Source organism: Dermacentor albipictus, unplaced genomic scaffold, assembly GCF_038994185.2.
Source record: "Dermacentor albipictus isolate Rhodes 1998 colony unplaced genomic scaffold, USDA_Dalb.pri_finalv2 scaffold_27, whole genome shotgun sequence".
Lineage (NCBI taxonomy): Eukaryota > Metazoa > Arthropoda > Arachnida > Ixodida > Ixodidae > Dermacentor > Dermacentor albipictus.
In genome coordinates this window covers 1,944,196-2,088,374 of record NW_027225581.1, presented here as the reverse complement: position 1 = coordinate 2,088,374, position 144,179 = coordinate 1,944,196, and the positions used below count along the sequence as shown (strand labels likewise).

At 46.5% G+C, this 144,179-nt stretch overlaps 1 long non-coding RNA gene and 1 pseudogene across 1 annotated transcript; both read left to right on the top strand.

The window, feature by feature from the left end:
- Window positions 1-1,420: 1,420 nt before the first annotated feature.
- Window positions 1,421-3,211, top strand: LOC139052592 (uncharacterized; annotated as a pseudogene).
- Window positions 3,212-47,100: 43,889 nt separating this feature from the next.
- LOC139052612 (uncharacterized) lies at window positions 47,101-115,899 on the top strand. The gene is made up of 3 exons (XR_011509987.1): window positions 47,101-47,236; window positions 64,630-64,898; window positions 115,725-115,899. It is a non-coding gene; the product is annotated as an uncharacterized lncRNA (long non-coding RNA).
- Window positions 115,900-144,179: the final 28,280 nt, after the last annotated feature.

Genomic DNA, 144,179 nt, shown 5'->3' with positions numbered 1-144,179 from the left:
AGCCAATTAGATAAAAGAAGCCGCTCAGCGTAGTCAATGATATTCGTTTTTCAAGCAAAGAAAAGTGACCTTCTATGAAGAAGAGCGTTTGATTGGTCTATTGAGACAACCCTGCGGGTGACCGCCGGATGATTACGTTGGTGGTTACGCAAATTAGAAGTCAGGAGATCGGAATGAAAACATATTGGAACAGTTTTACGTTATAGGGCCCATGGTCGCCCTATCTGATCTAAACCAGCTAAGCTCTTTGTAACCGAATTACGGCCGAAATTACGCAATCTTGTATCTGAACTTCTTAAATTATTTTTAAATACAAGTTTTGTTCCTTCGTACATCAGTGTCTGCGTCGCTCGAACCTGTCACCCGCTCGCGCGTCTCGGACGTCCAGGGTAGGGGGGAATAACAATGAATAACACGATTACTGCTACATTGTGTGGTATAACTAAAGATTTAAAAAAATTAATTACGGGGTTTTACGTGCCAAAACCACTTTCTGATTATGAGGCACGCCGTAGTGGAGAACTCCGGAAATTTTGACCACCTGGGGTTCTTTAACGTGCACCTAAATCTAAGTACATGGGTGTTTTCGCATTTCGCTCCCATCGAAATGTGGCCGTCGTGGCCGGAATTCAATCCCGCTCGCTAAAGATTATAAACTGCATCTGTGTGGTTACTCACCACCTCACCCACAACTGAATAGTTCGGCGTCTATCCAATGGCGACAGCTACGATGCTGTAGCAGCTATGTACAGCTGCTACAGACATACAATATGTAGCTTCATACTTGTAGTAGTACCTTCATACAGCTAATACTACTTTCAACATCTAGTGCAACGGGGGTCTTCGCCTAGCAGCACTAGTTCTAGGTTGCAGCGGCAGGCTTAACCAGGTCGGTGCTATATCGAAACGGGGAAGAAAGCACTCCTCGTCGTCTTCTTCTCATTCACTAGCACCATGCCTAATGACGAGTGCCTTCAGTACAATCACTGCCCACTGAAAGAGTAGCCATCCTGGCGACCTAAGGACAGGAAAACACAGGGGGGTCATGGCACTGCTTGAGCCGGGAGACGTGGACAATTTCCTGGCCGCGACGACGCTGGTCGAGTTGAGTAGAAGAAGGGGAAGACGACTGCGGAAGAGCCGGGCTTCTCATCAACTCCTGGTATTATGTCAATTGACGCAGTGTTAATTTGCAGTTACCGCAATATAATTAGTACCAAAGTGTGCGCGAAGGTGCGGGGCATCGACCAGTAGCAGTTTTGACGAAGCGGTGCGTGATTCTCTTGATTTACGAGAGGACTTTTTGTGTTGCGGTGCGGACTTTCCGCTAAGGCTAACGTAGGCCTCACACGAGTAATTAAGGCCACCGGTGGAGACGGGCCCGACCGCTAGTCTTAACACGGTGACGATTACGACCAAGATGGCGTCCCAAATGGAAGTGGCCACGTCAATGGGAGACAACATGGCGTCAGCACGGAGCATCGGCAGTCTCGGCGGGCACACGTGCATTGAAGTTCATGGAGGGGACATTACACCGGAAGAAGCCGAAGGCTGGTCGGCCTTAGGCAAGCGCATCAAGCAGATCATGGCCGGCAAGGAAAACGGTGAGTCCGCCGCCATTACTCGCCAGTCTAGACCCAAGACTAGGGCCAGCTATGCTAAGCATCGGTAACGAAAGCGGCGAGGATGCCGACAGACATGCCGAAAGAAGACACCAAGATAGTCATGAGACCACGTGGAGGTCTCAACGTAGCGAGAACTGAGGTTTCTATTATTATGTCGGCCGTCATGAGAGCGGCTCGAGTAACGAAGGAAGAAGCCAAAGCAGACACCATCTGCATGAACGCGCAGCAAAATATCATCGTCGTCAGCACCTCGGACGAGAGGCTTGCCACGCTATACTCTAAGGTCAAAGCCCTTAACATAGGAGGCAGGACATACGAAGTGAGCGGCTACCGAACGGCGCCGGACGGTGCGGTCAAGGGAGTCATCCGAGGCATAGTTGTAGGCGACTCCCCGCAGGAGATAGCCGAAAACATCGTGAACCCGTGCAACTCCCTAGCGGTGGAGGCGCACAGAATCGGCAATACAACCATGGCGATAGTACTCTTCGCAGGACAGAAAGTACCGAACTACGTCAAGTATGGCTCGATATTAGTCAGGTGCGGGCTTTACTGCAAGCACTTTGACGTGTGCATGCAATGCGGCAAGGTCGGCCATAGAAGAGACGTATGCCCGAATCCCAACACCAGAGTGTGCTTGGGCTGCGGAAACGTGAACCTCAGCGAGGATTACAAACGCGAATGCAAGCCCAAGTGCAAGCTCCGCGAGGGACAGCATGCAACGGGCGAGAGAGAATGCAAAAACGAGTACAAGATGCATTACATGGTCAAAAAACGGCAATGGGAACGCAAGATGGAAGCCATGCAGCAACAACCAGATCCGGAAGGCTTTCCGCCACTGCGAGCGCCGTATGCCGAGAGACCTCGTGGGGAATCGAGGCAGCCACAGCAGCCACAAGAGGGATAACAGCAAGGAAGGCAGGAGGGCCAGCCGCCACAGACCGTTACAGTCGAGGGAGAGAGTCGCCTGGGCTGACGCAGTCAAGGCAAACATGGCAGAAAAGAGACAACCATCAGCACAAAACGCCGCGAAGAAGATCCAAGGAGAGAACGGGGTGGTAAAAGCCCTGAGAGATTAGAACGAGATGCTAAAGCGGAGAATCACCGAACAGGACGCAACCATCAAGGAAATCAACGAGAAGCTAACGACATTAATTGGGTTGCCGCAACAGCAGCAACTGCTGCCGAAGCCCGCACAAGAGAGGAAAGAAGAGATAACCGAGGACGAACCAGAGGTTGAGGTGGACCCGAGAGCCACGAAAGAGGCGGGACCGGCTCCCAAGAGGAGAGCCATAGAGGGCACCAAGGAACGAAAGATAATGGAGAGAATCGAAAAACAGGACGACAGACTCGACCGTCTTGAGGCGACCAGCAAGGTAACCAATGAACGCCTCACTGCGCTCGCGCAAACAGTTCAGCAGATGCCAACGAACATACAGAGCACGATCAAGAACATGGCTGCGCAGATGCAAGCACAGCTGCAGACGTAGATACAGGCACAAATACAAGGTACGGAAGCACAGATCATCGCCAAACTGCAGCAATCATGGACGGGACAGCACGTACCGCACCATCCACACCACCAGTGAGAGACTTCTTGGTCTGGCAGTGGAACTCCAACGCTTCACCGGCAAGAGAGCGGTGGTGCAGCAAAACTTGCAGCAACTATCGAGGAAACCAGACGTCATAATGATTCAAGATTCAAGATGATAATGATTCAATGACACGTCCAAGGACAAGGGCAGAGGGGTCTGCACCTTCGTTAGGAAAGGGATCACCTTCATGGAACACGATAGGATCGGCAGAAGCGCCATCGAACACTGGACGGTGGAAGTAATCACGGGCAAGAGGAGGAAGGAGAGTACGTTCCTGGTGAACGTCTACAGCAATCCGTCCCATGGACAAGAGAAATTCAAGGCACTCTTCCACAAAGCGAGTTCAGTCGCGGGGACCAATACGCTCGTAGTGTGCAGAGACTTTAACGCTCCGATCCAAGACTGGGGCTACCACAGAACGACGGTCAAGGGGAGAGAGCTGATGCAAGACGCCATCGACATGGCACTGAACCTAATCACGGATCCGGCCTTTCCCACCAGGATCGGCACATCGGTTACGAGAGACACCACTCCAGACCTTACCTTCGTCAAAACCGACGGAGGATCGAGAGAAGCAAAATGGAGAAACACGGGCCAAGAGCTAGGCAGCGATCACAACATCATAGAGGCCGTCATACCGCTTGAAGGCGAAGGCAACAGCGGCATAAAGAAGCATCGCAATTACGGACTGGGACGCCTTTGAACGGCGCTACCCACGGTGCAACTGGACACTACGGACATCGAGCAATGGGCGGCAAACGGCGTTGAGACGACGGATGGAGCCGCCAAAGAGCTGGAGACGAACGAACAGATAGACAAGATGGACAGTCGGCTGGCGCACCTGATAGAAGCCAAGCAGTTCATAAATGCGAGGTGGCAGAAGCGACGAACCAAACGAAGTCTAAGGAAGAAGATCACCGAGCTCAACAGGCAGATCGAGGTCCACTGCAGGGTGCTATGCACCCAACACTGGAACGAGGCCTGCAACGAAGCCGACGGACAGATGTACAAGGGCAAGTCGTGGAAGATACTGCCGCACCTCCTCGACGAAACCAAGACCAAGGGCCACCAACACAACGACCTGACCAGAATCCTACACAAGGCAATCTGCGAACACGGGGAGGACGAGATCAAGGGGTGCTCGGATGCCAAGTACCTACAGACCACCCCCACGGAAAGACACCCGGATTACCACGGCAACGAGAATGAGACGCTAGATCGAGACATCCAGACGTGGGAAGTCAGAGTTGCCCTGCAGGATCTCAATGGCAGGTGCGCCTCGGGTCCCGATCGAGTGACCAACAGAGCGCTCAAGAACTTCTTCGAAGCGGCCATCGAAACGCTCACAAACTTCTACAACATGTGCTGACAAGAAGGAAGGCTGCCCAAGCAATGGAAAGCAGCCAAGATGATCCTCATCCCCAAGCCTGGCAAGCCGCCCAACATAGAGAACCTCAGGCCGATCTCGCTCACTTCGTGCGTGGAAAAGGTCCTCGAGCACGTTCTCATGAACAGGTGGCAGCGTTACCTGGAAGAATCGGAGCTTTACCCAAATTGTATCATCGGGTTTCGGAAGAAGCTCGGGACGCAAGACTCCATGATCTTACTGAAGAACGAGATCATCGGCGATACGACGGGCATCAAAAACAACAGAGCCATACACGGGCTGGACTTGCAGAGCGCCTTCGATAAAGTGAGGCACTCGGCTATCCTGGCCCAAGTATCCAGGCTAAACATGGGCAGGACATATCAGTACATCAAAGACTTCCTGACGGAACAGACCACCGAAATCTGCGTGGGAGACCTGCAGCTCGAAGAGAAGAAGCTGGGCAGCGTCGGAACTCCGCAGGGCTCGGTGATCTCCCCGCTTTTCTTCAACCTCGTGATGATCGGGGTGGCCAACCGGCTAGAAAGAGAAGCGGGAGTCCGGCACACTTCTACGCTGACGACGTTACGCTATGGGTACCGGGAGGAAGCCATGGACACATTGAGACAACGCTGCAAGAAGCTGTCAAAGCCATCGAGGAGCAGCTGGGTGGGTCTGGACTCGTTTGCTACCCGGCCAAGTCAGAACTGCTGGTGATTCCACCGACAGGAGCGGCCAGGAAAAGAAAGAATATGAAAGTTAAGTGCGAGCGGCCCAACATCACGGTCAAGACAGCGGGAGGACAAGTGATACCGGAGGTCGAGAAGATTCGAGTGCTCGGGCTGCTCATCCAGCGAAACCGAGTCAACGTTGAAACGGTCAATAAGCTCGCGGGCAAAGCGACCGCGGCAATGAGACTCATCAAGAGGGTGTCCAACAGAAGAGCGGGGATGAAGGAGGAGAGCCTGACTAGGCTCGTTCCATCCTTCGCAGTTAGCCACATCACGTACGTCGCCACCTTCCACAACTGGAGGCCGAGCGAACGTAACAAGATAGACGCCACCATACGCAAGGCGTATAAGGCGGCACTCGGCCTCCTCGGGAGCACGAGCACCGAAAAATTCATGGCGCTGGGAGTCCACAACACGCTGGACGAAATAGCCGAAGCACCGATAACGGCGCAACTCGAGCGTCTCTCTGGAACGAGAACCGGGAGACAGATACTGCGGGACCTTGGCCTCGAGCCGAGGGAAGGCAAGCAGCAGAAAGACGTACTTATACTGGATAGCATCAACAGAAAGCTCAGGGTCTGCCCGATCCCGAGGAACGTGAACCCCGAGCACAACAAGGAGCGGAGGTTGGCGAGGTAGTGACCTCAACGCCAGAGAAGAAGGCGCCGTCTACGTGGACGTGGCGGAGTATCGAGGGAGCAGCGACGCACACGCGGTGGTGGCAGTCGGGGCATCGACGGGTGCAACGAAGACCGCGGCGAGCGTCCGGACTCGAGAGGCGCACAGGGCGGAGGAGGTGGCCACCGCCTTGGCCGTCTCCGACCCCGGATGCACTAGTGTTGTGTGACTCTAGAACGGCAGTGAAGAACTACGCCAAGGGAAGGGTATATAGTGAGGCTGCGCGCATACTACGGAAGGCCGAAGGCATCGGACGCAAAAGCGCTGTGGTGATCAAGTACTTTCCGGCCCACACGGGCAGTGACGTGTCGGAACGCGGGAACGTGAACCACAACGAGACGGCCAACTCGGCCGCGCGAGGACTAACCAACCACGCAGCTGCAAGCATGGCCGACTGGGAGCATTGGTCGCGGTGTAGTGTCAAGCACAAGATGACCACCTTCAAAGAAATAGCGAAGTGGTACATACCTAACAGACAGACTATGCGACCACCTCACCCGGGGCTTACCCGGAAGGAGGCAGTGTTATACAGGCAATTACATACGGGGTCCCTGCTCACCCCGGTGCTAGCTAAGCACGTGTGTCCGAGCATGTACGCGAGTGACGTGTGTAGAGTGTGCGCTAAGGAGAGAGCCATCGCGGCTCAGATCCTTTGGGACTGTAGTATAAATCCACGAGAAGCCAGACGATCCACGACGATCCCGCCGCAGCTAGAGGCTGCAACGAGGAGCTATGATCAAGATACACAACTCAAGGCCGTCCATCAGGTCTCAGCAGCTCTAGAGAGACAGCGACCACGCGAAACCGAGGAGATGGGAGCAGCACCCCCAGGAAGGGGGCGGCGGCCCTCTCGGATCAGCGGAAGTAGCGAGGAACTAAGACCTCGAGGAGCACAATGCACGAGACTGATGTAGTGACCGCATCGCGGTAAAAGCTTGTCTTGCCTGCGTGTAGGGAGCCTAACCGACTCTGAAGGCATTTTCACTAAAGTTGTTCTCTCTCTCTCTCACGACGCTGGTCGCAAGGCGCTTCCGTTGGCTGGATGAGGTAGTCGACGGCAGATGCTTGTTTCAGTACCCGATAAGGACCGTGGTATTTGGAGAGCAGCTTGAAGGAAAGGCCGGATGGAGTAGAGGGCACCCACAGCCAGACCAGCGAGCCAGGAGCAGAGCACGTAGCCGCAGTAGATGAATCATGGCGATGCTTTTGGCGCCAAAGGCCCTGGAATGTCCACGAACGAGCGAGCTGGCGACATTCTTCGGCCTAAGCAGCCGCTCTAGAAAAAGTCGTGCACTTCGAAGCATCTGGTCGGTAAGGCAGAATCGTGTCCATAGTGCATGAAGGTTCATGTCCGTAAAGGAGAAAGAAAGGGAGAACCGAGTGGTGCTTTGCGTGGTGGTATTGTTAGCGTAGGTAAGGAAAGGCAGAATGCGATCCCAATTCAAGTAGTCAGATGAAATATACATGGCCAACATGTTGCCAAGGGTGTGGTTGAAACGCTCTGTCATCCCATTAGTTTGAGGATGATATGCTGTGGTATAGCGGTGAATGATGCTACACTCCCTTGGCAATGCTGCAATGACGTCGGAGAGAAAAACGCGATCGCGGTCGCTCAGTAGTTCTCGAGCTGCTCCATGGCGTAAAATCAGGTTTTGAAGCATAAAACTCGCAACTTGTTTTGCTGTGGCAGATGCTAGGGCTCAAGTTTCGGCGGACCGTGTGAGGGGGTCGATAGCAACAATAACCCAGTGGTTGCCACTTGGAGTGTTGGGAAGCGGACCGTATATGTTAATGCCGACGCGGTCGAACGCGCGCGCGGGGCAACGTAAGTGTTGCAAGGGCCGATGGCGTGTTGAGGTTGCGTCTTGCGTCGCTGGCATATGAGGCAGGACCGGACGTACTGGCGAACGAATCGGTACATACCGCGCCAGTAGTACCGAAGCTGGAGGCGAGAGCGTGGTCGCATTGGGGATCGTCGTGGAATGTGGCGCAGATGTCAGGGCGCCGGTGTCGGGGTATAACAAGCAGCCACTTGCGACCACTCGAATAGTAGTTGCGGCGGTACAGCACGTTATCCCGAATGATGAAGTGTGCGGCTTGACGACGGAGTGTCCGAGAAATTGGCGCTTGCGACTGGCTAGACAGGAAGTCAATAAGCGAAGAGATCCAAGGGTCCTTGCGCTGCTCTGATGCCATGTCGGTAATGTTGAGGGCGAAGGCTCCATATGTGGAAATAGACGAGTGTACAGGACCGGATGGCAGGGGTGACTGGGATAGAGCGTCCGCGTCTGAATGTTTTCGGCTGGAGCAATAAACAACGCGGATGCTGTCCTCTTGTAGGTGCAATGCCCAACGCGCGAGCCGACCAGTTGGATCTTTTAATGAAGATAACAAGCATAGGGCATGATGGTCAGTCACGATGTCAAATGGACGCCCGTACACATAAGGACGAAATCTTCCGATTGCCCAAAGGATGGCCAAACATTCCTTTTCAGTAAGCGAGTAGTTCGCCTCGGCTTTGGTAAATGTGCGGCTGGCATACGGAACGACGTACTCTTTGAAGCCATCCTTGCGTTGTGCAAGAACAGCGCCGAGCCCGACATCGCTAGCGTTCGTATGGATCTCAGTTGGTGCAGAGGAATTGAAGTGTCGCACTACTGGAGGAGAGGTGAGAACATGTTGCAGTTCTTGGAATGCGTCGTCGCACGCCAGGGACCAGGCTGATAGGTCAGAACTGCCGGTGAAAAGGTGCGTCAAGGGGGCGATGATAGAGGCAAAGTTACGGATGAAGCGCCGGAAATATAAGCACAAGCCGATGAAATTGCGAAGCTATTTCATTGTGGTTGGTTTAGGTAACTCGGTTACGGCGCTACGTTTCGTGGGGTCCGGGAAGATACCGTCTTTGGAAAGTACATGGCCCAGAATAGCAAGGGTGCGAGCGCCGAAGTGGCATTTCTTCCAATTTAGTTGCAGTCGTGCAGTGGGGAGGCACGCAAGAACTTGCTCGAGGCGGCTGAGGTGCGACGCAAGGTGGGTGCAAAAGACACAATATCATCCAAATAAGAAAGGCACGTTTTCCACTTCAGCCCTCACAGAATGCTATCCATCATTAGCTCGAAGGTGGGCAGGCGCATTGCAGAGGCCGAACGGCATGATGGTGAATTCATATAGCCCATCAGGAGTTACAAAGGCTGTCGTTTGGCGATCGGCCTCTACCATTGGCACTTGCCAATACCCGGAGCGCAGATCCAGCGAGAAAAAAAATTATGCTCCCTGCAGACTGTCCAAGGCATTGTCAATGCGCGGCAGAGGATAGACATCTGTGCGCGTTATTCGGTTAAGGCGGTGATAGTCGACGCAGAACCGAATGGAGCCATCTTTGTTTTTAACAACGACAACCGGAGATACCCAGGGACTGTTTGAGGGCTGGATGATGCCACACTGCAGCATGTCGTCAACGTGCTGGTCGATGACATGGCGTTCAGCTACCGACACACGATACGGACGCTGGCGCAATGATGTTTGTTGGCCGGTGTCGATACGGTGAACGACTGCGGACGCCCGGCCCATGGATGGTTAGCCAATGTCGAATGAGGCACGAAAACGCTGGAGGAGCTTGATGATTTAGGTGTGCTGCGCAGGTGTGAGTTCTGCGTCGGCGGCAGGAGTGAAGACGTCTACAGGAGCATCGGTCGCGGTGGGAGGAGTTACGGCACAAATCGGAAGGGATGCCGTATCACCAAACATGCATGGTGGCCGGAAGAACGCTATCGAAAGCTTCAGCGGTACTCAGGCACTCGCCGTGGAGTAGAGATGATGGGCAGGCGGACGGATTGCACACGTAAACGGCAGCAGAACCTTCGCAAAAAGTGACGACAGCAAACGGAAGCAGAAAGTTCCCGCGGCGCGCACAAGTTGACGATGGCGTAAACAGAACAGATGAGTTCGCAGCAGAGCAGAGTAAGGTGCGATATCGATGTCTGAGGCGGCAACAACTTTAAGAGAATATTGGTTGTCAGGGTCAAAACACGGCACTGACAACGTAAGTTCGCAACGAGCGCAGTCGATAAGAGCTTGACTTACAGACAGAAAACGAGGTAGGAAGACAAATTCGATAACATGCATAACGTTTTGAATAACAACCCCGGCTTTGCACGACGCTGAAGGCTGAATGCGATGCGAGGTTGCCGTACGCAGAGAAAGAGAGGTAAGGGGAATGGTCACATTGTATAAATTGCAGCAGTGTCTCTCACTAATAATAGAAACCGCGGCTCCGGTGTCGAAAAGTGCGTGTACGATGACGCCGTCTACGGAAAGTTCAATTTCGTTCGCCTGTGCAGAATCAGGCCTTGAAATCTTCGACGTAAACGCAGTTTTTGCCTCTGGAACTGCGACTGTTAGTTTTCGTCTCAGGCTGGGCTGGGTCGGCGAACCATCGGGGAAATGGAGCTGCCACGTGGAGATGGCGACCGGCGTGAATAGAAGAGGAGGCGACTGTAAGACGAGTCCGGAGGAAGGATAGATTGGTCCTGACGCGGAAGTCGAGCAGGCCTGTAGCTTGAGGCGCCCCACTGTCAAGTAAACGGGGGCTGCGATGGCGGCAGCATAGGGCTACGTGGCCCGGAAAATGGCAGGAATAACATATTGGCCGGTTATCAGGTGTTCGCCACGGGTTGACGACAGCAGCTCCAGCAGCCGAGTAAGGAACCACAATCGGACGCGAAGGTGGCGGTGGTACATGGAAGGTGCCGGTGGCCCGGTAGGCATCAGGAGCCGGAGGAGCCTAAGGCCGGGCGACAACGTCAGCGCACGTTAGCGGTCCATCTGCAGGCTGCGGAGGAGGGGCAAATGGCAGCGCCGCGGCAACTTGCGTCTGATTGACGTGACGAAGCGAAGGAGCCAGGTTTGTCGGCGGCTCGGGTGCACTATTCGCCTGAGAGAGTTGGCGTGCGACTTCCTAGTGGGTGAACTGCTTTATCTCCGGCATTAAAGCAGAGATGTCGGCAGCGTCGAGGCCGAAATCCAACGGCGATAGATCCGCAGTGTCCTTCTGAGCAGCGCGTGTGACAACGCGCGCACGTTGCTTGCGCAGCTCGTCGTACTGCTGGCAAAGCTGTATGACGTCGGCAATCGTCCGGGGACTCGTCGCGATGAACATCCGACTGCGGAGTTCCAGGATGCTGAAGAGAAACCCAGCTCCTCCGCCAAATGCAACGGGGGTGTTCGCCTAGCAGCACTAGTTCTAGGTTGCCGCGGTAGGCTTAAACAGGTCGGTGCTATATGTAAACGGGGAAGCAAGCACTCCTCGTCGTCTTCTTCTCGTTCACTAGCACCATGCCCACTGCCTTCAGCACAGTAGCTTCATACAGCTACATGTTTTAGTGCCAGCCACATAAGTGTCTGCCCCGCAGGGGCGTCTGCGTGAGCTGGCGTTTGGTGTGTTGCGACACCACGGACCCGAGCACATGAGGGTTGGACCCTCCCGCGTGTAGCCGTGCGCGGCGTAGCCGTGTCTGGGGAAAAGCGGATCCTGGGGGTTGAGCCGATGCTGGGTGTTTTGACCTTTAAGGCCCCCCGGCGGAGGCACACACCCTTTTGGCCTCTGCTTCACATAGACGGCACCCCCGGACTGAACCACCCGGGGGAAATCGGCAGTCGCCTTTTCCTGTCCTCCTCTCCAATCTTCGTCTTTCTCTCTCGTCTTTTTCATCTTTCCTGTCTCTCTCATTACTTCTCATCACTTCCTAGTTTCCCGGCGGCAAGGGTTAACCTTGTGTAGCTGGCCAGCCTTGGTTATGCTGTATTTGGTTATAGCAGCGATGTACGGCTGGCGTTGGCATGGTTTCTATAGCAGGAGCTCCTGTCACGTCCCCCTGTTGGGCTCCATGGTGGGTGGTCGGCATCGCGGCCGAAAACCCAACTGTACTTATGGAAAACGCTTTTCCTAAACTCCCTGATCGCCCTTAGAAGCGAGGGCGCACCGAAGAGGTCTTTCAGTTTTTCGGACGCCAAGTCCACAATTTTCCACGTTTTCATGTCATCCACTAAGAAAAACCAGCTAAACAAGCACGAACAATCTCCCCTTTCCTTGTCTCTAAGTCTCTTACCGAAGTTTTTGGCCCAGGATAAAAGGTGTCGAGGATGGCTAGCGGTGACCTCCTCTTGGAGCTCCGCGACCAGAAGCAATTTGAGAAGCTGCCACAGCGAGTATCATATGGGGAGACCCAAGTAGTAGTAACCCCGCACCGCACGATGAATACCACCCGCGGCGTTGTCTCGGACGATGATTTGCTGGAGCTCACTGAGGCTGAGCTCTTGGAGGGCTTCAGCGAACAGAATGTCATAAATGTCAAAAGAATTAAGATGAGGCGAGATGGAAAAGAACTTGCGACCAAACACCTAATACTCACCTTCAATTCAAGTGTCCTGCCCGAGTCAATCGAGGCCGGGTACATCAAGCTCCGTGTAAGACCGTACGTGCCGAATCCCCACCGATGTTTCAAGTGCCAGCGTTTTGGCCACAGTTCGCAGAGCTGCCGAGGCCGCCAAACTTGTGCGAAATGCGGCGCGCATTAACATTCCTCCGAAGCCTGTGAGAATTCTTTCCACTGCGTAAATTGTGATGGCGAGCATGCCGCATACTCGCGGTCATGCCCGTCTTGGAAGAAAGAAAAAGAAATAGTAACAATCAAAGTAAGAGAAAACATATCATTCAAAGAGGCACGCAGGCGGGTTGCATACCTTCCTAAGGCCAGCTTTGCCGAAGTGGCGCGTCAGGGGGCAGCGTCACAACGGCCTCCGGCGGCTGTCCGACCCACAAGCCGTGAGTCGGCAGTTACGCCATCAGCCTCCGCGGCGGTTGCAGCTACCGCTGCTCCGTCTACCCAGCAGATGGGGCCACCGACCCCGAAGGTGGGCGCCGCTGAGGCAGCCCCACCCTCCCCCTCCCCTTCCAGCGCTGGCAACAGCCGGTGCAGCCAAATTCCTCAGGGAGCCCAATCGACCTCCGGGCTGGTGGGCGCAGGGGTCTTGCCCTCCAAGGCGGGACTCTCTCTGAAAACTTCTCGCTCGCAAGAGCACGTGTCCGGAGCCTCACTAGAGGCAATGTACACTACACCTGTCCTCAAGGCGCACCAAACGCCTAAGGAGCGGCGAGGCTCCCTTGAACGCTCCAGAAAGGGCAAAACCCCGGTTACAGGGCCTCGAAAGAGCTCTGTAATCTAAGGCATCACTGCCGTTTCCGTAAGCACAGCACCAATTTACTATAAAAATGGATACACAAATATTTCAGTGGAACGTCAGAGGTCTCCTTAGAAACCTTGATGATGTGCAAGAACTCATCCACAAACATAATCCAAAAGTGCTGTGTTTACAGGAAACACACTTAAAATCTATACACACAAACTTTCTCCGAAAGTATGTTACGTTTCGCAAAGACAGCGAGGATGCTGTCGCAGCATCTGGCGGTGTAGCCATTATTGCTGACAAAAGTATAGCATGTCAGCATTTAAAGCTCCAAACGGCCCTTGAGGCCGTGGCCGTCCGAGCCGTACTTTTAAATAAACTCATTACAATCTGTTCTCTGTATATACCACCACATCATCACCTTCACAGACGCGACTTAGAGTCATTAATAGATGAGCTCCCGGACCCCTATTTTATTCTTGGTGATTTTAATCCACACAATAATTTGTGGGGCGATTCACGCTGTGATGCGCGAGGTCGCGTCATTGAAGAGGTGCTTTTTTCCTCTGGAACATGTCTGTTGAACACGAAGGAGCCCACATATTTTAACCTGTCCAACAAGTCATACTCTGCCATAGATCTTAGCATTTTATCGCCGACGCTTTTACCCTATTTTAAATGGAATGTGCTTAACGACCCGTATGGGAGTGACCACTTCCCAATAATCCTTACTACCCCGAAAGAAGATCAACTTCCCGCGCAGGTCCCTCGGTGGAAGGTTGACTCAGCCGATTGGGAACAGTACCGAACTCTTATACATATGACTTGGACTGAGATGTCCTGTATAACCATAGATGACGCTGTTAGATACTTTACAACTTTTACACTTGATGCCGCATGCAAATGTATTACTCAAGTGAGCGGCATGGGTTCCAAACGGCGTGTTCCCTGGTGGAACGATGCATGCAGGAAAGCACGGAGGAACCAGAAAAAAGCGTGGGCGATATTTCGCGATTCTCCAACTGCTGAAAACCTGGAAAACTTTAAACATGTCAAATCCCAGGCAAGGATAACGCGCCGACAAGCAAGACGAGAGAGTTGGACGAAGTTTATATCAAGCATCAACTCGTACACAGATGAGACAAAAGTCTGGAATAGAGTGAAGAAAGTTAATGGGCAACAAACGTATGCCTTACCTCTAGTAAATAGCCACGGAGAAAGCCTTGAAGACCCAGCCAACTTTCTCGGTGCACATTTTGAATACATATCGAGCTTTTCACACTACTCCGAAACCTTCCTAAAATACAAAACACAAATATAACAGCAAGAATTAGAAAGAAAATCTGCTAAAAGTGCTGCGTACAACGATCCATTCTATACAGCAGAACTGCAGGCAGCACTAAACTGTTGTAATACATCCGCCCCAGGTTCAGACCGCGTAATATATGAGATGTTAAAACAACTACCATCCGAAACACAGAAAACCCTCCTTTACCTATACAACGTTATTTGGTCTTCCGGCGAGATCCCCTCTGTTTGGAAGGAGGCTATTGTAATTCCAATCCTAAAACACGGAAAGCATCCTTCCTCTGTATCGAGTTACAGGCCTATAGCATTAACAAGTTGCCTCTGCAAAGTATTCGAAAAAATGATTAACTATCGCCTACTACACTTCCTAGAATCAAACAAATTGCTGGACCCATACCAATGCGGGTTTCGGAAGGGTCGATCCACCACTGACCATCTCATACGTATCGAGGCACGTATCCGTGAAGCTTTTGTCCATAAGCAGTTTTTCTTATCAGTATTCTTAGATATGGAGAAAGCCTATGATACAACGTGGCGGTTTGGGATTTTGAGAGACCTCTCATAGTGAGGTATACACGGAAATATGTTCAATGTTATCGAAAGTTATCTGTCGAATCGGACATTCCGTGTTCGAGTGGGCACTGTTCTGTCACAGAAATTTGTACAGGAAACTGGAGTGCCGCAGAGCGGGGTGCTCAGCTGCACGCTCTTTATAGTAAAAATGAATTCTCTTCGTCTACACATACCACATAACATCTTCTATTCGACGTATGTTGACGATGTGCAGATAGGTTTTCAATCAAGTTCTCTTGCAATCTGTGAGCGACAGATCCAGCTTTGTCTTAACAGGGTCTCCAAATGGGCTGATGTGAACGGGTTCAGATTGAACCCACAAAAAAGCACCTGTGTCATTTTCTCTAGAAAAAGAGGCCTGCACCCTGATCCCGAAATTATGTTGCATGGTGAGCGTCTGCCCGTAAACAGGGAACATAAATTCTTAGGCATAATTTTAGACGCGAAACTAACCTTTGTACAGCACATAAAATATCTTGAAGACAAGTGCATGAAAACAATGAATATCTTAAAGGTGCTCTCACGCACAACCTGGGGCAGTGATAGAAAATGCCTCTTGAACTTGTACAAAAGCCTCATACGCACACGACTAGGCTATGGAGCCATAGTTTACCAGTCGGCTACTCCAACTGCTCTAAAGATGCTTTACCCTGTCCACCACTTAGGAATTTGCCTGTCCACAGGCGCCTTTAGAACAAGCCCAGTGGAAAGCCTGTACGTTGAATCGGATGAGTGGTCACTGCATCTGCAGAGAACATATTCGTCTTTCATGCATTTTCTTAGAGTGAACGGAAACAGTCAGCATCCCGCGTATTACACCGTAAACGATTTGTCCTGTTGCCAACTGTTCCGCAACCGGCCCAGAGTGGCACAGCCTTTCTCCATGCGTGTTAGAGACATGGCTGAAGAAACAAGGATTCCACTGCTTGAATACCAGCTTATGTCCCCTGCTATACGGCCCCCGCCGTGGCAGTGGCAACCAATAGACTGTGATACATCTTTCGTAGCTGCCACAAAGCACGCGCCTGTCGCGCATATACGAATGTACTTCCTCGAATTACAGCACAAATACTCCTCTCCTGAATTCTTTACAGACGCATCAATGTGTAATTTTGGCGTATCTTACGCAGCGGTCGGTCCATCCTTTTCAGATGCCGGTGTTCTGCACCCTAACACAAGTATTTTCACAGCAGAGGCCTACGCGATATTGGCTGCCGTTAAACACATTAATGAATTTAATATCCCAAAGGCACTTATATACACATACTCTTTGAGTGTTGTAAATGCTTTGAAAACTGTCAGGAAATATAAAAACCCTGTAATTCTATCTCTTTACTCAGAATAATGCACAGCCTATCAGTCCAAACAGCATATCGTCGTATGCTGGGTGCCGGGGCACCGAGAGATACAGGGAAACGTGTTGGTTGACGAGCTAGCCACATCCGTCAACGCGAACGCTTCCAACACTTCCACGACTGTCCCTGTAATGGACCTCAAGCCCTCAATAAGAAAAAAGCTAAGGGCTTTCTGGCAGTGCTTGTGGGACAAACAAACAGAAAATAAACTACATGTTATCAAGCCATATCTTGGCAACTGCCCGCCGGTATCAAAGAACCGCCACACAGAAGTAACACTTTGCAGGCTCAGGATAGGACACACATACAGCCCACACGTATACCTCTTGTCCGGTGGCGATCCACCCATGTGTGATAAATGTGGTGAGCCACTTACCGTGCTTCACATCCTGCTGCAATGCACTGAATTAGACGCTAATAGGAAAAAGCATTTTCCATTACCACACCGTCAACAAATTCCCCTTCATCCTCTTATGATCATAGGTATGGAACCGCTCTTTAAATATCAATCCGTGTTCGCACTTTTAAAAGATGCACATAGTTTTTATGTCACATCACCAGGAAATCCGTAGCACGGCCTCTTAACTGAGGTTTCTGCTGCGATAACTGCACTAAAACAAAGCACCTGCCTCCCAGCCTTTGGGCTCAAAGGCCTCCAGGAGGCTTAGGTGGTATTTCCACATTCTTGCATTTTAGCTCCACGATCACTTATCACGCGTACTAGATCCATAGACAACTATATGTATCACTATCATAATTTTATATTATATATCATTTTACGCTTTTATGATACGGATTGATTTTAGGCCACTTTACAGCCATGTCACATCCCACCATCGTAACTCACCAATCAGCGTTTAACACATCATTATGGGTCATGGCGCTCTTTGGCCACACCTGGCCCTTGCGCCACTAAACAATACACATCCATCCACATAAGTGTCTGGAACAAGATTTTATATATGAAGTAATAAAAACAGCCAATAAGTTCAAAGATAGCGTTGCATGAGTCACCTTCGAACACATTCTATGGAAGTGCCAGTGATTAATACAAAGTAGTGAATATGGCTACGGAACAGTGTTTACAATGACGAAGAGGCGAGTAGTGAGAAGACGACAACAGCGATTAGAGGCGAGCGTGGGCTGTTGTCTCTTGGCCAAGTGGGGCGCATTTCCTTGTAAATATACTTGTATATAGTTTTTCGTTTGCGTCTTCCTACGTAACAAATCTGGTGGAGGTGGACTTTCCATGTACCTAGACACGGAGCTTCCCACTGGATGGTATGTCGAGCCTTCCTTTATGGCTCTCGGCAACGATAACTCGACTCAGCCGCCTCCGACACCTGCTGCCACTTCGACGACCAACATCACTCTCCCCGCTCCCCGTGATCATGGCCTATTCTCGGGCAAAGATGGGGAAGACGTCGAGGACTGCATCAGCCTGTACGAACACGTCAGCCACAATAACTGGTGGGACACTACTATCATGCTCACCAACGCAGTCGTTTACCTCGGTGGTACACCTCGAGTTCGGTTTCGGACGCACGAAGACGAGCTCACCAGTTGGGATTCACTTAAGCAAAACTTTCGAGACTTGTTCAGCAAATCATACCGTCATCAGCTTGCCGCGCAGAAGCCGTTATCCCGCCGTGGGCAGTCATCAACGGAGACCTACGTCACGTACATTCAGGACGACTTGGCTCTGTGCCGCAAAGTTGACGCACATATGACTGAGTCCGACAAGGTTTCCCACATCTTTGAAGACATTTACAATAACGCCTTCAACTTGCTCGTTTTCAACAACGTGGCAATGGTGGATGCAGTTATAAAAGAGTGCCGCCGCCTAGAACTCACTAAAAGCCGACGTATCGACCAGCAGTTTTCCCGTCTGCCCAACACCCCAGCGACATCTTCCTGTGCCGACGCTCCTCGTCCCAACAACACTGGCGATGTTACCAGGATCGTCCGGCGCGAGATTGAGGCAGCCTATCCAGCTGCCTTCGAGTCCAGCTCCTCCAACACAGCTGCAGTCATGGTTTCCCTGATCCAGGCAGTTGTCCGCCAGTAATTCGCAAACATGGGTCTTCAAACCATCTGCTCGGCCCATCGGCCTGATACCCACACGGTTCCTTCGGCTCCGCCTCGTCCCGCATCTTATTACCCACCACGTTTCCGCGACCCATCTGAATGGCGCACTGCTGACGACAAGCCTATTTGTTTTCACTGCCATCGAAGAGGGCACATTTCTCGACACTTTCAGAGTCCCTGGTGTTCCCAACCCGGTATACTTATACTGCCTACTCTCGCCCCCCAGGTGGCCCTTCTCATCCCTATATCGCACGCTCCGATAATGCCGCCACTGATTCTCCTGCGCCGAACCGCCCCTATTCTCGTTCGCATTCGCCACAACGACGAAAATCTCATTCTCCCCAGCCCCATCGCTCCTATTCCCCCACTCCTTTCGGATGCCGCTCTCAGCTGGAAAACTAGACGATGCAGCGCCTCGATGTGAAGCTACATTTCTCCCTACGTCACCAAATCGTCTACTGACGTTGCCCACTAATTCATTCATTCATTCATTTTATTTCAGCGTTATGGTAGATTACAGCATGTACAAAAATGCTGAGGGCACAGACTAAAAGCAAGAAGCTTGACGGGGTCTGTACCCTGTAGTTGCACTTTCACAGAGGCAGTAGCAAATGTTGGTATGCGACAAGATTACAATGCTAAAATTATACGTTTGAAAAGAAAACTAGGGGCGCTATAACGTAAAACTATCCAAACTTTTCTATTCCAATTCTGCTATCAGCTCACCACGATTGGTCAAAAACGTTTTTCGACCACCCCCCACTTCACCTGTCTGTCACGCGACGTCACGACAACCGCGATACCTCCCCATCGGATATGATGTGTACACACTGATTATGCGTGATTTGACAGAAAAAAGAAAAACGGTTATTTCTGACTAGACCCCTTTTCGCCATTAGCACTCGGCTATTGGTAAAAAGTTTTCGGGCTGCACCCACTTCACCTGCCTGTCATGCGACATCACAAAACCGCACAAAATCACCGCGTCAAAGTGACGTGTACGCGATAAAGATGCATTAATATGCCGAACAAAACTGAATATTTTTCGGAATAGCCGCAGGCTTCCCCGTTCCGAAAGGAATAAAAGATGGCTGCCGCCGATAGCTGAGACGCTGGCTACTCGCACCTGCCTGAGAGCATGGGTTTATTTGCGTATAATAAAGCTTCTTGCGTGGCCGTGTGACATTTTCAAACACTTTCGGCAAGTTTACTACCTCATTCTGCCCACTCTTCTTTGCTGAGGGTCAGTTTTAGTGTCATTCTTAAGCTTCCGTTGCATGCCACCGCGATTTTTTACCAACCATCACAAGCTAAGTAAGGGAAAGCCGACCAATCGCAGACGCCGGCACCACCCTCTTCATCCGGTTATCGACTTTCAGGGCACTGGGTCTGCCTCAGTGAATCCCTCTCCACTTGAGCGTTCTCCTCGCCTCTTGTCAGCCAATTAGATAGGACAAGCCGTTAAGTGTAGGCAATGTTATTCGTTTTTCAAGCAAACAAAAGTGACCTCCCTTGAACGAGGAGAGCGTTTCATTGGTCTCTTCAGACAACCCTGCGGGTGACCGCCCGGTGCTTGCGTCGGTGGTTACGCAAATTTGACGTCAGGAAATTGGCATAGAAACATATTGGAATAGTTTTACGTTATAGGGCCCTAGATGTGTTGAAGTTAACCTTAAAATGGAAATACTTTACTTTTATGCAAGACATCAAAATTTATGAAAACTTGGAGAAACCTTTCAGCACAAAATCAAAACATAAGAGCAGCAGCATTACAGAAAACAATGCTGGTTGTTTAAAAGAGTAAGAAAAAGAGTTTACAAGAGTCTGAACCTTCTTGACGCGCAAATCGATGGTGTTTCTGTATCCGCTCTTATAGACACTGCGGCGGATTTGTCGGTAATGAGCTCTGACCTTCGTAACCAACTGAAGAAAATAATCACGCCCGCCACGACGCGTGTTGTCCGGGTTCCTGATGGCGGCACAGCCCCCTAATTGGTATATTCGCCACCCGCGTCTCCTTCGCCGATCGCTCCACTATCGTGCTATTCACAGTCATCGCCCACTGTCCCCACGACATCATCCTCGGTTTAGACTTCTTCTCCGCGCCATCTGCTCTCATCGACTGTTCCGCCAGTATTCTCCGCCTTTACCTGCCTGTTCTGGATGCCCCTGAACCACACTCCAGTCGGCTCTGTTCCATCGACTTCGTCCACTTGCCACCTTCGGCGCTGACTTACGCTGACTTGGTGTCATACACACCAGTGCCCGATGGTCACTACGTCGCGGCTCCTGTTCAAGACGTCCTACTTACACACGGGATCACAGTACCCCATACAGTTTTCTCTATTACGGCGAATTGCGTCTGCCTGCCAGTGGTCAATTTTGGGTTGACGATACAAGTGCTGCCACGCGGGATGTCTTGGACCCAGCTTTGCTCATTCGAGCATAACTCAGTAGCATCTATTGTAGGAGACGACCATTCAGCCGACCCTCCTCTACCATCGCAGTCGGCAACTTGTAGCATCGCCGACTTACAGAAAATGATTGCTCCCGAAATGCTGTGCGAGCGCACTCGTGAGCTGTATCGCGTTCTGTTTTCCTGCCACAATATCTTTGACTTTAGGGATCGTCCTTTGGCACAGAGAACAGCTGTTAAACATCGCTTTAACAACGGCAATGCCTCTCCTATTCATCGCCGCCTGTATCGAGTGTCACCGGCTGAGCATCAAGTTATTCACGCAGAAGTTCGCAAAATGCTCGCCAAGAAATTTATTGAACCGTCATGTAGTCCATGAACGGTCACCTTTTTTACTGAAAAAAAAAAAAGAACGATGGCTCATGGCGCTTTTGCGTGGATTATTGGCACATTAACAGGGTTACCAAAAAGGACGTGTATACCCTACCTCAGATTGATGACGCCTTTGACTGCCTCCACGGTGCTCGTTACTTCTCCTCTATTGACCTTCACGCCAGCTACATGCAGGTTGCGGTGGACCATCCCGACCACGAGAAGACTGCTTTCTAACTTCCGATGGTATTTATCAATTCAAAGTGATGCCGTTCGGTCTGCGTAACGCTCCTGCCATTTTGAACGCATGATGCACTCCTTTCTTCACGGTTTCGAATGCTCCACGTGCGTGTGCTACTTGGACGACGTCATCGTATTCCCGCCAACGTTCAGTACGCACCTCGAACGCCTCTAAGCAGTCGTGGACGTTTTTCGTCGAGCCGATCTACAACTCAGTGCATCGAAGTGCCAATTCTGCCGTCGCCAGATTGCCGTCCTTGGGCATCTCGTTGACGCGAACGGAGTGCAACCATCCCGGCAAGATCCATGCTGTTAGGCACTTCCATGCTCTGAAGCGCGTCAAGGATGTGCGCAGCTTCATCAGCCTTTGTTCATATTTCCACCGTTTCGTGAAAAATTTGGCGGCCAAAGCATGACCACTAACCAAGCTTTTGAAAAACGACGCCCTTTTCCAGTGGGGCGATAACAAGGCCTCTGCATGCTCGCATCTAGCCGACCTTCTGACAACGCCTTCCGTTCTGGCCCATTTGCGCCTACCGAAGTCCGTACTCATGCCAGCGATCACGGAATTGGCGCAATACTGGCGCAACGCCAGCGCGGCAACGACCGTGTTATAGCCTATGCCAGAAGGCTCCTCTCACCCTCGGAGCTCAACTATTCCATCACTGAGCGTGAGCGTGTGGCCGTAGTTTGGGTGGTTACGAAGTTACGCCCATACCTATATCGCCAACCCTTTTCCGTTGTCATAGGCCATCACGCTCTTTGCATGTTATGCTCACTGAAAGATCCTACAGGAAGACTTGGTCGCTGGGCCTTACGCCTCCAAGGATATTCGTATACTGTCACCTACAAATCTGGCCGACTACACTAGGACGCTGACTGCCTGTCTCGCTACGCAGCACACGAGACTGAGGAGGCCGACAGTAGCACCACCAACAGCATTTTCTCTGTGTCTGCCTTCGCTCACATTGCCGGTGAGCTGTACCGAGACCTATCCCTGCGAGCACTCATCGAGCATCTGCGCTCTACACCCACCGACGCATCCGTTCGCCGATATGTCCTCCAGGGGGGCATTCTGTACCGATGAAACTTCCTCCCTGACGGATCAGATCTTGTCGTGGCAAAACATCTACGACAAACTGTATTCTTGAGATGCATGAAGCGCCCAATGCAGGATATCTTGGGGTTACCCGCACGTGCAACCGCGTCCGCCGCCGCTTCTATTGGCCTGGGACCGGATAACGTAAAACGATTCCAATATGTTTTTATTCCAATCTCTTGACGTCAAACTTGCGTAAGCGCCGACGCAAGCACGGGGCGGTTACCCGCAGGGTTGACTGAAAAGGCCAATCAAATGGTCTCCTCGTTTATAGGAGGTCAGTGTTTTTAGCTTTAAACACGAATAACATTGCCTACACTGAGCGGCTGCTATTATCTGACTGGCTGACAAGAGGCGAAGAGCACGCTCAAGTTGAGAGGGGTTTGATGGGGCCGAGCCAGTGCACTGAAAATCGATATCCCGATGAAGAAGGTGGTACTAGCGTCTGCGATTGGTCCACTTTCCCTTACTAGCTTGCGGTGGCTCGTCGAAAATCGCGGCGGCATGCAACGTAAGGTTAAGATTGCATCTAAGACGGATCCTCGTCAAAGCAGAGTTGGCAGACCGAGGGCGTCAACTTGCAGAAAGTGCCCGAGAACGTTACAGGGCCACGCAAAGAGTATTATTGTATGCAAATAAACCCTTGCTCTCCGGCACGTATAAGATAGCCAGTGCCTGAGCGATTGGTGGTATCCATCTTTTATTCCTTTCAGGATGGGGGCAGCCTGTGGCTATTCAGAAAAAAATTCAGTTTTGTTCGGCATATTAATGCATATTTCACGCGTCCACGTCATTTTGACGCTGTGAGTTTTTGCGGTTTTGTGACGTCTCGCGCATGCAGGTGAAGTGGGTGCAGCTGGATAAATTTTGACGAATTGGAGAGGGCTAAAGGCGAAAAGGCGTCGAATCAGAAATAATTAATTTTTTCTTGTTCGGTCAAGTCATGCATAATCAATGTGTAAACGTCATATGAGATGGGGAGCTCTCACGGTTTTCGTGACGTCCCGTGACAGACAGGTGAAGTGGGGGTGGTCTAAAGAAGTTCTTGACCAATAGCGGAGGCCTGAGCGCAGAAATGGAATAGAAAAGTTTGGAATAGCTTTACGTTATAGCGCCCCTGGGCCGCTACACCGTAAAACTATTCCAAATTTTTCAATTCTAATTCTGCTATCAGCCCTCCACGATTGGTCAAAAACTTTTTTCCACCACCTCCACTTCACCTGCCTGTCACGCAACGTCACGAAAACCGCGAAACATCCCCATTTGATATGATGTGTACACACTGACTATACATGACTTAGCAGAAAAAAGAAAAACAGTTATTTCTGATTCGACCACTTTTCGCCATTAGCTTTCGGCTATTAGTAAAGAGTTTTCGGGCTGCACTCACTTCACCTGCCTGTCACGCTACGTCACAAAACCGCAAGAACTCACCGTGTCAAAGTGACGTGTACGCGATAAACGAGAAGAAAAGGGGTTAACCGAGGGGCCCGATTTTTCTTAGTCATATCATAAGAAGCCAACAAACACTGACACCAAGGACAACATAGGGAAATTACTTGTGCCTAAGAAATGAAAATTAATGGTAATTAAAGTGGATGAAAAAACAACTTGCCGCAGGTGGGAACCGAACCCACAACCTTCGCATTTCGCGTGCGATGCTCTACCAATTGAGCTAGGCGGCGCTGTTTCCCTATCCACTTTCTTGGGTATGTATATGTCGTAGTAGAACCCTGGGAGTGTTAGCCAGCGCCACCACTCACAGATCTTGGCGGCAGACGTGGAAAGTCCTTCTTGCCGTAGGCGTCACGAGAACGTGATCTTTTTGGGTGAAAGCAACTGGTCAATAAACCCACATATGCCACCTGAAGGCATCAATGTTGCCGGATTCGAGACCCTCGTTGTGTAATAAACGAGAAGAAAGGGGGTTACCCGAGGGGCCCAATTTTTATTAGTCATATCATATCATGTCATATCAAGTTGTTTGTTCATCCACTTTAATTTCCATTATTTTCATTTATTAAGTACAAGTAATTTCCACTATGTTGTCCTTGGTGTTAGTGTTTGTTGGCTTCTTATGATATGACTATTAAAATGGGGCCCCTCGGTGAACCCCCTTTCTTCTCGTTTATTACACAACGAGGATCTTGAATCCGGCAACATCGATGCCTTCAGGTGGCATATGTGGGTTTATTGACCAAGTTGCCTTCACCCAAAAAGATCACGTTCTCGTGACGCCTGCGGAAAGAAGGACGTTCCCCGTCCGCCGCCAAGGTCTGTGAGTGGTGGCGCTGGCTAACACTCCCAGGGTTCTACTAGGAATCATAAATACCCAAGAAAGTTGATGGGGAAACAGCGCCGTGGTAGCTCAATTGGTAGAGCATCGCACACGAAATGCGAAGGTTGTGGGTTCGGTTCCCACCTGCGGCAAGTTGTTTTTTCATCCACTTTTATTTCCATTAGTTTTCATTTATTAAGCAGAAGTAATTTCCCAAATGTTGTCCTTGGAGTCAGTGTTTGTTGGCTTCTTATGGTACGCGATAAAGATGCATTAATATTGCGAACAAAACTGAATTTCCTTCGGAATAGCCGCAGGCTGCCCCGTTTCGAAAGGAATAGAAGATGGCTGCCGTCGATCGCTCAGACGCTGGCTACTCGCACTTGCCGCAGAGCCTGGGTGTATTTGCCTATAATAAAGCTTCTTGCGTGGCAGTGCAACGTTTTCGAGCACTTTCGGCACGTTTACTCCCTAATTCTGCCAACTCTTCTTTGCTGAGCGTCCGTTTTAGCGTCATTCTTGAGCTTCCATTGCATGCCGCGGCGATTCTCGGCCAGCCACCGCGAGCTAAGTAAGGGAAAGCCGACCTATCGCAGACGCCGGCACCACCCTCCTCGTCCGCTTATCGAATTTCAATGCAGTGGCTCGGCCCCATCAAATCCCTCTCCACTTGAGCGTTCTCCTCGTCTCTTGTCAGCCAATTAGATACGACAAGCTACTCAGTGTAGGCAATGGTATTCCTTTTTCAAGCAAACAAAAGTGACCTCCTATGAATGAGGAGAGCGTTTAATTGGTCTGTTCAGACAACCCTGCGGGTGACCGACCGGTGCTTGCGTTGGCGGTTACGCAAATTTGACGCCAGGAGATTGGAATAGAAACATATTGGAATAGTTTGACGTTATAGGAACCCTGGTCTCGATCGCTGCGTCCGACGCTCTGTTGCTGCCTCTGATGCCTGCCACGTCGGAAAAATCTCAGGTGCTACATGCCGGTCATCTCCAGCCGATCACCGTTCCTGCGGAACCGTTCTTTATTGTTGGATTAGACCTCGTTGGTCCCTTTCCCACGTCATCCTCAGGGAACAAATGGGTAGCCGTCGCAACCTATTACCCCAACCGATATGCTATCATGCGGGCTTTTCCTACGAGTTGCTCCACTGACATCGCGGATTTTTCTTGCGGGAAATTATCTTAGTTAATGGTGCCCCGCGATACCTGCTTACTGACCATGGTCGTAACTTCCTCTCGAAAGTTACCGCAGACATTGTGCGTTCCTGCTCCACAGAACACAAGCTGACTACCTCATACCATCCTCAAAACAATGGCCGGACAGACCGATTAAACCGTACTCTTACCGATATGCTGTTCAAGTACGTTTCCAAGGACCACCATGACTGGCACATTGCCCTTACGTCACATTTGCCTATAATTCTTACCGGCATGACACTGTCGGATTTTCTCCATTTTCTCTCCTGTGCGGTCGCGAAGCGACCTTGCCCCTTGACACGGCACTTCCTCCTGCTGCGATCTCAACAAACGAGTATGCGCGCGACGCCATCGCCCTAGCCGACCATGCACACCAGCTTGCCCGTGCTCGATTCATGGCCTCGCAAACCACTCAGCGGCCTCAGTACAACGCCCGCCACCGTGACATACAGTTTTCGCCTGGTGAGCTCGGGCTCCTGTGGTCGTCCTCACGTGACGGCGGACTCTCAGCAAAGCCCCTTTCGCGATACACAGGGCCCTACCGCGTGCTGCGCCAGGTGACGCCTGTGACGTACGAAATTGCTGCTGTGAGTTCAACCTCGTCCTCTACTCTGGCATCTATTGATGTCGTGCACGTCAGTGGGCTCAAGGCCGACTACACTGCTTCCGTGTCTGGCCTATAGTAGCTCTGGGACCGGCACTTTTGCGGCAGGGTGTACAGCTCCGGAACAGTATTTGCAATAACGAAGGGGCGAACAGTGAGAAGACGACGACGACGATTGGAGGCTAGCGCGGGCTGTTGCCTCTTGGCCAAGTGTGGCGAATTTCCTTGTAAATATACTTGCATATTGCTTTTCGTTTGCGCCTTCCTACGTAACAATATAAAGCTTCCACCAAGAGCATCCATGCCTGTTGGTGAGCTGCGCTGCTCAGCTCATGCTCTGAACGAGCAACTCTGCGCAATGCGGCAGGCCGAGGAAGGCGCTAGGAGGCAAGAGTGCCTAGCCGACACCTCGGCGCGAGCTCAATCCACGGGCACACTGGTTATGAAACAAAGTTTTTCTGTTTGTCTGGGTTAGCGTTCTTACATTTCTAACTTTGTCGCACGAGCGTGCATGGTCATTTTCTCAAGCAGTCTTGTCAGCGCCGCAAGTCTCTCCTCGTGTCTTCATCCCTGGCAGTAACCTTTATGCACTACGCGGTACGGTTGTAATGAAAAATTGCTAATTTTGCAAGTTTCCTACTTTTTGCAGTCGCCTCTAGTCTGCTATTATAGACTGCCCACGTGTGTCCTGCACGGGTAGCGTTTTAAGTTGCCTGATCGAGAGTGCGAAATGTGGTTGACTTACCGGTTCCAGGCGAAGTCTTTCAAGCTTGAATTTTCTGCTTGGTTTCCGCTTGTTCAGTAAATTCGCTTCTGCACTTTGTCTTCCTTGCTGTTTTAGTCGGTGAGTTTATCGCAGTCGTCCTCACTAGAATCCTGAATATCAATTTATCCGTTCGCTTGGAACTCACTCCACCTCGTTTTCCGAATGGAGCGACACGCTTTGTCGTCGTTGGCCACAGCTACGCGTTCACTAATATTTTCGATGGTCTGATCGCGCTTTGCTCGTCGCGTTGTCAAAGTAAAATGCCTCAGAAAATTCATAGAGTGCGACATGCGCACAACCTACAGTCATGATAGAGTAGGATTGTAATTTGTGTATATGAGAAAACATAATTCGATTGCGTGGAAACTCAAACACGAACCCATTAAAACGCGATAGCGTTTTATATCATCCGTGAGAGGTCTTGAAGGAGCGGCACATCCCCCTCAAGTCCTTGAAAACTAGCCAAAAAAAGAAATAATCACAAACACCTTCGTGCATTGTGCTCTCCTCCAATGTTTCCAGGAAAACATTATGGTTACATAAGTACCAGTTGCCGGGAGGCGTGAGAAGCAGTCATTGTTCTTTGAATGCTATGGTGTTTTTCTTTTAATGGCACCCCCCTCCCCCCCCCCCAGCTCAAGCAACCTCAAAAATTTATGGAGTGGCTACTCTTCAACGTTTTGGCGTTTGTAGCTTAGGTTGGCTTGGATTTTTTGTGCTCGGTGAACTTCAGTGCGAAGGTCGTGATAGTCGGGTCGATAACTTCATGCGGCCCGGGCCGGCTTTGCCGAGGCTGCACTAGGGCTAAGCCTAAACTGTCAAACATTTCTGTATTTTATGGTCCAACGTTACGTAAAAATTACGTAGACAGTTCTGTTTCATGAAAAACGGTGACATTTGACGTCAAAAAGCGGATTTCAGCTCTGTTTTTGAAATACGGAGAGCCAGCTGTAGCTTCATTTGGAAGGAAGCTGCCCATATTAGGAGCTAAAAATCAAAATGCACAGAATATGATTAAAATACACTGCCCAATTTCACCGGCAATTACATAATATCCACATAGGTAACGCTGTTTGAAAAATATTATTAAGCGACTCACAAGAACATACACAGACAGAAAATGTTTGAGCGGTGGCGCTGCGTACCACCCTTCATCGCTCCTACACAATGGGTTACATTTTTCCGGCACAAGAGCACGAAGTGGACAGCGGCCAAGCAGCGACTGCAAATGGCATTTGGCGGAGTTGGTATACATGTTGCATTTGGGATTTCATGTGAGAAGCTGAAGGAATCGTCGTAGGATTGTTCTACAATTAAGTGATTTAAGTCTTCATTGTTGGTTCATGCCGAGCATGCAAAATGCATCGCGATGGCCGGTGACGGGCTCAGTTATGTTGCGTGAGCGCGCCCTGTAACTGCTTGGCCATGAGGATTGATAAAGTTGCGACATGCGAGCCTGTGATCAAAGGTGTAGCATTCGCTGTGCTGATTCCATATAGAGTACATTGAGACGCGTAGACAATATTCGCGTCGATGACGTCTTTATGAGCTGCACTGTCGGCTGTGTTTGGCAGTTGGTTTCCTGACATTGGCATTCCAGTTTGCACTGCGTTGTGCTGTTTTCTTTGCGTTCCAAAATAAAGTGAATCCAGTGTTCACCTTAGCAATCTATCTCGACGCGGTGTAACACTATCTTCGCCGTATTCGGTGATGCATTGCACCACAGTGAAATTCTTGAACGCAATTATGTTCCTTTAAGCTTAGTATGCAGTGTCGTGGCCGGGAGTGCATGATCACTGTGTTTATACCCGGATGTGAGTGATTGCTTGTCCGGAATTGAAAGCTTCCTCGACTATGAAGACCTCGTAGATCACGTTGGATGCGTATGTCCTTACATTACAAAGAAAGTTGTGTGTAGCATGCACGCTGTCGTAACCTCGTGCCATCTGCAGTGCGAAGTAACGGTGCAGTCACACGGTGCCCATTTCATTGGGACCGAGCGCAAGCAATCGTGCTCAAACGCAATTGGAAGTGTCCTTGTGATACCCATTAAGGGTGTCTGCGGTAGAAACAAATTATTTTGCTAGCTGGAAATCTGCACCTGATGTTTCTCGTCTTCATTTGTTTTTTATTGCGAAAGCAATACTGCTCGAGGCTTCCGCTCTTGGCCGTCGTCCCGGAGAATCCACCATTGACCTTTAGCGTGACCTATGTTTGACGTCATACCAGCTGTGTAAAAGCGGGGCCCCAACTCGGCTCGTCGCGATCGTCCCAGCGAATCCTCCATGCTGCAGCTGTGCACCGCTGCCGCGAGGGGCGCTCGCTGTACGTGACGTCATGCCAGCTGTGGGAAAGCCGCCCACCAACTCGGCTCGTCGCAGTCGTCCCAGCGAATCCTCCACGGTACGTCGGGTGATGTGTATAAGGTGAAGCTGCAACGATATGCTGCAGCTAAGAAGCGGCGGCATGCGGAAGAAACGGATGAAGAACAGGGACAACGTTTAGCTAAGCGGCGTGCATATAATGCAGTCAGGCGAATGCGTTCAACATCTCTTGATCTGGGTGCTTCTACAAGTACCATGCATGCTCTCAATGCTGGCGCGACTTTGGCGACACCTAATCGTTCGTCAGCAAGCCTTCTGGATGCTTTAAATGGCGGCGATACTGCATTTACATGTTCGATGAGCAGTATGGAACTCTACAACCTGAACAGAAGATTGTTTCGCAATCCCCTAGGCTTAGCGAAGCTAAGCCTCTGCCAATTTCTTTTTATTTCTGACAGCTCCCCGGCATCAACGTTCTGACGCAATACGTCAGTATTCTGGGAGTGCATTGCAAGGTAAATTCTGGCCATAGGCGGGTCTAATGGTGAAGCAATTGCACGTTATAAGGAATTTTTACCTAACAATGAAACGGAATAGCGGTGGCCAAACCTATGTAATGGACATTCCTATGTCAAAAATGTTCAAAACAAGTATAAAACAAATCAAGGTGTATCAACACTGACATTGGAGGGTGGTACTAACGCCTACTGTCTCTAGTTGCTTAGCCTAGTTTTCAGCTTATACACACCACTACAATATTTGTTCTAAAATGTATGTTGTGGGTTATGTAGAGCAAAATGTCCGCTGTTACGCTTAATTGCCAAACGCGCGTAATGGTCATTTCAAAGTTACAAATCCTCCAAACAAGTACAAAAGAAATCAAAATCTACGTAATCACTGATGTTGAATGGTAGGACTAGTAATTAACAAGACAGTTACGTAACAAGAGCTTGGTGATTAGTTTGGAATGTGAAATGTCTGCCCCATAAATAAGCATGACAATTTTCAAAAAATAAAAAAAAATGTATATGCTTCTCTTTCGCATAAGGAGTACCGTCGTTCTGCGGAAATTAATGTGCGAGGTGCCAATGCCCAAATTTCTGAAGCATCAACTGTTACAACAGGAAGATGCAGTTGAAACAGGAGCGCCACTTGACGCGAAGCAAGCCCTTGCTTAATAGATTGAAAACTTTATTCGTAATCCTTATCCCAAGCAAAATTTTATCCTTGCCCTATAAATTTTCTTGGTGGTTCCGTCAAATTACCATAGTGTGGGAAGATTTAGCATAATATCCCGTGAGGCCCAGAACTGAATGCAGACCCTTTTTGTCATTTGGCTGCTGCGCCTCCACAATCGCTTGGATTTGGTATTTGCCGGCGACTTACCTTTTCCAGAAATTTTATGTCCCAGTAAAATTAGTTATGGGACACTGAATACACACTTGTGGTCGAATTGCCTGCCTGCATGGCTTATTTTGGACAATGCAGTTGGAAAGTTTTTATCACGGTCACGTTGAGTGTGACCACAAATAAGAACAACATGAAAGTAGCATAGCATAAATGTACAGTCTTTTAAGATACATGGGATGGTCCGCCGTAAAGCGGAAGAGGCAGACGTCAATCCGAATCACGCAGGTTTGAAGCGAAGAAGACCACCATGAGTAAAAATGCAGTAAACTCATGGCATTGCTCGGACAAGGATACCCTATAACATGCGAACTGTAAGTCCAACTTACTGAAGACCGTAGCAACAGCCAGTCGATGCAACATTTCATCAGTACTCAGTACAGGAAAACCGTTGACCACGATTCATTTTGTTGGGTTCTCGGAGATCAATGCAAAATCAAAGGAAGTTGTCTTCCAAACCACGACGAGTGTCTGCGTCACTCCGACAAAGACACGCATATGATGTTGGGTGTATACCTTCTCACCGAGAACAAAAGATAATGACACAGTTTCACATAGACTAGTTACAGTGAGGCTCGTAGGCGAACCTCATGAATGAAACTCTTCAAAATTAACAGTTGTCCTAAGAACAGAAGAGAGAATTCCACTGAAACGTTGTTTTGTAATGACGAAGACTGAAGGCTTGGTTCATCTGGAATCCCCGACACTTGCTGACGAGTGAAAATTCTTGAATGTGAATGCCCATAGCCTGAATAAGGTCAAGGCTCAGAAGAGAAGTGCCCTGGGTAGGGAGGTGAAATGTGACTAGTGCAGCGTTATTGCGGCACTTATTGACCAAGGAGAATTCTCCAGAACGTATTAATTCTTGTTGAGAGTAGTTCTTCCGTCGGAGACTTGTGACAAACTATGGGAATCCTTTAAAGTGTTCTACGCACGTAGCGCTGTTCATCGGAGACACTGTAGGTCCAGTATTAACATAAGAAGCAACCATACTGCCGTTATGACTTGCAGCATGATTTAGAAGTTGGATCCCCTGCTCTCAACACCCCCTACACATATTCCGCCTTATATTCTATATATTGTTTATGTGTGGCCGTTTTGTAAGTAAATACACCCTGCGACGTGCATGCAACTTCTTGTCTCCCGTATTCTAGAAATAGTTGTTCGCCCTGTTACTCTTACGAAATCCTCACTTAACAAGGAACGAATAAATCTCGTGATCCAGTAAGGGACATTCATCAAAAGGGAAGTAAAATGTACTTCTGTTCTGCCTAGGCAGCGTGATTTATTACTCTAAGCCCCATTTGCCAACACCTAGTGTAATATATGCATCTTGTATTGTCTGTTTTGCGATTTTATAGATGAACAGAGCTCTGCTTCGTGTGCACTTGTTTTTGTGTCCAGTATTCTAGATACATTTGTTCGCTCTCTTAGTCTTGCTAAATTATCACTTATTAATGAGCGAATAATGTGAGTCATCTGAAGGGCATTCATTGAAAGAGGAGTCAGTGGTACTGCTTAGGCTTGCATCATGATTTTGAAGTTGGAGCCCCGGGTCTCAACACCTGGTATACCTGCTCGCCTTATATTATCTGTTTCTGAATGAAATTCTTTGCGACAGTATATGTCGAATTCTAAACATATAAACTGCTGGGCTCAAAATGCGCTTTGGGATGTACTGTCATTGTTGGTGAGCCTTTTTTTCATATTCTTGCATATATTTCAAAAATATTGGCCTTGATGTTGAGGCTAATACCAAGTTGATATAACAGATGATATTGATAAAGAATTTTGTTATGTGTTATTGAAAGCGATATAACAACTTTAGAATGCATTGTGCAAATGTCTTTCATTCATAGTTTAGCATAATTTCTTAGTAATTATTGGCGTTAGCTCTAAATATTTTCTTGTGCGATGCGAAACTCTTCGCGCTTATGCTCTCAAATATGTTTTCTTCTTGATTCATTCTACGTATCGATCAATTTCATGTGTATGGTAAACTTATTCATGACTGCAAAAAATTGTTTGCTCCTGGGATAAGGTATACCAAAATTTATTATGTTATATAGAAGTCTGCAACAGTTTAGTCATTTCCTACTGTTTTTTTGGTAATAGAGACCAGGGTGTATATTTTTTACGTGAGCATCCGTACGATTATGAAAGATGGAGTGCTTTGTGAACTTAAGGCTTCGCTTCCAACTGTGTGCGTACAAGAAAATCTCGGTAAGTAATAAAATTTTTTGGCCAGCGAATTCAGCTAGAGTTTAAATTTTTGAATGCCCATGTGAAGCGAGCTAACTAATACTTCCCCTCATTGTGTTGCATAAATATGTGCTAATGATTTCAATTTGGCATTTGCCTTGCGAATTTTTCGCCCATATACTCATGATAAAATTTGGTATTCTGGAGTCTTAGCATTTGTTTTAAACACTCTCATGCGTATCGTGAATTTTGTTTCTATCACTTACATACGATTTGTTCAGCTCCATAATAAAGTCCGTAATTTTAGATTTTGAATATGTCTTGTAAAGTACTCTCTGTCAATGTACAATTTATTGCGGGAAAATATGCATGATAATATAGGTTCCTTGTGCGATGCAAAGGTCTTGCCTGAACGCAACGAAACAATTGTGATTTTCTGGCTTGAACCGTTTGTTCGAAATATTGGCATGCATTAGGGAACTTCTTCACGCCTATGCTTAAGAATAGGCGCGTGCACCACGTGAAGTTAGTCAACGTGTGATGTGAAGGTCTCTGACTTCGTGCTGTCCAAAATTCTTTGCCTGGTTAATAAACGAATCTGTAATAAGGTTAGCGTTTGCAATAAGAAGCTCTTCGCGTTTACATTGTCGTGAAACGTTGTTATTGTTCATCTAAGCCTTTGTTCTGCATAGTCTCATGTATAATTTAATAAGCATCACTTTTTTGCCTCGCGAGTATAGCCCATATTTCGAATGCATCACATAAAGCATTTTTATTTCTCTAAGGTGACCCAATTTCGCTCATTCGTAAGCATAGTCATTGGTTTTTAGTGTACGCATGTGTGGTGCAAAGCGTTTGGCGTATAGATTTAGGAATATTATGAATCTTACCGTATGCCTTTGTTTCCATTACACCCTTGTTCTTTGTGGCATTTCTGTGTCTAGGCTCATAAGAATAATGTGTGCTTGTGAGTCATAGCTTTAATGTAAAGCTTTCAATAAAATCTGAGTCTAAATTTGCTAACATTTTCATCTTTGTAAATACACGGATTCTTTCTAATGCTTGAATGTACCATGCGAAAATATTCAAGCATATAATTTTGAACAAAATTTTGCATTGCGTTGGACAATGCCAGTGATTCCGAATGCGAACATGGTTATTGTAATCATGAGGCCCTTTATGCTTTATAAAAACTTTCGCGGTTCCTATATACAAAGCCCAAAATTCGCTCTTGAGAATCAACAAATTGATTAATGTCTGTCTAATAGGTAGAAGCAGCATTGCTCAGCAGCAGCGGCGGCTGGGGGGCACGGGGGGCGCGGCAGCCACACTCTCGTAAATTATGCGTGTCCCATATTTTCCCTGCTGCCATAAGAGCGCCGAAAATCTGCCCAGGGCAGGCGTTATGAAAGAACATGTCAATTTTGATGTCTTCTAATTTGGAGGCAGATGTATGAGAGCACCTCCGCTTATAAAGGCAGCCTTGTTTAAGCATAATAATTTATTATAGAAAATGTCTGGTCACAAGCAATTACCCTCGCGCTGGCAATAGAGTAGGCACTAGTAATTCAGCACAAACTGTCGCGATAAGATAAATATAGTGCCGGCAGTTTTAAATCGATTTAAGAATGGGCTACAGGTCTTCGTTGTTCGGCCTGCTTGCGTGCAACGGCATGTTCTTGCATCCAAAGTAATAACCTCTGCCATAAAATCGCAAATTGTGTCAAACAAGTTCACATGCTATGACGCGTTCTAAGCCGCAATATTTATCACAGAAAACTTTCGGCATAACACTGCCTACTCTCAAAAGGAGCCCGTGAGCCAGCGAGTCTTGCATGACGCCACAACTTGCAGTCAACCATCCTTTCCGCAAACCTAATAGCCTGTCGATAAAGACATGCGTGCCGAATGCCGATGCACTCCGTAGTGTTCGGCCCCAAGCGGTATTTGCGCCAGGAATCTACCAAGCCCATTACGAGTATGTCTGGTAGTAGGAATGAAGTAAAAGTTACGCAGATTCCACGCACTGTGGGAACCTATAAAGTCGAAGTTTTCTGTGCTGATTGCTTTGATTTACGCCGAATAACGGCGGTGTTGACGGCGAATGCTTGATTTCTTCACCGTTCAGTTGAAGTTGAGAGCGCTGAGTTGATGATAAACGTTACCTTGGGTTCACCCTTGTTATCTGTCGGCATAGCACACAGAACACATAAGGAGAGGTGTTTGCTTGAGGCATTGTTGTGCGTTATATTCTATAACCTGTGAGAGGGTTGAGTTAATTATTTCGAAATAAATTTTACACCGTAGTGTCCTTAAACGTGTCCCTAAATATAAGTGCACGAGCGTTTTTTTTTTATTCCGCCCACGTTGAAATGCGGCTGCCGCGGTCCTGATGAAATCGGTGACCTCGAGCAATGACACAGCCGCAAAGCTACCGCGACGGGCACAGAACTGTTAAAAATGACGTGCTGACGCTTCCGTCGGGTAGCCTAGACCCTGAGGTGGGCTTTAATTATAGCGGACATTTTCTGCACGCCCTGCGGAAGTTACCAGCTAGACATATTTTAATGGTGCTAATCGTCCCGCTGTAGCAGAAACACACCGCGCCATACCTTGAAATTAAATTTTTCCCATTTCCCCGCAACCATTCTCGCGTCTATAGTAGTAGCGTTTTGTTGCCTTCTCACATCAACTTATTCCAATCCCCCTTCCCTTCCGGTTGACTGCGAAGTGCGAGCGCAGAGTGGCAAGGCTTATTACTCACTCGCTTAGCCAGTGCGTCTCTTCTATCCTATATCTGCTTCCCTCTCCCCCCTCCTCTCCACCATTCTGTCTGTCTACCTTCTGGACTCGCACGGTAGTAGGAAAGGTAAGCGCTGCAGTTTCTGAAATGCTCTTACGGGGGGTATCACGCATAGCTAAAGTTGTCAAGAGGCTAATGCGGCCACGCCCAGGGCTCTCCAGAGAGAATTGTGGACATTAGACATGGTGCAAAAGTCCAAACGAGTTTCTCGCGTCGCCTTATCTGCCGCGCTCCTGTCATGTATACACATACCTTGAACCACCCCACGACGCTGTGTGCCAGACAGTAACAGCAGCAGTGGGAATGTCAAATGAAGAGGAAAAAAAAGCTTCGCAATAAAAGGGGTTAAAAGAGGTGAATTCGGGCGTAGTTTGTGTTTTTACATGAGGACCACCTTGAAATACAGCGCAACTGGATGACATAAAATAAAGGCGCCTGCGTTCGCCTTCCTTTCTGTTGTGTCGTCTCGTTGCGCTGTATTTCAGGATTGTTGTCATGTTAGCCCAGGCAGCACACCAGCAATGGTGCAACCACGGCCCAATGCTGGCAGAAATTGGTACCAATGTTGGCATATTGGCAAAGTGCAACCCAATCCAATGCGGGCCCAACGTTAAATCCAAGATTGGACCAATGTTATGCCAATGCAGCAGCCCTTGTGCTGCCAGCGTAGGACCAGCGTTAAAGCCAAGATTGGACCAATGTTATGCCAATGCAGCAGCCATCGTAGGACCAGCGTTCAAGCCAAGATTGAACCAATGCTATGCCAATGCAGCAGCCATCGTGCTGCCAGCGTTGGACCAGTGCTGAGCCATATCGTTTCCCTTAATAATGCCAGCTTTGAGCCAATGCCCTTTGGATGACGATCATTTTAGATACGCTGGCTTTAGAGCACGCACACATTCCTGCCGCAAACCCTTTGCTAGCGGCATTTTTTGTAGCAATTGTCCCCATACCGTCTTCCTCAATAGTAGCTAGGAAAGCTCGACGAAAAGATGTCAAGAAGCAGAAGTCGTATATGCTTGCAAATAGTGATAAAAGAATACTGAAATTGACGTTTATGGCAGTTTATTTGCGAATAAATTTTCACAAACAGGCATTTTCTGTGCACCTAGATCGGTGACGCTCGGTTATCTTCAAACAGTTTATTTAAAGGAACTGCCCTCAGGATAGGAATTGGGCAAGGTGCCGAAGATGGTGGGCTGGCCAGGGGTTTCAGGGCAGGGAGCTGACGTCGGTAGGCAGGTTGGTCAGTGCTTGGATGACGGCGGGCTGATCAGGCCCTCGAGGACCGCGATAACGTGGTGGTTTTGTTGAAATTACTACCATATCCCATAGTGACTTCACCATTACTTGGAGGAAATGGTTGCACTGTAAAATAAAAAGAAACATTATCAGAGATGTTTGTATGACAAATGTATGTGGCAGCGTTTTCATTTGAAAAATCACCATACTGCAACAATATTATAAGTCTGAGCAGTGAGCTCGAAGGGGTGAATCAAGAAAATTTCTTGCAAGAGATTTGTCAGGTAACACTTTTTAATATTTCGACATATATGGCATATCTTGTAGAAGGCGTAACGTAATATTTAGAACAGACATAAAATGCGCAGGATCCGTCCTCCTTGTTTACAGCCCACACCTAGTCAGCGTAGCACTTTATAATTAAAAAATTGCAGCAAAACATGCTACAGCACAAAAATCTTAGTTTCAGACTTTCTAGACACAATGTAGCCTTCGTGCGATTTTTTTAATGTGGAAACCGAGAAGTTCCGTTATGAAACACTAGTAAAAGAGGCATGCATTATACGAAAAGAAAGAAATATTGTCGGCTGGAAATGACGCTCTATAACAGTGAGAAGAAGCGTGGTTCCTCGGTATCACTAGAAGGATCAGGCCAAGCGCGTGGCTTCATAAAATTAAAGTCCTGGAATTTGGGTGAAATTCACAGAGATTTACACGTGTTCTACTCCGGGCACTAGTCAAAGGCTGCGAATAAAAAGAACTATGTAATTACAGGCACTCTACATTAGCCAGGCCTGTTTCAGTAGTATATATACCGCTTGATATTGCTTGGGTGATATTGCTCCTTATAAAACTTATAACATGCGCAAAAGAAATGCACTCACCATTGTAAGATCCATGCTTCTGTGTATCCGAGTTCATCCCACATCGAAGACGGTGGCCACGAGTGCCGACTTTTTTTCTAATTGTTGTTTCGCCTATATATTTCTAACACTCACAAAAATTCGTGGCCACATTCCGGCGCATTTCAAGATGCAGGCTTCTCAATAGGAATGACGACCGCAAGCGAGCATTTTTCCCGAGAGGAGTGCGCTGGCAAGAACGGACAAGACGGCAAGCACTCAGGCGGTGTTGCACCCAGTTGGCGTGCTACCGATGCATAGAAGGAAATAGTGAAAAAGAAAGGTGTATGAAGGATATGGCGTAAACGACACTTTTCCCCGCTGGACCTAGCCCGACCGCGTTTTGGGCTGGCAGCGACGGAGGAAGACAAGGAGGACAATAGTGACCCCGCCGCTTTCCCCCATGCTTCCGAGAGCACCCAATTCGACACAGCAGCTTATGGCTGTCTGAACGCTTGACTGATAGCATTGACCAGGCTCACGTGGGTGCATGGGGGAAGGCAAGTGGGGGCTGAAGGACGGAAAGCTAGGCGGAAAAAAAATCCGGAATGCGCCGTGCCAGCTAAAGGCGAAGCCAAGAGGTTGTTGACACGCAAATGCCAAAACGTGCAAATAATTTTTTTTTCTGTCAGGGGCATTCATACAAGTTGCTTACTACACATGCACGAACAAACATATATATTGGAGTAGGAGCATGATCATTATGTCGCCGCAACATGCCTTGCATGCTAAAAAAACAAACAAAAGTTTCACTAATACGTATGCGCTCCATCTCGATGCAATATAAAACGGTTCTATCAGCTCTGAGACACTGCAATTCTCGATTCTCCTCAGAATCCTGATCCACCAAAGCCGCGTAGCGTACATGCAAAATATACAATGCGCAGGCTAATTCGCAATACGGTTGCTTCTTATGGAACGGTTGCTTCTCATGTTCTTATTCACGATCAATAAAGCAGCGGCTAATTTTTTGCCACTTCCTCTGCTTGCTACGTGGTACACTGGCTTTTATCTTTAGGGGACGCATTTCGGTAAAGGAGAAGTGCAATAATGGCGGCGTACATGCATGGAGTTGACATGGGAGAGCATATTTCTGGTTCCTGCGCATTGTGCCGGTGATCAGTGCGTTAGTTTTCAAAACACGTTGTTCAATCTCAGCAAGTCGTAAAGCACTAAAAGCCGACAAGGCGAAAATTTTCTTATTACGGGCCAATGTCCTCCAAAGAAAGCCAACTAGTAACCCATATTGGCAAATCCATACGAAAGTCGGTCCAATAATTCCCGCCTTGTTGAACGGCAGTGTCAATATTGTTTACTGACTGTGTAATGTGGGCCAACATTGGATCTCTATCAGAATGGCACAGCCAATATTGTTTACTGACTGAGTAATGTGGGCCAACGTTGGATCTCTATCAGAATGGCACAGCCAATATTCACGCCACGCTGTTAGCCTTAGGCCATCATTGGGCCAGGAATCAGAATGGCACTGCCAATATTGGAACCACGCTGTTAATCTTAGGCCCGTCATTGGGCCAAGAAGTGCCAATATGTTTCCAACGTTGGCCCAACCGTACGTGCCGCCTGGGAAAAGATTTATTTACAGTATATAACCGGACTCTAGGTACGGAAACCCACTTTATGTATGAGCGTATTAAACGTCTGAGTTCACATCGGCCTCTCTGAAGGGAAGGTCTCCGCTTTCTATCCCTTCGTATTCCTCCGGCCACTACACTAGGGAATATGACTGTATCGCGCCACAAAACAGACGTCCCAATCGGCTGCAATATCCCGCCACCTAGTTAATGCAGTTCCGCCGAACTCCGCCTCCGTTGGTATGAAATATATAACCGTATAATAACCTGAGAATGCAAGGTCGGTGCTGTTCTTTGTTAGCCATCGGCTTCGGCCCCATTCATCCATTAGTTCGCTTCGTCATCGTCAGGTAGAGGGTGTCATTCTTTGACACCGACCCGCCAATGGTCCGCGTCAAAGCTGCGTTGACTTGTATAGGCGGGTGCTGAATTGGGTTGGTTGCCTATGGTAAACGTCAATGAAATGAGCGACGACAGCGCCTCAGCTACGATCGCCCCTGGGAGCCCCATTTGAGATGCGGGGCAGCCATACCGCTCATTGCACTGACTCCGTCTGGCCGTCTTGTTCACTGCAGTGGTGGCACCAACCACTTCAACCAGTTCGTGTGCTCGCTCGCAAGCAGTGCTTGTGTCGCGGGAAAAAACGCCAGCCCGTCTCGCCACCGGAAGAGGCTCCAACGTCTGGTCAACGCCCCAGGACGTTTGTGTTGCCTCAGGATGCCACAAAAGAAGTCCATTGCCGACTTTCATTATAGCAAGCAAGCAGGCCAAGCAACAATGCGTCCATACCGAGCATTCTGCTTAAATAATGGGCGATCGGGACACGCTCGACGACCAAGAAAATCCTTCTCAGTGCTCCGTTTTTGATTCCCCTTGAAGCGACTCTGTTCACCATCACTCCTGACGATGCTTGTCCCTTCTTGTCGGTGCAAATCAACAGTACCACAGGCAGTGTACGTCCACTGCATGAACCACCACCTCAATACAGTAATCTCGGACGTCTGCAAAGTGATCAAACCAGTGAAGGATATTTTTTTTTACTCTTTTAGAACGCCTCTACGTTTTCCTGAGTAGATCTGCAATTCCTTCTTTCTACGTATATGTGCAGAAAATGTTGTCTTTGTCAGTGAAAGAGCCGCAGCGTCTCAGCTATACACGATGGGCCGGCCAGATAGCGTCTTGAACAGCTGGAATGAAAAGCTTTCCTGCTATCCTTCTATGTCTCGCCTTATCGCTACGAACAGCAGGTGGGCAGCGGGAGCCAGGGGTCTGCTTGAGCAAATGAACTTCTCGTCTCTCTTCGATTTAGGCCTATTTACAAAGCTACTCAGCAGCCTTAGGGTTTCTTAGGCCTACTGCAATGTAGAAACTGCAATATTAGTCAGGCATGCGTGATGGCACGGACAGTCATTGACGAGCTCTCCGAAATAAGAAACTCGTAGAACGCGTTTCACGCTGACTGGGCGTAAACGTGCAGTATTTCTTAGGAGAACGCGGTGTCCGAAAGAGAAAAAGCAGAGAATGACGGACATTCCGCTTCATTTAGAACAGTATGTATTGAGCAAAGGACGGCCCATTGAAGAAGAGTCTACAGATTCAAAGGGATCATTCAGAGTCAAATACTTCAACCCGTTTTGGACTACCTGATTGTGGAGCTGACCGGACGGTTCACGGATAATAATGACGTACTTTGCGGAGTCTGCGCCCTCTACCCCCGGAGTCATAATTTAATGACATCTGTTTACTCAAGCCTTTCGCCGAGCACTCTGCATGCGACATGAAAAGCGTTGACGTTTAGCTCAAGCTTGTAACGAAATTTCTTCAGCGCATCGAAGCCAAAGGCAATCCAACATAGGGCCACTGCTGCTATTTGGGACTGTCTCGGAAGAATATAAACTAGCCTTCCACGAGCAGCACTAGCTAGGCGTTACCACCATGCTGGTACCGGCATTGTCATCATCTTGCGAGCGCACGTTTTCATACGTTTGAAGACTGAAGACTTATCCTGGTTGCAAGATGATAAATAATCTCTCAGCGACCCAGTCGTTCTTTCGGACGAACGATTTCTCGCCAATAAGATAGATATTCAGCGTTTTGTTGACATGTTTGGTGCTTCACACAGTAACCGACGTATGCGTCTGCGCTAGTATGTCGGTAGAATGTGAGCCCATCGTAACACTTCGGTGCTTTTTCGGGGAAATTTGTACGGTACGGGCGTAGGACAGCGTCTATGCCGGTATCAGAACATCCGCTTGAACATCCAGTAAATCCCGGCTGTTTTGTCCTGTACTGTCACAGGGAAGGCGTTGTCATCTGTGGTTGTGACAACACCTTCCTCTGCCCCTGTTACGACTTTGAAAGATACTCCATATGCGGTGCTGTCCGCGGTCGCGTTGGTGGCCTAGCTTGTGTAGGAAATAGTACGTAGTTGGAGAGCTGTTATTTTCGTTTGTGCAACATGCTGTACTGTATGGCCAAATATGACGCTGAGTGATATGGCATAGTCACGAGTTCGACGAAATTTTGTCTGGCCACGTAACATGATGATGAAGAAATTGCGGTCACTGAATATTTTCACCTTGACTTAACAAGTGACCGCAATTTCTTCATCATGAAATGGCTATTCCGTGCTCTCCTTTTGAGGTTGTCTGATGTCTTCTATCTCTTCTTATTATTTTCCCGTACACCAATTTGCTATTCTTGTTCCCATTTCTAACGTTTATAACCACGAGCCGCTGCCACAAAGGTGTATTAATATTTTTTTGTGATCTAGTGCGTCTTTACCAAAGTTCAAATTGATCTGCACATTGCTTAGACGCGTTAGTTCTTTCTGCTCATTGAAATATACGCTTTTCAAGCTATATTGCGATCTAGTTCACTGATGGTATATTGTCGTTACTGGGTACGTATTCTTTTTATGGAATGATTTTTGATCTATTCACTTTATCGTGTGTTATATAAATTTTCATTTTCGTAGCAGAAGCACTGCTGTGTTAATAGGCTAAATATAATTATTACTTTACTGCGATGCTGGAATAGGTTATTTGCACAGGTGTGTTGAGAAGGCCTTAAACCCCATTTAAACCTAGTCAAAATAAAGCGCATAAGTTACCCGCCTCTCTGCACGCCCTAAGCAACTCAGCTTTTACTGGTGCCCTCCCCCCCTCCCCCAGTCAAAACATCCTGGCTCCACCCCTGTTTCTCAGACTGAAAAGTGTAGCATGCCACGCAAACTGACTTGCATTGCACACAAGTGCGGTGAATGACTGGCACACCTCGACCACTGATGCTAGCCGCTGCCCATGTTGTAGATAATAATAATAATAATAATAATAATAATAATAATAATAATAATAATAATAATAATAATAATAATAATAATAATAATAATAATATAGTAATCAGCCTGGTTACAGCCACTTCAGGGCAAAGGCCTCTCCTATACTTTTCCAACGACCCCGGTCATTTACTAATTGTGGCCATGTTGTACATGCAAACTTCTTAATCTCATCCGCCCACCACTTTCTGCTGCCCTTTGCTACGCTTCCCATCCCTTGGAATGCAATCCATAACCATTAATGACCATCGGTTATCTTCCATCGTCATTACATATCCTGGCCATGCACATTTCTTTTTCTTGATTTCAACTAAGATGTCATTACCTCGCGTTTGTTCGCTCACCGAATCTCTTCTTTTCTTATCGCTTAACGTTACACCTATCATTCTTCTTTCCATAGCTTGTTGCGTCATCCTCAATTTAAGTAGAACACTTTTCGTAAGCCTCCAGGTTTCTGTCCCCTACGTGAGTACTGGTTATACACAGCTGTTATACTTTTCTCTGAGAGATAATGGCAACCTGCTGTTCATGATCTGAGAATGCCTGCCAAGCGCACCCCAGCCCATTCTTATTCTTCTGATTATTTCAGTCACTACCTGTACTGCCGCAGTCACTACTGTCCTAAGTAGATGTATTCCCTTACCACTTGAAGTGCCTCGCTTTCTATCGTAAACTGCTGTTTTCTCCCGAGGCTGTTAAACGCTACTTTAGTTTTGTGCAGATTAATTTTTAGACCTACCCTCCAGCTTTGCCTCTCCAGGTCAGTGAGCATGCATTGCAGTTGGTCCCCTGAGTTACTAAGCAAGGCAATATCAGCAGCGAATCGCAAGTTACTAAGATATTCTCCATTGAACTTTATCCCCAGTTCTTCCCAATCAAAGTCTCTGAATACCTACTGTAAAGACGCTGTCAATAGCGTTGGAGCGATCGTATCTCCGTGCCTGGCGCCTTTCTTTATATGGATTTTGTAGCATCTTTATGGAGGACTATGGTGGCCGTAGAGCTGCTATAGAAATTTTTCAGTATGTTTACATACGGGTCGCATACACCCTGATTCCGTAATGCCCGTTGGGGATAGAGCAGGGTAGTTAAGGTATGTTTAGATACTCCAGATACAACATACCTTGCATACTTCAAGTGTATGGTAGTCGACGCATAACCGCACTGAGAAATCGCTCTTTTTGATGTATACTATTGGGTGGGTACAAACGTTTTGGTGCTTGTATGTAAGGCCAACGTCTAACAACTCGGAAATGTGCTTCGGGACCTCGCTTTATATGCTATTGGAACATGGTAGGAGTGTGTGCTCTGAAGTACTGTCCCCTCGACCAGTTTTAACTAGGCTCATCCAGTTTTGGCACGCCCAGATGGTCTGTAAATAACGCCAGGCATCACTAGAATGCCTCACCGATAACATCAGTGTCATGCAGGCTTATGTGCGCTGCCTTTCACAGAAGATGTGACGGCCGCGCAACTTTCTCTGGACTTCAGTGCTCCAGTTTAAAAAATCATGGTGATTGAAAAGACGGCTACCATCATAATGAGAGAACTGCATAGACAGTGGCGGCTAGCATGATCTAGCATGCACCTTCCGTCATTAGCCTTTAAAAAGTACGAGTTTTTCCAGTGTTGCACTTTTGGAACAGACGTTTTCAAACACTTCAATTATATTTTTCGCAAGCGCTTTGCAGCGAACGCTGGTACTTCGTCACCCACATAGGAATATTTGGCACCAGTGGTATGCTGCTGAATAGTACAATAAAAGAGCGCGAAAACAACCCTAACACGACTGAACAGCAACAAGCTCTCAATAACTGAGGGAACCGAGGAAGAACTAATATGATGAAATATAAGTCCAGACGTGCACACGCGCAACACCAACGACACAGGGGCGCAGGAAAGAAAGAATTCTGCAGGTTCTATATCATAGATAAGGACCTTGACAACTGATTCATTTCCAGCCACCTGATTTCGCTCTTACTGCTTCACTAATACAATGGACACTTTATCATAAAGAAAGCCACCAAAAGAGGTTCTAGTGTGCTCTATAGCCAACCCGCTGCTTGCTGCTGATCAGATCGGCCACGTCAGCAGCTGCCCCAAGCTGTAACTGCAGTACCTGCGTGTATCCTGTCGGGAGTATGGCGAGGTAAGCTCTAGTGGTCGTTCTATTCTCATTTTGTAGCACTTTCACCGAGGAGTAGGAATTGTAGTACATGTGTCGTCAAACAGACGTCGTTATTATACCTTCCTTGTTAATTTTTGTCATGCCATTACAGGAGACACCACCGTTGCCGCACAGTCATCATACCCTAGTGGCCACATCAACGTCTTCATTCCAGCTCTGTCCTTTCACTCGTCATGTAATTGTTATCATAAAATTGGCATTATTCGAGCTATCTAGGGCCACATCAACGTCTTCATTCCAGCTCTGTCCTTTCACTCGTCATGTAATTGTTATCATAAAATTGGCATTATTTGAGCTATTTTTCTAGAGCATTTTCCAAATACCCTAGAACTACATCAGGCATTTTTTACGCTCAAGGGCTAATGGGTAAATATGTTGTCGCCCCATCTTGATCGCATCAATGTATTAACTCCAGCGTTCTATCTGTTTGTCATCTGCAGTATTAAGCCCAGTGTCATCGACATGCCACAGTCGTCGGGCCACATTAGTCATGTCGTCTTACCGCATCTACATCTCGTCACTATAGCCTCATCCTGTCATGGCCGTCAGGTAGTCATCACGCTATAGTTTTAATAACACGGTCACCACTCTTATTACATTATTGCATCATCTGTGGCAGATAGAAATGGCTCGCATCATGTTATAACTAGGAATTGTCTCCAGCTTGCTTTTCTCCTCCAAGGATCCTTACGCAGCGAAGTCTCCACCTTGCAAACTATGTTCTACTTCTTTTTCCACTTCTTCTACCTGAAAAGTAGGTGTGCGTTGTGGCCCTTTCGGTGGCAGCTGCCAGCCTTCCTGCTTCTCTTTCGATCCATTGTGTCTCTTTTCACGTGTACTATTATAATAATGTAAATGTGGCTTCCATTTTCCAAATACCCTAGAACTACACCAGGCTTTTTTACGCCCAAGGGCTAATGGGTGAATACGGGCCGAGTCGTGCGGGGCTGAATTGTTTCAGGGATGGACACAGCGCGGGTGTGTTATTGCACTGAACTTTCGTGCACGAGCCAGGTGCGTCAAAAGTGGCTCTGCAGTACCGCATTCATTAAATTGTTTTAAAACAAGGATAAAAACAAAAAAAGAACTGAGATGGAAGTATTTTGATCCGCTTTAAGGAAAATCGAGCATTAAAATTATTTTAAGATGTTGAAAGGAGGAAAAAAATATACAATAATTTATTGGGGTGTGTATAATAATAGCGCAGACTGGCACTTTACGACTCGTATTTTATCGTCTTTCGGATGTAGAAAGGTTTACAATAACAAAATGAGATGTAACAAATCTGGTCTTTTTTGGCGGTTTTCTAATAAAGGCTTTCAGTGCGGCTAGCACATTTCGCTGTTGCGTTCATATCAAGCAACGAAAAGGCACCGCGGACTGCCAAATGAAGTTTTCTTTAAGTTCTCAGTTTCAAAATTAAATAAGAAGACGTATGAGTGCAGTATTGTGCAGACTTTAACTTACATGTCGCAAACATAGTTGCCTACCAATAACTGAACGGTAATTACGCAACACACAATGCATTATGCGCGCTAGGTAGTCATATAAACCTTGATAGTATTCTCAGCGGCTGAAATAATAGTCTGGAATCTTGAAAATATTTTTATACAACTCTGGAGGTCCACGTAGAGCGTCGAATGATTTTTTACACACGTTTCGCTGGTATCATATTGAAAAGAAAGCTCGCAACCTAGTTACTTACTTCATCTTTCCGAAGTGGTAGCTTTGGTATACGTGTGTTCACAGCCACGATATGTAAGCATTACGTTTTCTCAATATGTCACTATGTCTTATTAAGGACGTGGTATGTTTTTACAGTCTTCTAGGCGATCGAGTTAGACAAGGTCATGAATCTGTACAAGTTTTTCATCAGAGCAATGAATTATGTCTAAGTGTGAGAACCTGAAAAAGATCTTATATGAACTTTTTATTGGAGAACTGGCTCCTAATATTTACTTTATTAATTTTATAGAGTAAGTTGCTGTTTCGTGCCGGACTCCTGGCTCTTGCCATGGCTGTCAGGAAGTAACAAGCCTAACTGAAAATATGTTTCCACAAGAATTCTTTTCTCTTCAGCTAGAACCATTACCTTTTATTGGTTTTATGCTCAATGAAATCAGTCGCATTTTAAGAAATATTTGAAATGAAATGAAAAATTGATACAATAGTGATTTCGCCAATAATACATAGGCTGCACAAATGGAACTCTATATCTAAATTTATTAAAAATAAATTTTTACGTACCAAAACCACTTTGTGGTTATGAGGGGAGGCCTCCGAAAACTTCGATCACCTGAGGTTTTCGAACGTCCACCTAAATCTAACTTAACGCGTGTTTTAGCATTTCGCCCCTGCTAAAACACAGCCGCCATGACCGCGATTCCATCCCAAGACTTCGTACTCAGCAGCCCAACACCATCGTCACTGAGCGAGCACTGCGGTAACTGAACATCTATTGAAATATATACCTCTTTTGTATACTTACCAGTCCTCCAGGTAGAAGGAAAAAATTATTGCTGATAGAAACGTCGGCTGCAAAAAGAAACGAAACGTAGAAACGTAGATTGAAACGATAGACACGAAAAAAGACAGAAAGGTAGGTTGCAAAAAGAATTCTAAGAATAATATTACAGCTATTCAGCATATTTTCCAGCCATCAAGGAGGTTTCATTGCAAATGTATAGGTCCTCAATTGTTCTGCTAAAATGTGGAAATACATTGTAAAATGCATCCTATGTTTCAGAGTATTCTACATTATTGGCTTGATTAGTTTGATTCATCGGACTTCGCTAAAATCTATGAAAAGATCCAGAAAGCAAATGTTTGACAAAGTAGATATAGCTAAAGTACTCAGAACGTTTTTCAAGTAGGTTTCGAGGAAAATTTTAGCCCTTATCAAATGCGATCGTACGCGTGTAGAAGCACTTGAAACGTGTCATTCGAAATTGTTCGGGTGCTCATGTTTAAACATATTCCCAAGAGTGGGCAGCGCAACCTGGACGAAAGACAAAAGGAAGTACACGATACGAGCGCAGACCAACAAATGGTTTATTTTTTCCAATTAGGGACTGAAATATGCAGAAAATGTGAACTCGTGCAAAGTGATGCTTATAAGGGTGAAAGGGTATTAGCCTATCTTGTCATTCAAAAACTCAGTTTCTTTACCCTGCAGAGCAATAGAAGTCTGGCTGGCGCATGCACCTGAGTATTCCTGCATGAAGTAGGCTTCCACACTTTCGCACTTGATTTCATTCATATTTTTACAAAATATTTTGGCTTGTTCAAACAAACGTTTCCATAAGCAATCTCTACAATTCGTGCCCAGATTCGAGCCTGTTGGATTGCTGATCGCACCTGATCGCACCTAAGTCGGGTGTCAAGGCAGCGTCCCCTCTGCCCAAAGTACTTTTCGCCACATGAAAGTGGAATGACGTAGACCACTCCCACCGAGCCTATTAAGCCTATCTTATATATTGACACGCGTACTTATCTTTATCGGGCGACCAGGTTTCGCCGCCTAACAAATGTTATCGCACAGCGCAGTTACACATGATTACAAAGACGGCGCCGAATAAACAACACACGAAGAATCATGCGTAACCAACTAGCCCACCAACACATGCACAGCGCGGGACGCGCCTACATGCATCCGAAGTTTCTCGAAAGTTATCGATGCTTCTTTCCGGTTGTCTGTTGTCCCCGAACCTTGTGCTATCAGATTTCATCGCTTGACGCGAATGGTGTAGAACTTTGTAGAATGCATGCGGGTCCCGACGATTAGTCTGGAACATCCGACGACTGCGGTATAAAAGCCGACGCGGTTGACCCGCTGATCAGATTTTCGACGATCGCTGACCGTGTTCGCCGCTCTCGTTGTGCTTAAAGTGTAGCCTGTTTTGTGGGCACAGGTTCGCCCAATAAAATTTAATTTTGTCGTTCACAGTGGTGCTACTGCGTTCTTCAACGTCACCGCTACGTGACAATATTAAAAACTGTAGTGGCCCCCGCACAGTGCCTTGCGGCACTCCGGAGATAACTTGTGATAAATTAGAGGAGCGTTGGTAAACGTAAATTGTTTACAGTTAGAAAGTTGGGTATTCATTGGAGAATAGAAGGAATGAGATTACGAATTGATAGTTTTAGGAAGAGCAGTTCATGAGTAATCTTTCGAAAGCTATTTGGAAATCTAGCAAGAGGGCATCTATGGGTGAAGTTTGATCAAGATGTGAGCTGATGTCATTAACGAAAAAACTAGTTGAGTCTCGTTGGACATGCTTTTCTGCAAACCATGTTCATTGGTATAGAAAAACATTAACGGATGTTAGATACCTTACAACACTGACACGTGTAGTTGAATATATTTTGCTGGTAACCACTTGTCACCGCCTAACAAATGTTATCACACAGTGCAGGACGCACCTGCATGTATCAGAAGTTTCTGGAATGTTATCGATGGTGACATCCGCTGTCTGTGACTAAACCTTGAGTAATCTGATTGCATGTATGCGCGACGCGAATAGCGTAGAACATTGTGGAAGAGAAACGGGTTACAGCGATTATTTCAGAACACTGGACTAGTGATGCATAAAAGCCGACGCGCTTTACCCACTGATCAGATTTCCGACGATCGCCGATTGTGTTCGCCGCTTTGGTTGAGCTTTGAGTGTAGCTTGTTCTTGTGGGCACAGGTTCGCCTTGTGAGTTTAGTTTCGTTGTTCGGTTTTCTTGCTGTGTCCATGACGGTCACTACCACGTGACATCTGGTGGAGGTGCTAGTTCGTTCATGGACCGGATACCCCCAAGAAGCCGTTATCCAAGCCTGCACCACAAAGACAACACCAACATCGCCCCGGAATATTGAGATAGCCGCCGACTGCAACAGCTGCCGGAGCACGCACTTCTACCTGAAAAGACCAAGAGTGTGGCTAAGACAACAGCAATCACTGCCCCAGCCCCATTCTGTTGCAAAGCCTCAGGACCCACCATATTTCCATAGATCATCCACTGAAGACCCTGAATCCTGGCTAAAGACCTACGAACAAATCGCGTCTTTCAACAACTGCGACTCTGAAGACCAGCTGCGACATGCATACTTCGCCATAGAAGACGCCGCCAGAACGTGGTTCAAGAACCGAGAGCCGACATTGACAGCGTGGGACCTATTCAGCAGCGGCTTCCTGCCGACTTTAATGAGCATGGTGCACAAGCAAAGGGCCGAAGCTATGCTAGAAGCCCGAGTGAAATTACCCAACCAGACCATAGCGATGTTCACTGAGAAGATGCCGGGCCTCTTCCGCCACACGGAGCAGGTTATGCCTGAGGAGAAGAAAATTCGGTCCTCGTGCGTGGGGTAAAACAGAAGCTCTTTGCTGGCTTGATATGCAACCTGCGCAGGACTGTTGCTGAATATATTTCCGAAGCAACTACCAAGGAGAAAACGCTCGATATGCAGACAAGGCAGTACAATCACCGAAATTACACCTGTTTTCAATCACTGCAAAAGTTCTTCCCTAGGTGGCAGCCTCAAGTGGCCTCATTCACCGACATAGTCAAAGAGGAGGCTCAGTGATCACTTGAGGTTACTGAAGTGAAACCGTAACTGCCACAGCCCCAGCCCCAAAACATGGATTACGCCGCCGTCGCCTGCCGTGAAGGTTCCCCGCGCGATCGCGCGAGGGCCCCATAACGCCGCCATTCCGTCGTCCGCCGCCACCACCGCCAGCATGCCCACCCGCCTGCCCGCGCACTTATGCGTGGAAGACGGATATTTGGTGAGCGCCCTACCACCGTCCACTCTGCTATCATAGCGGAGAAGCCGGCCGTGTGTACCGCCATGCCAAACCGCGACTTGGGACTCTGAGCGTTCGCCGTCAATGCGCCGCGTCCCCAACTTGGAGAGCGCCCACGTGACATCGCCAAATATCTCACCACCACTCACTGGAGTTTTCTAGGACCATCCCGTTTGTCATCACCAGGCTGCTGCCTGTTGTCGCAGCGCCGTCCATACATTGGCCCAGTCCGGGGCTGCTATGCGAGCCCATAGCCGAAAAACTAAAAGCAGCAACCGATGGAGGGGCGGTTGCTGTTTGTCGAAGTGAAGAAGATCCTCCGCCGCGAAGAAGACGGCGAAGAGACTTTCTCGACGACATAGCAACCAAGCGCCGCCGTCCCGATGAATTATGCAAGCAAAGAATACGGCGACAAAAATTACCGACGATTACGTTACTTCCTAATGCGAAATTTGAGCGCAGCAAATAAGCTGTTTCACCTTTTCGATAGATTGAGGCAAAGAAATCGAGCAACACATGTATGCGCTATCACAGAATTTTTTTTAAATTTTTCACACGTATTCCTTTAACAAAGACTCCACTAACAGTTCTTGACAGTCATGAAGGAAGCTTTGTGGTCGGAGAAATAGACTGATATATGTTGGACTTGGTACACCAATGCTTGATTCTCAAAGACGAGATCTATACAAGTGCCTCGCGAGGTTGTCACAGCCGTGGGACGCGTTACGAGCGAGAGGAACGGGATGTTTTCCCGCATAAGTGTTAGGAAATTGCTGTTTGTCTTTATGTCAACATTAAAGTCCCCACTACTAACATCGGTGTGGATCGATGCACGGTTAATGCGAGTTGCAGGAAGTGCACGACGTCTTTCGTGAGTGCGGTAGCGGACTCAAGAAAGCGGTATCAGTCGGTCGCTGCTAGCGCTGGGGGGATGAAAGGGGGCGGAGCTGGTTACGAGGCCAACGACAACGCCGACGACGACGCGAAACCCAGGAACGGACGCCAAAGAGCCATTTGTGTAGCCAGCCCTCCTCCACAGTCTCTCCTCCTCCCTTCCATCATCCTCCCTCGCCCGGAGAGCCGACAGCGCGCATGCGCGGCGGCGGAGCAGATTCGTAGGCGAGCTGGTTACGAGGCCGACGACGACGCGAAACCCAGGAACGGACGCCAAAGAGCCATTTGTGTAGCCAGCCCTCCTCCACAGTCTCTCCTCCTCCCTTCCATCATCCTCCCTCGCCCGGAGAGCCGACAGCGCGCATGCGCGGCGGCGGCGCAGCAGATTCGTCGGCGAGCTGGTTACGAGGCCGACGACAACGCCGACAACGACGACGCCGACGACGACGCGAAACCCAGGAACGGACGCCAAAGAGCTGCGCTCTAAAAACAACCTGGCGATGCGACGTACCAGCCCCAGGTCAACATGACGCAGTCATGGCCGGGCGGCAAGACCTAGCTGTAACGCAAGACAAAAAACCAGATATCTCGACGTGCTTCTGGACGGCTATGCAGTCACCACTTTAGTGGACACAGGAGCCGACTACTCCGCCATAAGTCGGCCCATCGCCACCAATTCGAAGAGGGTTAAGACTGCAGGGAAGATCCTCATATTCGGACGGCTGGGTGACACATAACGCCGACTGGAATCTGCACCGCAAGAATTACCGTTAAGGAATGGACCTATCCTTCCACTTTCGTCATCCTCCAACAGTGTTCACGAGACGTAATTTTCGGCGTCGACTTCCTGAAAAAACATGGCACAACCATCGACCTGAAGTCGATAATGCTGTCAGAAGATCAAGGAACACCGCCGGAGAGCTCTTGTAATCCCCACGCCTTGAGTGTGCTCCAAGATCAAGTCAGCATTCCGTGCCGCTCCAGCATAGTAATTTTCGTCGGCACCAAAACACATGCAGACGTGGAAGGCTTCATCGAGGGCGACCAACTCTTCCACTCGGCCGTGAAATTTGTTCCGCAAAAGGGATCGCTCGATTGCGCGGAGGAAAAACGAACGGGTTGCTGCCAACAAGGGCACGAAGTTCAGCGAGGGTACGAAGATAGCATACGTCGAGGAAATTCTGGAAACCAGCAAAGCGGTGGTCCTCTCGGATTCTGCCGAATCTACGCCGACGACCGTAGTTCCCGAAGAAGACTTCAACATAAATGCAATTCTCCCCATGATTAAGCAGCAACAGCTCAGAAGTCTGCTTCATGATACAAAGACTGCTTTTAGACACTATCGAGGCTTCGACAGACACCAGTCGTAAACATCGCTTATTAACCTAAGAGTGCGCTCGACTACTCAGCCAGAGCCCTTACCAAGATGCGACGGGAGAACGCGAAGCAATACGACAACAAGTAATCGAAATGCTTCGCGACACATCATCCAGCCGTCTAAAAGCCCATGGGCCTCTCCTGTTGTGCTTATGGAGAAAAAGAACGTCGACTGAATAAGATCACTAAGACGGACGTGTACCCTCTCCCACGGAGAGACGACGCATCGGATTGGCTCTGCAATTTTAAATATTGCTCGTCGATATATCTCACTCGGGCTACTGGCAAATAAAAGTCGACGAGAGAAATGGCGAAAAGACCACCCTCATCACGCCAGAAGGCCTCCACGAGTTCAAGGTCGTGTCATTGGAATGGTGCTCGATGCCTGCGACGTTCGAGCGCGTCGTGGACAAAGTGTTAGCTGGGTTCAAGTAGCAGACTTTTTTTGCTTAATTAGAGGACGCCGTAGATTTCGCCGGAAATTTCGACGATCACTTTAGGCGGTTTGTAACAGCACTAGAGGCTAACAAATCATCAGAACTCAATCGGAAGCCGGAAAAGTGCCGCTTCCTTTACGATGACCTTCTGTTCTTGGGCCGCGTAATCAGCAAATCTGTAATCCGCCCTGACCCGCAAAAGACGGTCGCCATCGCAAAGTTCTAGCAGCACACGGACAAGAAGGCAGTTCGCTGAGCAGCTGACACATCTATCTAAATGTGATGTCGAATTGAAGTGAGAAACGCCCTGGGCCGATCCATTCGAAGAACTCAAACGACGCAAGCAGTCGCCACTGGTACTTGCTCACTGCGATGAGTACGTGGATACAGAAATCCACACTGACACCAGCCGCCTTGGTCTCGCTGCAGTTCTAGTTCCGATGAAAAATGAACTTGAACGGGTGAGAAGTTACTCTAGCCGGTCACTGTCAAAATCGAAAGGCAATTTTTCTACGATCGAAAAGAATGCCTCGCCATTAATTGGGCTACATCAAAATTTCGCACCTCCCTATATGGCAGGCCATTCAAACTCCCCAGTGACCAGGATGCGTTCTGTTGGCTAGCGGGAATAAGAACGGAAGCCTATTGGATGGCTGGCGCGGTGGAGCCTCAGAATGCAAGGAAACGATATCACTGTAACCCACAAGTCCAGCCGAAAACATTCTGATGCTGATTGCCTATCACACGCCCCCATCGACCCGCCGCCACGAGATGACGAGGATGACGACGCCTTCCTTGGATTACCAAGGGCAGAAAGGCTCGCTCAACAGCAACCAGCAGAGCTGCAGCCAAAACTCGTTGTCGAATATTTGGAAGGGTACATCCAAGTTGTCCTTGGGCATTTAAGCGTGGATTATCTTCGTTATCACTTCAAAACAACACACTAGTAAAGCACTCCTCACCAGTCTGCACCAACTACCTTCCTGTAGTTCCCTCAACGCAGCGTACAGAAGTACTGCACGCCTTGGATGACGATCCGACATCTGCGCAAGTCGGATTCTCCAGCACACTAACGAGGATGCAGGAAAGGTATTACTTGCCGCCCCTGACCACGGACTTTGCCCATTATGGCAAGACAAGCCGAGACTGTCAGAGACGGAAGACAACACCAACAAGGCCGGTACGATTGCTACAGCAAATCCAGCCCCTTTGCCGATCATTTGAGCAGATCAGGATGGACTTGGGACCCTTTCCGACGTCAACAATCGTAAATATGCGAATGGTCGTGCCGACGTACTACCTCACCCGCTACGCTGAAACGAAAGCTTTGCCGAAAGGTAGCGCAGCCAAAGGGACGAAAGTCTTCTTCGAGAACATCCTGCTCTGACATGGCGCCCCAGAAGTCCCCCTCACCGACAATGCAACGGCCTTTACAGCAGAGCTAACTCAAGAAATCCTGCAGTACAATCAGAGAAGCCACAGGATGACCACTGCCTACTACGCACAGACGAATGGTCTTACGGACCACCTGAACAAGACTCTGCTAGCAATGTATGATGCTAACAATGTACGTCGACATTGAACAGAAGACCTTTGATTCTGCCATGCACTACGTAATCTTCGCTTACAACACGGTGGTGGAAGAAACACAGATCACACCATTCGAGCTGGTTTAGAACGGGAATCCGACAACGACTCTCGACGCCATGCTGCTGTACGTCACCAACGAAGAGAATCTTGACCTTGCCACCTATCTCTAGCGCGCCAAAGAAGCGCGAAGGCTCGCCCGCCTACAAATCAAGAACCAGCAGCGTACCGACAGCCGACACTACAACCTCCGACGATGCTACGTCGAGTACCAGCGCCCGGAACGCCAATGATGACTCAGTGAAAAAATCATCATCATCATCATCATCATCAATAGCCTAGTTATGCCCAGTGCAGGGCAAAGGCCTCCCCATACTTCTCCAACAACGCCGGTCATGTACTAATTGTGGCCATGTTGTCCCTGCAAACTTAATCTCGTCCACCCACCTAACTTTCTGCAGCCCACTGCTACGCTTTCCTTTACTTGAAATCCAGTCCGTAACCCTTAATGACCATCGGTTATCTTCCCTCCTCATTACATGTCCTGCCCACGCCCATTAAGTTTTCTTGATTTCAAGTAGGATGCCATACTCTCGAGTTTGTTTCCTCACGCAATCTGCTCTTTTCTTATCCCTTAATGTTACACCTATGAATCTTCTCTCCATAGCTCGTTGTGTCGTCCACAATTTAAGTAGAACCCTTTTCGTAAGCCTCCAGATTTCTGCCCCATATATGAGTACTGGTAAGACACAGCTGTTATACGCTTTTCTCTTGAGGGATAATGGCAACCTGCTGTTCATGATCTGAGAGTGGATGCCAAAAGCACCCCAGTTCATTCTTATACTTCTGATGATTTCGTCTCAAGATCCCGATCCACGGTCATCACCTGTCCTAAATAGACGTATTCCCTTACCACTTCCAGTGCCTCGCTACCTATCGTAAACTGCTGTTCTCTTCTGACACTGTTAAACATAACTTTAGATTTCTGCAGATTAATTTTTAGACCCACCCTTCTGCTCTGCCTCTCCACGTCAGTGAGCATGCATCGCAGTTGGTCTCCTGAGTTACTAAGCAAGGCAATATTATCAGCCATCGTAAGTTACTAAGGTATACTCCTTAAACTCTTATCCCCAATTCTTCCCAATCCAGGTCTCTGAATACCTCCTGTAAACACGTTGTGAAAACCATTGGAGGGATCGTATCTGCCTGCCCAACGGCTTTCTTTATTGGGATTTTGTTGCTTTCTTTATGGAGGACTGCGGTGGCTGTGGAGACGCTATAGATATTGTTACGTGTAGCTGAAGCCGAATGCTATTTACAATTTATTTCAGGGACGCTAACGGAGGCCAAAATTCTGACGCAATATCAAGCCGGCACACACATCGTCTTCATCCTCCTCAGTGCAGCCACACTATGGAGGCTGTTCCGTAGCATCACCCCCGGCTGTAGAAGCACAGTCCTGGTGCTTACTCTACACAGCCGCGGTGAATGGTGTCCGGTATGGTTTAAATCTCGCCACATGAACGATGTCACTTGCAGCTGACGATGACGCTGAGAGGTCGGCGAGCTTGATTTCATATGTCACATCGGTCACTTGTCGTACCACAGGGTAAGGGTCAGCGTAGTGCGACCGCAGCTTTTCGGAAAGGCCCACGAGCCGAATGGGTGTCCAGAGAAGCACCAGAGAACCCGGGGAAAAGTGCACGTCACGTTGGTGGCAATCATACAGGCATCTCCGATGCTCCTGCGAGGCCTCGAGAGCGGTGCGGGCGAGCTGGCGCGCGTGGTCGGCGTGTGCGATGGCGTCGCAACCGTATTCAGTGGCGGAACGTGTGGCCGAGGGCAGCAAAGTGTTCAAGGACAACGCGGATTCTCGGCCATATAGGAGGTGAAATTGCGAATAGCCGGTGGTGTCGGGACGCGATGAATTATCCACGAACGTCACATGTGGTAAGTGAAGGTCCCAGTCGTGGTGGTCGGTCGCAACGTGCTTCGAAAGCATGTCGGTGATGGTCGGCTTGAGGCCCTCATTGAGGCCGTTGGTCTGTGGGTGGTAGGATGTGCTGAACTTGCGCTTTGTCGAGCAGGAGCGGAGGATGTCCTCGACGACTGTCGAGAGAAAGCTGTGGCCACGGTCAGTGAGTAATTGGCCCGGAGCACCGTGCACTAAAATGATGTCATACAGAAGAAAGTCAGCAACGTCAGTAGCACAACTTGTCGGAAGGGGTGTGATGATTGCGTACCGCGTATAGTCATCAGTAGCGACGGTGACCCCTTTATTTCCGGCCGGAAAGAGGAAATGGTCCTAGAAGGTCCAGACCAGCACGGAAAAGGGGTGCGGGTGGGATATCGATCGGCTGGAGAGATCCGGCTTGAGGTGTAATAGGCTTCTTCCGGTGCTGACAGGGCTCACGAGCGCCAACGTTGCGCCGCACCGAGCGGGCGAGGCCCGGCCAAATGAATCGACGGCGTACATGGTCCTACGTGCGCGAGACGCCCAAGTGTCCAGCCAAGGGAACGTCGTGAAGTAGCTGGAGGACAGGCGAACGCAGGTGCGATGGAATGACGAGCAGAAGGTCAAGGCCGTGTGCATCGAAATTGCGGCGGTTTAATGCCCCCTCCTTAAGGAGAAACATCCGGATAGAGGCGTCGCCAGGAGTTGAGTCCAGTGGGTCGATGAGGGCTCGTAATGAAGGATCGCGCCGTTGCTCTTTGCCGATTTGAAGCAACTGGAACACAGAGAAAACGCAAGCGATGGCGTCCGCATCAGCCGCTTCGTCGACGGGGTAGCGAGACAAACAATCGGCAGCCTGGTGAAAGTGTTCTGTCTTATATACTACGGAGAAGGTATATTCTTGCAGGCGTAACGCCCAGCGAGCGCGTCGTCCCATGGGGTCCTTGAGCGAGGATAGCCAGCAGAGAGCGTGCTGATCAGTGATGACACAGAAAGGGCGTCCGAGCAAGTAGGGACGAAACTGGGGACAGAAGTCGTCTGGCATAGGCTATAACGCGATCATGTCCACGCTGGCATTGTGCTAAGACTGCTCCTATACCGTGACCACTTTCATTAGTTCGAACTTCCGTTGAGGCAGACGGGTCAAAATGGGCCAAAATTGGACGCGTTGTAAGGAGAATAGTCAACTGCGAAAAGGATGAGGCATGGTCAGGACCCCAAGAAAAGGGGGCATCCTTCTTCAAGAGGTCGGTAAGGGGACGTGCGATAGTCGCAAAATCCTTCACAAAGCGTCGGATATATGAGCACAGCCCTACGCAACTATGAACGTCCTTGGTAGACTTCGGAACAGGAAAGTTCGTAAAGGCGCGAATTTCGTCCGGATCGGCTCGTACGCCTCTGGCGTCCACGAGGTGTCCAAGGACGGCGATTTGGCGGCGAGCGAAATGACATTTTGACGAGTTCAACCGGAGAATGTGGCGGCGAAAAACGTCAAGAGTCGCTGACAGACGGTCTAGATGCGTGTGGAATGTGGGCGAACAAACGATGAAGTCGTCCAGATAGCACAAACAGGTGGACCACTTGAACCCCTGAAGCAAAGAGTCCATTATTTGTTGGAAGGTGGCGGGCGCATTACAGAGACCGAAAGGCATCACCTTGAACTGATAAAGGCAGTCAGGGGTAACAAATGCAGTCTTCTCTCGGTCCCTGTCATCGATGGATATCTGCCAGTAGCCAGACCGTACGTCGATAGAAGAAAAATAGGTGGCACCGTACAGGCAGTCTAAGGCGTCATCAATACGTGGCAAAGGGCACACGTCCTTCTTTGTGATTTTGTTCAGGTGGCCATAATCTACACAAAAGTGCCACGTTCCATCCTTCTTTTTGACAAGTACGACGGGAGATGCCCAGGGACTACAGCAAGGCTCTATACTGTCCTTTGTGAGCATCTTTTTGACTTCCTGTTGGATAGCAGCTCGTTCCGACGCAGAAACACGATATGTACATCGGTGAATAAGGTTCGCATCACCAGTATTTATGCGATGGGTCACGACGGACGTTTGACCTAAGGGGTGATTGTCAAAGTACAAAATGTTGCGATAGCCTTCAAGAACGCGGCAAAGAGCTTCAGCTTGAGCAGGTGTAAGGTCAGAGGAAACCATCCTCTCAATGTCGACATCAGTACCATGCGATGACGTCACGGTAGGTGCTGAGCTGTAACGATCTTCCACTGTGAATGGCTCGACCTCAGCATCCTGCAAAGTGCTAAGTATAGCCAATGAGATCACCTTAGGCAGAACATGCGCGGTTAGCGCGAAATTGACAAGGGGAAGGCAGGTGTGGTTGCCAGTAATTTTCAGCACAGTGTGCGGCACGGTTACACCATGTGAAAGCATAACGGCCAGAATTGGTGCGGCCACGTAATTGCCGTCAGGTACAGCTGGTGAGGACAGCAAGTCGACGTGTGTCGCAGAGTCAGGCGGTAGGCTAATAAAATCCATGCAGCTCAAACGGCTAGGAGGCGGGTCCACAGGGTCGACAAGAAGAGGCCAGTCAAGGCGAAGTGAGCCGGCCGAACAGTCAATGAGGGCAGAATGATCGGTAAGAAAATACAGACGGCAAATGAGTTCGTGAGGGGAATGCTCGATGACGGTGAAGAGAACTACGGTGTGTCTCTCACCAATGGTGCGTCGGGCAGAGCACATGCTAACAATAGCGACAGTCCCTCCGGCGAAGAGCAGCACTCATAATCGACACATGCGCCCCGGTGTCAATCAGCGCCCACAAAGGAACACTGTCGATGAGAACGTCCAAAAGATTCTTGTTCGTGGGTAAGGTGAAGCGAGGATTTCGTGCCGATGTCGTCAATGTATCTTCCTCTCCAGAAGCTGCAGTGTCTAGTTTTTCGGTTGTGGGTGCGGCGAGTAGGTTGGAGAAGGAGCACGCCCTGATGCGGGGTGAGCGAGATTGACGGTGAGAAGGAGAAGGCGAGCGGGAGTAGCGGGGTCGTGCCAAAAGTGTCGCAGGGTCAGATGATGGAGCGGGCATAGAAGGGGCGAAGGAAAAGGACGCGCTAGAGGGGCGAGGGTGGTAATCAGGAGAATAGCGCGTCGGAGAAGTCCAGCGGCTGCGGCAATGGCGAGCGACATGTCCAATGCGTCGGTAGTTAAAACAGATATGCTTGTCGTCCACGGTTCGCCATTCGGAGGGGTTGCGCTGTCCACAAAAGGAGTTGGAAGAGCGGGGTGGGGCCGTGCGTGGAGAAACAGGTACCGAGCGTACAGAACGAATGGACTGCAGGCCGACGTTCGACAACTCTTGACGGACGACGGCCTCGATCAAGGAGATTGTCACCGGAGAATGATCAGGTAACGGGAATGAAGAGCCCGCCGGTTGTTCCGCTTCCACCTCACGATGAATGATGCGGGTCAAGTTGTCACATCGCGATGGCTGGTGAAAGGGGTCGTCACAGGATGACGTAGCAGCTGTGTTGGGAAGTCTGGGATGTGCTGGGATGTGCCGTGATGTGCTGGGATACCCGGCGGGTTTTAGCATGCTCGGGATGGCGGCACTCCTTGAGGATGTTATCGATGCTGGTGAGGTTCGTAAACACCAGTAAATTGAAGGCGTCGCCAGCAATGTCTCTGAGGACGTGATTAACCTTATCGACCTCAGACATGTTTGGGTCAGCCTTGGAACAAAGGGCCAAGACGTCGAGAATGTAGGACACGTAGGACTTGGTCGATGTCTCTACATGTGTGGCAAGGACTTTCTTGGCATTGACTTGTCGACCAAACAGGTTGCCCAAAAGGTCGCGGAGCTTGTCTTTGAAGAGCTCCTAACTCGAAATATCCTCTTCGTGAGTGTGGAACCATGCCAGTGGAGCTCCGTCTAGGTAGAAAAGAACGTTGGCAAGCATAGTGGTCGGATCCCACCTGTGACTAGTGCTGACACATTCGTATAAGCAGAGCCAGTCGTCAACATCAGGACTGCCGACTCCGTTGAAAACACCAGGATCCCGAGGTGGGGAAACGGCGACGTAGGTCCGGGCTGCAGGCAGAGACGCTTGCGTAGATGAAGTGCCGCCAGCAGGAGCCGAAGTTGCATTGTAGGCGTTGCGACCGTAGCGAAGCTCCATGACGGGCACGGGGAACGTCCACCTCCACCAAATTAATGTTACGTGTAGCTGACATCGAATGCCATTTACAATTTATTTACAGGGAGGCTAACGGAGGCCACAATGACGACGCTATATCAAGCCGGCACACACGTCGTCTTCGTCCTCCTCAGTGCAGCCACACTGTGGCCGCTGTTCCGTTGTAATATCTTTCAGTATTTTTATATACGGCTCGACTGCACCCTGATTCCGTAATGCCTCCATGACTGCTGACGTTTCAACTGAATCAAGCGCTTTCTCGTAATCAATGAAAGCAATACACAAGGGTTGGTTATATCTCCGCACATTTCTCTATCACCTGATCGATAGTGTGATTACAGTCTATTGTTGAGTAGCCTTTACGAAATCCTGCCTGGTCCTTTGGTTGACGGAAGTCTCAGGTGTTCCTTCTTCTATTTTCAATTATCTTAAAAACTGCTTTGTAGGCAACGGACAGTAGGCTGATCGGTCTGTGATTTTCCAAGTCTTTGGCGTCCCCTTTCTTATAGATTAGGCTTATGTCGTTGTTCTTCGAAGATTGCGGTATAAGCTAGCGAGAAACTATTGCTACGTTGTTTCTCACCCTACAAGATCATAGGGCGTATTGGCGAAGTGGACTATGAGGTTATGCCAGACGGCATTCGTATTTACAGCGGCGCCACGCATGATCTTGTGTGGTCGCTGTTCTGCCTTTTTACGCAAGCTGATGAACTGTCTTCTTTTGTTGCTTTTTACCATGGGTAGTTTCGGTTATTATTTTCGTTTGTTTGCATCATCGAGTCGATGCTTTTCAGGAGGGGGTATGAACACGTGTACTAGTTTATCTTTTTCGATGTGACCGCTTGTCACAGCCTAACAAATGTTATCGCGAAGCGCAGGGCGCGCCTGCATGTACCGGAAGTTTCTGGAATATTATCGATGGTTCCGTTGGCTGTCTATCACCGAACCTTGTGCAACCTGATTGCAAGTATGCGCGGGGCGAATAGTGTAGAACTTTGCGGAAGACACGCGCGCCCCAACGACTACTCTGGAACATTCGGCGACTGATGTACGCGTATAATCGCCTACGTGCTTTACCCACTCATCATATTTTCGGTGATCGCGGACCATGTCCGCTGATTTTGTTGAGTTTTGAATCTAGCCTGTTTTTGTGGGCACAGTTTCGCCCAATAAAGTTATTTTCGCCTTTCACAGTTTGCTTGCTGTGTGCACGACCATCACAACCACCTGACAATATGACAACAAATTCTATGCTCCGTTAGCTTGGCACAGACACTGGTGCCGTAAATTGGACGGTGATTGTGGCACGATGACGACGATATTTTGGGCACTAGAATTATCTTACTATTTTGCAGTTTTTCTGCCTAAATCCAGATGATAACAACTGCGGAAAAATATAACGCAAAATTACACTAGAGATGTGCGCAGTGTTCGTAAGCATTTTGGAAGTAATTCCATCGATGATGGCTGAGGAAGGTAATTTGAGGAATTATATTAGTTTGGTGATACCGTATGCCACCAGTGTCTGGCATGGTTGGGTGGTTGAGGTAAGGACAGTCTGGAGGTCAGTGTTAGGCTCAGAAGTGAACACGAAAGTCAACACAGAGTACTCCAGATGTACATCAGATTTTTTACGGTCGGGAACACGGATTTTGCAGTCATCATATAATAATATTGGTTTACTTTTATTTGGGTTATATATTTCCAAAATTGTTTGGTGTTGTTTTGCACTATGTTGCGGAGTGTTGTTGAGTAGAAGCTTCGTTTACCTGTTGCAGCCAAACAAGCAAACGGCTTTTCAGTAGCGTAATATTTTCCCAGGCAGAAGCGTTATATGAATGTGTGCATTTGCGCTATAATCTTTTTTTTTTTGTTCAGTCACTTTAATGTGTTGTTGCGCCCTGGAGACGAAGGTCGTTCGGTTAAGGTGATAGTTGGTATGTAAGAACAAGTGAGTTCAATCATTTTATTTTTAAAAAAGCATCCAGTTTGAGTTTGCAGTGCGCTTCGGCAAATCTATAATGTACCAGCTTAAAATCTCGGTTAGTGCATTGTTTATATTGACGTAATGACCTTTATGGTACAGTGTTTTTGTATTTTTTTTGCTCTGACGTAGTTGCCAGAATATTTCTGCATGCATGCTAAGTGATCACTTACTTTTCGTAAATGTGTTACGGAAGAAACACTGTAGGAATGCGATGTTAAGATAAGATCGAGTATGTTAAAGCACCATTCGTTTTTCTTTTCTTCGCGTTGGGCTAGATACTAGCTACGTCCAACCAAAGATGAGGCATGCATTAGGAAATTAGATTCTACGTTATTAGGCAGCGTTGTGGCCGGTTTCGCCTATGATATATCATGAAAGTTACAGTCACCTAATAGGAGTAGTTTCGACTCACTAAAGGACACCGTAACAGTTCGCTGTGCCTTGAGGATGTGTATAGCGAAGAAAGCACCTGCACTGAAGGGTCGATAGCATAACGATCACAATTAGCATGTATGAAGGACTTGAAAATACGAGTAAAATTTCTAGAAATGAAGTGATATCGACAATGTCGTGACGAAGGCTGCGATGGCCACCTCTCAGAACACCTGCTCCGTGTTTTCCTACACGATCACGCCAAAAAATTTCAAAATTAGGGAGGAATGAATAGAGCTCTGCATTATCGAAGGTGCAATTCAGCCACATTTCTGTTAATACGAGAATCCTAAAATGAGAAGAATTGACGAGTCTACAGAGTGCTTCGAGTTTGGGCAGCAAGTGGTAGCGCAGGCGCCATGAGGTACATTGACCATTAGGTAGTCGACGATGCAATATACAAAACACTGGTTACATTTCGGGCAGACCATTCTTTCCTGACCCAGAACCTAACGCTCACGTTAGCTTCTCTGTGTGACACATCTCGATGGCTTTATGAAATGTCCCTTTGCCTTGTGTTTGGGTGTTTCCACAGGAAGACTGGCCACCTTTTCGTAATAATAATAATATCGAGTCAAATCACTGTCCTGGTACTATTCCTTGGAACACTGCTAGCAGAGGCTAATATGGAAAGTATTCGCAACACCAGCATGCCAGACTATCAGGAAGAAGATGATCCTGCTATGTGCCCTAACTTATGCAGAATGACAAAATGTGAACCACTTGACAAATTACCCTGCTATGGTATTATCCGCAAAGCAGGAAAATGCAACTGCTGTGACCATTGCATGCCTCTTATGGGTCGTAAGTTCCGTTTTTTTTTTTATTTTGTAACAATGGCAATGATTCGCACGTCTGTGTTCCTATCGACTGCCCTGTGTTCTTTCGATTTTATTATTGGGACAGTCCTAGCAATTTACCTGATATTCCGTTCTCGGCGAGCAACAGAGAATACAAAATATTCAGAGAGTGATCTTGCGCTTGCTGTTACATATTTCTAAAATATTGCAGACAAAAGTACGACCGCGAGAGTATTCAGGCGAGATTACGGCAGCCGAACGAAATCATCGCAATGTTTGTCCAATACATGTGCAGGCTTTTCCGACGCGCGGATCTACCCATGCAGGAAGAAAAGAAGTGCCGGAACTTCATGCGCAGTCTGAAGCAAGAGTTATTCGGTGGCCTAGTGCACAACCCACCAAAGCCGTTGCAAAGTTTCTCGCGGAAGCCATATCAAGGGAAATGGCACTGCAGCAGCGAACAAGGCAGTGCAACCATGACGTGTCGGCTCTATCACATGATCCTCTCGCTATACCATTGGACAATACGGACGCCTTGCGGGAGCTCATTAGGCTTGTTGTTCGAGAAGAGCTCCAAAATTTTGAGGTGGCTCCTGCATCGGCACAGCGACCTGCTCTGGCTGGGGTCGTTTGGGAGGAAATCAGACAGGCAGTCCAAGTCCCAGAGCGAAGCGGGATACCATAGCACGAGGTACCGCAGCCGTAACCTCGCATGTCGTATGCAGAAACGGTGCGAAGCCCGTTGTGCCTGATTTTTCAGGATGTGAGCGACGTCCCAAAGTTTCATGGTGTGCGTTCAGTTGAACAAGCAACTGGCGACTTCAGGCCTCGGCGCACGCCATTGATGGCTGAAACACGACCACCCCGCAAGAGCGACGTATGGCGCACTGCAGACCGGCAGCCCTTGTGTTTTTTATTGCAGTGAAGCCGATCACCTCTAGAGGGCGTGTCGTTACCGCTGAACTGGGCTTCGTGGATTTTCACTGAATGCGCCGTGGCCGTGCAATGGTGGACTCCACAGGAGATCAAAACCTACCTCACAGACGCCAGGACCTCGTTTTCCCTACTATTCCGCTACCCCCTGGCACCGTCACCCAACAGAAACAGGTCTTCCTTCCGCCTATTCACGCGGAGCGCTACAAAGGGTTGCTCACCCAGCCGCGCCTCCCGTGAAAACTTAGTCCAGTGAGTGCGGAGGTGAGACTTCTGGCTTTGCAAATCGCTGAAGATCCTCCACTACGACGACGGCGATATGACGTGATTGAGAGGCGGAGAAAACAGTGTAGTCCGGTGTCAGTGTCTGGCGACGTGCCAGTTACCATAGATGACCATGATGTCACGGCCCTAGTCGACATGGGTGTGAACACGCCTGTTATAGGCCAGAATCTCGCACGTATACTGAACAAAGTTTCGACTCAATGGACCAGACCTCAGATTAGTACTGCAGGAGGGCACCTCAAAACTCCAAAAGGCTTGTGTACAGCACGAGTCAACATTCGGCGCTTCAAGCACATCGGTGACTTCGTCATTCCTCCTGAATGTTTAAAGGACCTTATACTCGGCATGAATTTCCTTCAGGCGAACGGTGCCATCATCGATCTGCAAGAGTCCAGAGCCAGATTCGCTACTGCGCAAGCCATAGTGAACAGCAGTGACACCGACCGTGACATCGGACTTCGCCTAGCTGACGATAACGTCACGTTGCCACCCAAGATCAGTGTCCTTATCCTTGTCTGAAGCTACATGGATGACAACGCCTAAGGAATTGCTTAGCAAAACATCCCCTGCTTCATGAGTGCCACATTTGTGCAGCCAAAGGGCTTCTTCAGGTAAGAAACAAGCGCTCCATCGTTTTGCTAACAAACATTAGCAATGAGTATCGGCATGTACTGCGAGTAACGGCAGTCGAATTTTTTCGAGAAATCAATATTCTTAATGACATTACCACATTGTAAATCACATCGACTCAGAAATTTGAGATACCCAGCCTAAAAGAACAGATTCATGTTAACGCTGCTCTGTCAGACCATCACAAAGACCGTCTGAATCTCGTCAATGAATTCGGACGGTTTTCCAAAGACACCCGCAGTATGGCGCACATCCATCAGAAAGCGCCGCATTACAATGGGTGAGTCCGCACGTCCTCTTCGTCAGCATCCTTTCAGACTGTCTCCTGTGGAAAGGAAACCGATCAACCATCATGTGAGAGAGATGCTCGCAGTCGACGTGATCCAGCCGTCCACAAGCCCGTGACCCTCCCCTACAGTGTTAGTCAGAAAGAATGACAACACACTACACTTCTGTGTAGATTACAGAAAATTGAACGATGTCACCAAGCGCGATGGTTATCCATTGGCGCTCATCGGTTACGCATTGGATGGTGTACAACGTGCCAATTTTTTCCTTCGTTGCATCTTAAATCAGGGTATTGGCAAATCGAAATCAATCAACAGGGTCTTGAAAAACAGCGTTTGTGACACCTGACATCCTTTATGACTTCAAAGTTGTCCCCTTCGGCCTATGTTCCCCACCAGCAACCTTTCAGTGGATGATGGATACCGAGCTTGCTGAAAAGAAATGGCAAACTTACTTCGTATGCTTGGACGACGTCGTCGTGTTCACGAGCACGTTTGACGAGCATCTCGCACGACTCGAGAGTGTCCTCGATGTGATCCGTACTGCCGGCCTCACCATCAAGCCTGAAAAATGCTACTTTGCGTTCGAAGAGCTCAAATTTCTTGGCCATGTCATTGATTCTGAAGGTATCCGACCAGATCCCTACAAGTTAGTTGCTGTCGCCGAGTTTTTACTACCCACAGACAAGAAGGCTATCCAACGATTCCTTGGTTTGTGCGCATATGATATACGCTTCGTCGCGGAATTCTCGAGCGTTGCTGAGCCTCTGACATGGTTACACGCAACAATTTGCTATTCATTTGCGCGGAGCAGCAGTAGTCGTTCAATGAATTGCGCAAGCGTTTGCAAGTGGCCAGTACTTCTCTGGTCGATGAAGACGCTGACGCTGAAATTTATACGGACCCCAGCAATGCGGGTCTCGGCGCAGTTCTCGTGCAGTGGCAAGTTGGTGCAGAGTTTACCATTGCTTATGCAAGCCGCAGTCTCACCAAGGCTGAGAAAAACTGCTCAACCACTGAAAAAAATGCATAGCGGTTGTGTGGGCAATTAGTAAATTCCGACCCTACTTTTACGGTAGACCCTTCAAGGCTGTCAGCGATCACGATGCCCAGTGCTGGCTCGCTAACCTCAAAGATCATTCTGGCAGACTAGCCCGTTGGATTCTGCGCTTACAAGAGTACGACATTACAGTGGTCTACCGATCTGGAAGGATGCACAGTGACGCTGACTCTCACGAGAACCACCCGCTACGACGTCATTGGACCCTGACCGTGACTTGCCATTTGTCGGCGTTATCGACGCCATAAAAATGGCTGAGCACCAGTGCACGGACTCCGAGCTGCTGCCGCTGATCGAGCAACTTCAAGAAGTTGAAGGTGTTTTACTCCGCATGCTCGTGCGCGGCTTATCCTTGTACCATTTCCACAACAACGTGATTTACAGGAAAACTGTGAAACCGGTCCAAATACGTACCTGCTTGTGATGCCATCGGCGCTGCGCCAACACATTTTGCAAGCCTGCCATGATGAGCTATGCGCGGGACAATTGAGATTCGCTAAGACATTAGCAAGGATGCTGCAGAAGTATTACTGACCTCGGCTTTTTCTTCTGTGCAGCGGTATGTGAAGACCTGCCGTGATTGTCAGCGTCGCAACACACCTCCAGTTAAACCGGCTTGCTTTCACCACCCTGTGGACCCTCCTCAAGCACCGTTCCAACAAATAGGAATGGATCCACTTGGACCTTTTCCAGGGAACTCTTCGCGCAACAGATGGACAGTCGTCACTGTGGACTACATAACCCGGTACGCCGAAACCGAAGCTATTCCGCAAGCAAACTCGTATAAAGTCCTCTGGACGCCACATCTTCCTATGACATGGTGCACCGTCTGTTCTCATCATCGATTGTGCTACAGCATTTACAGCCGAACTTATGCGGGAGGTTCTCCAGCAGGTGCACAGCTCTCACCGCAAGAGCACTGCGTATCACTCTCAAACAAATGGATTAACGGAACACCTGAGCAAAGCGCTGGCTGATATGCTCTCCGTGTATGTCGACGTAGAGAACAAAATGTGGGACGAGTTTTTACCCTATATGACCTTCGCGTATAACACTGCTGTACACGAGACGACACAGCTTACACCTTTCGAACTTGTATACCGGCGCCACGTCACGTTACCACTTGACATCATGCTACTGCTGACTGATAATAGCCCGACCAGCGAACATGTGGAAGAGTCAGTACAAAGAGCCGCGGAAGCACGCCCGTTTGCTCAGCATTGTATTCGGTGCCGACACCATAACGACACCCTTCGATACAACCAGAGTCGACGCGACCTCCATTACAATACCGGTGCCAGCATGTGAATCTGGAAGCCCATCCATCGCCGTGGACTCTCGGAAAAGTTGCTCCGCCGGTGTTTTGGAGCCTAGAATGTTACACACCGCCTCAGTGACGTGACCCACGAAGTCATCCCCTGCAGGTCCGACGCCGGTTGCCTCCGTCGTCGTCCTCGCGCTGAAGTTATTCACGTAGTGCGCATGAAACCATACTATGTGCGTACGCGAACATCGAGATGCACCTGAGGAACTCCATTTCTTGTCGTCGCTGAAATAACTTTCTGACGCGACCGAGACGGTCGCTTTTCGCATTGGGGGCAATGGACATAATTAAGTGGGGCTCCCTCACCGCGGAACGGCGTGCGCCAACGTCGGCGCCACGAAATACGATGAAGCGCGTAAGCCGCATGCTCTTCTTCTGGCCCGCCTTAAGGAGAAACGTTTATTTTGCAAGGCTCCGTCTTCAATCTACGTTAAATATCCATTTCCCGTCATCGAGGATGTTATTGCAGCACTGGATGGAGGAGACGGCTAGAATACCTTAGACTTATACAACGCCTACAAACAGATTCCACTGGACAAAGTGCCGAAAACTTCACGCCGATCAGCACCCACAATTGCATCTTTTGATTCAACAACCTACATTTTGGAATGTCATCTGCACCAACCATCTTTCATCACAGTATGAAGGAGGATTGGAATGGAATAGAATGACTGAATATATCTTATATGAATTCAACGATCCTATATGAATACATAAATCAAACCCCGGCACTCAGTCTTGAGCAGCAGCGAAGCAACTGACCATGGTGGGTGGTCAGACCTGCGACGGAGCAGAGGGTGCTAAGAATCCCTGGTTCTGGACAGGCCGCCATTGGAATCTGAACGTGGCAACCTTTATTGCTAGAATGTTATCTAGTGTGGCGAGTGTAGCAGTGCTATTGGAGGAATTAGAGGACAGTAATTGGAATATAATAGAGCTCAGGGAAGTTAGGTGGACAAAAGAATCATATACAGAGATAAAAAGCGGGCACGTCCTGTGCTGCCCGGGCTTAGCGGAGAGACGCGAACTAGAAGTCGGATTCCTGATTAATAAGGATATAGCTGGTAACATAAAGGAATTTTATAGCATTAACGAGAGTGCGGCAGGTCTTGTTGTGAAACCTAATAAGAGGTACAAATTGAAGGTCGGGCAAGTGTACGCCCCTACATCCAGTCATGATGACCAGAAACTCAAAAACTTCTATGAAGACGTGGAAACGAAGATGGGTAAAGTCAAACCAAAATACACAATACTGATGGGCAACTTCAATGCCAGGGTAGGCAAGAAGCAAGCTGGAGACAAGTGAGTGGGGGAATATGGCATAGGCTCTAGGGATAGCAGGGGAGAGTTATTAGTAGAGTTTGCTGAACATAATATTATGCGGATAATGAATACCTTCTTCCGCAACAACGATAGCCGAAAGTGTACGTGGATGAGCCCGAATGGCGAGACTAGAAATGAAATAGACTTTATGCTCTGCGCTACCCCTGGCATCATACAAGTTGTGGACGTGCTCGGCAAGGTGCTCTGCAGTGACCATATGATGGTAAGAACTCGAATTAGCCTATACTTGAGGAGGGAACGGAAGAAACTGGTACAAAAGAAGCCGATCAATGACTTAGCGGCAAGAGGGAAAATAGAGAAATTCCCGATCAAGCTACAGAACAGGTATTAGGCCTTAACTCAGGAAGAGGACCTTAGTGTTTAAAATAAAAACGATAATCTTTGGGGCACCATTAAGGAGTGTGCAATAGAAGTCGGCGGTAACTCCGTTAGACAGGATGCCAGTAATCATGGTAGGAAATGAAGGTTCTGATCAAGAAACGCCAATGTATGAAAGCCTCTAACCCTACACCTAGAATAGAAGTGAAAGAAATTTCCAAGTTAATCAACAAGCGTAAGACAGCTGACATACGGAAGTGTAATATGGATAGAATTGAACATACCCTCAGGAAAGTAGGAAGCCTAAAAGCAGTGAAGACGAAACAAGGAATAGGCAAGAATCATATGTATGGGTTAACAAACAAAGCCGGCAATATCATTAATAAAATGGTATAGTTCAAGTGGCTGACGAGTTCTATAGAGATTTATACAGTATTTGAAATCCCACAGTTTACAAATTTGAAATGCAACAAATAACGCCGGAAGAAGTAAACAAAGCCTTGGGAGCTATGCAAAGGGAGAAGGCAGCTGGGGAGAATCAGGTAACAGCAGATTTGTTGAAGGATGGTGGGCAGGTTGTTCTAGAAAAACTGGCCACCCTGTATACGCAATGCCTCGTGACCTCGAGCGTACAGGAATCTTTGAAGAACGCTAACATATTCCTAATCCATAAGAAAGGGGACGCCAAAGACTTGAAAATTTATGGGCCGATCAGCTTACTGTACATTGCCTACAAAGTATTTATAAGGTAATCGCAAATAGGATGAAGGACACCTTAGACTTCTGTCAACCAAAGGACCAGGTTCGCCATTCCGTAAAGGCTACTCAACAATAGACCATATCCACACTATCAATCAGGTGATAGAGAATTTTGCAGAAAATAACCAATCCTTAAATACAGTTTTCATTGATTACAAGGAAGCGTTTGATTCAGTCGAAACCTCAGCGCTCACAGTGGCATTACGGAATCAGAGTGTAGAGGAGCCCTATGTAAAAATACTGAACGATATCTACAGCTGCTCGACATCCACCGTAGTCCTCCTTAAAGAACGCAACAAAAACTCAATTAAGAAATGTGTCAGGCAGAGAGATACGATCTCTCCATTGCTATTCACAGCATGTTTACAGGAAGTATGTAGAGACCTGGATTGGTAAGAATTGCTGATAACAATTAATGGAGAATACCTGAGTGACTTGCGATTCGCAGATAATATTGCCTTGCTTAGTAACTCAGGGGACCAATTGCAATGCACGTTCACTGACGTGGAGAGTCAAAGCAGAAGGCTGGGTGTAAAAATTAATCTGCAGAAACCTAAAAGCATGTTTAACACTCTCGGAAAAAACAGCAGTTTACGACAGGTAGCAAGGCACTGGAAGTTGTAAAGGAATACATCTACTTAGGACACGTAGTGACCGTGGATCCGGGTCATGATACTGAAATAATCAGAAGAATAGGTATGGGCTAGGGTGCGTTGGGCAGGCACTTTGTGATCATGAACAGTATTTTGTCATTATCCCTCAAGAGAAAAGTGTATGACAGCTGTGTCTTACCAGTACTCACGTAAGGGGCAGAGACCTGGAGGGGTACGAAAATAGTTCTACTCAAATTGAGGACGACGCAAGGAGCTATGGAACAAAAGAATGATGGGTGTAACGGTAAGGAATAAGAAAAAAGCAGATTGGGTGAGGGAACAAACGCGAGGTAATAACATCATAGTTGAAGTCAAGAAAAAGGAATGGGGCAGGGGCAAGATATGTAATGAGCAGGGAAGATAGCCGGCGGACGTTATGGGTTACGGACTGGATTCCAAGGGAAGGGAAGGGTACCAGGGGGTGGCAGAAAGTTAGGTGGGTGGATGAGATTAAGGAGTTGGCAGGGACAGCATGGCCACAATTAGTAGATGACCGAGCTAGTTGGAGAGAGGCCTTTGCCGTGGAGTGGGCATAAGCAGGCTGATGAAGATGATGATGATTATTATATGTTAGGGTGGCCTAAGTGTGATTAATATCTAAGAATGTGTATTGAGCAGAAATAGGGTGTATGAAGTCGAGTGGGGTGCATCATGGTGGAAAAATTTTGACCAAACTGGATATCGGTGGATGAATGAAGACTAACATGGAATAATGAGAACTTCGCCGGAATTAGGTGATTAAAGTATTTAAGCTGTATTAAGGTGGATTAGGGTAGATTATAAGCACTGTTATGTGTGTAAAAGAGGATTAGGACTAAAGGGAAAATCATACATCCACCCATTCGTAGCCGTTTCTACAAAGGAAACCCATACGGCTTCCTCGAAAGAAAAAGCCTCATAGTTGCAGAAAAATTAAACCTGTTCAATTCTGTCCACTTTATAGACGCAGTATGTGCGCTGCATACAGATAGAGGAATCTGTGACGATAATACCTTTTGTAGCATGAAGGGTTGGTTTCTGCAAGGCAGGAACTATAGGCAGGTTGCGAACGTAGTTCCCGCGGCTACTAGGGCGCCCCTCGCGGCGGCGAGCGCAGAACCGGCAGGATACGACCGGCCCGCTTGCGTTCGGAAAGCCTGTATGTGCACTGTTTCGCGCGTAGCGGTTGCCTTTTCTGAGCAATGCCGAAGTGCAACCCGAGCTGATGAGTAGTGGGCTGCAACAGCACGTACACCAGCTCACGAGGAACAAAGTTTTACAGGTTTCCAAGCCGACCGTATGAAGCAGAACGGCGTCAACACTGGATAGCGCTCGTCCGACGGCATAAGCTGTTTTAAGTTCCGGCGTTATGCCAAGTGCGTTATAACGCTGAATTCTTTGCCTTTACAGCAATGATGGCAGCAACGGGACACCTACAGTAAGTGGCGTAGCTGGGTCGTCTGGCACCCGGGGCCCATAGGTCTTCTGTCCCCCCCCCCCCTCCCCCGGTTTTATTGGAGGAAGGCGAGGATATCAACAATTTCTGTGTGTCTCCAGGCGTATATGACACCCCCCCCCACTGGCCCCTTGCACCCGGAGCCCCCCCCCTGCTACGCCACTGCCTGCAGTACGTACCAGGATATGCATCAAACAAAGTAGTTTGTTCCTACACTGTACCGCGGTAAAGCCGTGGAACTCTTTCCCAATCCTCTCCCATTCAAACAGCGCTAGGGCTTGCTGAGAGATTTGAAGAGGGGTTGCAGCCGGCTGAGCTGGCATACACTCTTCTGCGCCCATGGCAGCATATCAACGAAGGTGCAGATGAGAGCACCAAAATTTTTGACAACGTGGTTTATTGGAACCTCCTTTGCACGCACTGAAAAATCGCAACATAAAAGTATCGCACTTCCAGTAACTTGGGCGAAAATATTTTCTCAGCGTAGTCTTACACAACTGATAAGTTCATCCCCTTTTTTTGTGTTTGGGGAGAGCAACGTTAGAATACCTCTGGTAGGTCTTACGAGTCGTTCATACGCCCCACGTTCTTGGATGAGATGTTTTGGATTCGTATTTGCCGTCATGTATGTACAGGGAAACTACCGCGGCGTCCTTGCACTTCCCTGCGATGCCAGCACGGCAATCGCAGCTCCCCGCTAGGATTTGTTTGCTGTCGCCGATCTTCAAGAATCAATTTCGCCTGCAATTTTATGCGTCCACACCGTAGATAACGAAGTAAATTACTCTGAGCTTCACGCATCTCGCTGGTGCATTATTTTTCGTTTGCGGAATAAACCTAGCAGTCGCTTCCGATCAGTGCGAGTTCAACACTTCCCTCACGTCGTAGACGTGCCCCACTTCAAATAGACGACTTCCTTTCTCTGAATTCCTTTCACGAAAACAGCTATGAAGATCTTGTAATTCCCCGAAACCCGGCTAAAATTAATATCGGCCCGCTGTTTCGCGCCATCTCTATCGTTTGACAGCACGCCAAACACGCAGTGCGGGCTGCTGATGCCGTTAGTAATCCTACCACATTCGCGCAACTATTCGTCAGATGGCGCTAGGGGTCGGAAAGACGGGGCGCCGCCTAGCACTTGCAACCTGCCCATTGCCAGATGTTCGGCACGTACAATGGATGTGTAATCTGGTAGGCGAAGTGAAAAAGAGCAATTGAGGGAGGGTGAGTAGATACCCACGCCTGCCTCCTTTCCACGTGAAGAAGCATTATTCGCTATAGCATTTATTTTTAAATGGGCCAAATATTCGGATAAATGATCATTCAAGCATCTTGTGGGCAGAAATTTCGCATTGGTTGGACGAATATCTGCAAGCTCTATAAAACACTAATTAGACCGAAGCTAGAATAGGCGTCATCTGTCTGGGACCCTGGTCAAAAAACACTAGCAGATACCATTGAATCAGTTCAGAACAGGTCAGCACGATTCATCCTTTCTAATTATTCCCGCACATCTAGCGTTTCTTTAATGAAGTCGAACCTTGGCCTTATTAACTTGCACATTCGAAGAAAAATCTGCCATCTCTGCCTTTTTTCAAAAAATCTTTTACCAAAACAGCTCGCTTAAACAAGACTTAATTTCAGAGCCTTCGTACATGTCGTCGCGTCTTGATCATCGGTTTAAAGTGTTCATTCCTTTCTGTCGCACAAATGTTTTCTCTGACTCATTTCTGCCGAAAACCAGTGCCGAGTGGAACCGCCTTCCCCCCTCCATCGCCTGCATCGAGAAGGCATCATCTTTCAAGACTGCAATAACTGATTATCTTTTGAACTTATCACCTTAATACTAATAATTGTTTGAGCATGTATTTTTTATTATTGTACCCACCCCCCTCTGTAACGCCCTTTTGGGCCCTGATGGTACTGTAAATAAAATAAAAATAAAATAAAAATAAAATAAAACTCAACTTTGAGCGAACCTGGACACCCATCAAGCGGAATTATTTCTCGAAGGCGAACTATAAAAATTGCTAATTTTGCTTGCACCAATACAACTTGTGGGGTAGGCAAACGTGAGCATGTGTTCTCTAAAAACGAATTTGGTTGAATATAACATGCATATTTTTCACGTCGTTTTGAAGATTCATAAAAACGTTAGAACGTTATCTTGTGAGGCGAGACTAGCAGTGTTATTGGAGGAATTTGAGGGTAGTAAATGGGATATAATAAGGCTCAGTGAGGTTAGGAGGACAAAAGAAGCATATACAGTGCTAAAAAGCGCGCACGTACTGTGCTACCGGGGCTTAGCGGAGAGACGAGAACTAGGAGTCGGATTCCTGATTAATAAGGAAATAGCTGGTAACCTCAGGAATCCTATAGCATTAACGAGAGGCTGGCATGTCTTGTGAAACTTAATAAGAGGAACAAATTGAAGGTGGTACGAGTCTATGCCCCTACATGCAGTCATGATGACCAGGAAGTCGAAAGCTTTTATGAAGACGTGGAATCGGCGATGGGTAAAGTCAAAGCAAAATACACTATACTGATGGGCGACTTCAATACCAGGGTAGGCAAGAAGCAGGCTGGAGACAAGTCAGTGGGGGAATATGGCATAGGCTCTAGGAATAGCAGAGGAGGGTTATTAGTAGAGTTTGCAGAACAAAATATTATGCGGATAATGAATACTTTTTTCCGCAAGCGGGTTAGCCGCAAGTATACGTGGAGGAGCCCGAAGGGTGAGACTAGAAATGAAATCGACTTCATACTCTGCGCGAACCCTGGCATCATACAAGATGTAGACGTGATCGGCAAGGTACGCTGCAGTGAACATAGGATGGTAAGAACTCGAATTAGCCTAGACTTGAGGATGGAACGGAAGAAACTGGTACACAAGAAGCCAATCACTGAGTTAGCGGTAAGACGGAAACTAGAGGTATTCCGGATCAAGCTACAGAACAGGTATTCGGCTTTAACTCAGGAAGATGACCTTAGTGTTGGAGCAATGAACGATAATCTCATGGGTATTATTAAGAAGTGCGCAATGGAAGTCGGTGGTAACTCCGTTAGGCAGGGTACCACAAGTAAACTATCGCAGGAGGCGGAAGATCTGATCAAGAAACGCAATGTATGAAAGCCTCGAACCTTACAGCTAGAATAGACCTGGCAGAACTTTCTAAGTTAATCAATAAGCGTAAAACAGCGGACATCAGGAACTACAATGTGGATAGAATTGAACAGGCTCTCAGGAACGGAGGAAGCCTAAAAGCAGTGAAGAGGAAACTAGGAATAAGCAAGAATCAGATGTGTGCGTTAAGAGACATTGCAGGCAATATTGTTACTAATATGGATGAGATAGTTCAAGTGGCTGAGGAGTTCTACAGAGATTTATACAGTACCAGTGGCACCCACGACGACAGTGGAAGAGAGAATAGCTTAAGGAATTCGAAATCCCACAGGCAACGCCAGAAGAAGTAAAGAAAGCCTTAGGAGCTATGCAAAGGGGGAAGGCAGCTGGGGAGGATCAGGTAACAGCAGATTTGTTGAAGGATGGTGGTCAGATTGTTCTAGAGAAACTGGCCACGCTGTATACGCAATGCCTCATAACCTCGGGCGTACCGGAATCTTGGAAGAACGCTAACATAGTCCCAATCCATAAAAAAGGGGACGCCAAAGACATGAAAAATTATAGACCGATCAGCTTACTGTCCGTTGCCTACAAAGTATTTACTAAGGTAATCGCAAATAGAATCAGGAACACCTTAGACTTCTGTCAACCAAAGGACCAGGCAGGATTCCGTAAAGGCTACTCAACAATAGACCATATTCACACTATCAATCAAGTGATAGAGAAATGTGCACAATATAACCAACCCTTATATATAGTTGCCATTGATTACGAGAAAGCGTTTTATTAAGTCGAAACCTCAGCAGTCATGGAGGCATTACGGAATCAGGGTGTAGATGAGCCATATGTAAAAATACTGGTAGATATCTATAGCGGCTCCACAGCCACTGTAGTCCTCCACAAAGAAAGCAACAAAATCACAATAAAGAAAGGCGTCAGACAGGGAGATACAATCTCTCCAATGGTATTCACAGCATGTTTACAGGAGGTATTTAGATACCTGAAGTGAGAAGAATTTGGGATAAAAGTTGATGGAGAATACCTTAGCAACTTGCGATTCGCTGATGATATTGCCTTGCTTAGTAACTCAGGCAACCAATTGCAATGCATGCTCACTGACGTGGAGAGGCAAAGCAGAAGGGTGGGTCTGAAAAGTATTCTGCAGAATACTAAAGTAATGTTTAACAGTCCCGGAAGAGAACAGCAGTTTACGATAGGTAACGAGGCACTGGAAATGGTAAGGGAATACATCTACTTAGGGCAGGTAGTGACCACGGATGCAGATCATGAGACTGAAATAACCAGAAGAATTAGAATGGGCTGGGGTGCGTTTGGCAGGCATTCACAAATCATGAACAGCAGGTTGCCACTATCCCTCAAAAGGAAAGTGTATAACAGCTGTGTGTTGCCCGTACTCACATATGGGGCAGAAACCTGGAGGCTTACGAAAAGGGTTCTGCTAAAATTGAGGACGACGCAACGAGCTATGGAAAGAAGAATGATGGGTGTAACGTTAAGGGATAAGAAAAGAGCAGATGGGGTGAGGCAACAAACGCGGGTAAATGACATCTTTGTTGAAATCAAGAAAAAGAAATGGGCATGGGCCGGACATGTAATGCGGAGGGAAGATAACCGATGGTCATTAAGGATTACGGACTAGATTCCAAGGGAAGGGAAGCGTAGCAGGGGGTGGCAGAAAGTTAGGTGAGCGGATGACATTAAGACATTCGCAGGGACAACATGGCCACAATTCGTACAACTACCACGTACAATTCGTACGGGGTAGTTGGAGAAGTATGGGAGAGGCCTTTGCCCTGCAGTAGGCGTAACTAGGCTGATGACGATGATGATGATGATGACGCTGAAGCTTCTAAGTAGGTTTGAACCATGAGCTAGCGCAATCGCATGTGGAGAGTAGGTAGGTGCGCTTCCTTGTATAACCTAAATGCATGATTAGCAACAAATTTACGAAGGCCTAAATATAGTCGAAGCGCTTCTCTTTCTAAAAGAAGAAGTGGTCAATATTTATATTTTTAACTTCCGGAGAACAAAACACAGCCAAATTCTAGAATCGGTCGTACACACATACGATAAATCATAAGTGTGTGCCTTCTCATACCAGAACGCCGGTTACTGATTCTACGTAGTAAACCTACGGCTCGTGTCTCTTTCATTCTAATATTTTGTATGTGAGAACGTCAGTTAAGTTTTTCGTACTTAACGCTCAAGTACCTAAGCGACTCTACATGAAGAATGGTTCTCGGCTCATATACCAATGACAGCTGTAATAACCCGCAAAACCGAAAAACAAGGACTGCACATTTGTTTACGTTTAGTGACATATGAAGATTGTGAAGCCACGTCTGTAGACTACAGAGGTGCGTTTACGAAGACAGGTGAAGGAAATTGTGTTATCTAGCTGTCACGAAAAATACAATGTCATCTGTATAGACATACAGATCCACATCCTGAGGCAGTGGTATTGAACTCATCTATACTATAAATAGTACAGGAGGCAAAACAGTCTCCCGGGGCAACCCTCCCTTCTGATCGAACATTCTTGAAGAAAAGCCGTTTTGAAAACATTGCAATTTTCTGTTTCTTAGAAAGTCAAAAATTTATGCTGGTATATATTTCGGAAAATTGTAGGACTGTAATTTGTCCAGCTGTAGTGAGTACTCAACGCTGTCATAAGCTTTCGCTATGTCAAGAGCCACCCTTTTCCATGCTGAGCAAGTTGGATGCGGCTTTCCAAATCTACATGCGCACATCAAATGGAGAGACCGGGCCGGAAACCTATTTGACTTGGGTCAGTAACAAATTATCAGATATATCATTCATTACACGATCATATGAAATTCTTTCAATTAGTCTTACAATATTTGACGTAAGAGAGGTAGGCCTAATGTTGTCAACATTGTAGCCAGTTTTTTTGTTTTGTTTTTTAAGCATCGGTATAATTTTGGCTGTCCTCCATTCTGGCGGAACCCAATCATTTGAGAATGATTGACTCTGTTCAGAATGTCGTCAGAAGAGATTTCAAACAACATTTTTTAGCATGGCATTGGAAATGCCATCAGAACCGGCAACTGAGGCAGGCAGAGATCTAAAAGCAATAGAGGGCTGTGACACTGTGACTTCCACAAAGTCATCGGCGATGGGAGACCTTAGCGGCCATTTCGGCAAACGTAATGTTAAGCGTTGCGCCAAGCCCTATCCTACAAATTCTAAAAAAGTGTACATCTCGCATGGTAATGGAATTATCCGTTCAGTATTCCCTGGTGTCGGTATGAATTTTGTGTATCGAAGTAAGCTGAACAGAACTTTGTTGTTGCTTGGCTTAGACCGAATGTCATGATGTTTTTCGTCATACTCGTATTTGGCATTCGATACTGTTCTCTTGAACGCAGCAGCTCGGATATATAATCATTCCAGTTACGCGGACAGTGATTGTAATGTAATTTCTTCCATGCGCTTTTCTTCGTCCATAATGTCGCGCGCAATCCGGATTGCACCAAGGAGAGGTAGTACATTTACATATGTTAACAATAAATTGGAACTGTTTAATACAGAGCAAATGCTCAAGGGTTTATAGTATTGGGTACCGTTTTCTGGGAGTCGAGGGCCGTTCTCAAGACACTCGGAAATTTCCGGGTGGGATACTTCAGGGGAGAGACAGAGCAGGCGATATCAAACCTAATAGGCAGATGGTGACTATTTGAGGCTGAGTCGACCAGGAAGTTACGGAAACCCGGGAAGTCAGGAAGTCTAGGAAGTTACGGCAATTCCTGAACTGGCCAATGATAGATTTAATGCTGATTTAGAAAGACCCTAAATGAGGGTACCTGAATTCATGTTTAGGCATCAAAAATTTTAATTATTGACCCTGTCGGACAGTCGATTTCCACATGAGTCTGTTTTGAATCACCAAGACACATAGTGCGAATTAAAGTCTCCGGCCATCACAATTTATTTCCTACAAGATTTGGCAACGGTATCAATGAAACGAATAGCATGCACGCCTGTGGGAAAATATGTATTAAGCAAGGAAAATATGAAGCAACCTGGAATAGTTACATTTATAGCTAGTATCTCACTCTCGGTCGACATATAATGGTAGCGACATTTTAGTTGGTAGCAAGTCCTCCGCCTCTCAATGGAAGGTCGAATTGAAATAAACAACAATTTTGCATATCAAAATCTTGACCAATACAGAGCCAAATTTCCTGAAAGAGAATTATGTCGGAAAAACGCTGTTAGAAAATATATAAAATCGGTGGCTGCAGAAAGAATGGAACTGCATTTCCGCTGTAATACCTTTAAATAACCTATGATGAATAAATGCCTACTTTAGAAACCGCTTGATCTAAAATACTGTCTTTTAAAAATATTTCTTTAAAAAATACCCTACTTGGAGGGGTTTGATTGAGGGACAAAGCTAGAAGAGTTATGATTAGAATCTGACTTGGAAAGTTTGTCTATCACAAAGTTTTTTTTTATTTTTGAGTGCGCGACAGAGCTCGATCAATTATCGTTAGGTGATCATGTGTGTTTGACCTCTTGGAGGTCCATTTTTACATCCTTGTTTTCGGACACTGATCTGGAGAATCATCTGTTGTTGGACTGCTGAGTTGAAGTTGATGGCCTCGCATTGTGTGCGTCTTCTACAACAACTGCTAAATGATCTATTAGCTGTTAAGCACTCGATGTTAGGGTATGTGTAAAATGTGCGCGCTGGCATTTCGCTTATCGCATGCCACTTTTTCGTTCAATTTGTTGACACAGGATACCTTTAAGAAAACAATATGTCTATAAGACAAAGGAAATTACGGAGCTATAACTGAAGCTATGAATACATTCTTTCCTATATTCGAATCAACTTTTCAAGACCATTCCGTTAACAGCATTTGGAGGCGCTTCAAAAACAAAGTGATCTTGCACACAAATTCATTCCTAAAGTCACCTTTCGTTCTTGTCAGCAAAAACCATGGTTCACAAAGGCCTTAAAACGCCTAGAAAACAAAAAAAGCGTCTGTATCGCGCCGCCAAACAGAGAGGACGCCCATGCACTTGGGATAAATATTATGAAGCCGAACAGAGCTACGTCGACGCACTGCGTCACGCTAAACACTCATTTTATCACGATGGTCTACCAAACCTATTAATCAATGCCCCGAGTCAATTTTGGAGAGTTATAAACGATAGCGAAACGCGCACTATTAAGATAACTAACGAATCGAATGAAATTATTAATGATTCTGATTGCGCCGACGTGTTCAATTCGGCCTTTGCTTCTGTGTTCACTAACGAATCTAATGCGCCTCCCATTTCATCATCGCTTAGTATGAACTCGTCAATGCCAGCCATTGCTTTCAATGCAGACGGTATTTGTGCGATCATTGACAAAATCAAGTGTTCATCTTCTTCCGCCATAGACGAGATTAACCCAAAAATTAAAAAAAAACACGAAGCTTATTTCTGCAGCCTATTTGTCCTTGATATTTGCCCAGTGTTTTTCTTCAGATTCCATTCCAGTTGACCGGAAAATTGGGAAGGTCGTTCCAGTTCACAAATCAGGTAACAGAGACTCGCCTCTTAACTACCGCCCCATCTCCCTAACAAGCGTCCCCTGCAAAATCATGGAACATGTCATCTACTCTCTTATCATAAATTTTCTTGACTAGAATCACTTTTTCCATCCCGCCCAGCACGGATTCCGCAAAGGTTTCTCCTGTGAAACACAGATGGCCGTTTTCCTGCACGATGTTCACACTAACCTTGACAGTAACATACAGACTGACGCAATTTTCTTGGATTTTTCTAAGGCCTTCGATAAAGTTCCTCATCAACGTCTAATATTGAAACTTACAAGACTTAATTTGCATCCTGATGTTTTGAATTGGATCATTGAATTTCTTAGCAACCGCTCCCAATCTGTCATTATAAATAATCACCGATCTAACCCTGTGCCAGTAACATCAGGCGTCCCTCAAGGATCGGTTCTTGGCCCTCTATTATTTGTAATATATATTAATGACTTACCTTCACATGTGTTCTGTAATATCCGAATGTTCGCCGATGATTGAGTCATTTATCGAACTGTACGTAACACCAGCAATCAAACAGCCCTCCAGAAAGACCTCACCAACATACTGGCACGCGTACTTATCTTTATCGGGCGACCAGGTTTCGCCACCTAACAAATGTTATCGCACAGCGCGGGACGCGCCTGCATGCATCCGAAGTTTCTGGAAAGTTATCGATGGTTCTATCCGGTTGTCTGTTGTCGCCGAACCTTGTGCTATGAGATTTCATTCTGTGACGCGAATCGTGTAGAACTTTGTGGAAGGCACGCGGGTCCCAACGATTAGTCTGGAACATTCTACGACTGTTGTATGAAAGCCGACGCGCTTGACTCGCTGATCAGATTTTCGACGATCGCCGACTGTGTTCGCCGCTATCGTTGTGCTTTAGGTGTAGCCTGTTTTGTGGGCAAAGGTTCGCCCAATAAAAGTTAGTTTTCTCGTTCACAGTATTGCTACTGTGTTACTCAACGTCACCGACGGACTACCGACGGACTACCTCACCCGCTTCACTGAAACTAAAGCACTGCCGAAAGGTAGCGCAGCCGAAGTGGCGAAATTTTTGGTTGAAAACATCCTGCTGCGACATGGCTCCCCAGAAGTCCTCATCACCGACAGGGGAACGGCTTTTACAGCGAAGCTCACCCAAGCCATTCTGAAATACAGTCAAACAAGCCACAGGAGGACAACGGCCTACCATCCGCAGACGAATTGTCTTACGGAGCGGCTGAATAAGACCCTCGCCGACATGCTAGCGATGTACGTCGACGTCGAACACAAGACCTGGGATGCCGTCCTGCCATACGTAACATTCGCTTACAACACGGCGGTGCAAGAAACAACACAGATCACGCCGTTCAAGCTGGTCTACGGCAGGAACCCGACGACGACGCTCGACGCCATGCTGCCGCACGTCACTGACGAGGAGAACGTTGACGTCGCTACCTATCTCCAGCGCGCCGAAGAAGCCCGACAGCTCGCCCGCCTTCGAATCAAGAGTCAGCAGAGGACCGACAGCCGACATTACAACCTCCGACGACGCTTCGTCGAGTACCAGCCCGGCGACCGTGTTTGGGTATGGACCCCGATACGCCGACGAGGACTCAGTGAGAAACTACTCCGACGCTATTTCGGACCCTACAAGGTCATCCTACGTATTGGCGCTCTGGACGATGAGGTCGTGCCAGACGGCATTTCGCATTCACAGCGGCGCCGCGCACGATCTGAAGTGGTCCACGTGGTGCGCCTTAAAACCTTTTACGGACGCTGACGAAATTCCTCATTTTTTGTTTTCTTTACTACGGGTGTTTTTTTATTTCGCTTGTATGTAGCATCGGGTCGATGCTTTTTAAGAGGGGGGTATTGGCACGCGTACTTATCTTCATCGGGCGACCAGGTTTCGCCACCTAACAAATGTTATCGCACAGCGCGGGACGCGCCAGCATGCATCCGAAGTTTCTGGAAAGTTATCGTTGCTTCTATCTGGTTATCCGGTTCTATCCGGTGACGCGAATGGTGTAGAACTTTGTGGAAGGCACGCGGGTCCCAACAATTAGTCTGGAACATTCGACGACTGTTGTATAAAAGCCGACGCGCTTGACCTGCTGATCAGATTTTCGACGATCGCTGAGCGTGTTCGGCGCTATCGTTGTGCTATAAGTGTAGCCTGTTTTGTGGGCACAGGTTCGCCCAATAAAAGTTAGTTTTCTCGTTCACAGTATTGCTACTGTGTTATTCAACGTCACCACCACGTGACAATACTAACATGGTGTGACGATGGTTAATGAAACTTAATGTACAAAAACGTAAAGTTAAGTCTTTCACTCGTAGCAGTAATCCCCTGGTATTTCCCTACCAAATTAGAAGCATGCCTCTCGAACTAGCAGAGTCCTATAAATATCTAGGCGTCACTGTATGCAATGATCTATCCTGGCATAAACATATTTCTAACATCATATCATCTGTAAATAAAACACTAGGTTTTTTAAAACGTAATCTCCGCCAGGCACCTCCAAACGTAAAACTGCTTGCCTGTAAGTCCCTTGTTCGGGCAAAACTTGAATATGCATCTGCCATATGGAGCCCGCCCCAAACATATCTTATCACCTCACTTGAATCTGTTCAGAACGGCGCTACTAGGTTCATTCACTCACAATATTCATATGATGTCAGTATTTCCGCACTTAAAACACAATCCGGACTAACATTACTATCTAATCGCCGACGCATTGCTAGTCTTGAGCTCTATCAGAAGTTCTTTTTCAGTATCCTTCATCATGCGCCATACATCGTTCCTGCAGCACGCATCTCTCACCGCACCAGTCATCCGCAGCAAGTCGCACGGCCACGTGCCCGAACTACTTATTTTTCCGCCTCGTTCATTCCTCGAGCAGCTAAAGACTGGAACGGCCTTCCTGCTGACATTGTTAGCACCACTTGCCTGTCTTCATTCCGACAGCGTGTGATTGATCACTTTGAACATAGCTTATGAAGTGTACCAAATGTGGAACTTCTGTTAAACTCACCCCTTATGTAATACCCCCTCCGGGGGTCTTTAAGGACAATAAACTGAACTGAACTGAACAACTGAATCATTTGTGATGTCAACACTTGATCGAGAGTCTCCGTCAGGTTTGATGCTAATAGCTCTATAGCTTTCGAAAACGCCTTGTCCAACACTGTCGCTATAAAATTGGAAAGGGCTGAGTCTGCAACTATTCGCTGACGGGATGTCATTCATGCCTAACCCTTGGATCTCCCGTGGACCTCAACAACAGCATCATGGCGTGAGCAACGTCTCCTTTCAATCACATCTATAATTTGAATTTCATGTGATCTTGCAAAACAACTCGAGTAGTTGGCGGGGTGACCACCACCACAGAGAGAACATTTCTCTTCTTTGAATGAACAATCACTAAAATTGTCGCTGTCTCCACAAGCACGGGAGTGGGCTGCAGATCTGCAGCCCGTGACGCTGGGACCGAATCGCCAACATTTCTTACATTGTAGAATGCGTGGAGCCAGAGCTTCTACCTCGTAAATTAGGGACCAGACTTTAAATTCTGTCGCCCGCATCATCCCCCCATTTGTAACTATGACTGACTTCTTATTGCAGTTCCTATTGTCAATCACTCGACTACACCACTAAACAAAGATGACTCCTACCACCGAGAACATGGTTAAAATCTCTTCAGGGGTTAAAGTGACGTCCACCTCCCGTACAATGCCTCTAAAGCATGCTATATGTGGCGGTAGGAAATAGCTCACCAGAGGGGAGGCGACTGTCGAACGATTCAGCAGTTCTTTCACACAGGTCTGATCTGGCGAGCAGACCTGTGTCACCTCTGTGATCTGTGTAAATATCTGTGGTCTGTCGGAAGTGAGGTGAGGCCTTCTGTAATTCCCGTGAATATTCTTTAGGTTTTTCATATTGACCGTACCACCGTCGGTAGGCACCAAGGCCACAGGAACATTGCGGGTTCCACTGCTAAGAAAAACATCAAGTGCCAGCTCTTGAGAATCTACCGAGGCAGACCACAGAGAGCCACCGTAGCCAGGTGATGACACAGAAATCAAGCAAGGCTAACACAAGAACACATAGGAAAAAAAGAGTAACGTAATAATTCAAGCTGCGCAAAAAATAAAATACCACCCGATACTTTACCTAAGCCCCCAAAGCAGGAGAAGCCAAACACAAGGAACGCGATTCCTAAGCGCTGAGTTCAGTTCGCGACCTCGGTATTCTTCTTCTTTGAGTTCCTCCCAACTGAGGAAAGTTGTTTTCTTTTTGATTGATACGGCATTTGTTTGGCGCCACAACAATGCGGGCGCCCTAACTATCTGTCCCAGTTTTTCTTAGGTGATCAAGAAGTGTTTTGGCAATTCCTATGCTAAGATGAAATGAGGGGAATTAGCGTTACCTCAGAGGGCTGTGATCCTAAGAGACAGCACCACATTAACCGAGGAAGTTCTAAAAATGTGCAAGAGCATAAACCCTCGAACTTCAGAAGAGAATAAGGTCGGGCATCTTTCAAATGGAATCGTGGAAGACGGGTATAAATGGCTCATTGGAAAATAAACAACTTGGAAACTGTATCAGAAGTGATATGGCATTTTCATGCCTTCGAAGCACTGGAGACTTGTCAAGTTACACCGAATTTAGGACAGATAGCTAACTTGACAACTGTGGCAACTGTGGACACAATTTCGCCAACAGTCTTATCGTCCATCATTCCTCAGATTGCCTGTGAGAGGCTCCCTCGACGCTAAGAACAATCCCGTTGTGTGGCGTCACATTACAACTCCTCCGCTTTCAGAGGCGCTGCTGGTGCAAAACCCTCGGCTCCATGGCAGCGCACGGTAAGCTAGTCGGATATTGGCCGCGACAAAGACGGCCTGCGCCGCCTGCCTTTAACGTGCGATCTTATAATGATTCTTTTGATCGAAGCCTTGAAGAGCGCCCACGCAATGTTCGTTTTCGATGAAGAACCACTGCCTGACGTAGAAGGAGAAAATATTCGTTACTATCAACGCAAGAATGTGGCTGAACATTGTCATCAGCATTCTGAAGTTCGTCTTACGCCAGTGTGCTGCAACTTTGGCAAACCAGGTCATATAATCAGATACTGTACCAACGCCGACAATGGGGCTATGGGCAATTGATGCCGTCAACGTGGCAAAGTGGTCGCATCATGGACACACAGTGGCGAGGGAACTCTGCACTTGGAGGCCAGTTCGAGGAGTCAAGCCACGTAACTCCACCTTAAGAAGCTACTTTGGAGAAAGAAGAACTCGTAAGCGCACCTCTGCTTGCGATCGCAATCTGACCCTCCCACCAGCTTTCTCGGCGTACCAATCACAATCTCCCCGGCAGCGCATGATGGTAACACCTCAGCTATGCCGCTACATGCCACCGCCACCGGAAAACTATCCAGCGCTGCCGATTGAGGTGAAGTCGCCGGAGAACCTTTCCTGCCGACAGCGATACCTCCAACTATTTTTATGCGGAAAAATATGGAACGTGTGCTACACGGGCACAACTGTTTCCGTCGTAAGTGTGCTGTTAAAGAGCACTCTGGGACGCAAAGAAATGTTTGGTTGTTACCTGCGTACTACATTTCGTGGAGAGAGTGGGGGACTCACAATACCCGGTTGGTGATTGCAATTTCGATGTCTCCTTGGGCGGCCAAGTTTTTAATAGTGACTTCATAGTCCTTCCTTCTTACACGCACGATGTGATTTTAGCGACCATTTTTTCCCCATTGTTTTGTGCAAATATTTACTGCGGAATGGGTGAACTCACTGTCGGTGGGTGTGTTTCATCCGTGATCTTGTAGGACTCGCCCAGCCAAGAAAGTGTTTTGTTTTTCCGAGGATACACTTGTTGCCACTTTATCCGCGATTCGTGTTTCTGGTGTTTGTTCAATTCCCAAGCTGTTTAATGCTGCAGTGGACACTGTACCTGCGAACTGCCTAAGTAAAATATATTGGTTCGCATTGCATGGCAACGGTGCTGAATAAATGCACAGGGCTGTGGGTCATAAACTGTTCTGAAGCGATAGTGATTCCTCAAGGCTTAAACATTGTCACATTTCAAGAATACTCGCCAATACGCATGGCAGTGCTTGCAGAGCTTGCGGGCACTGGAGACGTGAGTAACATGCCCTATGTGGACTCAAAGAATATTTGCATCACCACTAAATCACTCGGTGATAATAGGCGTGAGGCGTTGGTGGCCCTCCTTGCGAAACACTCCTTAGTAATGGAATTTGCGGAGCACGACAGCTCACCATCGATCCCTGCGTTTACAACTCCTCACAACATCAGCATAGGGTCGGCCCAACCGATTCGAAAGAAACCCTATCACTCCTCGCCCACAGAGCACCGGATAATCCGCTATCAAATCGAAGAAAAGAAATGCAAAGCAAAAGAGTCATTCAAGGTTCATGTAGCTTCTGGGCAGCACTGGGGATATCTGCGAAAAAGAAACCGTACGTGGTGATTCTGTGTTGAATAAGGCTGCCTAAACGCTATTACTGAAAAGGACATGTATCCACTTCACTGAATTTATGACACCATCTATTGCCTTTTTCCGGCCACTTACTTCTCGCCTGTTGATCTACAATCAGGTTGATTGCAAACATCTTTGCGCAGTGACGAAAAAAAAAGAACTTGTAATGCCCGAAGCATAACTTGAAGTTTACGTCATGCCTTACGGTATGTGAAAAGCACCCGCAACGTTCGAAAAGTTCATGAACACTATACTGCGTGGCTTGAACTGGGAAGTTTGCTTGTGTTTCCTGGATAAAACTGTGATCTTGGGATGTCCATTTAGTGAGCATAACAAGTAATAACAGCTGGTGCAGAACTTCTTTGGACAAAGCTGGTCTTGTCGAAAATTCTAAGAAGTGTCATTTTGGTGAACGACAAGCTCTTGTGCCTGGATATAAGGTCGATAAAGACAGCATGCGACCGGATCCACGAACGACTGCGCCTGTAGAGGCACATAAGAAACCTCATTTTGTAACGCGGTTTCGAAGCTATTGCAGCTTATGCTCCTATTTATACCGATTCGTTCCCAGATTTGCAGACGTGGCCCACCATCTTACGCGCCTTCTCCAGAAAGGTGGTCATTTTCTGCGAATTAGAGTCCAACTCTTCATTTCATGAACCCCCTTGCTTTATGCTCTGCCATAGGGCCTGTAAAGGCCTTTTGAATAAATGAAATAAAAATATATAAAGTTCCTCTTCACTTAGCAGTCTATTCTTCGCCACTTCAATCTCTAGGCACCATTAGAATTTCACACCTAGGCAAGAGAGTTGGTATCGGGGCTTTGCTTGTTCTGTGCATCGGCGAAAGTTAACACATGATTTCGTACGATAGCCAATCCTTGAGTTGCTCTGAGCGCAATTATAGAGTGCCCGAGCACGACAGCTTGTGGGTCACCTTCGCGGTGCAATGGTTCCGTTCTTTTATGCGAAGCATATTACGAGGGCTCAACCCAGCTCCTCAGGCGCGGCGGTGACCATGAAATCACGTGACACCGTGACGTCACGACAGAGGAGAAGTGGCTTTGGCTCAACTCTTGCAAGACGGGCTGGGTGGGAATCGAACCAGGGTCTCCGGAGTGTGGGACGGAGACGCTACCACTGAGCCACGATTACGATGCTTCAAAGCGGTACAAAAGCGCCTCTAGTGAATGCGGTGTTGCCTTAGAAACGAGCTGTTTCTAAGGCGTGCGTCTCTTGCTCAGGCGCACATTTCGTTGCCGCGCCGAACGCTGCTTTGCTCGACGCTCACCGCGTCCAATGCGGGGCGCGTAGTCGCTGCCCTGTAGCCCATTGTCTTACACCCCTTGGCGGGTCGACGGGAACGCTGTCGCGTTCCACTCTTGAAGGCGAAGAAGTAATGCATGAGTTGTTTCTTCGTCTAGCCGAACCAAATATAGCCAAGCAACAGCAGTTCACCAGGCTAAACAGTGGTTCAACAACTAAAATAAAGGCTAGTATGCTTCGCATCCTGGGCTTAACCTTACCTAAGCCACAGCCATTTTCTTCTACGGGAGCCCCTTCACGGTGGTCACGGATCATCATTCACTGTGCTGGCTCTTTTAGTTGCTCCCAAGAGCCTGCACATACAAATACTATGCGTTATTCACGGTGATCAAACTTCTTGCAATCTTGGCTCCACAAGAACACTCTAGCGTGTCCAAGAGCGCATTTAGTGGCCCAAGATGCCTTACGATACCAAGCGGTACGTCGCCAGCTGCTTCGAATGCATCGGGAACAGCAACGAAAGTCTCTGTTTTCTTGTTATATCCCATTATTCTCCTAGATATGCCTCCTCGCATTATAATCAGCGATCGTAGGAGACAATTTCAAGATCGTAGGCTGTTGAACAGACCCTTCGTCTGTATTCAGCTAGCTTTCCACATTTGACCCCATTGCATCCGCAAACTAGGTGTCTGGTTTAACGTACAAGCAGAACCCTTGCCAACACGCTACTTTTGTATGTCGATTGCGCACGTAAGAACTGGGACTGTGTCTTGTCATTCATCACTTATGCTTTGAAAATCATAAGACACGAGACGACGAGTTACTCGCCGTTTTTCCTTTTTTTTGTGTTCGCTACATGCTACACGCTCGACATCATGTTTTGATATTTTGTTCATGGTAATCAGTCTATTACTAAGATCATCTGCCCATCAGAAGAAGCGCGACGCCTTACTCGACTACGCACCCTGTCTTCACAGGACCGGTCAAAGGTCCACTATGACGGCCGTCACATACATTCATGTATATTTCGTTCTTGGTAAGATTGTTTGTCTGCGGACGCTAATACGGAAGCCCCTTATGTGGTAGTTGTTGGCCAACTGTGTTGGGCCTTACCTCATACTCGCATATGTCAGGGAGGTCAACTATCGCATTGCGTGCCTTCTAAGCAGTGGGCGACACTCAGCCAAAACCTAAGTCACATATGCTGCCTGCCTGAAGCCTTCTCTTCCACAAGCAACTCACTGACTTGCGTGGTCGGCTTCGTCTGCCAAAGGTGGTCATGTCACAAGGTCCCGTAACGGATGCCAGAAGAAGCGCGAGTGACTATGGACACGGACACTAAAGTATAAGGAAGAGGTTCTGGGGGCTGCCTTTCTGCAGTCGCGAACAACGCCAACTGTTCCGATTGAACGGAGTTGCATATTTAGGTAAGCGCTTCGCGCCTAACAATATACTTAATTTCGTCATTGTAGAAGAACACATAACAGCTTCGCTGGTCGTCCTTCACAGAATGCAAGGAAAATTAATTTTTTTCAAGTACCGAAAAACACCGCATATGGACAAATCAGTGTTCGTGTGCCTTTTATTCTACCACATTCTCTCTCGCATACGCACGCCTCTTCTTCCGTCTCTGCAAATTCATTCATTTTTTCATGAAACGAGCTAACGGCACCCGTATGGTTATATTGAGATGTCAGCCGCCCTATATGAGTGGCGTCTACACTAGGTCTTCTAAGAGACAGAGGCCGTATTCTTCTACGGGTGTTGCAAGCGAAAAAATGACTGGGCCATCAGCTGAAGCTTAAGTTGGGACAAATGAAGCCTTAAGCATCGTGGAGTAAGCTACACTTGTCCTTCGCCGTTCAACTCAATATAAAAAACGAACACAGTGGTATTCACCATAGGGAGGGAGGTCTGCTTCAAAGTGGATTCCGTTATCACTGCATACGCCTGGCTTCGTGCTGCCCTGGTGTCGTACTGAGTTTTACTTCAATTTACTTGTCTGATTTCAAGAGCGACTCTAAAAAGATAGCCATCACAAAAAAAAAATGAAACAATGGCGTCGTTGAACGTGGGCATGTCGATTGACAATACGGATTTTCTTGCTTAGGGAAATCTATTGACAATACGGATTTTCTTGGTCAGCGAAAGGACACAGACGTTGCTCGGCACCCTCAGCAACTACCGCATCTTCAACTGCACCAAAATAGAACACACAGACGCTGCTATGAGCAGCTCAGTAGCAAGCGGATTAACCTTCATATTGCATCTCGACTCAACACAAACTAAGCGGTGAAAGCCCAGCGCATACGAAGAGGCCAGCCCAGGCTAGCCCTCGGCGTGCTTTGCATACATCGCTAAACGATGTTAGGACGCAGGGAACGCGACCAAGCACTCTGTCCACATCGCAGACGATGTGAACATCGCTTTCAAAATATGGGCGCCCACGCTGCGTACGCAGCAGCAGCTGGTAGTGGCATACTATGTCCCAGTTTCACCTTGCCTGAGCTTGAAGGTCAGATTTACTTAAGAATGTGTTTTCTTGTTTCGTAACTGGAGTAGTAGGGCTATTGCTCTAGCAGGGCACTTTTGTTCTCGCAGCTTTCCGCTGGTGTGTATTAGATGCTGAGCTCCACAGCGCACGATGCAGCATTTGGAAACTCGTGACACAAGGAGTCTTTCATCCTCCTGCCACTTTTTTATGTGCGTCCTATTTGTTTACCATCTAGAGTGTGATATATATATATATATATATATATATATATATATATATATATATATATATATATATATATATATATATATATATATATATATGTTAAGGCTTTATTGCCACGCAAGGTAGCGTTACACGCCGCGACGGCCTTGATCGCCTACGCGTCTATCGAGATTCAGCCTAGCCAGCCGTACGTTGTCATCGCCCTTCAGCTCTCTTGGGTGCCCCCCATACTGTTGAGGCGCAATCGCGCTACGCACGCAAGATTCTCACATGGTCCTCCGCGCGGATGAAGACCAACTGTCAAGTCAAACAGGCTGCAGAGAAATAAAGGACTTTAAACGGGCGACATGCGAAAGTGCAGTCTTTGCTGACCGTCGGCCATTTGACGTGAGGCGCGCTATGTGGTAGGTTAGTTCGCTTACACGATCAGTAATATTGCTACGGAACAGTGTTTACAATGACGAAGAGGCGAGAAGTGAGAAGACGACAACAGCGATTAGAGGCTAGCGAGGGTTACTGCCTCTTGGCCAAGTGCGGCGTATTCCCTTGTAAATATGCTTGTATATAGCTTTTCGCCTGCGTCTTCCTACGTAACATATCTGGTGGAGGTGGACGTTCCCTGTACCTCGTCATGGAGCTTCGCAGTGCACGATACATCGAGCCTTCCGTCATGGCTCCCGGCGACGACAACTCGACACCGTCGGCTCCGACACCTGCTCCCACTTCGACGACTTACATCACTCTCCCCGCTCCCCGTGATCCTGGCGTATTCTCGGGCAAAGATGGGAAAACCTCGATGACTGGATCAGCCTGTACGATAACATCAGCCGCAATAACCGGTGGGACCTTACCATCATGCTCGCCAACGTAGTCATTTACTTCGATGACACACCTTGAGTTTGGTTTCGCACGCGTGAAGATGAGGTCACCAGTTGGGTTTCGCTTAAGGGAAAGCTCCGAGACTTGATCGGCAACCCATATGGTCACCAACTTGCCACGCAGAAGGCGTTATCCGGCGGCGTGCGGACGTCAACGAAGTCCTACTTCCCGTACATTCAGGACGTCGTGGCTCTGTGCCGCAATGTCGACGCACACACGACTGAGTCCGGCAAGGTCTCCCACATCCTCAAAGCCATTGCTGATGAAGCCTTCAACTTGCTCGTTGTCAACAACGTGGCGACGATGGATGCAGTTATGAAGGAGTGCCGCTGCCTGGAACTCGCTAAAAGTATTGACCAGCAGTTCACCCGTCTGCCCAACACCCCAGCGACATCATCCTGTGCCGACGCTCCTCGTCCCACAACACTGGCCGTGTTACCTGGATCGTCCGGCATGAGATCAAGGCCGCCTATCCGGCTGCCTTCGACTCCAGTCACGGTTTCGCTGATTCAGGCAGTTGTCCACCAGGAATTCGCAAACGTGGGTCTTCACACCATCTGCTCGGCCCATCGCTCTGATAACCACCCGGATTCATCGATTCCGCCCCGTCCCGCATCGTATTACCCACCACATTTACGCAACCCATCTGAATGGCGCACTGCTGGCGACAAACCCATTTGTTTTAAGTGCCGTCGAATCGAGCACAATTCTCAGCACTGTTGGAGTTCCTGGTGTTCCCCAACCTGGTATACTTATACTGCCTACTCTCGCCCCCCAGGTGGCCCTTCTCATCCCTATATCGCATGCTCCGATAATGCCGCCACTGATTCTCTTGTGCCGAACCGCCCCTATTCTCGTTCGCCTTCGCCCCAACGACGACAATCTCGCTCTGCTCAGCCCCGTCACTCTTTTTCGCCGACTCCCTTCGGTCGCCGTTCCCAGCCGGAAAACTAGACGACGCAGGGCCTCGAGACGACGTTGCATTGCAACCCTACGCCACGAAATCCTCTATTGACGTTGCGCATTCATCTGAACCTTCTTGACATGCAAGTCGACGATGTTTCTGCATGTGCTCTCATAGACACTGGGGCGCATTTGTCAGCAATGAGCACTGACATTCGTAACCGCCTGAAGAAAATAATCACGCCCGCCACGCCGCCTGTTATCCGTATCGCCGATGGCGGAACAGCCCCTGTAATTGGCATGTGTGGCACCCGCGTCTCCTTCGCAGATCGCTCCACTATCGTGCTATTTACAGTCATCGCCCAATTTCCCCGCGACATGATCTTCAACTTAGACTTCCTCTCCGCACATGCTGCTCTCATCGATTGTTCCGCCAGTACTCTCCGCCTTGACCTGCCCGTTCCGGATCCCGCAGAACCACACCCCAGTCGCCTCAGTTCTGTCGATTTCGTTCGCTCGCCACCTTCAGTACTGACTTACGTTCACTAAGCGTCATCCCCACCAGTGCCCGACGTCACTACGTCGCGGCTGCTGTGCAAGGCGTCCTACTTACACATGGGATCACAGCACCTCATACAGTTTTATCTATCACGGCGAATTGCGTCTGCCTGCCAGTGGTCACTTTCGGCTTGACGACACAAGTGCTGCCACGCCGGATGTCTCTGGCCCAGCTTTGCTCATTCGACGATCACTCAGTAGCATCTATTGCTGTAGAAGACAATTCAGCTGATCATCTCATACCATAGCAGTCGGCAACTTGTACCATCGCCGACTTACAGAAAATGATTGAACGCGACATGCCGTCCGAGCACGCTCGTGAGCTCGACCACGTTCTGTTTCCCTACCACGATATTTTTGCCTTGAACGATCGTCCTTTAACGGTGATGCCCCTCCGATTCATCGCCGCCCGTATCGAGTGTCACTGACTGAGCGCCAAGTTATTCACGGAGAAGTTCGCAAAATGCTTGCCAAGAACATTACTGAACCGTCATGTAGTCCATGGGCGTCAGCTGTTGTACTGTTAAAAAGAAGGATGGCTCATGGTGCTTTTGCGTGGATTATCGGCACCTTAGCAGGGTTACTAAAAAGGACGTGTATCACCTACCTCAGATTGATGACGCCCTTAACTGCCTCTACGGTGCTCGCTACTTCTCCTCTATAGACCTTCGCTCCGGCTACTGGCGGATTGCCGGGGACAATCTCTTCCGTGAGAAGACTGCTTTTGTAAAACCAGACGGTCTTTATCAATTCAAAGTGACGCCGTTTGGTCTAAGGGACGCTCCTGCCACTTTTGAACGCATGATGTGCTCCCTTCTTCACGGTTTCAAATGGTCCACGTGCCTGTGCTACTTGGACGACGTTATAGTATTCTCCCCAACGTTCGCTACGCACCTCGAGCACCTATCAGCGGTCCTGGACCTTTTTCGTAGAGCCGGTCTGCAGCTCAATGTATCGAAGTGCGAATTCGGCCCTCACCAGATTACCGTCCTTGGGCATCTCGTTGACGCGAACGGAGTGCAACCGGCTCCAGGCAAGATTCATGCTCTTACGTACTTTCCTGTTCCAAAGTGTGTCGAGGATATGCGCAGCTTCATCGGCCTTTGCTCGTACTTCCGGCGTTTCGCGAAACATTTTGTTGCCATAACTCGACCACTTCTCAAGTTTTGAAGAAAAAAAAACACCCCTTTCCAATGGGATGACAACGAGGCCTCTGCTTTCTCGCTTCTAATCAACCTTCGTACAACACCTCCCGTTCTGGCTCATTTCAATCCTTCTGCCCGCACCGAAGTCCGTACAGATACCAGCGGGTACAGAATTGGCGCAGTGCTGGCCCAACGCCAGCGTGGCAACGACCGTGTTATCGCTTACGCCACCAGGCCCCCTCACCCTCGGAGTGCAACTATCCCATCACTTAGCGTCAGTGTCTGGCCCTAGTTTGGGCGGTTGCGAAGTTCTGCCCATACTTATATGGCCGACCCTTTTCCGTTGTCACAGACCATCGCGCGCTTTGCTGGTTATGCTCACTGAAAGATCCTGCAGGAAGAATTGGTGGCTGGGCCTTACGCCTCCAAGGGTATTCGTATACTGTCACCTACAAATCTTGCCGACTACACAAGGACGCCGACTGCCTTTCTCGCTACCCGGTAGACAAGCCTGATGACGCCGATAGTTGTATCGCTAACGGCTTTTTATCTGTGTTTGCCTTCGGTAACATCGCCGATTAGCAGTACCGAGACCTATGGCTGCGAGCACTCATCGAGTGCTTACGCTCTACACCTACCGACGCATCCGTTCGCCGATATGTCTTTTAGGGCGGCATTCTGTACCGAAGCAAGTTCCTTCTTGACGGATCTGATCTTCTTCTTGTTCTGCCAATACATCTACGACAGACTGTGCTCTTCGAGAAGCATGACGCACCTACTGCAGCTCATCTTGGAGTAACCCGCACGTACGACCGCGTGCGCCACCGCTTCTATGGGCCTGGTCTCGCTCGCTCCGTCCGACGCTATATTGCTGCCTGTGATCCCTGCCAGCCTCGGAAGACACCTCAGGTGCTACCTGCCTGTCATCTCCCACCGACCACCGTCCCTGTGCAACCATTCTTTCGTGTTCGATTAGACCTGCTCTGTCCCTTTCCGACGTCATCATCTGGGAATAAATGGGTAGCCGTTGCAACTGATTACGCGACCCGATACGCTATCACGCGGGCTGCCCCTACCAGTTACGCCACTGACATAGCGGCTTTTCTCTTGTGTGACATTATCCTACTTCATGGGGCCCCGTGACAGCTGCTTACTGACCATGGCCGTAACTTCTTCTCAAAAGTTTTCGCCGACATTGTGCGTTCCTGCTCCAATCAACACAAGCTGACTACCTCATACCATCCTCAAACCAATGGCATGACAGAGCGGTTAAACCGTACTCTTACCGATATGCTCTCTAAGTACGTTTCCAAGGACCACCACGGCTGGGATAGTGCCCTTGCTTACGTCACATTTGCATACTGACACGTGTACATGTTGATCTTTCTCGTGTGACCAGGTTTCACCGCTTAACAAACGTTATCGCACAGCGCGGGACGCGCCTGCATGTATAGGAAGTTTCTTGAATGTTATCGATGCTTCTATCCGCTGTCTGTTGTCACCGAACCTTGTGTTATCTAATTTCATCACGTGACAAGAATGGTGTAGAACTTTGTGGAAGACACGCAAGTCCCAGCGATTAGTCTGGAACGCTCGACGACTTCTGTATAAAAGCCAACGCGCTTGACTCGCTGTTCAGAATTTCGACGATCGCCGAGTGTGTTCGCCGCTACCGCTTTTCTTTGAGGGCAGCCTGTTTTTGAGGGCCCAAGTTCGCCCAATAAAACGCTCGTTTCGTTAATCACAGTTTTGCTGCCTTCTTAACCGTCACTACTACGTGACAATGGAATCCTTCCCGGCACGACACCGCCGGATTTGCTCCATTTTTCCTACTGTACGGTCATGAACCGACCTTGCCCCATAACACGGCACTTCCTCCTGCCGTGAACTCAACAAGCGAGTATGCGCATGACGCGATCGCCCTCACCGACCATGCATGCCAGCTTGCCCGTGCTCGACTGCCGGTGTCGTAAGCCACTCAGCAGCGTCAGTACAATGTCCACCACCCTGACGTACAGCTTTCGCCTGGTGAGCTCGTGCTCCTGTAGTGGCCCTCTTGTCACGTGGGACTTTCAGATAAGCTCCTTTCGCGATACACAGAGCCCTACCGCGTGCAGCGTCAGGCGACGCCTGTGACGTACGAAATCGCTCCTGTGTGCTCAACCTCATCCTCTACTCTGGCATCTAGTGATGTGCACGTCAGTAGGCTTAAGGCCTACTACACTGCTTCCGAGTCCGGCCTTTAGTCGCTCCGGGATGGCGCTTTTGCCGCCTCGAGTAGTGCTACGTAACAGTGTTTACAATGACAAAGAGGTGAGCAGTGAAAAGACGACGGCTATTAGAGGCTAGCGCGGGCTATCGCCTCTTGGCCAAGTGCGGCGTATTCCCTCGTAAATATACCTTTATATAGCATTTCGTCTGCGTCTTCCTACGTAACACTATAATAGGTTCCAACATAGTGGGCCAGCAGTTTTTCACATAGTGTGGCTCCGGAAAGCAACCAGAAGACGTGGACTAAGTCACCAGGCTCATATATCTCGAGTCGGCGTCAGCGGTCGTAGAGTGCCTTTGAGTGTTCTGGTGGAACAAGAGTGCGCAGACAAGAAAGTCCTCGCGCTTTTTTCAGCAGTAGAGATGGTCTCGGATATAGAAAGATTATCGTGGCCTGAAAATGTGAAAATAGTGCCTAGTGTATAAGGAGGCAGACGAGCCTAAAGAAAGAATGGACTGTAGCCCGTAATTTCGAGCTGTGAGCTGGTAAATGCGTACGTAATGCAACGTAATGACGCGACCTACATAAACAGCATATTACCGCGTAATGATGCGACCTACACAAACAGCATATTAGTAAGATATCTGAATAAAGGGAAAATCCGACATCCACCCGTTTCCCTCAGATTGACCCTTTATTCATTACTTCTCTCCACCTTGCGGGTTTCCGCAGAACTACAACGTCAGTGAGAGATCTGTTCGCGCATTCCGTAAGGCCATTTGTTTGTGGAAGATACGGGGTGGAATGCCGGAAACCTGAAGCACATAGACGATACATCTCGACCACGTCTGCAGTGAACTGGCGCCAGCAATCGCTGATGATGACTCTCGGAGGTGCACGACAGAAAATGTCAAAACTGAACTCGGTTGCAGTAGCCGATGGTATCGCAGCTGCCTCAGAGCATAGTTTCAAGTGTACGGCACATATGACAATCCAGCGATTCTCATCAGATGACCGCGGGAAATGATCAAGAAGGCCGATGCCGAGTTGCTCAAAGGGAGTGCTGGAGAGGGGGTGGAGGGGGCACTAGATTTACTAGACAAGGAGGAGAACGAAATGTGTTTATTGACAAGCTAGATAGAGTGAGACGCCGCAACTGCCTTGGTCAGCTGAGCACCCATCGAGATTCAGCTAGCCAGCCGCACGTCGTCTTCCTCCTTCTCCTCCTTTGGATGCCCCCCTTACTCTTGAGGCGTACACCCACTACGCACGTAAAAATTTCACGATATATTATTTGACTAAACGACTGGATCCTTCAAGAAGAGTGTACACCTTACAGCAGAGCTCCTCACACGACGGCTGTCAATGGTGATACGGCTATCATTCGTACCTCGCGTTCATTTACTATCTGCAGTTGTAATTCTGGGGCTTTCATTTCTTCGGCTATATCTGGCATAATCAGGTATCTTGCCATATTACTGTGGCACTCGCTTGGAAGGTCATCCATGAACACGGCGACATGAGAACTGTGTGACCATGACGCACAAATAGCGATGCAATGAGGAAGAGGGCATCACGTCCGTGCATAAACAAAAACACTATGACGACGACAGCATGTCGACGATGAGACAATGATCCTTAAGTAATGATGATAGTGTAACTATGAAAGCGTTATGGCAACGAACCGGGGCCTCGAAGTGACGAATAATTTCAGATGATGGCGATTTCAAGACAGTGGGGTGACCGATAACGTTGCACGTTAGGCTTCTTCGGGCATCAGATAAATGCCCTTGGCGTAGCGTATAGAGGACAGAGCGAAGAGACACAGAAAAGTGTTCTGCATGTATTTTCTTTGCTTCTTCGTCCTTTCCTATACGCGCTACAATGAGGTGTGAGGAAGTTGAAATGGCTTCTATGACATAATCATGAAGGCATGACGACAACGGTATGACTGTGGATGCGTGAGTGCAACCCTCCGGCGAAAACTCTATGGCGTCTATCCCTGACGACAGCTTGCAATCACGTGTAAATGACGAAATTTATATTATAGAGTGATCCAGAAGCAGTGAGGTCAATGGACTGACCAAGATGATATGGCGACTGAATAATAACGATGAAAATACTTTGATAAACTAATGATGATGATAAAATGACAGCAGTACGATGACAATATGCCGGCGGTATGACGACGATTCTGTTAAATCCATAGAGTGAAGACCATTGCACGAGATAAATTTTTCGCTGAAATTAAAATGACCAAATGGAATGGCCACACTGACTTCGCGACAATGGCATGACGACAAATACATGACTACGACAACGTGAAGATGAGGAAATCACAACGAGGGCATATCGATGGTATAACTAGAATGGGAAGAAGGTGAGTAGATGATGAGAACAGGATGCATATTGAATCACTAAACCGCTCTGACAATTATGTCGCGGAAACAGCGGCCTCACTATAGTCGGATAATGAAGCAGGAGTGACTGCAGTTGCAAGACTCAGACTACTTGATCAGGACTGTATGGGAATAAATGTTTACGAGAGACTGCCTGACCACGATGCAATGACAATGATTAAGAATTGAATAAGAATTGAATAAAAATCAATAAGTATTGACATGGAAGGAAATACAAAGAAGTACAGCAATGATCCCATGACAACAACGGGTTGATTTTAATGAAGTGATGACGACGGTAAAATGGTAGGTTGGTGAGGACAGCATGGCGAAAACTGCCTAACCCCAAAAGCGTGGAGGGTATCGTATGAGGAAGACAAAATTACTATTGAATGAGCAGGACGGAATCACGACGGTGGTACGACAACGAGTGGATGACGACAACTTCAAGACACCAACGCAGTAACAATGATGGCGACACACTGGCGGGATGACAATCGTATGACGACAGTGTACAAAACAATGACCTAACGATCACTACACCGAGAGCATCATGACAATGGTCTGACGATGATACCGCTACGATGGCGTCATGACGAGAGACAATTGACGAAGCAACGGTAGGATGGATGCAACGGTAGGATTCAACGGCGACGGCGGGAAATCGGGAAATTGCTTGGTTATATCGAAATTTCCTTGTTTTGAAATTGGACCTTTTATGCGAATACGTACAGACGCCCACCAATTTTTCTTGGAGAGAAAGGGGTCCCAGAATTTTCGGAATTATCGGCCTGACGAAAAAGCAAGCTTGAACGACAATATATTTAATTTCGTTGAATTTGGCAGTCCGTGACTAATGGTATGGTTTCATGCTTCGTCGACGATATCTTAACATCGGCAGTATGAATTAAGCGAAGCCAGCCAGACTTCACTCTGTTGCCGCGGATTATAGTGTCGACCGCAATAAGACGACGCTATCATGAAGAGCACCGGCAGCGAGGAGGCAATGATTTGTCGGCCCCTCACTACAACGGGGAACCGCAATTGAGATTACGCAACCTCCAATACTAAACGTGCGGTAAGACAGTTTGCATGATGCCACGCCGTCTCGGTGCGCCCGCTCTTCGCACACGAGGCAGATTACCTCTAAATCAGGATGCGCGAATGTGTATGTGTTCTGCCGCACACACAGCCAATGCCGTCACGGGGGACGAGGGGCGCCCATGAAAGTGAGACGTGCGCCCATGAAAGTGGGACGCGCGCCCGCCTATTAGCTCTCCCTGCCCCTCACGGGCGCTTGATCGCGTTACCGCGAGCTTGCTCACCTCCCCCAATTTCCCTTTGCTCGCTCGGGAAGGCGCCACTCGAGAAGCCGTCATCATTCTTGTCTCATCCTCACACATTTTCACTAGCGCTCTCAAGCACAACCTGGAAGCCTACGTAGCTTAGCCTCCCTTATCCCTTACCCCTTCTAATAATAAAGTTGACACTCACTCACTCTCTCCCTCTCTAAGGGCACCTAAAGTACAAAATGCACGGATTGCGATAGGATCTTATCGTACTCGGTGTTTATAAAGACCACTTCGCCGGCCACTATTATCACGGCGCAAGTGATTTCAGAGGTGTGTATGCAAGCAGCCGCTTGGAAATCAATGATTTAACCACCTTCGTTTCCGCAAGTTTGCAGTTATTGTCGCGGCATTTATTTACGGTGGAAGCGAGATTTCGTTATATTGAAATCGTATACAAACACACTTATTATATTGAGATTCTAATTACATGGAGGTCTATAGAAAAGACGTTATGAAAAGTTTAGGACTTCATTATACTGAGAACTTCATTAAATTTAAGTTTGTTATATCGAGTTTTAACCGTCATGCTAATTTAAAGAATGTTCTTTATCATTACAAATTGTCTTTCAACTGCACCTGCGTGTGACTCTTTCTTTTCGAAACTCCACCTTGTTAATGGCCGCTACTCTTAGCACTCGGGCACGACGCCAGTATTCGGTGAGATGGAAAGCGATGATTGGTGGAGAAGAGAAGAAGACGAAGAGAAGGATTACGTGGACTAACAAGAAGGCTATAAAAGGGCGAGGAAGGGCGAGACACAGGGGGGAGAAGAAAGCAGCGGAGACTCGGCGAGTGAGGGACAGTTCGACCGGAAGAGAGCTACGCCGGCTACTGCTCCGGCGTGCTCGTGTTCTACGGCTTTGCACCACAGACTTCCTGCTGTTCCTGAGCCTGTTCCGGGGAGTCCACGGAGGACGCCACCACCTGCTACGGCCAGGGGTGTCTCTACCGCTGTTGCCACCCTTCCGGGTGGTGCCCCAACGCCAACGTCATCGGCCACATCTCCACGGGTGCTTTGACCGGGAACGTGTACGACGCAACCAACGACGCCTCCAGCGACGCCAGCCCTCGAACGTCGAACGCCATTCCGACGCCGGCTATGGGACCCACACCACGCCACATCCGCACCGAACCAGACGTGAGCACGAACGCCAACCAATCTCAATAGAACGCTAGTGGCAGTGTTACCGGTTCGTGTGTGTACTGATAGTTTTTGTATCTTGTGTGTTAGTTTTGTTAGGTTTGTGTGCTGCTGTTCTAGTCGCGTGGGTTGTATTAAATGTGCATCTGTGTGGGTACACCTGTCGCCTAGTCCATTCTTTCGGCCAGAGTGTTCTCCGGAGGAGATCCGTGACAAAGACAAGTGGCGAGCCTGCCAGGAGTCATTTCGTTGTGTCTTTTTTCTTTGTCTCGGATCTTTCCGAACTCTCCACGGCAGAAAGTATGGATCTGGTAAAAACGCTACAACTTGCGCTCAAGCTAGGGCTAAGCAAGGAAGAGGCGATGCGTCTCTGGGACGAGAAGAAAGAAGAGGCAAAAAGGCAGAGAGAGGAAAGGGCGCAAGCACGCGCAGATGCTCGCGAAGTAGCTCGCGAAGTAGAAGAGCGAGAGGCTAGAAGTGCTCGCGAGGCAGAAGAGCGAGAGGCTAGAAGTGCTCGCGAGGCAGAAGAGCGAGAGGCTAGAAGAGCTCGCGAGGCAGAAGAGCAGGAGAAAAGAAGGAGAGAACGTGAGAAGCAGTTCCTTTTGTGGAAAAAGGCGCATATCGCAGGAGGATATGCGGGGATCATGGACGATGATCAGCGTTCCTTAGTGGGTGCCGAATCTCCTAGACCGGCCAGGGTTTGTCCAAGAAAGTCAAGGACTCCCTTTGATGACAAAAGAGATGGTTTGGACACGTATCTGCAACGATTGGAGCGGATTGCTCTGGGGCAAGGCCAAGCTTCATGGGTTGTCCACTCTCCGGCAGAACTTGCCACCCCACCTGAAGTTCCACCGCGGAAAGGAGAGTAAACCCCGCTTGAAAATTAGGTGGTGAGTGGAGCACTCGAGTCAAAAGAAGCAATGCAGGTGTGTGGTGGGGCAGTCAGTTTATCGTCGGCAGTGAACATAAGAGCTCAAGCGACAGGCAGAGCAACCAGTGTTTGGAAAGAAAGAAAGAGGACAAGGAGAAGTCCAAAGACAAGAAGCGCACGAGCAAAGTCAAGTCCAAAGACAAGAAGCGCACGAGCAAAGACAAGTCCAAGGACAAGAGCAAGAGCAAAGACAAGAAAAGCAAAGGCAAGGATAGTAAAGAGAAGAAAAAGAAGGGTTTCTGCCCATGGCTAAGCAGCAAGAGCAGCATGAGCACCAAAGAGAAATGGGGACGCAAGCGCAAGTCCAAGAAGGTCAAGAAAGGCTCCTCTAAGGAGGGCAGATCGAGATCCAGAAGCAAGGAGAAGGCTGGCAAGGCTAAGTCCAGCAAGGAGAAGGTGGGCAAAGGAAGCAAGGAGAACGCGGACAAAGGCAATAAGAAGTCGAGCAAGGAGCGGGTCTCCAAGAGGCACAGCAAGGAGAAAGACAAGAAGGATAAGCAACGTAAAGAAAGGCAACAAAGTAAGGAGAAACACAGCAAGGATAAGCTCGGAAGCAAAGAAAAGCATAGCAATGACAAGCATAGTAAGGAGTCCAGTAAGTCCAGTTTGGCCTTACATGAATACGCATTTCCGGTTTTTAAAGGCAGAGATAACGTTGGAGCGGACTTCATGAGTAGAGCCAACTGAACAGCTCTAGGAATCCGTGGGAGGTATCTTGTTGCTGCTGTGGTATGTATTTCAGGGATGCATCGTGTTGTTGGTGTTGTTGTGGTTGTTATGTGATTATACAAAGGAGTGTGTTTTGGACTATAACATGTTTATTAAGGACACCGTGTGGACAATTGCCTTGCTCTGAAAAACGTAGTTAAGTTGTGGACAATAACGTGTTTAGAACAACGCATGGACAACGGCAGTGATGCGTTGGTGGTGCGCTTTTGGTGTGTGCTGATCATCTGCGTTGTGCTGTGTGGTGTGCTGGGGCCAGAATCGCAACAGACGATAGTCGGCGGGCTGGATGGCTTGAAGAGGTGGACGACTTGAGCAGTTTTTCAGGGAAAAACTCTTGAGAGAGGGGGCCCTTGTCACATATAAGAAGGAAGATAAAATAAAATGGTAGACGAAGAAAGGTTTCAAGAAGACGACGAGGAGGGCGTTAAGAATGATGTGGATTAGCCGAGGACGAAAGAAGATAAAGAAGTTCTCAGTGAGGTGACAAGAGATGATTGGTGGAGAAGTATCCGGTGAGATGGAAAGCGATGATTGGTGGAGAAGAGAAGAAGACGAAGAGAAGGATTAGGTGGAATAACAAGAAGGCTATAAAAGGGCGAGGAAGGGCGAGACACAGGGGGGAGAAGAAAGCAGCAGAGACTCGGCGAGTGAGGGACGGTTCGACCGGAAGAGAGCTACGCCGGCTACTGCTCCGGCGTGCTCGTGTTCTACGGCTTTGCACCGCAGACTTCCTGCCATTCCTGAGCCCGTTCCGGGGAGTCCACGGAGGACGCCACCACCTGCTATGGCCAGGGGTGTCTCTACCGCTGTTGCCACCCTTCCGGGTGGTGCCCCAACGCCAACGTCGTCGGCCACACCTCCACGGGCGCTTGGACCGGTAGCGTGTGCGACGCAACCGACGACGCCTCCAGCGACGCCAGCCCTCGAACGTCGAACGCCACTCCGATGCCGGCTACGGGACCCACACCACGCCACATCCACACCGAACCACACGTGAGCACGAACGCCAACCACTCTCAATAGAACGCTAGGGACAGTGTTACCAGTTCGTGTGTGTATTGATAGTTTTTGTATCTCGTGTGTTAGTTTTGTTAGGTTTGTGCGCTGCTGTTCGTGTCACGTGGGTTGTAATAAATGTGCATCTGTGTGGGTACACCTGTCGCCTAGTCCATTCTTTTGGCCCGAGTGTTCTCCGGAGGAGATCCGTGACACTTGTCCTCGCGGGTGACGTTGAGCAAAATCTCGGTTCCATGTCCAAGGTTGAAGCAGATGGCTTTGCTGCCGCCTTGGAAAAAATCAATAAACTGGAGGACACCGTCGAAGCTACGCTGGCCGTTTAAAGAAATTCCCAAGAGGGGCAGGCACCTTCATTGGAAACCGCATGCAAGGATGAAGATAATAAAATGACACTGCGCGATGACTTAAACACGCGAAAGAAGAACGCAGCTCTGGTGGGAAAGAAATTGATGTACTAAAACCACAGATGACGTTGGGATACAGCTGTCTTGCCTCAATCAGCTTCCGAGTCTGAATCGTCTATGGAAGCATTACGGGACATATATAATCGGCTCGATACAACGTCTAGAGGCGACGATGCAGTAAACCAAATGAGGCAGTGTAACCCGCTTTTCTTTTGATTAGAAGGCGAATATAAAAGAGACTGGTCTGCTTCAGAGCAAACGGTTATCAGATTACGCTCCGAAAAATTGGGCATCGAAGTGTCGACTGCTCAGTTTGAAAAGATCCATAGAATGGGGAAGTATTCGGAAGACAAGATAAGGCCTCTTGTAGCTAAATTGATCTTTTTGTAGTCAAATGGAGCATTCTGGCTTCTGAACACAAGGGTTAAGATTAAGACATGATAGTTTTAGGAAGAGCCATTCATGAGGAACCTTGTCGAAAGCCTTTTGGAAATCTAGGAAGAGGGCGTCTATGGGTATGATTTGATCAAGATGCGAGCTGATGTCATTAAGGAAGAGAGCTAGTTGAGTCTCGCAGGACATGCCTTTCTGAAAACCGTGTTGATTAGGATTAAAAAAATTAGCGGATGTTAGGAAGTGTACAATATGAGAATAAGTTATATGTTCCACTAGTTTAGAACAAACACTTATGAGGGAAATTGCACGGTAATTGTGGCACGAGGACAATGATCTTTTTTTGGTACTGGAATTACCTTACCTATCTTCCAGTCTTGCGGCACCACTCCAGATGATATTGATTGCTGAAAGATGTGGCATAAAAATGCACTAGAGATGTGCGCAGTGTTCTTAAGCATTCTAGAATTGATTCCATCGATGCCGGCTGAGGAGGTTAGTTTGAGGGATTCAATTAGCTTGTTGATACCATGGGCTTCGATTGTTATGTCTGGCATCGTTGGGTTGTTGACGTAAGGACAGTCTGGGAGGTCAGTGTTAAGTTCAGAAGTGAACACGGAAGAGAGGACAGAGTTTAGTACTTCAGATACATTATGGTCTGGAACACGGTTATTCTCGCTATCATATACTAATAATGGTTTACGGTTATTTGGGGTAATGTATTTCCAGAATTTTTTGGGATTGTTTTGCAGCATGTTACGGAGTGTAGTTGAGTAGAAGGTTCGTTTAGCTGTTGCGGCCAAAGAATCAAACTCCTTTTCAGTGACGTAATATTTTTCCCAGGCCGGAGTGGTATTGGAACGCTTGGCTTTACGAAACAATCTTTTCTTTTTATTGTTTGATGTTTTAATGTGCTGTTAAACCACGGGGACGAAGGTCGCTCTGTAGAAATGATAGTTGGTATGTAAGTCTTAGTGAGTTCAATCATTTTATTTTTAAAAATCAAAATCATTCTTCTCACCTAAACGTGGCTACATCCCGGAATAAGCCATAATGAAACCATTCCTCACAATAATTCTTTCACATGCACAGGTGTGACCGCATTTTAAAAAGCGGGGTGGGGGGGGTGGCTAATCCTTGAGTGTCAAAAGAACTATTAAATCACATGTCCTTAACACCAATTCGTGTATTGAGATCATATGGGCCGAATGCCTAACCCGCTACCATAAAGTGTTATTGGAGGCTGCTATCGCCCTCCCGATTCGAATCAATGCTTTCTCGTTGAACTGCGCAGTAGCACTACAAGAGAAATTATCATCTGTCAGGCTGATATCACTTATCGCCTTGGGGTCTTCAATTTTCCACTCATAGATTGGAATACGCTATCATCCTATCAAGCACAAGCTGAATTCATTTCCTTAATGTTAGATGATAATTTATTACAAATGGTTTCCCAACCCACCTGCGCCAATAACATCTTACACTGAGTTCTTGCTAGCAACCCTGAAAACTTTGGTGAAGTAACCTAGTAGGCTTGAGTGACCATAAGTGGCTTCAACATTCTCTCAATGTCCTCTTGCAGTCCACAAGTCTCACTAAGAAAACTATCCGTGGCTATAATAAAAGCGACCACCACAACATTAACGAGGAACTTCAGACGTGTCTTTCGCACACCAAATTACCTTCGTTTTTTCGCTCTGCTAGTAAACGAAAACTCCCTTCTTTCAAACATTAACTTTGCGCATTAGTAGAAAAGCATACCCCCCTAACTAAAATATTAGTTGATAAAACTAACGCATGGTTCATCCAGTATGTTCGAAGTCATATGAATAAGAAGAAACCATTTTACACGAATGCAAAGCACACTGACTCGCCTATGGCTTGGGAAACATAATCTATCTTTGAAATGTTACTGCTCAGCTCTATGTGAAGCTAAAGATAAATGATATTCTCATGATCTACCCTCCCTTCTGTTCCCTCCCATCTACCCTCGCTTCTTATTCTTCCTTCTGCCTTATTTTCTGCCAGAACACCCAAACGTTCTGGCAGGAAATATTACGTGATCACGGTTCACGCAATATTTCGTTAAATTGTGAAAATAAAGTGCCGCTTCCTGATAGTGAATGCCGCGTGGTCTTTAACAATTTTTTTATCCATATTCACAAATGAAGGTATTGCACTCATTCCTGAAGTTACTGATTTCGACTGCCAGTACATGGGTCCTATTGATATTGTTGAAGGTTTTATCGCAGGTCTTATGAGTAACCTTTATATATCTAGCTCCTCAGATGTCGATAATCATAAATCAAAAGTTTTAAAAAATACCACCTTTATATCTAGCATAATTGCGTGCCATATTTCCGCCACTCTTATCATCCGGCCCGCTCTTTTCTGATTGGAAAATTTCTGAAGTGGCAGCCGAAATTCCCCTGAATACTACCGTCCAATTTCATTAGCGTGCATAGGTTACAAAATGCTCGAGGAAATCGTAGCATCCCATGCTATATTAGATCATGTTGAATCGAATATTTGTTTTCTTTGCTAACCAACACGGCTTCCGGAAAGGTTTATCGTGCGAGACAGAGTTATTAGAATTCACTAGTGACGTACATTTTCACATTGATCATAATCACATTGATAATAAAAAAATGAAAGATTCCAGCATTGATGTTGCAGAATTAAAAAAGGAAGTTGAGTCCCTTTACAACACACTTGAATCAACTAGTCGAGCCCTTACGTGGCCAAAATACCTCATTGGTTAATGAGAATGAAGAAATAAAAACTAAAAACTCCTCACTCACTCGTAAGGCCGAAGAACTTCAGCAATACTCGCGCCTCAGCAATGTTGACATCAAGGGTGTTCCCTGTTTTCAAGAGGAGGACTGCGTCACAATCATCGAAATGCTAGGGGAGAAAGCTGGATGTCCCCTATCACCTAGTGATCTCGACATTGTCCATCGCGTGCCTAAACGGTCTACTCACAAAAAAAACATCATTGCACGTTTCTGTTCAAGAGCTAAGAAATGTGACTTCATTAGTAAAGTACGTGAGGCCCAGCTTTGTGTCAGTTATCTAGGCTTCTGTAGCATTTCTAACGCACCTATATTCGTAAACGATCATCTGACCCAATTTAACAAGGCCCTGTTTTCCAAAGCCCTAACACTGAAGAAAGAAAGAAATGGATGTTTCATTGGACTGACAACTGTCAAATCAAGGCCTTTTATAAAGACTACTAACAGCAGAGTTTTGCGCATTCGTGATGACTCCAACTTAACTAGAATAAACTATTAGCACAGCAGCCAGTGTTCATTGTCCCACGGCTTATTCTGTCAATAAAGGCTTCTTTCCTGGAACCTAATCAAGTTAACTCTTTCATAGGTGGATTTCATTCTGTCATTCATTTCAAGGCTAAAAGTCTTCGCAAACACAATTATGAAATTCATCATTTCCTTTTATCATGTTCTAGCTCAATCTGATTAATTGCCTTGACTGAAACTTGGTTATCAGACGATGACAAAAATGTTTATTGCTTCCTCAACTACAATTCAGAATATAAACGAGCAGTCATGGTGGTGCGGCAATATATATCTCTCCTGATCTTACTTATCGCAGACCACATGATCTACACTTACCCATCACTAATGGCGAATCTGTCTGGATTGAAATAGGTAATTGTTCTCCCTCTAATGAGCACAGAGATTTCATATTTGGTTGCATTCACCGTTCCGCATCATCATCAGTCGAATACTTTTTTTATAATCTTTATCACACTTTACATACCCTTTCACTAGAAAACAAAACGTCATTATAATGGGTGCTATTAACATTAACATATTCAATGACGCATCACCAAGAGTTATTCTTACACCATTCTACTACAAAGCTCCGGATATAAATGCCTGATGGAGTTTCCTACACGACAGGTTCCTAATGGCACAGGGATGCTAATTGATCACCCCCCTCTCCAACTTAATAACTTCACCAGAGGCGAAAGATCCTAATATTGACATAACAGATCATTACCCATTGTTTCTACGTTTTAAATATAACTGAAGGCCCTGGCCTCTTCCACACTCTAAATGAGTCAGGACAAAGAGTGCTTCATAACTGCGATTGCTTATATAGACTGGTCTGAAAAAAAAAAGCTTTGAATGATCCTCAGAAAGCACCTTTTAAATTTAATACTGCAATTATACCACATATTCGTAAATTCAGTTGTAAAAGGAAATGTAAAAAAGCCATTGCATTTTCACACAATCCATGGATGTCTAAAAAGTTATTAGCAGCTTTGTGCAAACGTGATAACCTGTACAAAAAAACTAAAAACCAGCCTTTCCATGGCAAATTATTTGCCCGACATAAAAGGTTACGTAACTGCATAAACAGCCAGTTAAAAGCGGCAAACAGATTATATCTTGAACAAACAATATTACAAGCCGGCAATAACAGCAAACTGAAATGGATCATCGTCAACTCCTTTCTAAACGGGAATTCTAAACCAGAACATGTGTCAAAAATTATATACAATACCTGAGAGTATAACTCCCTTATCCAAATAACTAACGAGTTCAGCTATTTTTTTCATAATGACATACCCTCTCTTTTACAAGTGACTCAACTTATTCTTCTCCCTCACTCATTTTTTTTTCTTTTCCCCACAACGCCAGAAGAAATATATAACGTGATATGTCACCTAAAACCCACCAGTGCAGGAATAGATTAAGTTCTACCTGCTACTATTAAAATGATTGCCCACCTAATTTCTGATATCTTGTCTTATATTACTAATTTGATATCCAAGACTGGTGTGTTTCCTAATGAGCTTAAGCGCGGTAAGGTCATTCGAATAAAAAAAAAAGATGACTGCACATTAGTACACAACTACCACCCTATTTGTATTTTAGCTTTTTTCGGCAAAGTTCTGGAGAAATGAATCGAATTGCGACTAACCAAATATCTTACTAAATTTATTATTCTCTCTTCATGCCATTTTGGCTTTTGTAAAGGATACTCGACAGATTTGGCACTCATACATCTAACTGAGCAAGTAAAAAAATATTTGAAGATGGTCTATTTGCAGGCTCAGTTTTCATTTTTCTAACAAATGTATTCGATTGCTTAAACCCTATTATCCTTTTTGCGAAGCTTGAGGCTATCGGTGTTCATGGTCCTACGCTCTCACTATTAAAAAGTCACTTATCAGAGTTCAGATAGTGTCTGTGCCTAATGTTTATTCCAGAGAACAATGCACTAGCATTGGCGTCCCTCAATGATTCATCTTAGGACCACTGTTGTTTTCATTAATATCAATGACCTACCTAACACTGTCGTCTGCTAAGTGCATTCTGTACGCTGATGACACTACCATAGTTGACTCTGATAAAAGCATGGAACTTCTTATTAACAAGCTAAACACTGATCTAGAAAATGTTTTAAGTTGGCGTAATGCTAACCTATTATGTATTAGCGCACCAAGACAAACTTTGTTGTATTTTCCTCACATCAACAACATTCCTTATCCTGCCCTTCTATAACTTTTGGCTCAAACTCTATCTCTCCCGCTCCATGTTCATCTTTTTTTGGGGATTTCTCTTGAGTTTAACTTGAAATATAAAGACATCAAAAAGAAAATAGCATACGCTATTCGCGTTCTAATTAAAACTCGTCGCTACTTTACACATAATACGGTAATCTCGTTATACCACTCATTCATTCTCTTTCGTATTACCTACGGTATATTATGCAGGGGTAATACTTATACATCTTGAAACTTATTGTGCGCAACAAACAGGGACGAAGAAAGAAGAAACACAAGGACGAGCGCCTTCTTCTTTCTGTTTCTTCTTTCTTCGTCCCTGTTTGTTGCGCACAATAAGTTTCAAGATGAATTTGTTCCAACTAGGCCGACTCGCAGTCATACTTATACCACTCACTTGGCATCCCTCCAGGTAATCCAGAACCAATTGATGAGAATTATTACAAGCCGTTCACACCTTGCAAATTAAAAATCACTACTACATCAAAACAACATTCTGACTACTTCAGAACTCACCAAATATAATTTATGAATTTTATTCTACAAATGTATGACTAAGGAACTACCATCAATCTGCTTGTCACCTTGTGACCTAATAGCTCATAGTCACGCTATATTTGCACTCAATAATAATTTCCGTCTACATAAAGTGCGAACTAACTATGGTAAACGAAGTGCGGAATTTTTCTCGCTTTCTCATTGGAATACTCTACTACCTATAATCAAAAATGCAAACAATTACACCAATTAAAAAGAGGACGTAAAACATTCATAATATATACTTATGGACATTGTCTATTTTTTCTAATTTTATCGTTTTTTCCTATTGTCATGCTGTTAACAAGTGTTCTTATTACGCATATGCTATAAACATGTTTTGACATTACTCTTAGCTCTAATCTGTAGAACTGTTGCTTTAAACATTGTATAACATCATAAGTATATTTACCAGGAGGTCCCGGTATTGTCTTTGACTATGGGACCTCCTTAAGTATACTACGCACATGTAAATATCCGTATTTTTACTAATAAATAAATTATGAATAAATTATGAACCTTCAAACAGATTGAATCTTTCACAACATTTCTAGGGCTTTCGATTATGTGGGTCACCGCTGTTTAATTTTCAATACAACTGCTCTGAAATTAAACTGTTTAACGCTCTCTTAGGTTCGTAACTTTCCAACTAATCATCCGCAATTTATGTTGTGAACAATTTACATCACCCCTCACCTACGTAACTTCCGGTCTACCGCAGGGAAGTGACGATTGATTTTTCTTATATGCATCAACAATCTGCCCAACATCTCTTCTCGCACGCATTTTTTGCCGACGGCTGTATAATATACCGACAAATTACCAGCATGAGGACCACCTTATTCTTCAAGGTGACCTCCAATTCATTAGCGGCTGGTGCAAGGCCCGACAAATGACACCTAATTCATCTAAATCCACAATAATGACTCACACGCAACACTCTAAATCAAGTTTTTTTCTATAAACATGGACCCAGTAACGGAATCTTCACTGTACAAATATCTAGGCGTTAATCTCGCACCAGATCTTTCGTGGGCCTCTCATATAAGAACCATATGCGTCAATGCTTTAACACTAGGATACATTTGTCGGAACCTACATAAATGCCCGTCTAGCACCTGCAAATTAATATTCCTGATTTTCGTCCGTGCGCATCTCGAGTTCGAATTGCCGATGCGGTCTCATCACTATGAATATTTAGTCTGCATGTTAGAAGGCATCAAAAATCGAGCTCGTCGATTCATCTCCCGCTATTACAATAGACAGTCAAGCAAAGGTCGAGTCAAACTTGGTTTTTCACGTACCGCACTAAGTAGTTACAGTGACGAGGCACTGCTGTCATTGCTTCATAAATGTGTTCATCAAATGAAGTCATCGGCTTTGCTGTTGGAACGTAAAAGTTTTATATTGCGATGGCTGAATAATGATTTAAAGTTCACACGCAGCAATGGAAACGCGGATATGTTTGATCAGTCACCGTTACCATGACATATCAATTTGTGGAATTCTCTTCCTGAGAGCACTGCCACTCAAACGGATAGAGATAAATTTATGGAACTCCTGAGCATGCAGTTTCTGTCCTAAACAGGTGTCATACTTTATGCGATGTTCTGCATACCTGTGCTTTGTCACGCATGTTTCTTTTTTCTCTTTCATGCCTTAAAGTACACTTTTTTTTTACCGTATGCGCAAGCAATTAGGTCAATAAAATCTATGTGATGTTTTGTGCACTACCCCTAAATATAATTTCTGTTTATTTCGATGTTGTTAGGAAGTGTTTGTTTTTTCTTTTTTTCATGTATTGGGCTACACGTTTTCAGACACGATGTTTGATTATTCTAGCGAGCATTGTGCGTGATAAAATTTATCTGACACTTGTTACCTATTGTAGCTCTGCGTTTGTAACTACGCTTTGCACCGATTGTTTCTACTCATCGTTGCAGTATTTTCGTGTAAACATTTCTTAATGTGACACCCCCTTTACTCAATGCTCCTCATGGGTCATGTATGGTATCTTGAAATAAATAAATGCTCCCAACTGGCTTAAACTCATTCTCGCGCTTCTTCTCAATCGCTCCAAGTGGGACAGTAGTGACCGTTTCCCAAAGAGGCAAGAAGACCGCGAGTTCATTCATGCCCTGGACTGAAATTTTTTAAGGAGCAGCAATACGTTGTTGTAAGCGTACCATGTCAGCCCAATGATGCCCCTTCTGCGCATAGCACTGCTTAGCATTAGAAGGGTCATCCATTTGCTACTGATAAATTGCCTTATATTATATGGGAAATAGAAGTATTCGCGCCTGAATTGGTCGCGCTAATGACACTATGTGATCCTGTGTGATAATACATAAACATCGAGATGAAATATACGATGACCATGCTATTTTATTTTCATAAATATGTTATTCATCTTCGAGAATACGCATACTCACACCGAACTTGATAATTACCTTTCTTTTCTACAGGTGAAGGTGACCCATGCTCCATTGGATGTATGGATGGATACACCTGCGATGTGAAATTTAACACCTGCACCGACCTAGATAATCTAAGAAATAGCAACGATGACCGTTACTTCAAAAAGCAATAGCGCCCAAACTCACTGGAGCTGGAATGTTGGACACCACAGAGATTGCCGAATAAAGCATTACGAACTTTCATTTAAGTTTTCAAACCAGGCTATTAGGACAAAAAATTGTCAACATATTTGCGCCTGCTGTTTTTTTTTTGGAAGTACAGCACCTCTTTACCTTTTGAGCAGTTATGAACAGACATGGTCGTTTCGTCATTTAGCGCTCTGCTATGATGAGCCTGGCCAAGACGACCACATCGCATTCTAAAGGGGCTCTAAACCACTTTTTATCAAAGTGGAAAAAGACAGTTGAAGTGAAATTAGGCGAGTTCAGAATATATTGGCGCAGTTAAATGCCTCAGCAGAAAGGAAGTTATTGACAACAAAACACAGCCTCCACTGTACTCCCGTTCATTTGTAAAGGCCTTGCACGGCACGCGCTATGATGCAGTGGGACGTTCCCACAACCATCCGCCTTCGAAATGTCACCGTGGTGCGCACTTCAAGTTTCATTTTAGATATTAACGTAAACGCCGCGGCTTCCGCCTTTGATCCATACGATGTGCTAGAGATAAGCCACACAGGACTGTCGTCAGCGAGACACCGCGCGCTTAGCCAATGGACTCGTGGCGGCACCCCGCGGCGGCCGCGTTATCTACGCCATGTAATCAACAGCAGCTTGATGTCAGCTATTGGCGAATAGGTTCCGTTTAAGACAATAACTAAGTAGTGCGTCCGGCTACGAAATAGTGCATTTAGAATATAGTGAAGACTGGGCGTTCTGTTCAAAATAAAGAAGTTGAGAGAAAGGTGACTTCAGGATGCGCTTGCGGACTGCAGGCACAGCGTACGGCAGCGAAACTTGGCTGAGATGTTCGCATGCAGCAGCGTATGCTACCCGCGGATGGTTATTTCAGCAAGCCCGAGGAATGGTTCGGGGCCACTTTTGTGAAAATAATTAATGAAGCTTGCTACAAGAAATAAAGTAAAATTCTGCATTAACTGCCAGCTCTGTGGCTGTGGTGTAATATGGTGACACCAGAAGCCACACCCAAGAAACTCATATGTTGTTGTAATGTTCTGTAAATGTGCACAAATGTCGGCGCATGACGTTGCTACATGCTGCTAATGTTCTTTTTTTAATCAACAGATAGCATTCGGCCGAAATCTTATGGTAGCCTTGTGCAGCGCATTCACGACATTGCCATAGCATCAATGCAATCTCCGCACGGCGTGACCTCGTCGTTCATAGAAATACAATGTGAATAGCACTGATAACATACTTCAACAAATATTGTTTCATTTATCATGGTTTTGTACGAATATATTAGAGTATCTTAAACCACAACACAATATATTGCCACGGTGCATTTGGCCAGGACATTCGCATAGGAGGGAGGAGAAGTGGTAGACTGTCTAATTGGGCTGTGACATCTGCGCCAGCCTACATGCTCAGCACTAACTTTTTCTCATATAAATAATTCTACATACGTTTCTGCGTCCGACTTTCTCTTTCTGATCATTTGGTGTAAGGTCTGGATAACGACTCAGAACAGAGCTTCGCATTGGCTGCCGCTTCAGTTTTCCAACGATGTCACAGGAGATGGTACCTGGTTCCGCAACTGCCGCATTGGCTGAGTCGGCTCTTGTACTCGCGCATCTGCATGATTCGGCAACCTTCTTCGGCACCAGAGGCACCGAAGTCGACACTGGCTGTAGATGCATGAGTAGGTGAGCAGGTATAAGAACTGGGATCTCACAGTGATGCTGGCGAACATATTTTTTACTTGACTGGAATAACGCGAGTATGGTTTCGAAATCACGAAACACAACATAGTAACTGCGAGACCGGCAAACAGCAGCTGTGACATCGCTTCAGAAAACCGCTAGGTCGGAAAGTACTAGCCAAATAAGAGTTGCATCACGATTTCAAACGTGCAGTGAGGGTTACGTCACCTATATACAATACGTGCTGGCCATCTGCCACAATGCCAACGCTGAAATGCCTGAGTCTGAGAAAGTCGGGCACATCTTAAAAAGGATCACCTATGATGCCTTCAATTTACTGATTCGTTATATCTGTACTTTGATTATTTAGTTATCACGGAGTTCAGAGGTTTCAAGCAGGTGAAAAGCAGTCGCATCTACCCATCGTTTGCAAGGCTTCCCAGTACGGCTGCAACATCATCTTGTGAATACCGACAGGCCTCTCCTGCGCGGCAGCTGCTGCAGCATTCAGAATAGCTGATGGAGATTGTGCGTCGTGAGCTGGAAGCCATGTGTCCTGCGGCTCTCTATCCACTTCTAAACGATACATGCCTATCGGCCACTTTTTCATGCTACTGAGCGCTAAGAACTCGCCAAGGTTGACCTACAAAGGGAAATACGTGCTGAGAATAGGTTGCTCAAAGAAAGCTTAAAATTTTGCAGTGATACATGTCATGATGTGAAAGAGATAGGAACTGACATTAAGGCACTCAGAGCCGAAATAAAACACTATGTTCGCAGAAAGAAAAACTAAAGAGCGCGAACCAATGGCTTGAAAAGAAAATTGAAGAACTTGAGCAATATCAAAGAAGTAACAATCTTGAAATAAAAGGTGCACCCGAGCAGCTTGACTGGACTGTCGTGGTTAAAAATGTAGGTGACCTCGTAGGCGAGTGAATCTGTGATACTGATATTGACATCTGCCACAGGGTTTCCACGGCAAGAAAGAATGAGCGAAACATTTGTTGCCCGGTTCATTTCACGCACAAAACGTAACGCTTTACTCGCAAATTCAAACAAACAGAAGACTGTTTCCACTGACCTAGGCCAGAAGTGTGCAGAATGTGCTATCTATGTTAACGAGCACCTGACACGACAGAACAAGCGGCTCCTTGGTGCCGCCACCGCAAAAAAGAAATTCGCAACATGAAAATATGTATGGACGAGCGGAGCAAAAACTTAAACTTCAGATGTAATCCACATAACAAGCACTGCACACTTATATCTCATCAAGTGAAGAAAGGGAGGACAAAATGGACAAAAAAATAGTTTTCCTTGTCAATGGAAAAACTAGCACGGATGAGTAGTGATGCTTGTTCTAGATCTGGTTTTACCTTACTACGTGAAAATATTTTTGAGTTCTCTTCATGGTGACCCTGGTACAATACTCTTCACATAGAGATGGCTGTGTAATATTGACATATCGCCTGAACTCCCCAATTATTCTGCAGTGCGATTGGATCGCGCTGGAAGAGGCGGAGGGTTGGCTATATACCTGAAGCAACAATATTCCTTTCAAGTACTTGATAGTCTTTCTATGAGTAATGGTGACATAGAATGCCAAGCAATAGAAACGAACTCGGTTCTGCTTACTGTAGTATAAAGATCCCCAACTGGATACAAGTGAGCTTTGCTAGGTCATTTAGACCACCTTATGCGTTGTTTTATTAACATAAAAAACCATATTTATTCACGATGATGTGAACATTAATAAGATGTGTGCAGACTTGCAGGCGCTTGATCTGATAAACCTCATAGCATCCTATGGATTTGAAAATGTTATTTTAGAGCCTACCCGTGTTACAACAGCTGCACATCTAGCGACGTCTGCATAACAAGCCTAAGCAAATATGATTACATCACAGACATATTGTGCTCAGGCCTTAGTGATCACCTACCTATTTATGTTTGTACACAAATCCTATTATTTAAAGAAAAATGTCCAAATCTCACGCGATATAAAAGTATAAATGACAAAACACTCCTTAAGCTTAGCGAATAAATTAAACGAGCTGACTTGTTAGGTGCGTATGAACAAGAAAATTCACATAAAGCACGTGACACTTTTTTAGAGATCTTCGTTCAATGTTACAACACTGCTTTTCCGCTACAACAGTTCAAAATAAGAAAGGGTAAAAATAGAAAGCCATGGATAAATAGCGACCTTTTGAAAAGAATCAAACAAAAAAACGCACTTTTTCACAATTTCTAGCTACCAGAGATATTGCAATAATTCGAGAGTTCAAACAACTTCGAAAGGGTAAACAGTGACACTAGAAAAACAAAAAAAGCGTATTATGAAGTAATCTTTTCGCGCATAAAGTCAGTTCCTGCAAAAATATGGAAGGAAGTTGATTCTTTAACTGGAAGAAGAGTCCCAGGCAATACATCTAAAGACATAAAAGTTATTGATATTATTTTAGAAGGCAGGGAGCTTGCGAATGCAATTAATCATTACTTCGTGAATATGGCTTTTAACGAAGAGGATACAACGCAATATGAAATTGAACTAGGTAACCAGGTGAATCCTCTCGTGTTGAACGAGGTACCACCAGAAGAAGTCCGCAGATACATTGCAGAACTAAGTACCAACGTTTCAAGTGGTTGCGATGACGTAACAGTGGCTCCAATTAAGGCTGTTACATCTATCCTTAGCCCTGTATTAGCATATCTCATAAATTTTTCGTTTCTGGTGGGAACATTCCGAACGAAACTTAAGGTGGCGAAAGTTACTCCTATCCATAAAGGCGGCAATACTTCTGAATTAACAAATTATCGACCGATATCCGTGCTACATGACTTCTTGAATATATATAAGAAATGCATATACAAGCGTCTCATGAAACAGATCGTCAAACATAGTGTATTATCGTCATATCATTACGGTTTTCGAAAAGACAAAACGACGGAAGAGACTCTAATATGTGTAAAAAAACAGCATAACAGGAAATATTGAAAATAAAATGTTCACTTTGGGTCTCTTCCCTTATTTTCGTAAAGCTTTCGATTCAGTTGACCATCATATTCTGTTGCTAAAATTAAGCCGCCATGGAATCCGTGGTGTTGTCCTCGACTTATTTAAAAGCTACTTATCATCAAGATATCAAATTGTTGGTATAGACAATGTAATGTCCAAGTACTTAAGCGTAATAAAATGAGTTCCACAGGGATCCATATTAGATCCCGTGCTTTTCCTTCAATATATAAATGATATTACGGATGTTCAATATAGACCTGAAATTACAATGTTCGCTGACGACACTAGCCGGTTCTTCACAGGATCGACTATTCATGGAGTAGAAGCTTCAGCAAATCTATAGCTCTCTAAACTTTCAGGTTGGCTAACAAAAAATAAACTAAAACTAAATACACAAAAAAACTAAATTTGTTATGTTAAGGACTTTTAACAAGCACATCCGCGATAATATAACAATTTACTACAACGACCAACGCATCGAACAAATTAACACACAGAAATTTCTGTCATGGACACCACACATGAGACATCTCTTAACTGATCTGGCTTGCTCTGTAGGATGTCTCAGTAGAATCGGTTCCCTTCTCCCTTTGTAGGTAACTAAAGCACTCTACTATACATTATTTTACTCGAAACTACTATACGGCATGCAAATATACCTGCAAATGCGCGTGCTTCGGATCCAATAAAAATATAAAGGTCAGGCCAAGGACCTAGCCACTGAACCACCTTTTCTCAAACATGGAGTCCTATCCGCAAAAAAGCATATAATCTGATGTTGATGCAACACATACATAAACAAAAATCACAGGATGCCTTCCCAAGCATTGCATCAACGATATATGGATTCAGAAGCTCTAGCCGAAAAACTAAAAAAATACGCACGAACAGGCCATTGAATATAAAGTAGTGCATTTACTAAACCTCCATAAATCGAATATTGACCTTACGTTACAAGCCAAGAAACTCAAAGACAATTATCAATCATTCCTTCTCACTACTAACGTCATACTCCATACATAAATGTTGTCAGATTATGTTTGCATATTTTGAGAGGAATTTTTTTTCGCTAGTGATCTCGAAAATTTCAACACAATTGTTAGATTCCGTTTCAATGTATATTTTTAAATGTATCATGTATTGTAAAGTGAGTTGAATACACATGTATAAACAAATACGTGTGTGACCCGATGTAGAGTAGCCGAGGCATTCCACTTGATAGGTGTACACTGGGTCGTGTCAATTGCTGCAGACCCTCTTGTTGATCAGGGGGCCAAGACATCGTCAGGCTTCCTCGCCTTTAGTCCTTGCCTCCCACAGAAAAATTTGGTATTCTTCCTGTAAAATAAACATATTTGATTGATTGATTGATTTGACGTGTTGCCCATCTGCTTATGACAGCGACTATGTGCTGACTCCTATTGGCAATATTCTGCTACGCACAGTTGCTGTACCTAATACCATTGTGTCTATTGCAGGCAACAACTACATGTTCCTTTCTATGTTGAACTACGGTTCATGTACGGAAGTTATCCCGGAAGGCACGTCGCTCGGCTACGCTTCTCCAATCGTCGATACCACCAGCTCTGCATTGGATGTCCTGTCCTCGTCTGCACCCACTTGCCGTCCGATCAGTTCCACAGCGTCATATCCCGGAGTATATTCAAAAAGGTTCACTCATGATCTGCTACCCGAGCAGGCTGCGGATCTTTGTCCCATCCTCTCGTCTTTGAGGATCTCCCGCTGGGACAGACTTTTGTTGTGACCCATAAGTATAACACCCGTGATGGTAGTCCTAGCTGCCAACATTCCTATCGCGTGTGTCGCGTATAACGGCAGGTTATCCAAGTTGAAGTAGGCAGGATGCTAACCAAAAAATGTAATTCAGCCGTCTTACAGTCTTTGCGCATGACCCATTGACATGGTCAGGTAGAAGGATGGCAACTGGTGATTTTGCGTCGACTACCGCCAGATGAACAAGATCACGAGAAAGCATGTATACCCTCTCCCACGGATTGATGACTCTGTTGATTGCCTTAATCGATCAAAACACTACTCTTCAATCGACCTCCGATCTGGTTATTGATAGACTGCGGTTGATGAACTCGACCCTGAGAAGACGCTTTCACCACATTGGTTGGCCTTTACCATTTTAGGGCTGTGCCTTTCAAATTTTGCGATTCTCCAACAACTTCTTAAAGAATGATGGACCCTCTCCTTCAGGGCTATAGCGGACATACTTTCCTAGGTTTTCTCGACAATGTCATCGTTGTTTCCCCTACGTTTGTGAGCCACCTACGTCGCTTGGACGCTATTCTGGAAGTTATTAATAAGGCTGGTTGTCAATTTAACTCTTCTATGTGCCCGTTTGGACACCGTGAAGTCAAACTTATTAGCCACCTTGTCAGTGCTGCCGGTATGCATACCGATTCCGATAACATTCACGCAGTCAAGAACTTTGCTGTACCGTGCTGAGCAAAAAATGTGCGCATCTTCGTTCACTTATGCTCCTATTTTTGTCAGTTTGATAAACATTTTGCGGATATCACCCAGCCACTAATTGACCTTCTCAAGAATGACACAGCGTTCTTTTGGGGCCGTTAGCGAGCCGCTGCTGTTGGCATCCTAGTCCACTTGTTAACAGCGGCTCCGATACTAGGCTGCTTTTAACCTTTTACACCAACTCAAGTTCGCACAGACACCAGCGGGCACGTCATAGGCGCTGTTTTTGCCCAACTGCAAAATGGAGTTGAGTGCATCATTGCCTACGCCAGTCGCCTCTGGTCCCTTTCAGAGCGCAATTTTTCTATCACTTAGTGCGTGTTCCTCGTTCTGGTGTGGGCAGAGGCTAAATTTCGGTCTTACTTGTTTGACCGCCCAGTTTCTGTCATCACGGATAACCATGCCCTTTGCTGGCTATCGTCACAGAAAGACCCGACTGGTCGTTCTGGTTGCTGGGCATTTCGCCTTCGAAAGTATTCTTTCGATGGGATGTGCAAGTCCGACCGCTTACATCTGAACGGTGACTCCTTGTCTCATCTCGTTGATCCTCCTGACAACGGCGAACAAAGGCCAACACTTCCCTTCTGGTCATATTTTACAATCGCGACAGCGAAACGGAGCAATAAAAGGAAAGCTCTCTCATCTCCTTTTGTTAGCGCTTGACTTTACGACAATCACATTGCTCAACTGCAACGTTTGTGCTCCATAACGGCTTTTTTTTAACAATGTAACATATCTCTGATGCTGTGATGCACCGGATTCACTGCCCAATCGTGGAAGGCTCGACCCTGTCCCAACCATGGCGAGCTCGACCTATATCAATTTCTGTGAAAAATATTACAAAAACAACTAAATAAAAATTACTTTCACAGTGTTTTGCCAAAAATTTTGAACCGAAAAAATGTTTTGTACATGTGAGGGCTGTTTGAATTGGAGGAAACGGAAAACAATTTGTGAAACAAAAATTTGCCAGTAATTGACCATACCACACATTCTTTCACACTATACATTTTTGCGTGCCCTGAACATTGTGCTTTCATTATAGGATAGTTTCACAAAACGTTTTTACGCGCTTGAAACGTTAACAGCAAGTTATATATGCGCAATTTATAGAGTTTGCAGAAAAATTCACAAGTGGTCATGGAAGGAAACCACGAATCAGTTTTATAGAAGTGTCCCTAACACGTGCTATCTTCTAAAGCTTTAATTTAGCCGATGTTCTTAGCACAGGTTCTAAAATAGAAATGCTATTTTAGCCTATGTTTAAACTTTGGTAACGCACTAAAGCGGTCGACGGAAAAATGCGCTGAAAATGGATACAATTGAGAGGCACGATAAGTTTCACCATGCAAATTGTAATAGAAATTATTTTTTAAACCTATTTGTGCGCAAACAAACAGGGAAGAAGAAAAGTCTCAACACAAGGAAAAGGGCTTTTCATCGAAAAATTTGGTTTTCATCGAAAAAGCAAGTTTTTGAATTTGAGTCCCATGATCGCAATATTTTTGTTTGCGCATCGACTTTACCATGTAGCATGTTCGCGGACACACAAACCAAATGGATTGGTTGCACAAGAAAGAAGTGGTGTTTCCTAGCATATGGTTTTCAGTTCTTTTTCCCTACTGTATTCTTTGTATATGGGACGGCATATACCTCTTACATTTATGTATTTTTAGATATCACCTCTGGCAGATGGAATAATTCTTTGTCTTGAGCTGGATCACTTCAAGTGGACATTACTTGCACATGTGATCGAAACACGTATGCAGCTACTTAACAAACCTCAAATTAACCTCTCAACTTATTACTTTATAGCAGATATTACAGTTTAGAAATTGTAGCTGGTGCGCCTGCAGGACTTATCCTGTTAAAATGAATTTCAGGAAGACACATGTTTCCAGATAATATTTCCAAAAATTTCGGACTAAGTACGTCAGCGTTCCGGTTACTTTGTGCATAAATGCATAAAAGAGCATAAAAGTAAGGGGAAAAACAATGCAATATTTCAGCGACCTTGATGGAAGGCAGCTCTAATCTACTGTCATTCTGGAAATTCACTCCAAGTGGGCAGGCACGCCTCGCATACTCACAGGCTAAGATTCGTAAATTGCAGTATGTGCTTGGTAAAGCAACAAATAAAAAAGCTGATTACGGAAATATTTGAATTAGTTCAATGTGTATTTTGAATTATCCTGTGTGCAACTTCCGCCCCTCAGACTAATTCCCCTCAAGAAGCAGAATAATTATGTTACCTCCAACAGCATATTTTTCAAAATTCCGTAAAACCTCAGGTTGATCACTCCATATAGAAACGCAATAACAAACGCTATCAGAAATGCAGTCGTATCATTCAGACATGCATCGCAATGCTTCCCGTTATGAACAACTGTACTCATTGGTTTCTTCAGGCTTGACATCCCCAGGGCGCTGTGCGGCGTGTCCTAACAATACCTTTATGGACTACCGTCCATCTGGCCCCAAGGTACTCTTATAATAGTACACACGGGTCACGCAAGTAGTAAATTATAGTAAGTAAAGTTGCCTATCCGGAATAGTGGTGTCAGGGTGACTGAATGTGTGTCGCACTACTGCTGCTACCAGTTCACGCTCATGAAAGCGATTTGTGACCCACTCTTTCCACTTCACTCCAAGGTGGCCGCTTATGTATACTTCCAGAAGCACGGAACAGTGTGATATCGATGTTTCCTAAATGGGCCCACATGCACGTTTTCAAATTTAAAAACTAATGCTTTTCTTCCTGTTAGTATATGCCACCATGTGCACAAGCCTAGTTTTGTATTTCCTGCCAATATGCAATGAGGAGAAGTCGAAGCGTGAACCAAAACATTGCACGGTGGGCCTCAAAATCAAATAAGTTTGTTCTGAGTTGAATTATAAACAACTTCATTTTGAATATCCGTTCCAAAAGTGTTTATGAAAAGTATTCGAAAGTATTTATGCTTGTGAATAAAATCCACTCATCGCCATATCTTGTTATGAAACGCCCTAGTGAAATTGAAGTTGTTTAACAAGTTGCTGAGCTCGTTGGTTCACGAGTGAAGTAGACGGGGAAGAAGTTAGACACAAACCACACATACAAACCCATATGTGTCGTTTGTGTCTAACTTCGCCCGTGTGTGCTTAGCGCCATAACCTTTGTTTTTAAGAAATTGAATTGAAGAATGGGATTTTACGTAGAAAAACCGCCATTAAATCATTAAGCACATGGTAATGTGAGACTCCATATTATTTGGAATCACTTGGTGGTCTAAACATGCACCTAAATGTAAGTACAAGAGCGGTTTTACGTTTCGCTCTTATCCAATTGCAGCCATTGTGCCCTCAGCCCTCATCTAATTGCAGTCAGAAACATGGTGACCTCGTATTGAAACACCTTAATGTGTTACCCGGCACGTAAGCATAGGCGAAAATGACACTTTTACCACAATCAGAATTCTATTTTTGAGCCTGTGCGCAGAAAATGGGCAAAATTAACATTTTAAAATGGACTGTTGTATAAAGTTTGTAAGGAGGGATAATGTGCCTCAGAAAAGCTGGCCAACGTTTCGATAGGAGAACCTATCTTCGGCAAAGGTGGCCTCGTCATCCTCGGCATGTTAGTCTTAACGGGTGAGTGCAGTGTCGTCACGTGCGTTCGTCGTCCGTGGCGGCTGGTTATAAAGGGAGAGACTTCAGAGGCAACGAGAGCGGTCGTTCGACATGTGTGAGCGCCGTTCCGAAGACGAGGGGACAAGAGCGGGAAAGTGGAGATGGAGGAGAAAAGAAAAGAAAGAAAAACGGAGGAGAGGACACCAAGAGGGAAAAAGGGGGAAGAAAGAACAAAAGAAAGGGGAGGGCATGGGAGGGCGTTGGGGAAGCGAGAGGTTAGGGAGCATTCAGAGATGTCTTTGGCGGCATGTTCTTGTGGCATTAGAAGAGCCAGTTAGTGCGTGAGTAGCCGAACAGGCAAAATAAAAACACCCACGCACACACCCTTACTTGAAAACGTGACTTTATAGCATAGCAGCGATGCGTCGAGAAATCTTGAAGTGGTTAAGATGGCGACAAGAAGTCTGGAATGCAATCTATGGCGTATCTGGAAGGCAGCGGCATTGTCTGTCAAGGGCCGTTAGCCTCAGTAGCTCAACGTTGGTATCGTTACGGCAGTATACAGAAATGGTGATACCCTGTGTTGCACAGGCGCCGAAAAAGGTATAATGACGTTTGGGACTTCTGAAAGTTTGGTGAGGGTGTTTCAAGAAACAAATATTAGAAAATAGACAAAAAATATAGGAGGGGGGAACCGAAACCGGAATAACAAATAGGAGGGTGATGTGCGCAAAAGCGGGAGGGGGCCTCTTAACATGGGAAAAGGGCGTAGTACAGTTGATATAAACGTAAAAGCATGAAAGATTACATTAAATTGAGTAGTAGGCAGGAAAACATTTTCGAAATGGAGGAATAGGTGAAGCTAAGAATTAAGGTTAGCTGGTGGGGTAATGTGTATTGTGTATTGGTTTATGATATGGGAATTTCCGATTTTATTTACCGCTTTTAATGATTCTGTGTTGCCGCTTGCCAAATAATTCCCCTCGGGTCGTCGTCGTCATCATCATCACCATCAGCCTGGTTAAGCCCACTGCAGGGCAAAGGCCTCTCCCATACTCCTCCAACTACCCCTGTCATGTACTAATTGTGGCCATGTCGTCCGTGCACACTTCCTAATCTCGTCCACCCACCTAACTTTCTGCCATCCCCTGCTACGCTTCCCTTCCCTTGGAATCCAGTCCGCAACCCTTAAGGAACTTCGGTTATCTTCCCTCTTCTTTGCATGGCCTGCCTATGTCCATTTATTTTTCTTCATTTCAACTAAGATGTCATTACCTCGCATTTGTTCCCTCACCTCTGCTCTTCTTTCTGCTCTTTTTTATGCCTTAACGTTACACCTATCATTCTTCTTTCCATAGCTCGTTACGTAATCCGCAATTTATGTAGAATCCTTTTCCTAAGCCTCCTGTTTCTGCCCCGTGCGTAAGTACCGGTAAGACACAGCTGTTGTGCACTTTTCTCTTGAGGGATATTGCCAACCTACTGCTCCTGATCTCAGAATGCCTGCCAAACGCACCCCTACTCATCCTAATTCTTCTGTATATTTCCGTCTCGTGATCTAGATCCGCTATCACTACCTGCCCTCAGTAGATGTATTCCCTTATGACTTCCAGTGCCTCGCTACCTATCGTAAACTGCTGTTCTCTTCCAAGACTGTTGAACATTACTTTAGTTTTCTGCATATGAACTTTTAAAGCCACCCTTCGGGTTTGCCTCTCTAGGTCAGTGAGCATGCATTGCAGTTGGTCACCTGAGTTACTAAAGAAGGCAATATCATCAGCGAATCGCAAGTTACTAAGGTATACTCCATTAACTCTTATCCCCAGTTCTTCCCAATCCAGGCCTCTGAATACCTCTTCTAAACATACTGTGAATAGTATTGGAGAGATCGTATCTCCCTGCCTGACACCTTTCTTTTTCAGGATTTTGTTGCTTTCTTTATGTCGGACTACGGTGGCTTTGGAGCCGCTACAGAGACCTTTCAGTATTTTTACATACGTCTCGTCTACACCCTGATTCCGTAATGCCTCCATGACTACTGAGGTTTCAACTGAATCACACGCTTTCTCGTAATCAATGAAAGCTATATATAAGGGTTGATTATATTCCTCACATTTCTCTGTCACCTGATTGATAGTGTGAATATGGTCTATTGTTGAGTAGCCTTTATGGAATCCGGCCTAGTCCTTTGGTTGACAGAAGTCTAAGGTGTTCCTGATCTGTTTGCGATTACCTTAGTAAATACTTTGTAGGCAACGGACCGTAAGCTGATCGGTCTATAATTTTTCGTTTTTCTTATAGATTAGGATTATGTTAGCGTTCCTCCAAGATTCCGGCACGCTCAAAGTCATGAGGCATTGCGTATACAGGATGACAAGTTTTTCTAGAACAATCTGCCCACAATCCTTTAACAAATCTGCCGTTACGAGATCCTCACCAGCTGCCTTCCCTCTTTGCATAGCTCCCAAAGCTTTCTTTACTTCTTCCGGCGTTACTTGTGGGATGTCAAATTCCTCTAGATAATTCCCTCTTGCGTCGTGGCGGGTACGACGGAAGAGAGTACGACGGAAGAGGTACGACGGGTAGCGTCGTGGGTGCCACGGGTAGTGTATAAATCTCTATAGAACTCCTCAGCCACTTGAACTATCTCATCCTGTCGGGTGTAGGCAGGTAAACTTGTGTTCGAGGTACGATTCCGTATATTTTCTTTGGCGAGGTGAACGAAAATTTGTTTGTAGTCTAATCTGACGTCACCTAGGGAGCTCCAGAGGGCTCTATGAACATGTGACACGATTCAGAGATCGAAACAAGTTTCATGCGCCAGCTTTCCTCTTTTCCACGCTCCTTCTATGTATTTGTACGCTTTGAACCTTCTCCCGACACGGTGTGCCAGACAGCAACAGCACCAGTGCAAACGTCGCAGGAAGAAGCAATGAAAGCTTCACTTCAAAAAAAGTTTCTTTATTTGTTAGAGTACAATCGCGTGTCGTCATGGCGTCGTCACATCCTTTGCGGGATTTCTAGGTGGGGAGAGCCAACTGGCCGACCTAATTGCCCCCTAGACTTTCTACCTTCAGGAGCAACCTTAGCCTTTTGCCAAGGCACGAATGGTCTATCTAGTTTAGTGCAGACCTACAAGACTGTTTTTTTGCAGCCTCTTCATTATGTTCGCCCCAACGCTATACTGTGGAGGGACTTTCTCTTTACTACGCCGCAATAATGAAATGAGTAAAATGTTTGTTTGATTACGCCCGCCATTGTGATGCATATATACGTAACTTTAACACCTTTTCTCAGAAATAAATGCTGAATGAAACGCCGATGTCATCCTGAACAAGATCAACAAGCACCGTATTGCTCGAGCTTATGATGCCCATATTCGCACGCTTATCTTTGTGTTTCTTTATTTTTCGCGAGGGACATGCTCTTATGCCATAGAAACCCCACCGGGGGTCTAAGATGTGACGGGTGCGCTAACCATTACACTACCACCTATATACTGTCACCTCGTAGTGAGGCCAAGGACAAAACATATCCGAAAGAGTGAGTCGCGAATCTAAGTCATTATCAAGGTAAGTTCGCACTAGAAAATACTGAAAGCACAACGTTTACTGCACGCAGAGTAGTGCTTCCTCTGAATCTGATCTACCGTTCAAGGAATCGGCTCATCACATTGGAATGTCCATGCATTTCCGCGTAGTCTCGGGTCGTCAAATGCGATGCAGAATGCACGCGAGTATTTGCTTCACGCGCGCAATCTAATAGAGCACTCTTTCGGTATTGAGTCCGTGACAAGATACTGAATATTAGAAACACGTGCCGGAGCGTTTTGAGCTAACGGATAACTTTGGAACAGTACTTGGACGCTAAAGAAAGCTCCCCCTCCAAAAACAATCATAGTGTACAGTTGCTCTGAATATTATCTGAAATATTGTGCTCGTGGTAATAAGGGCCCCAAGACTGCATAGGGGCGCCGACATACCCAAAATTCAAGAGCTAAACGCTTTCCAATTACTGGTATTTTTCAAACCAGGATTTCGTGATTGAATGTAGCCCTGTAGTGTACGGGCCAATTACACCAGTAGTATTGTGTCGTAGCTCATATCTCATCTCAGCTATAATTGTCACGAAATCACAGTATTTTTTTCTTCCGACTTTAACATTAGACAGCCAAAATACATGCAGCGAAACCGTGATCCCAATACTTCAGTACTTTTGTTCCTAACGTGCATGTCCGCTCTGATTCATATGTTATAAAGTACTAATAAATGTATTCAATGCTTTCGCCGCGACAGCTATTTTTATTCCTGATAATACCAGCAAACCGAACCTGATACCACCAATGCCCCGACATCTAATCGAGAGCGCACACAGTGTTTTCGCGCAGCTTGTGTGATGTACATTAGTGCTCAGGTACCTTTTACAAGATATAGGAGAATCGGTTTTAAAGGCAGAAGTGTACGGTTGTGCACATGTGCTTAATCTCATGAAGTTGATTTGTACCAGATAACCTGTCCAAGCTTTCACACTTGCTTCATGTAAAGCCAACAGTACCACCAATATACCCGCTGCTTTTAACTGCAGCAAACAGAACTATTAAACCAATACAAGTATTGGTGACATCATTTTATGATTCTAGTTTCCAGAGTGTTAACCTCGGGATTCGGAGTAAGTTGAGAAGTTGTGTACGTCATAAACAGACCTACGTTAATTAGATTTTCAGTAATTGATCGTAAGTGGCTAAAGAAAATTGGGAGTTCGGAGCCCTTGAGATTATCCAGCCGAGAAAAGAAATTTCGATTAAACATGCTTCTGTGAGAGCCATGCGAATAAATATTTTCCAAGTAAATGCTCTCGGAAGGCGTAACTGACGCAGAAAACGAACATCTGTAAAATCACAGAAAGAACAGCGCTTCGAGACAGGGCACAAAGACTGAACCACACATTCACTTCGCTAACAACTTGAAGCGCTGTTCTTTCTGGAATAATGAAGCAACTAGCCGATCAATCGATCCTTGCAAACCTTTAAAGTCAACCTGACCCCACCTTGCATTTGTGTTGCTGTCATCAATAGGATGGCGATGTTCGATGTTCCTTGTGGCCAGGCCGCTTTCGATTGTATTGCACGCTGTTTTTTAGAAGGCAAGCACTTTAACGTTTTAGCAGTTCTAGTGTCATATAGCAGTCGACGTTTGCCGCCAAAAGCTTGCTTCGTCGAGGATGCAATGCATGACGCAATGATGGTACAGATATAGCGCGTCGCTGGCATGAAGACAACGCGCTGCCGCCGAGGGAAGGAAGATAGCGAAAGCGAAGAGCTTCGTAGCTGCTCATAGAATCTCGTCGATGGTGACGGTGCCATCGTTACGAAATCTGGGGCCGTGAAATTATAGCTCAGGTGGGTTTTGTTATTCTTTTTTATAGAGGGAACCGTTAAGGGGAAGCTTCAGCTCGGGCCCAACTACGAGGCGGCCTATTCAAAGAGATGTAAAACGCAGAAAAAAATTTCTGAGAAAACTGCGTTACCAATTCTATTGAAATTTTTTTTATTCGACAGAGAAAGGTAAGTTCTAGTGAATATTGGAAGCGGAATTTCTATGAGGGCCTGAATTTCGGTGAAAGAATTTTCAGAAATTCAAAAGTGCAAAAAAATAGAACGACGAGGTTTACAAATCATTAACTCCGCGCCCGAAGCTGATATCGCAGTTCTGTCAACAGGATTCGTTAGATAATTCAAAGCGGACAAATCTAGTATGTCGATATGCTCACCCGCATTAACATTCGCGCTTGCCTACGCATGCGCACAAGCATGATAATACACGCACAAACGCACGTTCGTACACACTCACGCAAACACACACACACGGAGGTACAACACATGCTCACTCACATTCACATCTACACGGGCCCATGCATGCATACATGCGCAAAAATGTAAGCACGCACGCAAGCTCGCACAGACTCACACAAACCACCACAGACAGAGTTACGGCACATGCTCGCCCTTATTCATATTTACACACACCCACACGTACACAAAGCCACAAAAATGTACGCACGCCCGCACGTTCGCACACACTCACACAACAACACACACACAAAGGTACGACACATGCTCGCCCTTATTCACATTTAAACAAGCCCATGCATGCACACATGCCCAAAAATGTAACCACGCACGCACATTCGCACACACACACACAAACGCACACGCAGTGGTACGGCGAATGTTCGCCCGCATTCTTATTTACACGCGCCCACGGGTGCACACACGCACAAAAATGTATGCAGTCACGCACGTTCACACACACTTAAACAAACACACACACATAAGTACGACACATGCTCGCCCGCATTCACATTTACGTGCACTCACACATGCACACGGGCAACTAAATGTACGCACGCACGCACGTTCGCACACACTCACATGAGCGCACACAAACAGACGTACGACACATGCTCGCCTGAATTCACATTTATACGAGCGCACGCCAGCACACACAAACAAAAATGTACGCACGCCCTTACACGGAAGTGCAAGCCCAAAACACGCGTATGCTCGCACACGCATACACGCACTTGTGCACACGCACATTCAAATACCGCGACAAAGCACGAGCGCACACGCAAGTACAAGTACACACGCACCCGCGCTCAAGGTCTGCACACCCATACACACTCCCTCTCCTTCCCTGTTGCATCACAAAAGCATACGCGTGCAGACAGGCTGAATGACACTCCCTCTGCAATTACCCTTGAAAACTCGCCGTACAATAAATCGTTTTGAGGTTTAAATTTCGAGCATCTTCAAGTCAATGTACCTCTGCTGAAAGGGTTCAAGACCATCTGCTACTGTCGTGTGATATAAGCACCCTTCCCCGACAAAAACACTGCTTTAACGCACCATTTACGTTCCTATTGCCATAATTGCATATGTTGTTAAAAAAGGCAACACTCTTGGTTCAGACAGTTGAAACATGTTGACGCTCGGCTATATTAAAGAAATGATTTTTTTTAACTTTGTCCATGCAGTTACGCATGTGCAGTGGCGTTAAGTTCCACAGCAATATGAAGATGCAATGTATAGAATTCCTGGGTAGGTGGATGCTACAAGGCACGATAGTATTTCTTTAACACAATGCAAATATATGCGCATGCTTGTTGTTATGTTATCTAAGGAATAAACTCTGATAATAGAAGTGATGACTTAAAAAATAACCAACCGATCCCTACGTTATCGTGTCTCGGCGAAAGAACGTGAAGTAATTGAAGCCCATGTGAAGTAGATGCTAGATGGTGATGTCATTCAGCCTTCGCATGGTCTGTGGTCTTCCTCGGTCATTGTGGTTCACAAAAAAAAAAACGGAACGCTTCGTTTCTTGTTGATAATGGACGCCGCAACAATGTCACCAAGAAGGACTTAAACCCGCTACCACCTATCGATGACTCTTTAGACAGCTTGCGGCAAGCTAAGTATTTTTCTTCTTTCAATCTAAAGAGTGGTTACTGGAAAATTAAGGTAGATGAATGACACCACTAGAAAACTGCTTTCGTCACTCCACATGGCCTTTGCGAATTTAGAGTACTTCCTTTTGATCTCTGTGCAGCACCAGCATCTTACCTGCGAATGATGGACACCGTTCTCGGTGGGCTGAAGTGGCGAAGCTGCCTCTTCTACCTCGATGATGTGGTTGTTTTTTCGGCGACATTTGACGACCACCTGAAAGGACTGCGGCAAGTTCTCGAAGCTATCGAATCGGCTAACCTCACCCTTAAGCCTCAGAAGTGTCATTTCGGCTACACGGAGCTGATGTTTCTGGGACACGTGGTCAGTGCAGAAGGCATTAGCCCCGATTCCGCTAAAAACTACCGCTGTAGGAATGTTTCCGACACCGACTGACGACAATGGTGTCCGACGCTTCCTGGGCCTTTGTGCATACTGCCGGCGTTTCATCGAAACTTTTACGAAAAAGGCGGAGCCGGTGACTCGCCTCACGGGGGACGATGTATCGTTCGCCTTGGCCTCAGAACAAGAGACTGCTTCACCGTGCTTCGAGAGCGTCTGGCGTCAGCACCAGTTTTGTTCCAGGTTGACGAGGAGGCGCACACGGGAGTTCACACAGACGCCAGTAACGTTGGTCTTGGTGCGGTGCTTGTACAGCGGCAGTACGGTATTGAAAGAGTGATCGCCTACCCAAGTCGCACACTATCGCGTGCAGAGACCAACAACATCACCACGGAGAAATAGTGTCTTGCCATCTCGTGGGCGCTGGCCAAAGTTAGACCTTACCTCTACGGCCACCCATTCGAAGTTGTAATCAATCATCACTCGTTATGCTGGCTTGCAAATCTGAGCGACTGTTCAGGACTACTAGCCCCCTGGAGTCTACGCTTGCTGGACTACAACGTTACTATCGCGTACAAGTCGGTCCGCATACACGAAGACGCTGACGCACTCTCGCGCGCCCCTATCGACACTACAGACGAAGACATTGACGACAACGGCGCTTTCCGTGGGGCCGTAAGCGTTACTAATTTGCGCGCACGGCAGCACGCAGACCCTGCACTACGGTCTATATTCGAACACCTGGAATGAAGAAACCAATCAATGCCCTGGCATATCACTGAAGGATTGTCGTTTTTTTGTTTATGACATAGCGTCTTGTATAAGAACTCCGCTGCCACTAACAAGATCTACATTTTGGTCGTTCCAGCAGACATCCGTGGCAAAGTTTTGTTCGCCTGTCATGACCAGCCTCCGTGTGGGCATTTGGGCTTTACGTGAACACTTGATGGAGTGCGCAGCTACTACTAAAGACTGATACATTCCAAGTGTGTTAAGCGGTGCGTCCAAGCCTGCCGTGAACACCAGCGCCGAAATTCACCAGCTGTGAAGCCTGCGGGATTGCTGAATCCGATTTACCCACCTGGCAAGCCTTTCGACCAAGTCGGTATGGATCTTCTGGGTCCATATCCACTGTCGTTTTCTGGCAACAGATGTATAATTGTTGGCACAGACTATTTAACGCGGTATGCTGAGACAAAGGTGCTGCCGCGAGGTACAGCTTCCGAGGTTTCCCAGTTTTTCATACAGAGCATCGTCCTACGGCATCGCACGTCATCACAGATCAAGGCAAAGCCTTTACATCACAGCTCATTGAATACTCAGCTGCAAGACCAATCGAAGGACAACTTCCTATCATCTGCAGACAAACAGCTTGACCAAACGATTGAACAAAACGATGACTGACATGCTCTCTATGTACGTAGACGTGCAGCACAAGACGTGGGACGTAATACTCCCTTACGTAACGTTTGCCTATAACAGAGCTACGCAAGAAACAACACGCTTCACTTCGTTTTACCTCGTTTACGGCAATGAAGTGCAGACTATGTTCGAAGCAATGCTGCCGTTGAACAACATTGATCATCTCGACCTCGCCCAAGATGCCGAACTTTTCGTGCAACGCGCGGAAGAAGCCCGTCAGCTTACCCGGGTGCACATAAAGAAACAACAGAGCATTGATGCGCCCCGTTACAATCTCCACAATCGACAAGTCGAGATTCAACCTGGTGATCAAGTTTTAGTCTGGACTCCCGTGCGCCGAAAAGGACTATCCGCGAAGCTTATGAGTCTCTACTTCGGACTTTACAGAGTGTAGCAGGAAATTACAGACGGGATTTAAGAAGTCCGTCCTTACAGAAGCCAGCCTCCCCGACGTCAACAACCGCAATCTGAGATTGTACATGTTGAGTGGTTGAAACCGTACTATAACCCCTAATATTCGACGTTTTCATCCGCATAGGTTAGTTTTTGTTGTTGCTCGTCCCTCAGTGCCTTGTGATTATATCGTATACCACACTGATTGTGACTATAGCCTATGTGCTCGTCCTAGGCCATCTCGGCACTCTCACGTGAAGCCTATGTATGTTTTCCTTTTTTTTTGTAGGGGTAGTAATGCCACATGGTGTGGCCAAGCAAGGCGACTGGAGAAGAAGAGAACGAGATTCCTCTCAGCATCGCTCGTCGACGCTTACTTTTCGTAAAGTGCAAATGCCTGGATCCTCATTCAGCGTGTATACTGCAACAGGGTATACGCGACAACATAATATTTGAAAAGCCCTCCTGAAAAAAAAGCGAAACTGCAACCAAATTTTTAGTTTTGTATTTTGGCCACCAGGGCTGCGATCGGAGATCGTTGTTCGGCGCGTTCGTTCGGTTACGTTCGGTGCGCGCTATTGGCCTGTTTCGCGCCGTCGTCACCAGCCACGGGGCACGACTACGCTTTTGATGACGTCGAAATGACGAGATGCTCATGACAATCATCGTGCAACCGAGCACGTATTCTGATAGGTGCCGAACACGACGGCAGTTGAGAAGTTTGGAGCGATCATGCACTCGTTATGAAACCACCTCCGCATGGTGCGTCTGTGGATTGGATTGGATCCAACTGGGGGCTGTGGCTGCGGAGCGACACATTCGGATCCAATTCATAGTTTATTTTGAGAAAGTGGCGCTTGCGTTGGAAACTAAGGTTGCACGCTGGCGTTGCCCGAGGAGGAAAGAAAGTGGGTGATGGTGCGATACGCGTATGAAGAAATGGCACAAAGCGAATTCCGGCGTCGCTTTCGTTTATCGAAACAAAGAGTGCGTTATTTGTACAGCGACATCGACCCCATCATCGGTGCACGCGAGCCACTGGAATTTTTTCTGCTGCCTCTTGAAAGGTGCGCCACTGTTCCCATCGTTTCTTTTTTTAAATTTTTTTCTTGCTGTGCGCGACACCATGTGGGAACGACGCAGAGGAACTAAGTTATAAAGTGCAGTAGTCACTCATTCTACTATTGAAAACATGTTTAAGCTTTCGAAGAAAAAAATAATTTTTTTCAGATAAAGATTTCATTTATTGGAAGACGAGAAACATTTCGTTTTGTAGTGTGCTGTCTGCAAGCAGACGACAAACAAGAGAAGTAAACTTCCGTGGAGTTCAGCGCTTGCCGATTGGCTGCTCTCCCCGCACCGTTCTCAGAAATTTTCATACTGCCACTTTGTGACGTTGAAGCAACTGAACAGAATGCATATCAAACAAAGATCTCCGATCGCACCCCTGATGGAAGACGGTCTAACTCAGTCCTTCGTGACGTTAAAAGAAAACATCACGCAGCATGACACGTACCGATAGGTGCGAGGGATTAAACGACTTGACCACGCTTCCAGCATTTCGCAAGTGATAGGCTCAGCTTTTTATAGATACCACGTGAACTTGCATGACAGTGTCAAAAATCGCTTTTGCGAACAGTGTTACGCCATGCGTAGAGAGTCGAGACAGGCATCAATCGAAAAGTGAGTCTCCTGGCTACATAAGCTGCGATGACTTATACGATTATTTTGAACTACCGTATTTGTCTCGAAAACCGAGTACCAATTTTTCTCGTTTCCCCAGGTTTCCATTCCTGAATCTTTAACCACTCTGGTAACAAAATTCTTGCTTGCCAGAGCATGATCAGTGCAGTTTCACTCGTGTGGATTATGTTCCAGAACATGTCCGTCAATTGCGTTTCTCAATAATCAACCTGCGACTTTTATTCTTCAGCGAAATAGCTGCTCGTTCCTTTGACAACGAGCTAGCTTAGTTCCGGGGCCATTCAGGGTACTAGTTGGTACGTGGCTGGATATGGCTGGGGAGCTGGAAATTGTATGTTTGAGTTAACCTACACTGATGCCTTCTTTGAACAGGCAGACATGATTTGAACATTTCGCGCGTGTAAGCAACTCACGGCGCAGCTACCAATATGGTCGCAATACAATTCTCGGGAATACAAGCAACAAAGTGCAACTGCAGATGTAGACGAACGCAATGGACGCACCTACGACTGTTTTGACGAGCTAAACATTTGTGGGTTAACTTTACAGCTAGGTGTTCTTGCTACTTAATTTTCCTTGGTATTTGCATGAATATTGTAAACAAAAACATTCCCGTAATTTTTCTGCATTACTGTTTTGCTGACATTTCGCATCCTCAAAGGAACCCCGTTTTGGCAGCACGCCTCGCAAGTTTCTGTGGCTAAGCTCTTGAATATTTGTAATGTTATGAAATGTGTAGTGCCAACATCTGTTCGCATAATAGGTTTCCGAATACGTTCGCAAAATCTGTATAAGCAAGCTTCTATATATTGTGGGCTTATGAAGAGGGAATCGTGACATGTACATATATTCGGCATTTGTCTGCTGCGGTATATCTTCTAGTGTTGTCACTAGAAAGTATGTGAAAAGGTATTTGTGTAGTCTGTTTGCAAATACCTTTTAGTAAATATTTCATGCTGCACGACATAGTTTCCATTCTGCATGGTCCTAACCTCTTGTTTCCCGAATCCCATTCATGCACGCAGTGTTGAATGCGCCTAGAAACACGATATATTTTCTCTGAATTTGAACAACACTGGACAGTTGTGTATAAAAATAAAAAGGGAAAAGTTTTCAGCGCTTACCGAGACTCCCCGAGTCACGTATCATCCGCTCGTCGCGTCTGCTTGTCCCTTGGCGTCCGAAAACTAGCGCTTCCGGCAATGGTGAGTCGTTCCATTCAGAATGGTGAATCGTGCCGCCGCATCAATACCGTTATCTCTCCCGCAAGGCAGGCAACCTTGACAAATCACAATGGTGTCTTCAGCCTTTCTACAGCTTTGGACAGCTTTTATACTTGAGCAAATGAGAGGGAAGAAATGGGGGGAGGGTAACTGACCTCTTGGGATATATTTCTGTTTATGTTACGTTTATGTTTTGTTAACTACCTGAACATTGTAGGATCCATTTCATCTCTAGGCGAAAAAAAAACAAACAGATATCGTATGAAAGGCTGCTTACAAGAACAGACAGCGCCCTATGAGACAAATAAGGATAGTTTGCTTTTTGCGGTGAAAACAATACCTCGTTATAGCCTGAAACAAAATTTCTACCCAGATAAATCTGCGCTTCATCCATAGTATTCTGTTCTTGCGATATATTTCTGTTTAAGTTAGGGGTAATATTTTGTCAATAAACTAAACCTGGTGAACACTTTTTCTTTGACATACCAAAATAAACGGATGCTTTATGAAAGGATGTTGACAAGGAGAGACATCACCACACGGGGCAAACAAAGTTGTTCTGAATGCAATTCCTCTTCCCGCTTCGCATGGAGCACAGTTTATACCGTGATAAATCTGCGTTTCCTCCATCACCTACAAGTAACAGCATATCTGTGCAACGTGTACTGTTTTTCGCGATTTACTTCTGTTTACGTAAAGGTTAGTGTTTGGGTAATAAAGCGAATTTCTAGGCACTGTTTTCTCATATTCAGGAATATATGGACGCTTACGAAAGAATGTTTACAGTAATAGACATTGCCACATGAGGAAAAGAAGGAACTTGACATTCTGTTGTGAAAGCTATTCGTCCTCCTGTTTAGCTTGAAATATAAAGTATCTACAAAGAAAAATCTGCGTTTCATCTGTCGTAGAGAAGCAACACCTGGACTGTGGTACGTGCACTCTTTTCTTGCAATATGTTTCTTTTTATACTACGGATACCATTATGTTAATAAAGTGAACTTGGACACCCCTATTTCTTTCAAATGCAAAAATAAAGGATGCTTTATGAAAGGATGTTTACAATAACTAACGTCGCTACATGAGCCAAAGAAGGAAATTTATATTTTGTTGTGAAAGCAATTACTTCTCCTGTTTAGCTTGAAATATAAAGTATCTGCCCAGATAAGTCTTTGCTTCATTCATCGGCTACAACTAATACCTGGCCTTTGCTATGAGTACTGTTTTCTTGGGATACATATTTATGTATGTTAGGGGTCGTGTTTTGTTAATAAACTGAATTTCGTAGGCCCTATTACTTTATTTTACAGCAGTATACGGGCGCCTTAGGCAGGTAGTTGACGAGGAAAGACATAAGCACATGAACCAAAGAAGGATATTTACTCTTTCTTGTGAAAGTGAGTCTTCTTGCTGTTTAGCTTGAAACAAAGTTTCTACCAAGATGAGTCTGTGTTTCATCTATCAACTACAAGTACCGCCTGACCTGCGCTACGTGCAGTCTTTTCTCGCGATATATTTCTGGTTATGTTAAGGATAGTATTTTGGTAATTGACTGAACTTGGTACACCCTATTTCATTCATATACACAAATTTACGGACGCTTCACGAAAGGATGTCGGCAAGGAAAAAAACATAGCCGCATGAGCTAAACAGGGACATTACCTTTTTCCTATAAGAACAATCCTACTCATGATTAGCCTGAAACATAAACATTCTGCCCAGCTAATTCTGTGTTTCACCCATCGCCTACAAGTAACACCTGACCTTTGCTAATGTACTAATGGAATACGCATGCTCAGTGTGGGACCCACACCAATCAAACCTGGCAACAGCACTAGAATCTATACAAATTGGTGCAGCAAGGTTCATTCATTCTGACTACTCTTACCACACTGACGTTACTAATATTAAGTCATCTCTGAACCTTCCAACCCTCAAGCACCACAGCAACACAGCAAGACTGTGCCTCTTTTACAAATTTTATCACTCCTTCACCAGACCGACATCACGCCAGCACATCGCACTTTGAGCCGTCATGGCCATGAAAATGCTGTTTAGCCCCCTCCAGCTCGCACCATAACTTATCTTAACTGTTTCTTCGTTCAAACAGTGAAAGACTGGAATCATCTACCTGCTGAAGCGGTTAACTTAAAGAACACTATGCTTTACATGAAAAAAAGTATATCGCAAGAAAAGAACATACCTACCACAGATCAGATGTTGCTTGTAGAGAATGTATGAACAGATTTATCTGTGACGAAATCTTGGATTTTAGGCTATGCAGGAAGGCGGATTGTTTTTGCAGCAAAAATGAAAATGTCCTGATTTGTGTCATTTCGCGATGTCTGTTCTTGTGAACATCCTGTCACAAACCATTCCTAAATGGTGGTATAATAAGGAAATCAAGCCTTCCTTGTTCAGTTTATTAACGGAACACTATCCTTAACAGAAACAGGAGTATGATGCAAAAAGAGAGTACAGGTACCGCAGATCAGATGATACTTGTAGGCAATGGATTAAACAAATATTTATATGGGGAGAAATTTTACACTTACAGCAGTGTAAGTCTAAAATACCATCACTTAATCAATAGGGTTACGATCAATAGGGTTACTTGTATGCGATGAAAGAAACGCATATTTATCTGGGTAGAAATTTTTCGTTTAAAGATCAGGAAGAAAGTTTAATTTACAGCAAAAAAAAATCTTCTGATTTTGCTCATTTGGCGATGTTTGCAGTCAACGTCGTTTCATAAAGCGTCAGTATATTTTGCAATAGGAAAGAAACAGGGTTTTCCGACTTACGTTTATTTTAAAAACACTGTGCTTACCATCAGAAGAATTACATCGCAAGAAAAGGGCCCACGTAACAAAGATCAGACTTTACTTGTACGCGATGGAAGAAACGCCTATTTATCTGGGTAGAAATTTTACGTTTGAAGCTAAAAATGAAGACGGATTATTTTTACAGCCAAAAGTAAGTGTCCGGACTTAGGCCGTTTGGTTATGTCTGTTGTTGTTAACATGCTTTCAAAGAGCGTTCGTATACTTTTGTAAATGAAAGAAAAATGGCGTTCCAAGATCAATTTATTAACAAAACACTTTCCATTTCCCAAACAGAAATATTAGGCAAGAAAAGAGTACTCGTACCGCAGATCAGCTGTTTTTATTAATAAGATCGATGCAACACAGATTTGTCTGGTTATAAATTTTATGTTTAATGCGAAGCATGTAGAGAGATTATTATTGCAGCAAAAAATGGAAATGTCCTGATTTGGGTCATTTGGCGATGTCTGCTCATGTAAACATCCTCGCATAAAGCCTCCGTATATTTGCTGGGATGGTGGGCAGATGGTTCTAGAAAAACTGGCCGCCCTTTATACGCACTGCCTCTTGACCTCGAGTGTACCGGAATCTTAGAAGAAAGCTAACATAATCCTAATCCATAAGAAAGGGGACGCCAAATACTTGAAATATTATAGACCGATCAGCCTAGTTTCCATTGCCTACAAAGTATTTACTAAGGTAATCGCAAATGGAATCAGGAACACCTTAGACTTTTGTCAGGCAAATAACCAGGCAGGATTCTGTTAAGGCTACTCAACAATAGCCCATATTCACACTATCAATCAGGTGATAAAGAAATGTGCGGAATATTACTAACTCTTATATATAGCTTTCGTTGATTACAAGAAAGCGTTTTATTCTCTCGAAGCCTCAGCAGTCATGGAGGCATTACGGTATCAGGGTGTAGACGAGCCATATGTAAAAATGCTGAAAGATATCTATAGCGGCTCCAAAGCCACCGTAGTCCTCCATAAGGAAAGCAAAAAAATCCCAATAAAGAAAGGAGCCAGGCAGGGAGATACGATCTCTCCAATGCTATTCACAGTATGTTTAGAGGGGGTATTCAGAGGCCTGGATTGGGAAGAATTGGGGATACGAGTGAATGGAGAATACCTTAGTAACTTGCGATTCGCTGATGAGATTGCCTTCCTTAGTAACTCAGGCGCCAACTGCAATGCATGCTCACTGCCCTAGAGAGGCAAACCCGAAGGGTGGCTTTAAAAATTCATCTTCAGAAAACTAAAGTAATGTTTAACAGTCTTGGAAGAGAACAGCAGTTTACGATAGGTAGGGAGGCACTAGAAGTCGTAAGGGAACACATCTAGTTAGGGCAGGTAGTGATAGCGGATCTAGATCATGAGACGGAAATATACAGAAGAATTAGAATGAGCTGCGGTGCCTTTGGCAGGCATTCTGAGATCAGGAGCAGCAGGTTGCCAATATCCCTCAAGAGAAAAGTGTACAACAGCTGTGTCTTACCAGTACTCACGCACGGGGCAGGAACAGGAGGCTTACGAAAAGGATTCTACATAAATTGCGGATTACGTAACGAGCTATGGAAAGAAGAATGATAGGTGAAACGTTAAGGGATAAAAAAGAGCAGAAAGAAGAGCAGAGGTGAGGGAACAAACGCGAGTTAAAGACATCTTAGTTGAAATGAAGAAAAAGAAATGGGCATGGGCAGGACATGTAATGAGGAGGGAAGATAACCGATGGTCATTAAATTACGCACTGGATTCCAAGGGAAGGGAAGCGTAGCAGGAGGCGGCAGAAAGTTAGGTGGTCGGATGAGATTAAGAAGTTTGCAGGGACAACATGGCCACAATTAGTACATGACGGGTGTAGCTGGAGAAGTATGGGAGAGGTCTTTGCCCTTCAGTGGTCGTAAACACGCTGATGATGATGATGATGATGATGGCATTTTGCTATATGTAAGGAATAGGGTCTTTCCTGTTTAGGGTATTTACAGAACACTATTCATAACATAAACTGAATTAAATTGCAAAAATAGGTCACTCGTACCACGGATGAGATATTATTTGTAGGCGATGCATGA